We start from the raw sequence: 135,452 nt of genomic DNA on the forward strand, positions 1-135,452 counted from the left end.
TTCAGCTTAAATTTTCGTAAGTGTTCATTTTCCCAGCCAGGCTATGGGACTGAAAACTGACATGCACAGACATAGTCACTTTTGAAACTGTACTTTTACTGAGGACTGAATCTTTCCTTTTTCATTTTGGTGGAGAGCCCATCCTGTATCAAAAACAGTGCTGCCTGCAGAACAGTAAGACTTCAGGAAAGAAGTGCTTTCAAGCCACCCTGTATTTACCCATGCAGTATAAAATGTACCCCACAGGGAAGGGGAATTCCTGTTCACCAGTGTGGAGGAGGAGGAGATCCAAATCTGGACAACACATTTAACCACCCCAGAACTTCCTCAGCCATTGCTCCTTGTAGGAACTGAAACATTTGCTTTGAGAGATTGAGAATTTGATTCTTCTCTTCCATTTTAACCCATGTGTCTTGGATTTGGTGTATAATGTCAACAGATTTCATTAGCTGGTTTCAGATGATGTGTTTTCAAAGCTCCATTCATATTGAAGCCCATGTATGATTTTGATGCTGGGCCTGTACAGTCAGTCTTTCCTCATAAATACTGCTCATTGCATGAGCAAAGATTTGAGTGCCACTATATTTAAGAACGGATGGGGAAAGCACTGTTAATGAAGGTGAATTATCTTTGCAGTTCTTCTTTCTATGTTGCTGTGTGAAGTTTTTGTCAAAAAAAGATTTTCATTTTGCCTTGAAAAGCATTCAGTTGATCTTGCTTTTCTTTTAAATACTGAGCACTGTAAATCGTTTATTGTGCAAGATTTGGCTAAAGTATCTGATACAACTCAGGGATGTTAGATTTGCAAAGGACTGCACAGAAGAGGAACTGTGCTAAAACCACATGCTGTTGTCTATTTTCAGTCTTGACTTTCTCTGCCACTGTATAGATTTGGGAAAAAAATGTAACTCTTAAATCAGTAATGTATTCCTCAGCCTTCTCTTTATGGTTAATGCAGTTATTTAAGTTGCACGTGCTATATTCAGACTGGCAAGTAGAAGACAGAGGAGGCTGCCTTACTCCTCGAGGAATCTCGTATGAGGCAGAAAAAAAGAGGACCGAGGTCTCAATTTACCCCACGGAGCCCAGGAACGTGCTCTCCTCCTTGATCTGTGGCCAGCGCGTGTGCGGTGCCTGGGAGCGGCATGGCGGAGGGCAGGGCCCCTTTCCCCGTGGCAGGGCCAGGTGAGGGTCAGGGACACCAGTCAGGTGAGCGAGACCTTCGGCAGTCGCAGGCTCGGGGATGGCTCCTGCCCGCTGTGGCTGCCTGGAAGCAGAGGTGCGGGCTGGGGGGTCCCAGCCCAGGCCCACCCAGGGCAGGGGCATGCGGGGCAGGGTTTGCTGAGAGCACAGAGCCGACTTTCCCATCCCTTGTCCTGACTTCAGGGCCCCGGTTCCTCCCCAGCACCAGCCAGGATGTGCAGTCGGCCCTGCGGAGAGGGACAGCCAGGAGCTGTGGGGAGGAAGGCAGGCCCCGGAGCAGGATGGTGATGTGGCGGCTCTGAGGGGATGATGGTCCTGCTGCTGGCAGGCCTGCCTGAGAGTGCTGGTACGTGACAAGACAGTTTAAAATCAGCTGGTGGTTTTCAGTGGCACTGCCTCTGAATGTTGGACCACAGAGCTGAGGGGACCAAAAATCGTAGCATCATAGAATCATAGAATCGTTTAGGTTGGGAAAGACCTTTAAGATCATCGAGTCCAACCGTTAACCTAACACTGCCAAGTCCACCACTAAACCGCGTCCCCAGACAGGACATCTACCCGTCTTTTAAATACCTCCAGCGATGGGGACTCAACCACTTCCCTGGGCAGCCTGTGCCAGTGCTTGACAACCCTTTTGGTGAAGAAATTTTTCCTAATATCCAACCTAAACCTCCCCTGGTGCAGCTTGAGGCCGTTTTCTCTCATCCTATCTCTTCTTACTTGGGAGGAGACCAACCTCCACCTTGCTACAACCTCCTTTCAGGTAGTCGTAGAGCACGGTAATTATGTTAATTTTCTCTAATGGAGATGAGTTAGTGCTCGCGGTGATGCAGGTAGGTTCAGTGGAAGGGCAGTTTACTGCAATCCTATGGATTGATTCTTGCACGTGGTGGCTAAAATCAGACCTATAAAGAGCACCTGTAACACGTTCCTGGTGTGTATCCCCCTGTTCTGCTACACTTCCAAAGGAAGTGGAAACTTTAAAAGCTGTAGGCAAAAATTCCTCACTTTCTTTTTACTGTTTTTCTGCTTTTATGTTCTGTGGCATGTATTGCTCAAAACTGAGGGTTCAGTCACTCACATTCCGTCAGTTGTTTAGAAATTATTGTTTACAGTTTCTCACTCAGGGGTTAGGGTTTATGACTTTATTCTGTGGGACTCCATATCTATCAGTCGGGGCTTACAGTTTACTTATTTACTGATCAGGACGTGGGATTTAAAATCTAACCTCATCCCTAAGGTGTAAAGCGCCAACAATCTTTTGGGTTCCAAGATACGTAGTTTAACACTTAAAAGTTCAGGGTTTACATCTTACTGTTAAATGAAAAGGTCCAAATCCTTAAATAATAAACTGTAAGCCCTAAGCAGTAGGCTGTGAACCATTTGGGGGAGTTGGTATGTTTCCCCTGGTGCCAGCCACCATCCAGCTCCGTGGTCTGATCCGAGGCAATGCGCGGGAAGTAACGAGGCCTGTGTTTGAAGAAGTGGATCTGCTTGTGCATGCCCGGATTGAAAGAGGGGCACGGCACGGTTACGCCAAAAACGTGGACACAGACGTTCCTGAGAAGTTAACCTGCGCTGACTACTTCATCCCATTTCTTTCTTGCAGCCAGCCCGAATGTTATGGTAGTCTTCAAAACGGGGGTGGAGGGGCAGTGTTTGTGGCTTGCGTGTTCTCCTTTACCTTGTTCGTGTGTATTAGATCAGTGTTTATGTTTGTATACAAAATTTAGGTTCTTGTGCTCTTCTGCAGGGCTTTCAGTTTTTGCATTGCTTTATGCTTTTATAGGATGATGCCTTTTACCGTGTCTGTCAGCAAGCAGCTCACAAACGACTGTCACAGTGGACAGCAAGGCAGTGGAGCTGACAGATGCTGCAGAGTGCCTGCCAGCCTTGCGCACCCGCCATCGGCGCACATTCGGAGAGGTTTTCTGCAGCTGCAGCAGTCCTTTCTCCATCCCTCTGCCCAGCTCCCTGTCCCTCTCTTTCTGCCCCACGACCCTTCCCACCAACTCCAGCCGTCCGTCCAGCTTGCTCGCCGCCCTTCCCCGTCCCAGTCGCTCCGTCCCGCTCGTTCTCTCTGCCCTTCCCCGCGTCTCTGCAGTGCCGCCGCGCCGCTCCCTGCTGCCCCCAGCTGAGCCATACCGAGCGCTGCGGGGGGGGGGGGGGGGCACACGCATGCGCAGTGCCCCGCGCCCGCCTCCCCTCGGTTGAGCCCCGCACAGCACCGCAGCCGCCCTGCGCGCGCACGCGCCTCACGGCCGCTTACCGCTGACCACCGTTCACGAGCGTACGGGGTGGAGGCGGTGCACGCATGCGCAGTACTGCCGCCGTGGTCGCGGCTGCGCCCGGCGCGGCGCTGCAGCCTCCTCCGCACGCATGCGCAGTGCGGCCGCCTCACCCGCGGCGGACCGCCGCCCGCTGCGGCGGCTGCCATCGTACTCACTGCCGCCCTCCCGCGATCGCAGTCCAGCAATGCAGCGGGAGGGGCGCACGCATGTGCGCCACCGCTGCCCTCGGCTGATCCCAGCGCGGTGCTGCCGCTGGGGCAGTGTCTCCCTCCTGCTCGCTGCCGCCCCCAGTTCATCACAACCCAGTACTGCAGGGCGCCGCAGGCGCGGTACCCGCCGTGTGCTGCAAGTAACTAGCAGGAGCGCCAGCGATATCCGCCGCTCCTTCCCGCCGCTCCGCTCGGCAGCAGACCGCCTTGCCTTCGCGGTGCTCCCCGGTGCCGTGGGGACGGGCAGGCGGTCCGGGGCCGCTCCGCGCTGCTCACCCGCCCCTACAGCAGCGCTCCGCGCTGGCTGGCGCACCGCTGCAGCGGCCTGCGCGGCGGCCTCCACTGCGCATGCGTGAGCCGAGAGCGGGAACGGTGCGGGGCCGCGCTGTGGGCGCCGGGGGCGGCGGAGGGGGAGCACGAGCAGGAGCAGGAGCAGGAGCGGTGCGGTACCGTGCTGCGAGCGCTTCTTGCCGCCTCTACCTTGCCTCTCCCCGCCCGCAGTGTTGACAGCCAGTGCGTGCGTGGTGCCTGCAACCGGCACGACGGTGGCGTGCAGGCGTTGAGGGTTGGGACGGCTCGGTGCTGAGTGCCCGGGGACACTCCTGAGGCGGCTGAGACCCTTCAGTGGCTGCCGGCTTGGGGATGCCTGCTGCCTGCTGGGGCCATGCTCCCTGGAGGCAGCGCATTGAGGGTCTCGGCCCAGCCACACTCATCCCTGGGGTGCGTGAGGCAGAGCCTCTTTATCGCTTCAGGGCTTACTGTGCTAAATGGAAAAGTCTAAGTCCCTAGAATAAACTGTAAGCCCTGAACCCTAAACAGCAGGCTGTGAACCCTTCTTGGGGGTTTGTAACCATCGTGCACCACGGCTAATGTTCATTGTGATTCCACTAAGAAAGGCACTCGGGCTCTGTAAATTATTGATCGAAATTCCGGGTATTGAAGCTTAACACTAGCAGGAAAAAAAGCATAGTACAATCTCACGTTCCCTCAGGTGCTGGGAGCATCCCGTTGTGCAGAATCGGGGAGACCTCCAACTAAGGCACAGCCCACAGTGCAGCTCCTGTCTGTGGGGAGGTTCTGTTGGCATCTTGGTCTTTAAAGCTCTTATAGAATTTTCTTGTAAGAAATAATTCTATTCATCCTTTTACTGTCAAATGAGAGCATTCACTTAAGAACCTGCTGCTTCAGTGTAAGATAAAGACAAATACATGTAATCAATCACCAGTGCCAAGCAGGAGCTGCCCACGGGCTCCTTTGTCACCATGAGTCAGCTAAGTTTATCCTGTGACCAGGGTGTATGTGCAGCACAACACATGCCTGAAGGCCAAGCTGTATGTGCAGCGTAGCGCAGCAGGGCCATGTGCCTTCTCAGGTTAACTGTTACGTCGATCACTCACTCCTCAACTGTACGTTAGTCTTCTGGTTAGGATCACTACAGTAACGTTCCCCTGTGCCACCCCGCGTTCCTCTCTGTGCTGGCAGATCTGAGGTCTCGGTTTGATACTGTGCAGGCATGACACACTGCCACTGCTGGGATGGTGAATGAGTTGAGAGCTGTCAGAGTTTCTTGCAGGGCTCTAGGGCAGGGCAGAAGCACAGACAGGTGACATCAGGGTTTTTCCTCAAATAACAGAACTGAGTCCTATCCTTGAAGGAAAAAGCAGGCTGACAGTTACGCCTCTTGTTGAACTTAATGAGGTTCACGTCAGCCCATTTCTCTAGCCTGTCGAGGTCCCTCTGGATGGCAGCATGATACTCTGGTTTATCAGCCTCTCCTCCCAGTTTTGTCTCATCTGCAAACTTGCTGAGGGTACTGTGCCTCATCATCACTGCTTTTTGGTCTGCTTCAGGGTCACATGTTTTTCTTTCCCTGTGCACCAGGTCTCTCCCTTTGCCTTGTGGTCCTAGAGTCTGTTTGCCCTTGTCACCTCCATACTGCGGTGCCTGTGGGGTGGTGCCGCCGCGCTCATTCCCACCTCCCAGTAAGGAAACGCTGGGCAGCATGGCGGCACGCCGGGCACGGTTCCTGGCGGCAGTGGGTGAGGGCCAAGGCCACCGGTGAGGCGAGTGAGCCCCTTTGGCGGGTGCAGGGGTGTCTCCCGCCCGCTGGCTGCCTGGGGGTGGTGGGATGGGAAGCTTCAAACTGCCTGCTGCGGCAGGCTCCCGGTCTGCTGGAGGCGAGATGGGTCAGAGCAGCCCCGGGGAGTTACCCGAGAGCTGATAGAAGGGGAGAGGGGAAGAAAGCGGACACCCCCCAGGCACAGATGCTGGGCGCCTCCCAACTCACCAGAGCTCCCCCTGAGGCTCCCGTGGCCCCGCTTGCCCTGTGCAGCTGCCCCCAGCTCCAGCACCTCCCGTGAAGCCTGTCCCGTAGCCCCAGGCCGCCCCCAATCCCTGTTGTGAGGGCAGTACGCTGTCCCTTGAATGCACTGGATTCTCCCTTAACGCAGGAAAGAGCAGTGTCTCCAGAAGCCCCTGGGGAAGGAGAGGCTCCGGCCAGGGGCAATCTACGGTAATAAGTCACTGCTGCTTCTTTCCCTGTCCCAGAGGTTGCATTGAGGATGGAGGTGTCTGTTCCTCCCCTGGGGATGCCGTTGACTGCACTGGCCTCAGGCTTGCATGGGTTGTCTCTGCCCGGCCTTGCTCTCCTCAAGGCATGGGGGCAAAAAGGGACAGGTGGGGCACTTACTGGCTGTGGGCAGGAGCTGCTGCAGCTGAAGCTGGAGAGGCCAGAGAAGGGTGAAGAAGAAATCAAAGGCCATCTGTCCGGCAGCTGCCTCCTGCTGCAGGCAAGAGAGAGCCTGCCTCTCCAGGTGAGGAAGGATCCCTCTTCGTAGCTCACAGCAGGCCAGGCTGCCAGCGTGCACTGCAGGGTCTGTATGTGTCACCAACAGTGCAGTACAGCCGCGTAGTGCACAAGCGAGCGAGGCTATGCGTCTAGGAAGCCTTGTCTCATAAGAGCTGTGAGACACTCACGTATTCTCTTAGGTGGAGGACAGCCAAGCAACCGGAGTTAGAGAAGAGGAAGGGAGGAGAGAAGGAGAAAGAAGCGTCTGAACTGTCAAATTCTCCCAGCAGTGGCAAGAGCTGCGGTGAGTGCCAGGCTCTCAGGGCCCTGTCACCTGTCTCGTGCGTCCCAGTCCCTCCCTGCCCCTCCCCTGGCTCCCTCTCTTTCCCACGCTGCTGTGATTTTTTTTCCACCTCCCCTGTACCTTTCCCCTTCTTGCTATTCTTGTCTCCTGCTCCCTCTCCCTCTTTTTTTTCATCCTCAGTCTCTGTCCTGCAGCTCATTGCTATTTTTCCTTTTTGATCTCTGTCCTGATCTGCATCTGTTTCTTTTTTCCCCACAATTTCTCCAGCCTGTTCCCTGGCGTTCTTTTCCTTTTTGTGCCTGTACATGCTGCTCTGTGTCCCTGCCTTCCTATCTCTCTCCCTCCCTCTTTCCTTCTCTTTCTCTCTCTATCCCCTTTTGTCTTGCTCATTGTCACTGTTTTTAAAAAATTCTGTATCTCACTGTCCCTATCCTCCTTCCTGTTCATCTCTTACTCTCTCTGACCCTTTGTGCTGCTCCCTGCCCTTTTTTTTTCCTCCTCCATCTCTCTGCAGGGCTCCTAATACCTCTCTTTCTTTTTCCAATTCCATGTGCTTCTCAGGGTCTCTGTCTTTCTCTCATTGTCATTATTCTTGTCTGTTGCTCTGTCTTGCTTCTTGTCCTGTCGTTTCTCGCTATATCCCTTTGTCCCCCTCCCTGCCCATTTTAATATTCCTCTCTGTCCTGTTGACCATTCCAGGTTTTTTTCTCCATCTCCATCCTGCTGTTGCTCTGATTTTTCTTTTTCTGCCTTGCTCCCTTTCGCTCTTTCTGTCTCTTTTCCTCTGTCCCTGCTGCTTTTTTCTCCATCTCTGTCCAGATCCCCATTTTTTTTTCCCTCTTGCTGTCCCTCTGCCCTGCTTCCTCTCGCTGTCTTTTCTGTCTTTCTGTCCATTCCCTCTCCCATCCTTTCTAACTGCATCCCCCTGTCCATCTGGCTGTCCCTTCTTTCCTTTCTTCCTCAGTATTTTTTTCATTCTCCGTATCTCTCTCCCACTGCCCATCACAGTTGTTTTTTTCCTCCAGTGCTGTCCTGCTCTCTGTCCCTTTTCTCTCTGTCCCTTTTCTCTCTGTCATTCTGTCATGCTCCCTGTGTCTATCTTTTAATTCCTCCATCTCTGTCCTGCAGCCCATCACTGTTTTTCTCCTCTTCCATCCCTTTGTCCTGCTCCTTGTTCTTGTTTCTCTTTCCCTTTGTTCTGCCTCCCATCCTTTTTTCCTTTCTTGTTCCATCTCTGTCCTGCTCCCTGTCCCTCTCGCTCTCTCCCTGTTTGTCTGTCCTTCTCCTTGTCTTTCCCCCATTTCTCTGTCCTGTTCCCTCTTCAGCTTTTTGGTTCTCTGTCACTCTGTCCTGCTCCCTGTCACTGTTTTTTCTCACTCCATCTCTGTCCTGCAGCCCAGGGCTTTTTTCCCCTCTCCATCTGCCTGCCCTGCTGCCCATCCAAGGCTTTTCCCCCTCCATCTCTGTCCCGCTTCCTCTTATTTTTGCCTGTCTTTCACTTTGTCCTGCCTCCCTGTCCCTTTTTTTTTTCTCTTTGTTTCACCTCGTCTCGCTCCCTGTCTTTCTCTGATGATCTGTGTCCTGCTCCTTGTCCTTCTTCCCCCCACCTCTATCTCCCATCCTTCTTCCTGTCTCTTTTTCTGTCCTTCTGCCCCAATGCTGCTTTCTCCACCTGTGTCCTGCTCCCTGCCCCTTGTTTCCTCGCACTGTCCCTCTCTCCTGCTTCCTGTCCCTATTGTTTCTGTCTTTATTTCTCTGTCCCGCTGCCTGTCTGGTTGTTTCTTGCTATACCTCCCTGTCCAGCTGGCTCTCCCTTTTTCCCTTGCTTTCCTCCTCTGTCCTGCTCCCTGACCCTTTTTTTCTCTTCCTCTGTCTCTGTCCTCTAGCCCATTGCTGTTTTTTTATTTTTCCATCTTGGTCTCTTTGTACAGATCTGACCCTTTCTTTATTTCTCAATTCCTTTGTCCTGTTCCCTGTCCTTTTTCTCTGTCTGTGTGTCCTGCACCCTGTCACTGTCCTTGTCCCTCTTCTTCCTCTCCCCCCACCCCCACCTCTCTATCCCTCTGTCCTGCTCACTGACCCTGCATTGTCTTGCTCCATCTCTCTGCAGAGCTCCTTGTCCCTATTCTTGATTTCTCTTACCTCTCTGACTTTTTCTTTCGACTTTTCTTTCTCTCTCTGCTTCTCAGTCTTCTCCTTTCTCTTGTTTTTCTCTTTCTAGTCCTCTGTCCTGCTCCCCATCACTGTATTAAATATGGGCAGGTTGGGGCTCTGCCCTCCCAGGGCCAACTGGAGCAGAAGCAATCCTAGGATGAATGCTACCCCGGGGTCGTTGGAGGGTTTCGGGGGCGAGCCCGTGTCCACCCAGGGGGAGCAGGGGCAGCCTCATCTCATTGCCCGCTGCTCCTCTGCTGCTCCCAGTGTGGATCCCAGGCTGGGCTGCACTTGGCTTGGAGGTGGGGTGGCTGGGCACAGCTCCCCATGGTGGTCCTTCGGCCTGGGGGAGTTTGGGGTGCGGTGCTGATGATGCTGGAGAAATAAAGCCTGAAATGGCAATAATAAAGCGATGCCCTGCCTGTGCTGGTGCTGCCCCGCACTCCCCAAAACTGCATGTGGGGCTCTGGGGGTGCAGGGCTGTGGGGTGGCTACGCTCCCCCCACCCCTCAGCATCACCTATGTGGACTGCAAAGGGGTCAGAAAGCAGAGAGAGTGAGCTGGTTTGGGGCCCAAAAATGGAGACTAAAAGTTTTCTGTTCCTGGGGCTTGAAAACAGGCTCACGTGGCTGATTTTAGGGCTCAGAAAGAGGTTGAGTTGTGTGGCTTTGGACTCAGAAACAGAGGTCAAGTCCTGCACTTTTGGGACTTGAGAATAGGCTTGGCAGCTGGGTTTTTGGGCTCAGAAACGGGCACCGAGTCAGCTGGTTTGGGGGCCAAAAGCAGAAGCCAGTTTGGCTGGTTTTGCAGGTGGGTGGGAGGGTGTTGGGGGCTGCGGGGGAAAGCAGTGGGTGGGCAGGGTGCATGGACCCTCCCTGGAGGTGGAGGTCTGGTCACGTCGGACTCTGAAGTTCAGGAGGCCGGCATGCAGCAGGCCGAACTCAGCAGCTGAGGTGGTTTCTGGGGGAAAAGGCGCTTTTCAGACCCCGCATGCCCTCTTTGAGTCAGCTTTTCTTTGTACACTGCTTAGAATAGTTATTAACTAATTAATAACACTAATTAATATTTATACAATGGACAACTATGATGTTTAATCCTAATACTCACGTTTCAATAGCGATTGATTTACGACCTTGTCAAAAACCCAGACTGTTGCAAATAGCTGGAGCTTGTAAGGAGAAGGAGCTGAAATCAACTGGAGCTTCAGGGCAGAGCTGGGGCTTCAATTAGCCAGAACTGTAGCAAGCAGGAGCTGGAATGAGATCGGGTGTCCGCTGTCTGGAGCATGCATTAGCCAGAGGCAAAATTACTTGCAGCTGTAATGAGCAGGAGCTGTAATTAGCTGGAGTCTATTTGCTGGAGCATCCGTGGGCCAGACTGTGCTCCCAGCACGGCTAAAAAGCGGCCAGGGCAGGCAGGGACGTCCCCAGCAAGCAGTGCTGAGCAGCAGGGACACAAGTCATCCTCTTGCCAGCGGAGAGCCCGACCTCTTCTCTCGGGGATTAAATCCATGCCACGCGCCTGTCTCTGTGTGGAGGGTCTCTCCGAGTCCCATTCCCAATGGCAGAAGTGAGGTGGGGGTCCCGCGGCTGTCCTGGGACAGCCCTGCTGCTAGGGGCTGTGGGTGAGACGCAGCAGGAGGCGGCAGTAGCTCCCTGGTACGTAGCAAAGCGGAGAGAAAACGGCCGGTCAGAGCTCCCGAACTGCACGGCCTCTCTGGCAGAATCCTCCCCCATATTTCCACCATTGGCTGGGTGTGACAAACAGGTTCATTTTTTGCCTCCTCTTTTCTCAGTGTCACCTTCCACGTCACATGGAAGAAAATCCCGCATGGTCGGTTCCACTTGCTGCTCAGGTCATCACATGTATGGGGCTGGAGGAGCGAGGACAAACATTTGTGAGTTCACGGACACTGCAGATACTCCACATCAAACCCAGAGAAAAGGCAAATTTGCTGCCAGTGCAGAAAAGCTGATGAAAAATTGCAGTTAACAGAGCATGCCTTGTTCCTCAATTGGTCCCTTGGTAGTTACGAATGTTTTCCTTTCAGGTAAAAGAATGAACTTTCATCTACAATAAATTAAAAGCTGCCTGTTACCTTCTTTAGGGTCATGTGTTTCTCTTCTGTTTGTTCATACTAATTTTGGAAAGTTGGAAATAGCCTTTTATTTTTATATGCATAGCTAATTTTTTAGTAATATGTGGTGTCACTAGAGGTAATTTTTGAGGACCTAGATGCCAGTAGAAATGTAATGAATGAAACATAATTGAAACTGATGTTTAAACTTGATTTTTATTCATTTTTTTTCATTAGAGAGCTGACGGCATGTTGTCCTGCGGCTCAATCCACATTCTGTTCCATAGAGCCTTCGGTCTAGGACTTTTACGTAAAAAAGTTTGTCCTTCCAAAACAGGACTAGTCATTGGTAGGATTGAGGTATAGACTTGGAGAGTCTCTTAAGTACAGGATCAGAATTAAAGCCCAATTTCACTCAATGTTGCTGCTGTTTGTCTTCACTCTCATTAATTTCCCCACAGCTCCATCATGGTTGGGAGCTCTGAATCATAATTTTTTTTAAGTCTCTAACACATTTTTTTCCCCAAGGAGAGGCTACATTTAAAAGCTAATTAGTTTCCCCACAAATGCAAAAGTCAATAAAATTGAGTTATGATTATTAAAATCACAAAAATGACACCAGTTTTACAGGTCTGGACTATTTCTGAACATGTATTCATCACAGGCCAATGTCATCAGGATACAGATCATCTGCACTTCATGCTCTGACAAGACAATATGTCGAGACAGGGATGAGCTCTGAACGAAAAAAAAGATAAAACGTCATGGGTTTGTTTTGTCGTTGTTTGGTTTTTTGTGTGTGTGGGGTGTTTTTTTAAAGAGTGCAGTGTTGACTGGTGGCAGCCTGCAGAGCTCTTTTGCTGCCTGATGTCTCCTTTTCTTCTCTTTCACTCCTCTTTCATGGCTGTAATTGTCATTTGGATAAATTTAGAAGAGCAGTTATGTTACTTGCCTGTGTTAATGTGTTGGTAATACCAGGAAGGCAAATGCTTGAACCAGTAGTGAATAACTTGGCTACAAGTAGAAGTTCTGGAGGAAGAACAACAACAGGAAGCAAATAGCAAGTTACCAAAAAATTTGTGTGTCAAACACATCAAAGTTTTATTGCCAAATGTTGTTTGGCAATATGTTCCAAATGGCTATTTTTGGTAAGCATAACTTCCCAGGAAATTCAGGATTGTGTGTGGAAAAACACATCCCTCTGTCTATCTGTCCTATTGTGTAAATAGCGTCAGTCAATAGCATGTCCAGTGGCAGGGCTGTTGTTCCCTACTCTCAATATTGCTATAGTAATGTTGTGATATTTAGACCTAACAGATGGTTTTAGGAATGGAAGGAGAATGCCTGTTTTCTGTAAGGGCTATGAATGCTGACCTTTTCTCTGTCTGCTGCTTTCCTGTGCATGAGATGAAGCTGTTTTGTTTCTCTCCCTTGTTCCTGGTCTAAACATTTCTGAAGCTGTTGCTGCCGTGGGTTTGCAATTTGCGTTAGTGCATTTTTGTAGAGTTCTAGTTACGGATCATTTCTACTGTGGCGAAGTGTCAAGATACAGTTTTCAGTTTAAAGCTTCAGAAACGGCAGTCACTGAAATCAGGGTAGGTGAAACTGCTCTCGCGCGTGCAGCTGTGCTCGCAGGGATGCTCAGCGGCTCCTCATCAAAGCAGCAAGGTGTGCGTGGACAGCCATAGGGTTGTGCTCTGGGTCTGACAGCGTTATGTATTTTTGCTGTTGGAAGGTGGAATAGAGCATGTGCCTGTTAAATCTAAGGACAGTCAGAAGCTGGGAGGGACCCTAAGCAGGTTTGGTGGCACAACTGCAGGTTTAAAAGGTGTTGACTGTTTGGAGAAACGGCCTGGAACAAATCATTCCTTTTTTTCAGCAAGGCAGTTCACAAGGACAGATATGTTGCTGTACTCTTTAACGAAATTATTCAACTTGGGACATATAGGGTGAGGAAATCTTGGCTATACACAGGCTTGAGAAAATGTATGTAGACTTCTTGTCTGTCAGCTGTGTATATCTAGGAAAGGGAGTTCTAGTGAAACTAAAGCTGCCAATGAGTCAAAAAAAGGCGCGGTTCTCTAAAAAATGCAAAAGCTCTACTGGCCTGTATCAACAACTGTACCAAAGATGATGCAAAATACTTTTTCCTCCACTCAGTTGTTTTCACAAAAAAAGGGAAGCTTTAGCTTCCTAGCCAGCTTTATGTTAAAGGCTTTTTTCCTCTCTCAGCAGAATGTCAACTGCCACCATTTCACCGTGGTCGCCCTTTCTTCTGCCATGAAAGTACCAGACAGATGGGAAGGATCTATAGTGGTCTGTAAGTACGAGGTACGTCTATGATGTGCTTCTGCATTTTTCCTAAGTTACTTGTAGTATGGACTTTAAAGTTAACATTAAGAATGTGCCAGCTCTCCTTCTATAGTTTTTCTATGAAATATTTTAACACAAATACTAAAAATAAAATAAGGCTTGTTCTGGAACATGTTACGCCTATGTAAAGCTTACTTCCCTCCGTTTATTTTCTCTTTCTGAAAGCACAATCTTCTGTTTCTGTGCGCTTACTAATAATGATACTATGAAAATCATTTTGTACTAAAAGTGGAAAGAAACTTCGTAAGAGATCAGATGTTCAGAAGAAACAGACTTTGTTTTCACAATAAAAGCTTTATGCTTTTTCAGTCAATAAGTTTTTAAAATATAGTAGTACTTGAAAACCTTACTGAGATGCTAGCATCTGTATTAAAAGCAATCAAGGTCAAAGAAGAGACGTGGACAAAACAGGACAAACCAATGTCGCTTCTGTGTGTTTTCCAGGCTTTCCCAAGAAGCATTAGCAGCTTTGCAACTAGTGACAGTGAGTCGTGATGTGTTTTTGGTGAGTTAGTGCTTCAATAATGTCCTTTTCCCTTAACCTACAGTGTGTGATTGTTTACTTCAGTTGGAAAGACATTTTCCAGACTGGAAGTCTTCCTCATTCAAAGAAGTTGCATTTTATGAACTTCCCATCAGAGCGGATCTTCAGAGATGTACTTGGCAGTAGAAGTCAGCAGCAGCAAGACTTTTCACTCCTTTTTAAAAAAAAAAAAAAAAAGAGAAACAGTCAATTTCCTTCCAAAGACCCAAGCAGAGCACATCTTCCAAAAGCTGATGACATCGCTGGTCTTTGGTTCTCAGTTGTAACAGTCCAGATATAAAACCGTGTTCCTCTGCATGCTTCAGTACAGCCAAAAGCATTAGCAAATCTGCCAGTCCTTTTTGGTAGCCTTATGTATTGCAGCATTGGGGATTTGGTTTTGTTTTTTTTCTCCAAAAAGTTCTGTGAGCAGGGCTGAATGGCGAGCGGCCTCCCAGACCTCAGGGAGCTGCCCAGCGGGACGCCTCCGCGCCCGGCGGCGGGCGGCCCCAGCCTCACAGCGTTGTCTCCCTGCAGCAGTGCTGTAAGGAAGGGATGAGACATTTTCCAAGACGAGCAAATGTTTACTTTTATGCTAAGAATGTGTTTAAAATCATATAAATTTGTCTTAACACTGATTTTAAGTGTTCCAATCGCTCTAGCTTTCAAAGAATGTGTTGTATTTCGAGCTGACCTGTTTACCTAGAATCCTCCTTTAGCTCAACTACATCCTATCCCTTATTCTGACTGAATTCCTCTACTTTCTTCTGTGCTACTTTTTTAATGTGCTGAAATATAATTCAGGATTTTTGTTTTTCAGATGTCTTGTTGTAAGCGTCTCGTGATGCTCACTAGATACCCCCAGCCCAGGTTTGCCTGCCGGTTGTTAAGCATTATGACGGTAAGGGGCCAGCCCTATGTCTGGAGGCTCCTGGCTCTGTCTCCAGTGGGTGCCCTGCAGGTGTGGCAGTGAGGGCTGTCTGGTGGGCAGGGTCCGGGGCTCTCGGGGACCGGGGAGATTTGTTGCCCTGGGGAGCCCATCCCAGCATGGGAATGGAGGGGGAACATCATGGAGCAGAGCATGAGCGAGAGATGTGGCACCATCCCCTGGCACACTCCCCCTCCGTGGGGCAGCTGCCAGCCTGTGGGACAGGGGCTGGGGGGGGCTGCAACCTTTTGGGGGGCTGCCCCTCCTTTATTTTTCTAGCAGATCCCCCCTTTTTGGTGGGGGGCATGTACATATGGCATTATTAAAGTAATGAGCTTTCCATCAGGGCCGTTTCCCTTGTTTTGTGCCTTTTTTGGGATGAATAAAAAGCGGGCGTGTCTGGGGGCATGATGACATCATTTGGGGCACCCCAACATCACCGGGGGGAGAGATGATGCAGCAGAGGAGCCAATGAGTGGGGGATATGGGGGTATGGGGGGGTGCCCCTAAAAAAAGGGGGTCACAGCCCCAAAATGCCTTTCTACCCACACATACCCCCTGTCCGTCTGTCTCTCCCCAAATGCTTTCCACCAAAACGTACACCATGCGAGATTCTCCCTGCCCGTGGTTCCCCCCACTGCCCCATAGGAGGGTGAGGAAGAATGAGGAACACGCGTAACATCTGTGCAAGCAGTGAAGTGAATTATTGCCATTTCCTGTAGGACACAAATACTAAAATTAACCTAAGACTTATCGTGTTTATGTTGCAGAATCTTCTTCCTAGTAAGGGTACTCTTTTTGGTGGACTTTATTAGATGGCTATGCGTGGACAGTGTGTGCAAACATACATCTTACTTAAAAAGCTGTTTATTTGCTGCTGATTGTGACACATTTCCATCTTTTGGCAGAATCAGGAAGACTTTGCTTTCTGCCCCTGGAATATTCCAGATTCCCTCCAAAGAGGACATTTGGGATCCCCTTAAAAGCTATACTGAAGAGAGGGATTGCATGAAATCTTATATTTAGTCCTCCAGACCCACCTCAGTTGGCATCATGAGTTCATGCTCCCAGGAATGAATCCCCATCTGGAGGGGCAGGGAATCCGTAAGCTTCATCTGTGAGACCCCTAAAGCCTTCCCTGGGAAACTGAGTTTCTCCTAAGATGGAAAGTTTCTCAACCCTGGGGGTTTGGGATCTTGCTGCTACTCATACCCTCTGGAGAGTGACTTCAGCTGGAGGTGTAACTTGCTTTCCTGTTGACATAAGGAGTTACTCATCCAAGTCTAAGGACCTGGAAGGCAGCAGGGCCCCTTGTGGGCCTCAGTAAAGCCTGCCTCCCTGCCTGTCCAGTTCCCCAAACCTTTTCTGCCAGCTCTGCCCCATACCCCCTTGCTGTTTAAACTTCTCCTATGTCTCCTCTATCTGGCACCATACCTGTATTTTTTACTTCCCGTGTTTAATTTTCCCCTGTACCAGCTCCCTCCCCCACCTCTTCTGGCATCCCTCCTTCTTCCCTCTGTCCTGCACTTTGAGGACACTCACTGCCAGGATGTCTCCTGTCCCTGGGTAAATAAACATTTCTCTGTCCCTCTGTGCCCCTGGACACATCTGCAGCCCCTGGGCAGGGTCCTGGGGAGTGGTGAGGAGCTGTGGGGCTGGGGCCATGACCCCTTCTCCCCATGGCATCCAGCTGTGGGGTGGGCTGGGGCAGCCCAGGTGGAACTCATGAGGTGGGGCTGGGGCTGGGCTGATGGTTTAAAAGGCTGCAGGTGGGGATGGGCTGGGGCAGCCGCAGGTGGGGATGGGGAGGTTCCTGCTCTGGACGGAGCTCCTCTGGGAAGCCTTGTGGGAGAGGAGCCTTGAGGTGTCTGCTGCCTGCTCCTGGGTGGGTGAGGGTCAGGCAGCTGGCACTGTGGAGGAGGAAGAGGCAGAGAGAGAAGTCTCAGAGCAGTGAAGGTCTCCTGCTGGCACCAGGAGCTGCGGTGAGTTGTGCATCCTTTCGTGTCTGTCTGAGCCCATTCCTGCTGTACTTCTCCAGATCTCTGCCTGCATCCTTGCCTGTCCCTGCCTCTGTCTCCCTTTCAAGCTGTCCAGCTCCCTGAAGCTTTTTGCTTTTCTGCCAACAGTGCCCAATGGCGTTTCCCCAGCCGGCCCCTGCCTGCTGTCGGCATTTCCCCAGCTGGCCTCTGCCTGCCTTGCAGCTTTTTACTATCCTTCACCTGCTCCTTCTCTCGGTTTTTTTCTCTCTTTCTGAGGCAATCGAACCCAGGCACCCTGCACAGCAAACCCAGCACACCAGCCGTGTCTGCATGGTCGTGCCTTGACCAGAATGAAACAACCTTTAGAGACAGTGACCGCGCTGTCTTAGCTATGTTGATACTAGTATGTTGATATTGCTTAACCATCTGGTTGCTGTATTATTGAGTGTGCTTGGGTACAACAGCCCTTCCTCACAACTTCTTGTTTTGCATTTTATCACCATTTATCAAATGATGTTTGATTATTTCTCCTGGAGTCTGTCTGAAGTGAAGGTCGGAGTGAATTTCTGCTATAGCAGCCTGTTAGCTTGATTGAGAATCAGCAATTCAGGCTGTAAATAAATAAAAGTATATTAGGGAATCAGAATTTTTTTAGCATTACAGTCTTTTGCTGTGACATTGTTATTCTTTGAGGTTATGGCTCATACATGCTATTTCCCAGTCATGAGTGGCACTGGGTGAGATATATTGATCATGAACACATCAGTTACCATTTCAAAGGTATGTCACGAGGAATTGGATGCATATGTGTATTTTTACTAGTCTGACTAATTTTGTCAGACTCATTAGCTGCAGACAGTTTTTCTGTGGTCTTCAGAACCGCTCTTTTCATTTACTATAGACCCCAACGCAGCCAGTGGTTGATGGCATCCTGTTAAGTTTTGCATGGGTCCCTTGAGCCAGCACATAAAGATCAAGTCTTAATCCATGATTGAGGCAACCCCTGGCAATACAAATGATTACGGTTTAGTTCAATGTCAGCAAGGGGTTTAGTCATCTTTTGCTCCTAACCATTGTTAGTGTCTTGCTGGAGCGTTAGGACTGAGTTCCACAGAACACTAGGCACTATGTTTCAGAAGAGTTCACTGAACTTCTGGACCGAACCAGTTTGGGTTCTTCAGAGATCTCCGGTGATTATTCAACCAAGTATAACTCTGTATAATAAACACCTCTTTGCAGAGTGACTGTCCAAGAAGGAATGGATGGTCTTTATGCAGACTAAAATTTAGTTGCCTCAGATAAATACTTAGTGGAAGGTTAGCGTTGCAGTCTTAGATCAATTTAATGTAGTTCTTCCTTGACAAAACCGGGTAGCCAGAAGCGCGATGTTGCTAATTGACAGGTTATTCTCATAAGTTTGCAAATAGCATCTACATTCATTGGTTCCAATTGATGGGAGCTGATATGTATTTACAGTGAAAAAAAGAAGAGCTACAGTAGTGCTAATACAGAAGTGTCTTGGCTGATTAACTGTGTCCAGCGTGTGGAGTGCAGGTGCGTTATAGCCTTCATATCGATGCTGTTCCTATGCTAGACTGTCAGCTACAACCAACAGGTCTATCAACTTTAGTGAAAGCTTCAGAGGTGTCTTGGTTGTCTTATGATAGAAAAGTAACTTAATCCGAAGCTAAACAAAGCAGAGGAGTTGTTTGTAAATCTACTAATCTCTCTACGCATTTGTACTGAACTCAAGAAAGAGGTGATCTCATCATTTATGCTTGTTTTTCCTGCTTCTTCTATCTGGCTTATATTGTGGGAGTGGTCGAGAGAATAAGTAGGGCAAAACATTACCCAGAACACTCTAATCTCTGTATTTGGGCCAGGAAAAAAAGCTGTTAACCTGCTAGCGCTGTTGTGCTTAATGTCAGGGCCTGCGCCATTTCCCAAAACATTCCAAAATATAAGAGCTATTTTGAGGGTTAATGCTGCCTGTAATTACCTTCTTGTGCCTGCAAGGAGGTGCTGCACTGCTCAATGTCCGTCTCGGCCTCTTCCAAGTAATATGTTTTCTACAGCGTTTGGCTGGATGCTCTACGGCCCGATTTTTAGAAACGCTGGGTACCCGCAATGCCATTTAAAGGTAATGGGGGCCCAGGCTTCTCGGCACAATTTAAAATCAGGCCTCTGCACTCAAACAAGAAACTTTAGTTTAGCAGTCACAAGACTGCTTAAATCGTCAGTCTGAATTCTAGATACCTTCTGGAACTGATTACTTTTTTTTTTTTTTAACAAAGTATATTGCCAATACTTTCTTGATTCCTGGGAAGCTGAGCTATATCCCATTAATTTTGTGATCATTACTACTGTTTTAGTTAATATACAGCTAGTAGAACAGCTGGCAGATATGAATGAAGAGAATTCAGCTATAATAAATTTACTTCTCTGTGAAGCTTTATGGCATTAATTTTTTTCTATTGGATTGAATGGCAAGGAATTAACTTCTGCTGACATGCTTAAGGGTTAGAATAAGAAATAAAACAATGTCCCTTTATTGTTTAAATTTCTTTACATGTGTCTGGTGGATTTTTCAAGGTACTGATCTATAGTGTTTTGGGCATGTAGGTCAAAGTCTTTCTTTAAACATGCTGTAGCTCCCCCTGTTCTGTTGATGAGCTTTATGTTCCCCCCTTGAAATCAATCATCCTCCACTCTTGTCTACCCCAACTGTTTGAGTTTTTTATAGTAATCCAAGTTTCAGTTAAAGATATGTCCTCCCTGGACAAAAGGTGCATCCTTGTTCATTCCCTGCCTTAAGCAGTTTTGTTTGTTCGCTCCTTTGGTTTTTGCGCACACAATTATTTTTTTGTTTCAAGCCGAGGGATCTGTTCGAGCTCCTGTAACAAGTCCATCCAGTGGAAGATGGAGACTCATCCGCTGAATTTGTACAGTGACTTCTCATAAAAGATATTTTGGGTTCACGCTCTTCGGTTTTAAAACAAAGACACTGCTTTGGCATGACTCTGCCTTCTGTGGGCAATTCTCGTTCTCTGTGACTCACTTGGAACTGAAACAGCAAGATAATCGTTTGCTGTGCGAAACCAGTACTTTAATGCCTGATCTTCAACTCGCAGATCAGCACTATCAGTATTCATGGCAGAAGAGAAAAGAATTGCTCTCAGGTTTATAATCCCTGTTACTCCATACTGATCGGAGTTACGCCTTTGCAGCTTATGTTTGGGTTTTCACTGAGCACCAGATTGAAGCCAGTTCAGGAACAGCAGTAATACTGGTATTCGTTTTAGCAAGATGCCTTACCCAAATAGGAAAACCTTCACTCTTTCCTTCTCAAAGCAGCTTTCCTATTATTTTAGAATGCAGTAGAAACGTGTTATTAATTACATTTTACCAAATTAATTTCACTTAAAGCTTAATTAAAACTGTGTGGAAGCTGAATTATACTGGTGTAATCTTGTAAACACAGCAGAATTAGGAGTTGTGTGTGAGTAGCTGGTCACAGAATTGAAAGTATCTGTCCCTGTTGGTTTTTTCAAAAAATATTTGATGAATTTGTATGTTGGGTTTGGTACAGCTCTGTCTATATGACAACGGCCATGTAGTGTTGTAATTTCTAATTCTGTAGCCACTTAGGCCCTTTTTATTGTCAGAGCTGATATTCCTAAATTGGGAGCAGTTATCTTGCTGGCTGAGAGACCTGAGAAAACAAGGAAAGAAATGGGTTCTTATGTCTTATCAAATGCCAGTGTTGATTGTTAATTCTCCCCGTTTTCTGTCGTCAGGTGCTTGCACATCTCTCTCCCGTGGCTAGTTACACTGTGTGAACGTAGCATTAGATGATGATTGGAATTGCAGAGTGTGATTAAAAGGTCATGTTTGATTTATAGCAAAAATCCAATAGGCCATCCAGAGTAAAGGTGAAGGAATTCTTCATGCGTCAGTTAAAATATATATATTTTTGTCTCATTGTCACAGATGGAATGAACAAGAGAGAGAGCACATTCAATCCAGACAGCTGCAAAATGGCCATCAGGTGGCTCTGGATCTCAGCAGTATCACGAACAGAGGTTTAATTCAGACATATTTTCATGCCCCAGACTCCTAGTTCTGATTATCTGTATCAGAAAGAATGCAATTTTTCTGATGCAGGACTAGCTATTACTTTTTATGTTCATGGAATTACACTTAGAGCATTATTTATACACCTTGCTCAAACAAGTAACTGACAAATGTTTTACTCTATTGATAGAGCTTAATATTTAAAACAGATTGCACAGATGTGGTGTTTATCTACAGTGTCACTAACCCAGAAGAAACGTTGAATGTTAAGCCTACTAAACCTTTCCTGGCAACCACAAAAACCTGATTTGGAGATCATAAAATCCCTGTGGCAAAAAACCTGCTGTCTGCTGGCCAAGGAGAGAAAGGGCTTGTTGAGCACTGGGGTGTGCTGGGTAGACTGCTCCAGCTGGATTCCGGCAATAGGAGAAACTGATAGTTTTGCAGAGCTCTTTAGCAGCAGATCTGGAACAGGCCTGGTCAGTAGTTTTTTCTGACAGCATATTTTTCTATCAGAAAGTGCTGTTTTATTATAATTAAAACTTTCTGTGGGAACATGTCAATGAGAAATTGAAATGTTCCTTTCTAAAAATATCAGAACGTTCTGTTTCAAAATTTTTACACTGGAACACTTTGATTTTTATTCCAGAATGATTTTTTTTTTTAAAGTAATTATTTTTGTACGTTATAAAAACAAGAAGTCAAAATTAAAATTGTCGTCGTTGTATTAAACCTTAATGAAGCCTGACATCATTGCTATAGCATGTGGTAAATTCAAGGCAGTCAAGAATTGAGGAGTCTTGGCTTTTGTTACCCTGCTCTGACCACTCCGTCTATGTCTCACTACTTGTGGTCGTGTATGTATGCTCTGTAGGGACAATATGTCAAGAGTGTTGCTATCTTGTCATTCACACGAGGGAGATAGGAGATGGGAAGAAAACTTTATTTTTCTCATCTTTGCATCTTTATTTCTTTTATTTTAGTTTTGCATGAATTACTTAAATAGCTACAGTAATTTAAAGAAAAACTGTTTTGAGCTTATACTCCTTCTAATAATACAGCATGCACAAAGAGTTCCCGGTTATAGCCGAAATCATACCAGTCAATACTCAGTAAAAAGAAAAGAAGCAAACGACTAAAGATAACTTGCAAGGCTTTCCTTGCCTAGCTTTGTAAGTTTAGTACTTGTCATGTGCTAAAAAGAAAAGATAGTCTTTGCATTTTATCCTGCAAGGAAAGGAATGAAGGAAAATAATGCAGGATTGGATTAGTGATAGATCCAGGAGTTGTTATTTTTATATCTTTCCTTAAAATGGGGCTCCAGCTAAGTTGTATGACTACTTAAAGATTGGTAACTTTGTTTTCAGAAAGAAAGGAAGTACAGTGGTTCTGATTATATATCACCAGCCATGACAGATCATTATCTGTCTATCTAGTATATGCCTATACGGCAGCCAATTACACTGTGTTTAAAAAAAAAAAAAGTTTAGATGCAGATAACCAGGCTGAATTTATACTCACAGGGGTAGTTTCTAATTTTGGACTTCATGACTTTTTTTTTTTTTAAAATATCATTTTAATGTAGCTTTTAATGCAATTAGAAAAAAATGAAGAAAAAGAAATTGCATATGCAAAATCAGAGTGATTCTCCCTCAACGTGGATTTTCAGAAGGGCTGAGTTCTTTTGCTCGCAGTGCGGTTATCTACCACATGAGCTGGGGAAGTAACTGAAGATGGAAGGTGGTTGACCTCTGTAGGAACCAGGCACCGGAGAGGGGAAGCGTGCCGGCGCTGGCAGGGCATGTTCAGATTCAGGGAGTACGAGTTCAGGTCTGGGACTTGTAGGGGACTGTCCTGCTGTGATTGGAGAGACCCTCCTGCACAGGTCGTCTGTTTTTTATTTTTGCTCTTACTCCCCCTTTCCAGTTCCTGCCCTTTTCTGCTCCTTGGCCACACTACCTTCACCCACTTGTCCAGCCCATTCGCGCTGCTTCTGTTTTTGCCACTACGTTGCTGTTTTCTTTTGTTCTTTTCCCCACATCCATATCGTTCCACCCTGCCTCTGTCCTTTCCACTTCTGTGTCTTCTGACCTTTCCTTGTAGCTATCTTCTCTTTCAAGATCCTTGTGGACCTTTTGTGCCAAGACCTCCTGATCCTGTCAATCCATCTGTTTCATGTTCTCTTAAAGCAGTCTTTCGTTCTTCCTCACCAGTGAGGTGATGGCAGTAGAAGCATAGTACACAAAAGAAGGACACGTTCCCAGCTGCTGGGTATATAGTCTTGATGCCACAGCAATCCCAGCAGTTGGGATGAACAATTTCGGAGACTATCCGTTCTGTCTCTGCAGCTGTGTTGGAGCATACTTACACTGTGGTTTCAAGCAATGTGGCCTTTTACAACAAAATCGGGGAAGTGTTACCGTTTGTAGCATCTTACCCTTTCAATAACCTTTTACGGGACTGAGTAGTGGTTCAAACTGGTGAACTGATCTGGCATCAAAGTATGTATTTATTGCTGGGTGGTGTTTTTTAGCTGAATAAGTTTTATTGGATCCATACAGAGGGGAAAACATATTTTAATTTGCCAGAAATACTTGGTGCTTTTTAGCTAATGTATCCCACCAAAAACTTAACCTTTGGAAGATACCCAGAATAGAAAATTCAGTCCAGTCTCTAAATTATGCACAACCTAATTGTGGAACAAGGCAGACAAATTTTATGTAACTCAAGTGTTAGCAATTTTGTTGTCTGATCTGTAATATCTGTGCACCTCTGCCACATGAAAATCTGTCAGTCATAGTGCCTCTACTACTGTGTAGCTGACATAACATGCATAGGGAATAATGAAGGTGCTTTATTTAGGATCCTCTCAGCTGTCCCTGTTATCTCATTCAACAGAACAACCTGCTAGTGATAGACTGGTGGTAATATTAATTTGTTTAAAGAAATTGAAAGGTAAAAGAGGTTCCTTTTATTTTGTTCTTTAAAAGATTCACTCCAGTAAATTAGACAAATATTATTTCAGATATCTAAGAAAGGCATCCTTGCTCTGTATTGGCTTGCTTTTGTTGTACCTGTATTTGGTTGAGATTCTTCATGTAATCTGTGAAATTCTTTGTGCCATTGTTTTAAACATGATGCAGTGAGATTTGATGCAGTGATTCATTTTGTGCTTACAGCAACTTGAGGCAGATGAGATACAATTGTAACTTCTGCAGCAGAAGGCTATTGACTTGCCTGATCCCTTTACTAGAATTGTTCTGAATCATGGGTGCCATTGCCTGATTTGCACCTTTGCAAGTATATGTAAATACAGAGTATTGCCATTCGGTCTTAGGTCCCCAGAAGTGCTGGTGACCTACTTGAGTATCTTAGCTAACAGAATAGGAGCTTTTGCCTCTTCACATTTTATACATTTCAGAAGGCAGTATTTTTCTTATTTTTTGATGTGTAATTTCTGAAAAGGATCTTACGATGTCTGAATTATAGTAAAGCATCTGAGAGCTCCAAGTCTTTGTCCTGGGGAGGTGTTGGGTTTTCTGTTGCTAGATTGATGCTTTCTACTGTGGAAGGCAAGAGATCCTCATTTGTGAATTCTCTGGGAAAGCTAGAAGGAGCTGGCAGGTCCATAATTTGTTTCCATGGTTTTCCAGGACATCTGGGTAGAGGAGATTCTGAGCGATCTGGCAACCCATTAAATAAAGAAGTATCGGGAAGAATTAGTGGTTCTGCAGGTGCACTGGTTTCCTTTCTTGCAACCCCTCTATCAACTAGCTCTGCTGCTGTTTCAGCACTAGATGATGGGAGGGTTTCATTTTGATTAAAAATCCTTTCATTGGACTCCTCAGAAGATTTGGGGTTTGGATGTTTATGTTTACCATGTTTACTGTGGGTTTTATGCTCACACCCATGGCCATGGTCAGTTCTGTGCTTACAACCAATTTCATGGCTATGCGTTTTGCCAGATTCATGATCCTTTCTATGGTTATGCCCGTGTTTATGCCCGTGTTTATGCCCGTGTTTATGCCCGTGTTTATGCCCGTGTTTATGCCCGTGTTTATGCCCGTGTTTATGCCCGTGTTTATGCCCGTGTTTATGCCCAGGTTCACCTTCACCTTCTGGTTCCTGTCCACCATCTTTTCTTGTTTCTTTGCCAAGTCTTTGCCTTTCTTCTTCATTTGTATTGGAGCATAAAATTTCATTTGGCTGGTCTAGCTTAGCAAAGCTTCGAAAAGGTGTGAATCCAGGAGGCCGCCTTAGAAGTGTAGTCTGAAAAACATTGCAATAATAGCCATATTTGTTACGTGAACAAGAACAATAGCTTCAGGTTTGGGAAATTCAGAAGTTGGCTCATCGCAGTACATAAGTCATTTAGCAAAAATACGTTATCAGATTTTTAAAATAAACTACGGAATTCTTTTCTATCTGTGATAAGCATGGAAACATAAACATCCTCCCAAATAACCCCAGAGTATTTTAGCAGTTATATGTTAAAAGAACAATTTATATATCACTGAAATTCTGCCAGTTTAACATGGAAATGATACTATAGAGAGGAAAACGTGTACTGGTTTTAATTTATGAACAATACAGTTCATTTCTAGAACTTAATGTCCCTGTGCTTTATATGCTCTGATGTATAAAACCAATTTATACTAAAGGCTAACGCATTTCTCAGTAGTCTCAATACCAGAATATGCAAAAGATCTGTGTTGTTTTGTTATATGAAATGTAACTATTCAGGTTTTTGTTTCTAGATTTGACATATGAATTTCATAAGACTGCTTAGAAAGAAGATACAGGTTAAAGCTGATAATATGAAACATTCAGTTGTTATTGAGTAATCTCTATTTTCCCATCACTCTTCAACTGGAAGACAAAGACTGAATGCATGGTGTACAGTCACTACCCGACATGGGTTTCCTTTCTGTCCACCAAAGTGTCTGATCATTATCTAGCTGCAAATCAGAGTTGTTTGGGATGGAGCTAAATCTGAAAGTTGATGTGGATACAATGTTGTAGTGAAAATGAAGAGGAGGGACATTATTAATTCATACATAATGAATGAATAGGTAGTTATGAAGGCACTGAGTACAGTGAAGCAATATTATGAATGCAAGTTAATCAATCTCACTTTATTCAGTGTATCTTCTCCATGGGGGAGCATAAGAGTCCCTGCATTTATTACAAAACCTGCAATCATCAGAACTAAAAAAGTTCTGATGATAAAGATTTATATTCTTTATATACTTATGATTTATATACTTATGATGGGTAATGAAGAGGAATCATACCGCTATCAGGTCTTTAGAGCAGTTAACGTGAGGAAAGATTTTATTCTCCCATGGGATCACATGAATTTGTGCTTCACATCGCAATGGTGCCTGTGGGCAAAACAAAAATCAACACATTAAGGCAATAAAACATCAGACACAAAGGAAGAAAGCTGTGCATAAAAAAAGTTATTTTTTTAATAATACTTTTACATACAAATGTACTTGGAACTTTACCCAAATTTCTATGAAATCCATCTTGGTGATGGAGACTTCTGTATTGGGACACATCACTGCTTAGCTTTTTGAGGTTATAGTATGCCTGTGTGAACACTTTAACTTAGCTTTGGATTAGAGATTGGATCTTGAAAAATTGGATTTTTCATCTCCAGCGCTTTTGGAGCACTAACTGTTTAATCTTCATGATGTTCATAAGAAATATTGTTTGTTGATGGTATTTCCCCTACTAAAAATTGGGAAATTGAGATGGAGAGCAAGGCTTTTTTTCCTGTTTAGTGCCTGGTGCTCTAGCAGATTTTAAAATCTCCCAGGTAAGCACTGTTTATATGGTGGGAAGAGAGAGAGGAAATAAAGCCTCTCTTTCCCAACCACCTCCCTTGCCAATGGTTTCTGGCCCTATCAGCATTACTTTCCAGTGTCTGGAACACATTTTCCTGGTATCAGCAGCATGCGCTCCAGAAACATCATTTCTTTGCACACCAGTAACGCTCCAATCTCATGTTTTCCTCAGCTGCAAGTCCATGGAGCCAGGAGTATTGCAGCTATTTCATTTCGCAGCAGCCTCCTCCCCTTCTTTCTTTGATGCGTTATTCTCAGCAGGACGTTCCTTTCCCTTTGCTGATCAGGGAGCGCTGGTCCTGCAGTTGGAGTGACTCAGTTTAAGCTTTGTGTTTTCCTAACGTTGTCACTGGCTTGGGTTACAAACAGTGAAAGGTGTCCTTCTGGTTGAAATGAAAGTTTACTGAAAGAGGTAACAGAACTCGGGATGTGATTTTTACTGAAGTGTTTACAATTTCTGGTGCAAATTAATTTGTCCATTAGGAACATTACAGTTGGCAACATCATCGTACTTACACTGTCTGACGTGGCTTCACAGTCTTCGTTAAGTTTTTCAAACTCTTTCTTTGAACAGTTTGTCTTCCAGACTGCAAATGTTAAATGGTAGTTTTGTCCTGCAACGACCTGGAAAATTAGCAAGAAGGCTTTCTGTGGTAAAGGCATTTTATTGAAAAGAGTTTACAGGAAAGATGTTTTACTACAAGCTTATACTACTTATATTCTACAAGTCTTGACCACTGAGACAACACATGTTAAGAACAGTATTAAAACATTTGGCAGCAGACCTGTCTGCTTCTAATCAACTTACTTATTCATGCCAGTTCCAATTCTCAGAAATTTCAGCATTGAAATGGAAGGAAACAAAGGTCAGAATAATATCGGGCCCACAGTTTTGGCTTTGTTTTATTGGATGCCTGTAGTAACTTCATTAATAACAAATGAAATCATTAGAGATACTGCTGTAGAGAGCCAAATATGATGTAAGAAAAGTAGAATGTGAGTAAAATGAAGTGTGTGATGAACAGGCTCAGTTGAAAATGAACATATTTGCCAAATGCATTAAGGAGAGAAACTGCATGAGTACAAGTATGTGCCTGGTACGAGTTCTCTTAGCATTTTTTACAGAGCCCAAGATATATCTTGCTTCAGAGACAGCAGGCAAAACATGAAATTCTGTCTCTTACGTCTATTTTAAAAATGTATGCATGCTAATATCAATCATGGTATGAAAAGTGAGAAAGAAGAAAAAAGCTTGAAAGAGGAAAAAAGGTTTAAAAGAAGAAAAAGTACAGACATTATTAGTAAGATAGTGTGAGCCATTCAGAAAAAGCTCTGATGCGCTTTTGGTGCCTTCTCCAGTGGTAGCCCTCATGCTCAGGAGAAGTTGTTGACAAAGTATTTTGTGAACTACTCCACTGTCTTATTTTCAGTTCTGTCCTAAACATTTGTTTTGATATGTTGGGACAGTAAACAAGGCAAATGCTGACTGATATTATCCTCTTCATTGCTTGTTCTTCTTTATCCAGATGTATTTATCTGTATATCTTAACTTTTGCACAGATGTTCTCTCTGAATCTAGCTGGAGTATTACTAGCAGCAGAATCAGTATATAAATTAACAGATTTCTAAGGGAAATTGGGAAGCCCTGCTTCTTGGAGCTTACAGGTACTGTAGGGTGGACAGTGCCTAAAATAATATGCAGAGGATTGGAGTGATGGATCAAGTGTGTGGTTTTGCCTAATAAATCTTTTCTACTTTAAAAGTCTAAGGCATGTTACAAAGGCTGGTAAAAAATGGGGTAGATATACAGAAATCAGATACCCCAAGCCAACCTTCTTCCCATGCTTTTAAAATCATGTTGTTTTAAGAAAAATAAATTGAGAGATGAGAGATTTTTAAATCACTTCTGAATGTAAGCCAAGATGGATAAAATTTTGCAAGAAAAATTGCATGGATATTTCAGTTACCGCATGTATCAACACTGAGAGAAAACCATTATTTCAAACCTAATCACAAACTTTAGCTGACATTCAGCTCAGACCAATAACGCTGCCATGTCTGGTCCTCATCTCTGTGGTATATCCCAACCTGAACTGTCGCTGCTTCTATTTCTCCACTTTTATAGTAGAAGTCATCGCTGCTCTCCAAATTATACTTCTCCATAGAAACCTTCAGTAGTTCCTTCAGTTGTGGACTGTCTTTTGGGACAGTTTTCAGACAACCAGTGCGAGTGTAAGGAATTACCGTGTCTTCAACTGAAAGAAACCAACAGATTTCAGATCTAAGGAACAAAAGATTCAACATAGATACAGGCTAGGAAAAACAGTTGGTTATAACCCCCTGCCTTCTGGAATGCTTTGTATTTGAGTCTATCAAATGAAACCAAAATATCTGAGTTTTATATGATCAACAGTATCATATCTTGGTTATCTAAAAGAGCACTGCATCAGCACCTAGTATCGCATTGGCCATCTAACAACAGTTTTCTCATAGAAACAAGAATTGTGTGTACCAGTTGCGGGTAGCTAGCAAATAGAGGGAACATCTATCCATACGGAAGGTCCTAAATGAGGTGAAACAAGAGGTGCATGTTATTGGCAATGAATGAGTGTGGTGAAGAATATCATTATCATTTCTTGAAGAAAACAAAGTCTGAATGGGTGAGAATGCAGCACTTACTACATGGAGTAGTACTGTACTCCCTGTTCTAAAGCTCTGTGACAATCTGTGTCCAAATAGATGGCTGGAGGGAAAACTAACAATAAGAAAACCATCTGGGAGTTAGAATGTATAAGTTCATTACAGTCAAAGTAATTTATTTACTAGGGAAAAAAAACCAAGCTTCTAACATATCAAATGTAAGTGTAGCCATGCAATATATATTAAAAAAAAGTGATGGTATCATAGGTGAGTTATCAATTTTGGACAAAATCTTGAAGTCCTCAGCTCCTTTGCCTTTCAAAAGAATATATTGGAGCTCTTTGGAAAGTTAGAAGTTACTTATTTAAAAAACATGATACTAACTCGCTTGATGTTGTGGTGGAAAAGGAATCAATTTTTGTAGGACAGTTACACTCTTTGAGTTTGTATCTGTTAATTGCCAAATGAAAGTCAGCAACTAGCTCCATGTCGTACAAATAGGGCAGTACATAAATGATGAAATGCAACTTTCAGCTGCACATAAAATACTTGTAGGAAGTGAAAAAATCCTGTGGTAATATTTCATTACGAGGCAGTGCTTTTTTGGTCCCAGAAGAATTACTTTCTTGTTATTATCTGTTTTCATCTCTTGCATTTATAGTTTGTCTTTTTTCACAATTGTAAAAAAAAAACATTGAAAATTGCAGAACTTTTAAAATTGATAGTGCCTATTACGTACCTGGAAGCTTGCATTGGTTTGCAACGTCTACAATCTGCGCATGAAGATTTTCATATGCTTTGGCATCACATTTAGCTACACGCTGGAGTAAAAAACCCAAACAGCTTATTATTATTTAGAAATAATGAACAAGCTCACATCCTAATACCTTCCTGCTAACAGAAGAAGTCAAGCATATACTACTAATTCCTTCCTGCCTTCAATATAGTGGGAGCAAGAGGCCTGACAGACAGTCTGCAAAGCCAATAAACGCTCAGGGTTCAAAAGGACACTCGGAGAAAATAAAATCGTAAAAGAGAAGCTAAATGAACGATTTGTATGTGTTCGTTACAGAAGGAAATGGGGAGGTTTACAAGCTAGAATCCTATTTTATGGAGAACTCACTGGAATTTCTGTCTCGAACTGTAAAGCCCAAAAAGAAGACTATACAATTAACAAACCAAACATTGCTGAGTTTCTTGTATTTACTCAGGTGTTCTAAAGGAACTGTGGTAGATGACTTGCTTAAAATTGCCTCAATATCTTAGGGCTGGAAGACAGCAGATTTTGATCCTGTTCTTTTTTTTTTTTTTTTTTTTAAAAAGGTTATAGACCCATAAAACTGGTGTCTGTACTATTGAAGTGATTACAAATGGTAATAAGGAAGGAACTAGGAGTATGAATACATGAAGGAGACACCAGGGTTTTTGTTGTAAACAGAAGTTGTATTTTGCAGATTTGTCAAAGTTCTTCAAAAGTGTCAATAACAGTGGGTAGAGAGACCTGTTGATAAAATATACGTAGGTTTTCAAAAAGGTTTCAGTGAAGTCCCTTATCAAAGACTCTAAAGGAAACTAATCAACTGTAGGATAAGAAGGAAGACTGTTACAAGTCAGGGTCAATACCTTGGGGCTATGACAGATACTTGAATGTCATCCATGAAAAAAATCTTCTTAGTAGCGGTTTAGAAAAAATAATAAAAATATAATGTCGAGGTTTATTCTCCAGCTTAAAGAGAATGACATTATGCCCCACTGTAGCACTGTGGTTCACATGCAGGGTGCAGTTCTGGTCCTCCCATTTCAAAATGAATAGTACAGAGCTGAATAAAGCTACGGAACAATTTCCATGGAATTTGGCCATTCCAAGGTATGGAACGTTCTTGGAATATCATGTTCTAATAATATCTGTCCCTGACCTATTAGCAGGGCTGCTGAACAATTCAGGAGGTAAGTGATAAAGATCCTATCTCACAAACCCTGCGTGATCAAAGCGGTATGTGAATGAGGTAGCGCTCCCGCATTGTGTGAGGTGAACAGAAGTCACTACCTCTAGGTGACAGGCTGGGAAACTCGGACTCGAGCAGGTTAACAAACTTCCTTAATGTTTAAGGGCAAACATGGGTAATGGAGAGATTTGCTTCAGCTAATCTGATTCTCACTCTCCTATTATTTATGACAGCATTGTTATTCTTTGCTTTTTTGATCAATGCTTCTGAAACATTCTCGAGACATCCAAGGAGTAATTTTGGAACAGGAGAGGCTCTTGAATGTAACACTCAGCTGCACCTCCGCAACAGAAACAGCTACGAGCCAGGACTCCCGTGGTTCCTCCCCTCCCGTTTGCCACCCCTCTTCCTTACGACTCTCCGTTCCTGCCCTCTGCCTTGTATTGGCAGAAGCATTTGTCTGACCCCATGGAGAGCTGGTTCAGGGAGGCTGGTTGAGCGAGCAACCTTTTATTTTTGGTGCGATTAATCCTGTTCCAGGTCAGAGGAGCAGAGGCAGTACCTGGTTTTACAACACTGTTTAGCTAGAGTATGTATGTTTGTTAATGAATTTCTTTTGAAGCTCTCTTATTTGGACTGCGGTATTACCGTTAAGTAATAATTCAGCTACTTACGTTTCTTAGAAAATATGTCTTAAGCTGGAAAAACAGCGCTAATTAGAATTGTTGCTTTTTGGGTTGTACCTGAGTAATTCCTTGAATATCTGGATAGGAACTTCTCAAGGGATTTATTATTTGGGCGAGACTGTTTAGATTCTATAGTCATCTGTAAACATTTCAGTGGTCATCATAGTCGCTGATTGAGAAGGCGTAGATGTTCTTATTGCATGAATAGACAGTTGTCTGTAAGCCTGGATTTAAACTTAATTCACAAAGTGAAGCAAGACTATGAATATTTGGATCAGATCTCAATGTTTGTTTGTTAATATGATATTTTCTTGATAAACAGATTTTAAAGAATACTTACACCACTAGAAGTGGTTTTGCACTCTGGAGTTAAATCTTGAAATTGGTCTTTGGAGCAATTAGTCTCCTTGATTTCATATTTAATTACGTAGTTCCATCCAGCTACCACCTGGAACAGGTATTTAAGAGATATGTTATGTAAACCCGTAGAAACTTGGAAGTTAAACTATTCAGTGTGATTAGCAAAGAAAGCAAAACTACTCCCCTAGTGCCTTCCATCCATCAAATCACTGTGCAGTCATTAAGCCACAGAGTATTCGCAGACAGAAAAAAAAAAAAAAATCTTGTCCTTGTAATACAAAAAGTAAATAAGTCCTGCATATATTAGAAGTGCACTTTGTATTTGGATTCCACTTCTCCTGGCAAGCCAGCAGCCTTATAACGCTTGGTTGTTTGCACTGTCTTCCAAAGTATCTGTTACTTATTACTCCTAGTGACAGAAAGCTGGTCTAGATAGATGACTGTACTAATACAGCTTGGCAAGTCCTGCATTCCTGAGCGCAGGATGTAGTAAAACAGTATCTGAATAATGTAACTTTATACTACTGGCATCATTTGTTATTGAGTGTGCTGCATTTATCTGCCTATAATTGTGTCTGCCTTGGGCTTTACCTTCCCCCGCCCGCTGTTTTGTCCAGATTTGTGACCCTTTTCTTCATTTTCTCTCCAGGAGGCAGTTCACTTTTCCTCACTGTGGCTACTGCTTCTCACCCATGAAATCTCTCCGTGTCACAGTGTTGGGTCATGTAGCATTGGGTTAAAAAGGGGAATTAAGAATCAAATATAGGAACCTTCCATCCCAGATCAATTAAGGTGGAGGGCTCTTGCTAGTCTCTGTTGGCCAGAAGTGATATGATGGTTCTCTTTCCAGCTGCTGGATTGCAGCCTGTCTGTGACATTTTGTCATGTGGCTTAAATGTTGTGCAAGCTTGTCTTTCAGCTAAGAGGATCGTTGCCATCAGTAAATAGAAAGAGGAAAGTCTGACTTAAATCATGGTTAAATTGATATGAGACCAGAAGATGTTTTTTGGCTAAGTAAATACATACACATTCAAAGAAAAGGGTCTGTATTTGGCATCAGGTTATATACTAGTTAAAAACCAAATAAGAAACTTTCTAACAATGTCATACCAATCCACAGGAGAGCCTTTCACAGGAATAGTGTGGTCAGTAGGACCAGGGAGGTGATGGTCCCCCTGTACTTGGCACTGGTGAGGCTGCACCTCAAATCCTGTGTTCAGTGTTGGGCCCCTCACTACAAGAAGGACATCGAGGTGCTGGAGCGTGTCCAGAGAAGGGCAATGAAGCTGGTGAAGGGTCTGGAGCACAAGTCTTGTGAGGAGCGGCTGAAGGAGCTGGGGTTGTTTAGTTTGGAGAAGAGGAGGCTCAGGGGAGACCTTATTGCTCTCTACAGCTACCTGAAAGGAGGCTGTAGCGAGGTGGGGGTCGGTCTCTTCTCCCTAGTAACGAGTGATAGGACGAGAGGAAATGGCCTCAGGTTGCGCCAGGGAAGGTTTAGGTTGGATATTAGGAAAAACTTCTTCACTGAAAGGGTGAAGGGTAGTCAGGCACTGGCACAGGCTGCCCAGGGAAGTGGTTGAGTCCCCATCCCTGGAGGTATTTAAAAGACAGGTAGACGTGGTGCTCGAGGACATGGTTTAGTGGTGGACTTGGCAGTGTTAGGTTAACGGTTGGACTCGATGATCTTAAGGGTCTTTTCCAGCCTTAACGATTCTATGATATCTTTCAGCAAGTGACATGCTGGCTTTTTGGGTTTTTTTCACCCATTTTTCCTGCATGAGGTTTACCCGTCCTATAGCATATAGCAGCTGCTGACATATGGGTCCTATTGCATTGCAAAAACATAGATGCCTGCTGCTGTTTGGGAGGCTGTAGAGTATGAGACATCTGTGCAGGCTGGCAGCTTTGGCACAGAACCTAGGAGAGATCTGCTCCTGCTGGGGCTTCAGGGAGAGGCCAAGTGGAATACCCGAGAGCATCTGAGATGACACAAGATGCCTCTGTCAGCACTGAATGCAAATAAACTGGTGCTAAACACTGGTTAGATGCAACTGCAGGTAAAGAAAAAATATGTTTACTATCAGTTTGTAAAGTTGACAGCTCTGAAAATCCAGTAGGTAACTGTTTATGATTTCTTCTAAATTAAGAGAATTATTTACGTGGTCTACACTCCATATGCATTTCATATGCTTTCATTATGAAACATAAGCCACTTTAAAATCAGAAAAGTGTATGTAAAACAACCAAGGTACCTGGTTTTGGATTTTTTTTTTTTTTTTAATTTAGAGAAAAATCATACACAAACCTGTCTTTTAGCTTCTTTTATTTCCACAAGCTTGAAAAGGGTGGGTTCAGCACTGTGCCTGTTGAACTTTTGAATGGCTTGTTTCAGAATTTCTGACACTTCTAAACTGTCACTTGATATAGGATGGAAGCATCCAAGACATGTGGCCTCAGTAAGCATTATCTTTGGCATAGCTGGAAAAGAAACAAACCAAAAAATACAGGGCTTCATGTAAAACAGCCTCAGGTTTTAATTTTTCCTATCTGGGAATGAGAGAAAAGGCTCAATGAGCAAGAACATTTCCCAGCTTTAATTGGAGCGATCGGCCAAACCCACGTTTCAGTTTCAGGGCCTGCAAAGACATTCATTGTATTTAGAAACATGCTTTGGTTTGTGGTGGTGGGGGCCATCCATGGTATTTGGATCCAGGCATGGTTTCAGCAGCAAACTTTGTTCAGAGGAGTGAGTTCAGGAGTCACTGAATCTCTGAAAAACTTTGCATGTAGTTTTGACACCACTAAGGAAGGGTCATTCCTTATTCTGTCAGGGAAGAACCAGTGGAGGCTACAACTAAGGAGATATTCTTCAAAGCTCACCCACTGTGTGCAGCTGCTTACTGGTCTCCCCATGTTTCAGGATGGGGACTTTGAGGGGAGTGTTTTGGCTCACCCATCTGAACCAGTCTGACTCTGGGCTCCTTAGGGACTGTAGTCGAACTATCCTACTGCTGTGTTTGAACTCCCCCTGCTAGTCACTTTGGCTGCCGGTTAGCCCTTGGTGTTACCTTCACGTTTAACCAGCTGGACTGGCTGTGGATAGACAAGCTTGATGGGGATGCTCAAACTTCTGTTTCCTGCTACTAATCCTATTAAGTCTCTTTCCTTTCTAGTAATCATGGATTGGATTTTCATAAATTAATTTTATAGTTCAGTACATAAATTAATTTCATGATTCAGTGAACTTGCGAATGAAAGTGGGACAATATGTGGTCTCTGTGGAATTGAAGTAAAATTTGTGTGCCTGATCCTCAGCTGGCATACACTAGCTTTAATGGAGTTATGCCAGCTTGCACCAGCCAGGAAACCAGTCCAGGGTCAACAGGATCAAACAGTTCCATGAAGAAGGCTGAACAGTATGGTACCTAACATGGTGGGGAAATCCCTCACCAGGTAGGGTCTGTTGTTTCACTCTTTCTGCTTGAGTCCTTTGGATTTGATTTGGCTTCTCTGTACATTTGGAGTACCTCAGTGTAAGCAATACTATTGAGTCTTAGCTCTCCAAGGGGTACTTGAACAAAGTCTGGCCCTTGATATTTATAGCATCGCTTACTCTGAGTCAATAATGACAAATATATACATGTTACAGAAAAATGTGACCATGTTTTCAAGGAGTAATCACAAAGATAATAAAACAACAGTACACCCAGTTCTAAACCAGCTGTGGCCTCAGCACTTCATAAGTGCTGAACAGATGTGTATTCTTTTTTCAGAGTTGCTATAGCTTGGTAACAAGAGAGGAGTTTCTTAGGCTGAATACGTGATTAATTTAATTTATGTATGTCTTTTTTTAGCTTTCTAAAAAAAGATTCAAATGCAGATTTCCCATGCATTCTCCGTGGGGTTCACACACCTTTTACTGGCAACTAGATGTCACCATTGCCCTACAAATGCATCTAAACCAAGCGGCGTTTATCCAGTAGCAGAACATGGAGTTTGTCTGTACTGCAGTTCCTAGAAGGACTCTGGCTGCAGGTTTAGCCATTTAAGCTTTAAACAAGATAACTAGGACAAAAAACAAAGATAAGCTGCCAGACATCTCAGAAATCACGGTAAATATTTCTGTAGTTAATATGCACTTAGCTCCCTGCTGCCAGTTAGATGGATATTTTAAAACTGGCTTGGATATGCCTTACATGAACGCTAGGCATAGGCACATAGAGATCTCGGTTGCAAAGCTTTGCAACTATGTGATCCCTTTCTAGTAAAGGAAATGACTGCGAACATGATAGTCATATATGAATGTCTTATAGGCAAGAAATGTAACGCTGCTTATTGTTGAGGTCTAAAAGATACTGCAGTCTCACATAATTACATCACGGCTGGACTTTTATTTTGTAATTCTTTTTTTCTTGTTGGGGTAAATATTTGTTTTGGTAAACTTTAACGGAAATAATTTAGTCATTTTTAGTTTGGAGAAACTTAAGGTACAGTTTTGTCATAAAGTTTTTAATAATTTCTGGCACAATTTTATACTTTAAGGACAGAAAATTAATGTGTGACAAGTTGTATCTAGTCTCAAAGTTACTGATATGCTTCTGGTCTTAAGCAAATTCATTCATTTTAATTTGGTGTAATTCCTGTGTTTGAAGAAACTTACTATGCACACGTGCTGGTTTTCATTACCCTAGATAGAAACTGCCAGTGCTTCAGTGACTTAGCCTATATGTGTATAACAGTGAAGTGAAATTTCATCTTCAACATGTAGTTGCTTATGGAAGATTATTTATAAATGTCTGAGTAGAATGATAAAGAGCTCCTACCTCTAAAATTACCTGAAAGTCTCAGTATTATATATTTCCCATTCTTATCTGTCAACACACTTGTTGAACGCTGCCCCAAACAGTTACATACCTGGAACAATTTTGCAATCTTGTGAAACGTTACTTGTTTTTTCAGCGTCGTTCACGTGAACTTGAGCTGTGCATTCTCCCATTTTCTGCAAAAACATATGACAATGTTTGTCTGAAACTTGCTGAAGAAAAATAGTGCTTTATATTCCTCTAGCTATTGAACAAAGTTGACAGTTGCAAATCGAGTTTGGGGAACAAGTTCATATGTACGTTTGTAGTAATGTCTAATTTGCTGTTTTGTTACTGGAAAAGGAAAGGTTTTGTTGATTGTGAGGAGAGTAGGGGATGAACTGTGCAGATAATTTGAAAGATTGCTTTGTATCGTGATTGATGCTTATTAATTAACTAAGGAATTTACAGTCAGAATAACGGGAATGAACACATCCTCATAAATGAAGTCTAAAAAATTGTGTATTTACCCAATTTCCTCTATATTAATACAAGATATGCAGCAATAACCATGGCATTTCACATTGATTCAAAGGATATTGTCACCTTCGGCCCTTTCTTTGCATTGTGTTTTGTGTGAAATAACGGTGACTTCCACTGGAAACGTGCAGTGCTCCCGCACGCTACGTGTGCCCCCGTCGTGCCTCCTCTGGGCACTCTCGAGCAACGTGAGCCAGGCACGCTTTGCACTGCTAAAAGCCCTCTGGGAAATCTTCTGCCATAGTGGCTTCCATCTCGGTATTTTTGGTGCAGATCTGAAGTCAATTTGGTTATGCAAGTTCCATTATACATAATTAATAGAAAGTTTTACGGCCCTCACACTCTCACAGTGCATGTATCTTATATTGAGTTTATTGTGAACCTTCATACTGAAGCACTGAAATGTTCCCTTCTGTGCATATTCAGGATTATAATGGTAAATTCACTATTATAGTGGTTAACTTCAGAGTTGTAAACATTTGTGTACTGTACTTCAGTCCTATAAGCTCTCAAAAATAACGCTGCTAAAAAAGTTAAATTCTCTACTGTATTTTTCCCCATGCGACTGCAGCCCTGGTCGTTATGCTGATGTTTCTGTACAGAGAACTTTTAAAGAGGACAAATACTTACAGCCTCTGCAGGCACTTTGTAATCGCAGTCTTGCCAGAGTTTGTTTTCCTCAGTGGCACAAATGGTTTCTCGTATTCTATATTTCACATAGAATTGCGTGTCAGGACCTGCCTGGATAAAAACAATATGCATGTTGTCATTTGCATAGTAATAAATCAGGTGAAAAGATAAGAAATTCAAAAGGTAAATACTGTCCGTTGGTTACCTTACATTTTACAGTATGGTTTCAGATTAGCTGCTGGTCTCCATGCAAGGTCTCCTGAATCTCGGTAGTTCAATAATTAACTTATCTAATTATATTAGCCCTTACCTACAATTACAATATGTTGATATAACAGATATGGTATGCTCAACTACCTTCATTTTAACTTGTAGTACCAAGGGCTTTAAAACCAGAAAGAAGTGGTTAGGTTTTATACTTATATTCAAACGTACTCCCAATAAGCACATTTGGGTTGCTGCTTGGCTAGTTAGCATAATTACCAGCTTGGACTGGGCTCCTGTCTGACTCCCTCACTCTCGCTCTTGGCCTCCTCCCAGATCTGTCTACTTTCCTTCTGTACAACTCTACGGGCAGCCCAGAACAGCAGCCAGCAGCCCTCAGGCAGCCTGGCAGTGCCCAAACTGCCTCTACCCTATGGTAACAGGGTACGTAAGCTGCCCTGCCCGCGCGGGGGAGAGGGTCGAGGGGGGCATACGCTCTGGAGACCGCCTTTGGCAGTGCCTGTGGTTTTCCTATAGGCATTAAAGGCTGAGCTGCTCATGAGGGTAGCCTCAGGAATCCCATAAGATGAAATACAAAGTATTAAGCCAAGTTTGGCCTGGCCAGTGGAAGCGTTTCTGATGTTGGTATATCAGTAGGGGGCATTTTCTCCTTGCCATAAACTGAGTAGTGAGCCTGTGCCTACAGGTAACAACACACTGTGAGGTTTGTGGTTCATCCTTTCGAGGAGATACAAAGCCAGAAGTTACTAGTGTTTTATAGCCACTAAAAATGCTCTGCTGATGCGCCTTTTCAAATACAAACACAGGCAGTTGCTGTACTTTAAGGCTGGTTATCCTCAAGTGATACTGCTGGGAGAATTAAATCATAGTTCTTGCCTTAGTTGGTACCAAGAAAGCGAAGCTGAGCTGACGTGGGTGGAATATACTGGATTTACGCTGGTGTAGACACAGAATTGTATTGTGTTCTCTCAAGTCCTGTTGTGTATTGCTACAACTATGAAGAGGTGTAGAGGTACCTGATGTAATGGTTGCAGGTTGTAAAACAGGATGAAAGGGTCTCTAAAAAAGTAATGACTTAATCTTCAGCAGGTATAAATTGACATTTATGGAGCTGCATCAGGTTATACTATCTGGGATGTGGACTTAAGAGCCAAATTCTGTTCTCTGTTACACTGTTTTAAATCTGCAATAAATCACTCAGTGAGTAAATGAAATAGGTGAGAGAAGACACTGTTTCTGTATGTTATTTGTTATTAGTTTATTTCATCATTATTATTACGAACAGCTATGCCTTTAAGTGGGGCAGGCTCAGTCTTTTGCCAGTCAGCTTTTATGTTTTATTACCTTATCAATAATGAATGTACATGAATATGTAATAACCAGCTATTTAATTAATGCATTCAACATTGTGAGACTAGTGATGAGTAAAATCTATACTCTTTTTAGAAAAGAATATCGAATATGAGGAAATCTCTATTGCAGATTCTTTTTCACTGTTTTTTACTTAGCATCGTAGCCAGATCAATGATTAAAAGTAATAATTGATTTCCACCTCAGATCTTTTAAGAAACGGAAAGATGGATATCTAGGGAAGGAAAGATGAATACTAATTGCAATAAATATGTATTCTTAAAAACAGATCATTGTTTAAGATAAAACACTGAAACTAATATCTGTCCTTTGGGAACATCAGCAAAAGGAAGGTGGTGTTACAGATCTGATATAAAGGTGTTTGCATTTGGCTGTTGTTGAGGATGTGTGTAGTTCAGTGAAGACAGTGGGACTATTAATTTGTTTAATATTAATTGTATAAAGGGTTTGCCAGGTTTTAGTCTTTGTCACTACATGCTGAACTCTCCCCAGTTTGAAAACAGGAGAAGCAGAGGGTAGGTGCCAGGAGATGTGGGTAGTTTGCTGTAAGGCATTTAGCAATTCATGTCCCCTTTCTGAGATTAATTTCTATCTGGGTAAGTGTCTTGTGATTTCTGGAGTGCAAAATATTCTCTCTGACACTGGCTTTCTTGTTTTACATCTGAAAATCCAATCCAATAATAAAAAAAAATATGCTAATGTTGTTTTCAAGTAAAGTAATGCTTGTCATTATTATGGTAATATCATCTTTGAATGCCTCTCGGAGGTAAATACTCTTTTGTTAGATTAATGCTATACAGAAGGACTCCAGGCAAAGGATCATGTTTCATTCTTTTTTTTTCTTCTGTAATTTTAGCTGTCACCCTATTTGACTAAAATACCACCCAGTGCTTTTAGATAGATCTGTAACTCAGGACAAGTGTCAATCAAATAATATTCACAAACAATTTATTCAGAGTATTGCCAAATGTTTATCAGGTCATTCTTTATGTGTGATACCAGCTTTTCCCAAGTCAAGATTATATTCAGGTTTTTTAGTAAGTGTGGTTTTTTGCCATTGATCTGAAAACCTTACTGATGATGGAAAGGGGTAGAATTCCTGACAGAGAAAGGAGAAAACAAAGTGGACTAGTAAGACAAATTGTGTTAGCGATAGAAATTTTCTATTCTTTAGTCCTTGTGTTAATGAGCAATTCACCAGCACACATAGTTCCATTGATAAGAACATAATATACATCCCTGCTTGTCATGGTAACGAGTATCTTACTGTGCAAGTCACTTCTTCGATTTTTTTTTTTTTTTTTAAAACGTTTTTGGAAGACATTTTGCTGTCATGCCTGCTCTTATGAACGAGATGGAGATAATCTGATTCAGAGTGCATAAACAATTCCAACATCTTTTTTTTTTTTTTTAAGTCTACTTACAGTTCTCTTGGCTTCCATCACCATGTATAGAGCAAATTGATTACCACTTGCTCTGTCTCCATTGTATTTCTTCAGTGCTGTGTCGACAACTTTAAAGACATCAGGGTCATCACAGTCCAAAAACTCAAATGGAAGAGGGGTGGCTCTGCTAGAGAAAAAACTACAGCAGAGTGCTAGTACAATGAAAGGCTTCATAACTGGACAAAAAAGGCCCCCTGAATTAGAAGGCTCTCTAAAAACCAAATGGAAAAGGAATGCCTGACAGGGTTTTGGTCACTGCTTCTGTTTTTCAGGAGCAATAGCTAAGTAAACAGAATGAGTGGGTTGCTGGGGTTGGTCAGTTCTCATCATACCCTGTTTATACTGCAAATAAACTTCTGAGTTTATCTAAATAAACTTTGTGTGGTCACCCGAATGGCACTAAGGTTATCCACCTGCCATCAAGATAACAGGCTCAATGGCTGCAGCCGGGGACAGGGTGAGACTAAGCAGGATGGCCCCTGAGGAAAAGAGAAAGAAGAATGTTTGTAGCTTTCTGGCTTCTTTTCTTAACATCTAAACTGCTACTGAGAATAAATTTTAGAAGGCTTAAATAAAACACCCAAGAAGGTCACAGTGGCAATGCAGTTCTGGTTCTGCACAACAACCCTGTAAATTTTTTAGATCTGTTTAGTGTTCAGACTGCAATAGTTCTGAGAAGTCAGAACATGTTTGAAAAAAGCCTTTGGACAGATGCATATCATTGAATGTCACATAACTCCTCAATAACACTTGATAAACCTTGTCCTTCCTGCTACTGCTGGAAGTGTCCATCTTTGCCTCCACGTGGAGACTGCCTTTGGACCATGGATTAGTCAGTCTTCATAATGTTTTGTTATTACAGATAGGGAAAGTGACACCCAAGAACAAGGGATTAAGTAATGTTGCTTGTGTCTGGCAGAGCCAGAATTAGAGCTGGCTGGGAACATCTGGTGCTTGTCTCCAGTGCTGAGCACCAAATAGCTTTGCTTTGAATCAGTGAACACCTTGGGATCACCTCAGCTCCAGTGCTCCAGTTGTGTCCTGCTACAAGTTTTGGTTAAAGAAAATGCACTTTAGAGACTTTGTGGATAAACTAGGCCAGAAATAAGGTGGTTTGTACATAAGGCAGTTTTAAAAATTAGACAGCCTTCACTCACTCACACAAAATGCTGTCCCCATTTTGTTTCTTTTTAATGTAGCCCTCACACTATATTTTACTTTATGCCATTAAAAAGCTACTTTGAGGACCAAATTATTAATTTTTTTTTTTTGAGATTAATCCCCTGTTCTTGCTTATGAGATAACTGTTCTGAACTATCTCATTGGGGTCCCAGGTCTGTCTGAATGGACTTTACCTTGATGGGGGCTAGAGTACAAAGAGACACCAGTATTCTTTCCTCCTGCTCCTCCTAACTCAGGTTCCAGTGAGGAACGTTCAGTGATAAAGAAAACATTTACATGAAAGAGTTATTACATGCATCTGCTTTTCTCCTCCCCTGAGAGCAATTGTGAACTATTTGAAAAGGGCTGTCCTTGAATGCGGTATTTCTGGTATCTCACCACCAGCAACTGTAGCAATGGAAGTACTGGTGCAGGCCACCCTGCAGTGTTACACTAGAAGTCATTAACTGTTCTCAGACCTTTTCTAGATAATGGTGGTAACCCAGCTACCATCAGTCAATTTATGCTCATGGTTGTTTACTGCACTGCTAAACATTCATAGTAACAAAAAAGATAAAACTCTGGCAACTGTGCTTACATGTTTTTATTTTCTTTGAATCTTTATAAAGCATGAATGTAGTGCCATGGATTTTTTTTTTAATGAAAGGTGGTCAAATTTCCTCTAGGTCAGATTTCATCAGAGAAGTACGTTATAATTATGAATGATGAGAAAATGAAAGATTTTAGATGGTAGTTTTCACTATTGGGGAATTTTCCTTTTTGTCAGAACTAAAGGAGCATTGTTTGCTGGGGAGATTTGTACCCATTCACATTATATGAGGGACTCAGAATTTTGAGCCTTTCAGTTACAGTGGAGTCTGAGATAGCTGGGATCAAGAGGCAGGTTGGAATACTTTTTTTAATCATTGTTTTCAGTGCTTCTCCTCCCTAGAAACTGTATGCTTTTTCCCCTTCTCCATGTGCTGTTTTCATTCATTATACAACTGTTGTTGGCTCTGCAACTCTCAAGCCAGGAGCATCTTTCTCTGAGGTCATGTAAGAGAATTTTCTGCCATGGAGCTACATGGAAATAAGGGCAAAATTTTTGGAAGAACAAGTTTGGAGTTTCCTGGGCATGACTTTGATTATGTAGGGTGATCTGGAAAACCTGGAGCTTCTGGCATCTCCTTTAGGCTTGAGCCAGTGAAGGGAATACCTTCACCAGTGCTGGAGGAGTGAGGGTTGCTTTAGGATAGCTCAGGAAAGTCTGCAGTGGGAGGTGTGAGAGAATCCTGCTGATTTAGAACCGGAAAGTGATAGACAGCTCCTGTTATTTGGAATAGAAAGTACTTTCCTGATATGCTTGTCTTGTTGCAGTGATGTCTGTAATAGTGATGCTAGAGATGAGGAAGGTGATGTGGTCCATGATGGGGAGGAGGATGGTGGTGATGTGGTCGATGAGGAGGGGGAGGATGGTGTGGTCCATGATGGGGACCAAGAGGAGGATTATGTGGCTCATCATGGGGAGGAGAAGGGACATGAAGTAATTCCTCTTGGGAAGAAGGATGATGTGGTGCATCATGGGGAAGAGGAGCAGAAGGGGGATCATATGGTTCCTCTTGGGGAGGAGGATGTGGTCCACCATGGGGAGAAGGAGGAGGTTGGTGATGTGGTCCACCATGGGGAGAAGGAGGAGGTTGGTGATGTGGTCCACCATGGGGAGGAGGTGGAGGACAATGGTGTGGAGGGTGAGGGTGGTGATATGGTCCACTGTGGGGGGGGGGGGGGAGGAGGAGGAACAGGAGCAGGAGCAGGTCCTTTGTGGCTGTCTTGATGTTCTTTGTTGAAACTATGGTTGTGCTTGGGGTCCTCAAGTCTGGATTGAGAAGAGGGTGGACATCCATGCCTGTGACAATGCCTGTGACCAAAATGATGATGAGGATGTCTGTGTGGCTGTCCCAGAGTTGAATATCTGCATCTTTGCCCATAGTCATGCTGCTGTTTATAAAAACACCAGGGGAGGAAGTATTGAGATTTTAATAGGACAGAAGAAAGTGGTGAGAAAAAGAGAGAGGTGGGAGTTAGTAGGTTTGCATTTACAGTTCCAGTGATCTGTAAAAGAGAAGAAAAAAAAAAAAACACACCCTATTTTTTTTTTTTCAAGATAGAAGGAGTAGGTGATAAAATGCAAAATTACTGAAAATCATCTGGAAACACTACATCATAACAAAATGAAATGATATAACCAACTGATAAAATTTGTGATGGATCCAAACAAAACCCACACTGGAATAGCTGTTGTAATATAAACTGGAATACCAAATATGATAAAGATCAACTCCCCTCCCCTCTTGCTTTCTAAAATTCCTTTGAACTTGTTTGCCAATCTCTACTCACTTTAACTAAGGAGCACGACTGGACTGAGAGAAGGCACCCTTGGAGGGAGTAGTAGGGACAGCTCAATTCTAATGCATCCTCTGATTGACCTAGCAGACAAAATCAAGTCTGTCCTGCCATGCTGCATCACACCCAGGCAGTAGCAAAGGGACATAAACCACCGTCCCAATCATCTGTCAGTCTGGACTAAGTGAGGCTGCTGTAGCCTGCGTGAGGATATGGCCAGAGACATTTCAGTAAGTGAGTGCGTACCCAGGGATGGCAGATTTCACAGCTTGTGTCTGTTCCATCAGGTTCATCTGGATCACTGATAACTTTTGCCTTGCAGAATCCCACATGCTAAGCAAGAGAAGAAAAAAAAACAATGCACATCTGGGTTCTCATGATGGTGTTAACAGAAGCTACTGAAAGTTCAACATTTTAAAAGTTAGGCTAGTTCCTTCAATACCTAAGTATGTTTACATAACTTGGCTAGATCCTGAGCTTTCTGACCAGTGACACTTGCCAGTGATTAATAATGATTAAAATATATGCCACTTTTGGGTGTTCTTGACTGTGAAGACCACTTTGCCATGTGCATCTAGAGGGCTACTTCTCTCCATCTTACTTCTCTTTTGATCTCTGTAAGAAATTGTCCAGCTACTGATGTCTCCAAAACAAGTACCCTGTGGGTGACTGATTTTTATTCCTTTTTTTTCTGTCTTTGCTTGTCAAACATTTGTTCAGATTGGGCTATTCTGAAATTTTGCTCAAAGCCCTCAAAAACAGACAACATGTAGCTATGCTGTTTCAGACAAAGCTCAAGGTAGAGCTTTCTTCCATATTTATCGTTTGAAAAGTAATTGGTTGTAATCTTTTAGCATTACTTCCCTTAGCATCCTATTGGCTGTGACCTTCACCTGCTGCCCAGTCGTTGTGTGTGGAATTGCTCATGTGAAAAAGCACAGAACTCGGGTAAGGGGTTCTGTGTGTGCTCTCTGTGGTGGATGCTTTATCTTGATATATGTTTAGTAGCCTGTTATGATCGATGATTACAAATGTTAATAGCCTTTTACACACACACCAGTGGTGGCAGCATTGAGAACAGAATTCAAAACCTCTAACTATCTGGCTTGTGCTTCATTCTAGTGAACTTTTGGCTCCGCTACCAGTTCACTCACAACCTTTTCCAGTTTTCTGGAGTATAAAGAGCCAGAGAAGAAAATGGATGTAGATAAAACAAAAGTTCTACATGTTTTATTTTGATATTTTTATTTCATTCCTTCAATTTAAGTTCTGGGGAATAATTTATTCTGAAATTATGATCTTGCCTAGTTGTTTCTTTGGTGTAGACTGTTGTTGTAATGGGAAGGTGGGGTGAGGAGAGTACTTTGATTAGTAATCTGCAGGCAAGCCTGAATTCTTCCACTCTCTGTTCCCTTGCAGCAGAGGAAAGAAAAGTAACCCTGGGCTCACTGGGATGACATAATACGTGTCTTTTTTTCCAAGATCTATGACTCATGTTAGTGTAAAAGTTTTTAATGAAAATAGCATGAATGATTTACTAGGGAATGGCCACAATTTGAATGCGAAAGCCAGATCCAAACTGAAAAGCTCAGCTCTAGGTCTGTAATATGCCGGAATCCAGTTACATTGAGATTTGAGAGTTCAGACTGGCTCCTTATAGAATGAAAAGGAGCAGCTGTAAAATTAGGATCTGGACTTGGACATGCTGGATTTTTAATTTTGAGTTTGGGGTGCATGCTTATAGGAAACACTTGGAAATAATGTGGGAAGATCTTCCTGGTGACACCTGTTGTATCAGTTCATGTTCTAAGACTTGACTTACAGCATGCCAGTCATCTGGAAAATCGCATTCTAGTGCCTGATCTGCTCGTTGTGTGGTTTTGGAACAGTTGGTCTCTTTTATAGAGAATCCTAAAATGTGACCTTCACAGGAGGCAGTCTGAAAGCAGGAGGTCAAACAAGAAGTGGTAACTAGGTGTATTTAAAGTCCTGTAATTTTAAAAGCAACCATACTGTATATTGTGTCAAAATGCTGTCTACCTCATGCTTCCATTGCCTGTGCTGTTAAAATATTCATACATATATGTGTATTCAGTAAGGAAAATAGATTAGATAACTTATACCTTACTTGCCTCAAACCTTTGAGTTCCAGGGATGGTTGCTTTATTTCTTTGTCTAGTATGTGTATCTTACAACACCTGTTACTTTTACAGCCTGTGTTTATAGGAAGTAGTGTCCTTAGAGTCTTCTCCCTAAATTGAACTGGTGCTCCTGTGAAATTAGAGATCTACTGGATGGCAACCACCCTTTTCCAGTGATAGGAATGCATAGTACTACAGTGCTGATGTTAATTTGGGATGAAATTCTGCCAATTACTGAGATTGTTGCTTTCTCTGTTGTCAGTGGCATTATTCATAGAGGTGGCATTACTCCATAAGAACATGGGAGAAGGCCTTTGTGATCCTATTAAAATTCATAAAGGGGTGTTCTATTTTAATTTCCAACTGTAGCAGTAGTTTATTTCAAGTCTGCACTGAAGATATCCGTAGCATGTGTGTGCACACAAGTTTCGCTAGTTTAACTAAATTGGTTAGAAGTGGATGCACATACTTTATGGTATATTTTTTTAATCATAATTCATCGTTTCTAAGTGTTATGCAGTCTGAAATCCAGTGATGCAATCTAAATTGTCACTGTAGCTAAAGATGGCAAAGTGTGAAGACAAAGCATTTAGGGAGAACTCCATGAATCCAGGCAATCTGAAAACAGCCACTTGCTAAATGGGAGTAGGGATCCATCCTGCATGGGACTACAGTGTAGAACGCTGTCAAGTTTCCAAGCAGTATTAAAAGCTGCAAGGAGGTGGGGTTGGCATGCTATAATTTAGGCAGTTTCCAAGATCAACATGTATTATGGTAGGGGCCGTGGGACCTCGTTACAGAGGTGTCCTGAACTGACGCGTGTGTTGGCAGAACAATCCTGTGCTGTTTAAGTGAAAGTTTCCAGTATCTACCAACAAGAAATTGTGATGTGAGAGTTATACTTCACATCACCCAAAGAATAAGTCTTCATGTCAACATCACTCAAAGACGGAGGAGTTATTTACCAGAGCCAGTAGCTCTTCAAGAGGTATGGCACAGACGCAAATTTATGTCCTGCCCTTCAGAGCTCCGAGTGCTGCTTTGCCCTGCAGCAGAGAGTCTGACTTCAGTTAACACAATGTATGAGTCTGATAATACACATGACTGTATGTCTTGAACTCTGGTCAGTAGCAAATAAACTCTTGTATGTTATGATAGGATTGGTAAATAGGCATTCAAAACAAAAATATGCCCACAAAGAAGGCTCTGACACTTTGGAGGCCATCACACTGCAGATGAGAAATCCTTTTGCTTTCACATGCCTAAATTAAAGTTGATAACAAGTCTTTGCAGAAGTAGGACCTCCAATTTTAAGCAGATGTTTATGCTGAGCGGTGACAAGCAATAGTTCTGATCCTAGAAGGGTTTGAGTTCTGGTCCCATGGTTTTGGAGCTGCTCAAAAAAGTTTCATTCATAAGTAATTCTAGGACAAAATGCCACTTACCATCTTTAAAATCTTTTAAAGTTTGTCCATGTCGAAGTAGTTTGTGTGGTTACCCTCACTGTTAAATTTCTCCAGGGCCTTTGCAGCAGTATTTTCACGTTGCTCAGTGACTTCTAAGACTTCAGCTTTCACAGGACAATCTTTGCACTCTAATAAATCAGGAGGAACTGTGGAAGCAGAGTTTACTAATATTGCAACGGATATTAATACTCTTGGGAGTGTGCATGTGCCTTTAATGTGAACTCACAACAAGAAACTGAAATGCAAGCATTTCCTTGGAAGTGAAGTACCTATCCCTCACTCCACAAATACAGATTTGTCCTGTAACGTGAAAAAAAAACCCAAACCTGTGAAAATGAATAATCTTAAGTCTTTTAGCTCCACCTTAGAATCCTACCACCCCAAACAGGCATTCTTTCCAAGTTTACTTTTCTGATATTCATTATCATGTTTTGGTGGACTAGAATGGTGGTATCATCTGTCATTAATAAAGTCTGCTTTAGGAAGAGTAGGGTAACCTTAATTCTATTACTCATTCTTAACATTCCATTTGAATTATCTAACATGTGAATTGCAAGCAGATGAATGAATCTGTTACGGTTACTATATGCCAGTAGTGCACAGATTTGTCATTTGGTACTAGGGCTGGTTTGAGGTATGCACTGGCTTACAACAGTGATTATTTTACCTGGACTTACTGTACAGTTAAATCCATACAGTTGAGGTTTCATCAGCAGCTGGCTTGTATGTGTGATAATCTTACATTGCCCAAAGTCCTGAGAGGAAAAAGAGTATGTGATTATGATGTTATTTTCACTGGATTTAATTGGATATAGGTGATCGTAGAAATTATGCCTCCTTTTAATGTACAGTACTTGTAAGAATAACAGATGTGGTCATTAATGGAATGTTTGATCTGGTACCACTCAAAATTTATGTTCAGATAAAATGGGATCTCCCTCTACAAGAGCCTTTATTTTAATTCTCAGTTTGCATGTCTGAGTAGAAAATGGAAAACTTAAACCAGCCTTCTCAGTCATTCTAATACTTATTTACAGTAAGATAATACTAGCTAGCAGGGGAAGTTAGGATGCCAGACATATTCAAGGTTACATAAATCTTTATAAAAAGAGTGGATGGACCTTTTCTTCCATTCTTTTTCCTCATCTGAATAAGAAGAGTAAATGCCTTCTCTTCTCGCCCCATGGCCTTCCTGTTTTGTCCTGTGCGGTAGTATCACCACTCTCCTATTGAAATAAAGTTTTGGACTGGTAGTTCTCATCCCAGACTGCATCCCTGGACTGCAACAATAAAGGACAAGTATTGCCACATATCAGATGTGTACTGACACTACCAATATTTCACATTGTCATACCACAAACGCTATGATAGAAAACCGACAAAATATAACACTAGTATTTCTGGCTAATATACTAGGAACATGCTTAAAAAAATAATTTCTAGTGCCTTTCAGTTGTCAGCAAATTATTTTAAAACATCAGCGCTGCTACCAGCAGTGGAATGTAGAGTATAGCTCCTTTGAGACAAATAGTTAAGTAAAGCTGTTCTTATTGGAGGAGTCAACCCTTTTCCAAATCTTTAGCTTATGTTTAACAACTCTAGATTTCAATAGATTTTATTTTATTTTATAGTGAGCCATATTAAAGCCTAGTCTTCACTTTGAGATTTTGTGATGCAGAAATTTCTGGGCAGTTCAGATGAAGATCAAATTCATGCATTATTGACTTATGAATCTGCCTGGGTACCGTTACTTGCCATGGAATAGGTGTCGCTGTACTAGCAAGACTCCCAGTGTCTTCTGGATGCTATACAATATTCAGTTTCCAGCACATCCAAAGTTAGGTAGAGGACTGATGAATTTCCCTGGAAGAGAAGTGCAGGTAAAAAAAGAGTTTGTACATAAGTCTGGTCTGAAGGAAACTTTTTTTGAAGTAGATACGTTTAATCTTTAATGTAGCTTCCCTAGTTCCCTAGTAAGGTTTTTTCTGAGCTGACAAGTGTAGAAAGGGTTTAGGCTGGAAGGGACCTTTGGAGGTCATCTTGTCCAGCCACTTGCTCAAGGCAAAGCTAACTTCAGAGTTAAATTCAGCTGAGGTCTGTGTGTCACCATGACAGATATTCTGCAACCTCTCTGGGCCATTCCAGTACTTAACCAGTTTCTCCATGATTTTGTTTGGTGGTTGTTTTTTTGGCCTTACATCTGGTCAGAATTTCCCTTCCTGCAACTTACAACTGTTGCCTCTTGTCCTGTGAGGAGAGTATGTTTTTAACCTGGCATCCATCAAGTAAGGAAAATGCCAATGTTAAAAAGTTGCCATTCCCTCTTTCTGATTTTCGCATAGAACATATTGGTCTATTAGGAAATCTGTTGTCTAGGCAGCCGATTACATAGCTACGTCCATTTCAAATGACCTTAGTGACCAGATACTCTTTCAGAACTTTGCTTCCTGCTCCATTTATTCAGGGAGTGATGCAACAAAGCTGTAATAATCCCTACAGAGTCCAGAGCCTTAGCTCTGAAATTCTTCTAGTATGTTCTGAGCAAATAGGATGGAGAATCAGATTTTGAATTTGGCTGCCAGCATAATGGGATGTGGTGTGAAGAATTATCTGTGGCCTATAGAAACAGTTTTGTATTTTTCTGCAGGAAAATTAATCTCAATTCACATTTGGAATGGATTATTTAAACTTCATGCAACCCCCGTATGGACATTCGGAATGAACACAGACATATTTTATTTTGTCATTTAGATAAAATGATGCAAAGCCCTTCACTGTGAATGTGTCCTCAGGTTTTATGAAATGTCATCCATTTAGATTCTGTTTTCAGAGTGTTTCTGTATAGATGAGACCTTGAGAAATAATTACTGCAGTCTAGTGTAATATTTTTATTACTAAGAGTCCAGCGGTGTCATGTTAAACACTAGTTTTGCAGTATGCGTATGTCTTAGCATCATCCCTATCATTAAAATAGGGGCTAGGTGATCTGCATGAAGACACATGTTATTCAATGGCAGAATCAGGAAAAGAATATAGTTGTCCTGGACACCCATCCTGCCTGCTAGCCACATTCTCTGCTTAAGGGTAGTTAGTTTCTATTTTATAAAATAACTTTATTTTATAAATCCCAATAATTTCAAGCTGCTAGTCAACATATTGGTAAAGGGCAGACAGAGATGAGAACAAGGCCAGTGAGAAGGACTATTTGTTTTCTCTGATTTGTATTTATGGAATCACACTGAATGGAAAGGTAAGATGGGTAAGACAGGCTTTTGTGAAGTGTGCTATTCACTAGGAGATCTCTAAAACTGAAATGACTAAATACATTCACTTTGTTATCCAAACTTGTGAAACGCTACAGAAGCCAATTCATCCCTGACAAATATTTATTTTCTTTAGCAGGTTGCATTTGGATTCAGTAAAGCCTAAAACAGATCTTGGTGCGATTAAGTGTCTGCATCCAATTGTTCAGTAGAAAATTCTTCTGTTCGTCTGTTAGATAGCTCTTGAAAAAAAAAAAATTATCTTATGTGGTGCCTTCTTGGTTGTTTTAAAAGCATCTTGGGCACCAGAGTTCTGCACTGCACAAGCCCAGAACTGTTCTAGTGTGAATACTTGAGTATCTTACGCTTCTAGGACTCCTGTGTACACCCAGTAGAGATCTGGCTGCTAGGAATTGCTCTGCTTAAGTTTCTAAGGGGGTTGATGTGATAGACTTGATGCACAGTATTGCATGGAGATAAGCAAAATAGTGTTCTGGTCTTTTCTTGTATGTTTTTTTTAATGTCATCTTGGTAGTGGAGCCAGTGTAACTTCTTGCACAATAGTGTATGTGATCAGTATGCAGGAGACCACACCTGGAGGCTTTGGGTCTCAGAAGGTACAGAGACCTTATAGGTAGAATTCTTTAGCAGTAAGATAGATAGAAAGGTCTTTTCTGTTCTTGTAGACTCTGTGTGATAGCAGAAGCCGTGGCCCTGGACTGCAAAGACAGCAAAATTCATTAGGGGTACAAAGCAAAGCATAAACATGGTAACATAAGTGGTTATAGCATTCATCTGGAAGTGTGAATCCTCAGCTCTGGTCCCTATTCCAAGTTATGGTTCTATAGTTTATGTAGTCAATAATTGGTTAAAAAGTAGAAACACTGATTTTTCTTTTTAGAAACAACTATGGTTTTTCTCATTCATCCAATGAATTTTGCATGTCTTACTGCCTGGTGGTTCCACTTCACAGGGGTGGCACACACTTGGCTGCATGGCAGCAGCATTCTTCAAGGATGGGAGACTTGTGGGTTTAAATCTCTTAATGCTGAAGAAGACTGATTGCTTCCTAGATGAGCGCTTTAACTACCTGGCTATTGCATAAAACCCAATAGTACCACTTGCCACATTCTTGTCTTTGAAAAGCAAAATAATCCATCAGGTTTTTTTGAAAGTATACCCAAACACCTGCAGGAATCTGGGCTTTGGGTCACTTTCTGAGCTCGCTCTTGTCCTAACAGGCAGTCTTCAGCAGCTCCATCAAAAACTAGCGTGTTTTTTCTGTTGCCATACTGAGACGTGCAATACACTTCTTATGCAGTGCATGTGTGCCTGGATTCTAGTTTCATAGCTAAGCAGCTAAAAGGTAGCCAGGCATATTAGTAAATCTGCATGTCCTTGGTCTATTTTATCCACTAGTTAGAGAAATTTTGTATTCTATTGCTTTTTCTGCTATTGGTTTGCTTTGGCATTTAGGCAATCATTGAGAAGGGCTTACGTGTCCTCTCTAGGAAACAGAAACAGAAAGAGGAAATGACGGATATGGATTCTCTATCTAGCCCTTCCTCTGTTTTGCCAAGTGGCATTTTCATCTCCTTTGGCTTCTTCTGCCTTTTTCTTTTCCCTCAAGTTATCCAGCTATCTCCAAAATTAAGATAATAACAAAGTACCAATCTTGCAGGATACATAGATCTAATTAATGTTAGACATTTGTAGAATAAGAAACCCTCTGAATATAAATTTTGAATATAGCATCTGAGACCTGACAGACAGGAGAGATTAATTTCTAGTGTTGTATAAAGCTGTTCAGAGCATCTCGTACACCAGCACCCTGATGGCCAAGAGAATAGAGGGTGTTCAGCATCGTTTGAAACCAAACTTAGGTACAATAAATCATGCACAAATGGATACTGAGATAGTGTAAATCAGAGCTGGTTCATTTAATTACATCAACATGGTTCTGTTAAAAGTAATAAACATAAACTTTTAACGATCTGGCTCATTATTTTAAAATCAGCCTTGTGTAAATCAGACTTTAAACTGATACTTACTATATGTAGTTCTTGTGCGTCAGCAACATGGAATAAACCAAAAACATAACCATCTCTATGATGTCTGTTGACCAAATCCAAGGCCACTCCTGCATCCGTTTCAATGGTATTACAGTCTGCAGGTGTAATGCTTGTTTTGTTTTGGTCATTAAAGCACTGCAGTAATGTTAGAGAAAAAAAAAGCTGAAGCTAGAAGCGGCATTTTGTTTGTGGTGTTAGGTCACTTCTGCCTTCATGCTCTGATAAAGCCAGTAGGCTGCTTTTAAATCAGAGTAGCCCACCAAAGTTATAAATGAATGCTGGAAGGGCATGGTTTTAGACAAATTTAAGTATTGTGTCACAGGGCCATTGCCTTGACCCTGGATTAACATTTGCAAAGGGTAAGTAAATGATTATATAGTGATTGAGCAGATTTTGAGGAAAGTACGCCTCATAATACTCTGGACTACCCATCAAAGGGACTATGTGACTCTTTAAGCAGGTGTTGCACAATAGTGTTTTACTAAGAAAAATACTTTGCTTCTAACAGTGTGCTGCTGAGCCTGGCATTAAGAAGGTCCAGTTTATGTATGCAGGTATTATGCAATCTTGGTTTTCTGTTTACTGTAAAAACAGTTGAACTGAAAATATGCTGAAATACTTGGGGTCAAATGATGGCTATATCCATATCCCTGTTTTTACAGATCCTTACTTAGCAGAGAACTAGTGAAAGGGAAAGAAGGAGGTGACTCGGATTTGGAAAAGCGATGTAGCTCAAGGTGCACTTGCAAGCTGGCAGTCCATAGCTTCTATGTGAGCACCTGCTACTCTTCCAGCTCCAGAAAATTTAGAGCAGACTTCTATCAGCTTTACCTCATTTCAGACTGGTACATAGAACGGGACTGACTGGCTTAATACTGGTGTAATCTAGACATGGCATGAAGCGACATAAAGCTGCCTTTGCATTCTCAATCTGAGCAGTTTTGTGTGTTCTTTGGCTGTAGTAGCCTTCATAGACTTCTTTAGAGAATTGCTGGTAGTTTTTTTTGTATTTATTGAAATAATTCAGTGCATACTAAGATTCATACCTTTCACAGGATATGCTGATATCCTCTGCTAAGCAGAAAGGAGAAGATGTTGTCTCATTGTATTCAAAAATCTTTTATTCAGGATAGTTTAAGACGTTCTTAAAAGGCAGTAATTGCTTGCCAGGGAGTGGCTGAAGTTTGATTACAAAATTCACTCTGAATAAGAAAATACAAAAATTCCATGTGAGTCCAAAATGACAAGGTCAGATTCAGATGAGAAATTTTCCAAATCCTGATTGGTGCGAAGGGTTGGATCAGCTTCTCATAGAAAAAGGTGCTAGCTGTATAATTGACTTGGGTTCATATGTTTGACTTTGAAGTTTTTCTTTGACTTATTTTTGTGAGGAAACATTGGGAAATATGATGGGTAACCATCCTTAACCCTTACCTCTTTTCATTAATCCTTGTTAAAAAAAACTCCAATGTTTAGCATGTCTGGTGTCTAAGAAATCACATTTTAAAATGCATAGAGCTGAAGCGGTGGCTTTCTTTTATAGGTAGTTCAAGGGACATTTAACAGTTCTCTGGTAGCAGATAAGCTAAATGGAGAATCTTACAATATAAGAACCGCGGGCACTCAAAACTAGCGTGAATCAGTTTAAAATGGATAAAAATAGTCCTCGTGCAATGGGTAGTGAACTTCTGGAACTTCTTGCCACAGAATGATGTGGAGGCAGACAGTATCAGCAGGGTCAGAAATGGCTAGAAGGAGTAAGCAGATAAGTACTCTCTTAAATCCCTAGTACAATGATTCTGAGTAGTGGAAAAGTCCAAGGGGAATGGTTTACAGGAAGGAGGCAGGCCACATGTTTCTCCTAACCACAATTGTCTTTTGCCACTGAGAGAGATGAATACTGGGCTGGATGAACCACTGCTCTCATGCAGTAGGGCATTTCTTTTGTTTATGTTTTTATGTTTCGTTATAATAATTCGGAATTTCTTCTGGAAGGTTGAAAAAAAATGGTGAAATAAATGTTGTGTAAATAATCAAAGACACTTGAAATACATCTTGTCAGTTAAAAATATTTGCATCATTGCTGTGTTCCAAATCACACCCTCATTCATTGCTTACAATACTGTTTAATTTTTCAAATGGGCAGTCATATTGAAGAAAGGCATCAGATTAGGTAATTTATAACATAATTCCCTTAGTCGTCTATTGTTTGCAGATTGTTTGTTCTTTTTTCTCCTTTTGTTCTGTGCTGTTCATTGACACCGATCATTTTGACAGCGGCTTATGTATTTTTTATGTATGAAATAGAAACACTATGAATAAACAGTAGAAAATGTACAAATTCCTGCAAAATTGGCTGCAGAAGCAAAAGTAAGATTCTGTTCCCACTGTAGAGAGTTTTGTCCTTGGTTTCTTTGTAGAAGAAAGATTGGGCTCTATTATTAAAGTACAGCATGGGCAAGACTCCAGGTACAGTCAGAGCAGTTAATTAAATATTGGTTGTACTTGAGTCAGTATAATGTATTTTTATCATTTCTCATCCAGTTTGATATCTTTTTAAATACTTATTTTGCTTTTATATTCATTGCTTCTAAGTCTTGTGTGTTGTTTTAATGAAACTATTCCTATAAACACATTGCTGGCAGGAATAGGGATATTTATCCAAACATGGCATTTCTCTTGACTAGCTTATCAAAAGCTTGTTTATCTCTGACTTTTATCAAGGCTTGACTTGCAACAGTAAGAGGTGATCCACATTCAAACTTTAAGGAGTTGGTAATAAACATCTGTCCTAAACTTCTCCCCAGAAATCTGGGAGAACACAGCAAAAAGGGGCTTATCTTCCTCACTTGAAAAACAGGGTATCAAATGCTTAATAAATAGAACTTTATTCTAGGGGGAAAAGAAAAAGCTGACAAATAAAGGAGATGATATTCCATAACCAATTATTCCTTTCCTAGGGTATAGCCATAACTATTTACAGGTATCTCTGATTTCTTGGGAGGACAACTGCTATGCTAGCTGACTGTTCTCAGCCTTCTGCAGTAGCGCTTCACTTGCAGGCTGGGATTATTGAATTGCACAGCTCAGTCAATTGTGCAGGTGGCAAGACCTTATCCGTCTTGTAGCCTGTGCTGCTCTGCAGCTGCTGCCGCTTCCGCTCCTAAGCAAGAGCACAAAGACACATGCAGCTCCAGTTGCTTACAGGAGAATTCTTTGCTAACTTCTCTTTATATTTTTTTAGCCTGTGATGCCTCATAGCTTCAGACCAGTGTGGCCTGATTTTACACCTTGATAAAAAAAAAAAAAAAAAAAATTGCAGTTTTTGGGATAGCTTTGCATTTAACAGAAATGCCTGCAAGTATGATGGAAAAACACAGGGATGGTTTAGTTGCTGCTGAGCAGGGCTTGCACAGAGTCAAGGCTTTTCTGTTCCTCACCCCACCCCAGCAGCAAGCAGGCTGGGGGGGCACAAGAAGCTGGGAGGGGACACGGCTGGGACAGCTGACCCCAACTGACCCCAGGGATATCCCACACCATATGACGCCATGCTCAGCACATACAGCTGGGGGAAGAAGAAGGAGGGGGAGATGTTCGGAGTGATGGCGTTTGTCTTCCCAAGTCACTGTTAGGCGTGATGGAGCCCTGCGTTCCTGCAGATGGCTGAACACCTGCCTGCCGATGGGAAGGAGGGAATGAATTCCATGTTTTGCTTTGCTTGCGTGCATGGCTTTTGCTTTACCTATTAAACTGTCTTTATCTCAACCCACAAGTTTTCTCACTTTTACCCTTCTGATTCTCTCCCTCATCCCACTGGGGGGGTGTGAGCGAGAGTGGCTGTGTGGGGCTTAGTTGCTGGCTGGGGTTAAACCACAACAGAGGAGAAGAGAGCACTTGGGGTGTGACTGAAGGTGCATAGGGTGTGTTACTGCCAGCTGTTTTGCGCAGTTTGGCTAGAAAGCGAGAGACCAGGCCAGAAGATGGAGAGGTTCAGCACTATCTGGGTATGTTTTTTAGAGGATTTGCTGCAGTCCTGTCTGATCATGTTGTCACATAGAGCAAATGTGTGAGGACCAGGTGCATTGCATCCTTATCTGTCCATGTGGACATGTTGGAAGGAGAAAGCCACAGTGCTGGCCTGCTCACAGATAGGCATAAATCTGCTGAGTCAGCAGCAGGATTTGAAGTAGTGATGACTGAACATTATCAGCTGTTAATTGTATCAATGCCACCTGGGAGTGTGGCAGTACCCAGGTACTGGATACTGAGGACAAGTATGAGTATATGTCCTGAGGACAAAGGACACACAGGAACTATACGTCCTCAGTCTCCTACTTGCGGTTCAAGGAGTCAGTCTGGACATTAGTACCAGGCCTTAATTATGGTAAACACTGATGGTGGCCGAAGTGACACTGAAAGCTGGGTACAGGAATTGCTGTGCTGGAGTGGCCACAGCAAACCAAGGAAATGCCCGTGAATCTGCGCTGCCTGCTGGTGCTTGCTGATCTGCACTGCAGATACAGTTACCACTTGGATAAACACCCCTTCTGGTATTTGTTTCTAAGTCATAGAAGTCTTTGAACCCAAATCTCGAATCCAAGCTAGGGAAAGTATTGATTCAAATGTCACTTCTGAGCCTTGTCTGCGGAACAGGCTAAACAGTAGCCAAATTGAATGCTAAAAACTGTGGATCCAGACTTTCAGATGTTCTCTTTAACTCCCCCTATTTATGTTCACACCAACTCCGCTCCATTTATCCTCACTTGCTGCTGTTGCTGTTCAATTTACTGTTGTAAGCAGCTGGAGTCAAGAAAAAGAACTAGCTGAAATGGGGTATTCTTGGCTGTGGCTAGCAGTTAATGAAGCCAATTTCTTCCCCAGTACTCCTTTTGGGGAAGAATCCGGTTACATATGTTGATATAAATCTCAGTAGTGTCATTAAACTGATGGAGCCACAATGAGATTAGAATCAGCATGCAAACAGATAATAAAACAGACCGCAGTATAAAATTGCAGAAGTGAGAAGTACGGCGATTAACTGAAAAGAGGGGCAAGAAAAACATTTTGAAAATCACTGAAGTGGGACAGGCTGTTGCCCCAATGCTCTCGTCTTCTGACTGACTAAAGCCGACGGTGCTGTGTGTGAGGGCGTGGAGCGATGCCTGGTATCCCCGATATTGGCACGTGGCAAATGGGCTGTTCCTGCGCGGGGAGGGAGGACGCGCTGGTCGCGTTAGGGAAACCCGAGCTGGCAAGGGTGAAACTTCCCCAGGGAAAGACAAGATGCTGTAATTTGATGACTTGATAAAAAGGGAAATGCTGACACAGCCTAGCGCTCATACTGCGATAAGAATTGGATAGAATTTGAATGTTGTTATTTTTTGAGAACTACCTGATTTTGAATTGTTTTCTGCTCTGAAATGAATGAAACCAAAACATGCTGAAATTTCTTATGATGTGGAATTGAAATGGCATTGTTTTTGGCTCAGTTGATGTTTCACACATCACTTTTTGGCTTATTTTAATCTTTGAAGCAATTCAATTACTCCTTTATATAAAATTTATGGTTTTAAGAGTTTTGCAAACTGTAAAAACAAACATACTTGTTGTGAACATAACTCCATACAATATTTCAATATTATTTTGTCTCCACTCAAACTAATACTTTTATTTATATTTTATTTATAATAATATGTTTTAATTAAATTATGTAATGCCAGAATACTTTAACAAAGCCATAATTTTTTGTTGAAAGGCTCTCTGAATGGAGAAATTATCCAGCATCTCTAGGGGTGACTGAGCAGCATAAAAGCTTCAGAAACAATAATATTTTATTGATTTTGTTTTGAACAAATGATTTTACAGATCTGGTGGCAACTAGAGAAAGGCTCTGTGGTCTCATACGAGCCCCGTAATTATTGCAAATATCAGTGTACTCCTGGCCACAGATGATGTTTTTTTCCCCATGTTCACTACTTCTTGTCTTCTCATTTATTTGTATTTGTTATTGTCAGTACAGTTGCTATGTCTGGCTTTAGTGAAATTGATTTTTCTTAGCTACAGGCTGTAGAGTGTCCCTGTGGTTTTTATTATAAGGCAGTTAATATGACCTATCTCGAGAAAGAATTAGGCTGATTTTGTAAATCATCATTTTTCCTGCACAGCAGGGTCCGTAAAGCATAAGAATCTGAATAGCCTGGGCTTGATTCTCCACCAGCCAGAATTATGTGCGGAGGTTTCACACGTGGGTAGCCTTTTCAACTTTCTTTAAGTGAGGGTATAAAGCATTAGGGGGAAAAAAAAAATCTTTGAGATCTTCCATGGGAAATAAAAAAAATAGGCTAAGCTCATCACATTATAATTATGAAGTTAACCCATAAAATAATAAAAACCCACTAGCTTTTAATCCTAAACAGCACTGAAGTCCTCTTCCCTGTTTATACATGCTTACACCAGGAGTGACTCTGTGAGGGCCCTGAGAGCATCCCCTCTCCTGCAGGCTTGGCTGCCAGGGCTCAGGGCCAACTCAGCCCCCACAGCCCCTGTCCCCCCTCCCCTCGGTGGCCTTGGGGACAGGCTCCCAGGCAGCGCTACGGAGGGGCCAGGACCGACTTGCCCCCCCCACCCTTCCCGCAGGAGCTGCTTTAAGCTGAGGCTGTAGCATTTTGGCTCTTGCTGCATCGCAGCAGTGCCTGTGCCTGGCCATGGCCCCTGTTGATCCAGACCCAGATTTGGACCTGCAGCCTGTCTTCCTGGCTTGACCAGACCTGCCTCATCACTGGGGACTTGCTTGGAGACCACTGGGCTGTGTCTGACTCTGGGTGCCATAACCAAACCTGATTCTGACCCTCACTTGCTTAACTCGTGTTCCTGGCTTGACCTCAGACCTCGCCCATGAACTTGCGTGGTGATCTGGCCTCTTCCTATGTCCTGACTACCATCCCTGGGTCTGCCCTGCTTGCCTTGCTCGGGGCCCTGCCTTGCCAGCCTGGTTATCATGCTTGGCTCCACCTCACCATCCCTTGGGGAGCAGCCGTCCTGCACTGTGCCCTGACAGACTTTTGCTACTGAGGATACTTTTTTTTTCTGATGCCTTTGGGCTGTCTCAGCCCTGCAAGTTCATTTACCCTCTGCAGTTACCTTTTCTTCATGCTCTTACTGATGGGAGGAATTAGAGAATGAAAAGCCAAATTCTTTTGTTGGGAAACACCCCAGTTAAATTTCTTTTTCTAATCTATTCTTGTGCTTTCTTAAAACTGAGAACTGCAAAGATGAAGACTGTAATAAGCAATTTATTTATTTAAAGACCTTACACAAATTGAAAGACCAGGTTGCCATTGTGGCCGTTATTTTGTTGCAGGTAGTTGAGATGATTGGATGCAGGCTAGGCTTTGGTAGGCTTTTTAGGCAGCAAAGGCTGGAGGATGGCATTTACCTCCTTTGCTTCTCCTGGGCATGAGTCTGATAGAGAAAGTTCTTCAGGAAAACGGAGAATAACTGGTCCAGTGACTGGTTTGGTCAAATCTGGTTTGTCTACTTGAGTCTTTTCTCCAAGATCGGGCATAGATCCTACAGCCTCAGGTGGAACTGGCTTTCCATCTTTATGTTCATTTTGACTTTCTCTTAGGTTTTGGAAAGAGATGTCCTCTGTTGAAGGAGGTAGAATTTTAACGTAGCCCACTGTTTTTTCTAGGTGTGGGGAGAAAGGATCGGTTTCTGAAGGGAAAACTTGTTGATTCTGGCTGGATTTTCCATGTGTCTGATTAGCTGTCCCTTCTTCAGTGGCAGAATCCTAAGTAAAAGGCAATAAGCGTTATCTATGTTGAAGCCATTACAAATCCTTTCAGCTCTGAAGAGGGTCACCCTTCACACTAAGGACCTGCTGCAATTCCAGTCTGCAAAGACCAGCTGCAGACCTGAAGCTCAAAGGACAGACAGATGGAACTTCTTATTCCAGTGGAGATGGGTGCATGAAACTGGGGTAAATACGCAGTTATTGCTCTTTGCATTCCCCTTGTTATTTACAATTTCTTTGTAAAGCATTCTGAACACATTCTGTATGATTGACTCTATTCTATTGCCTTTTTATCCACCTAGCAACAGTCTCTTTTATCAAAAGAGAGATTTCTTCCTGACTTGGCCTTATCACTTTCTTGAAGCCCATATCTTTGTGAATAAAAAAAACTTAAAAATGGCTGGGCTTTCAAGAGTTCAATTCTTGTCTTGTAAAGGAGTATCACTCTTGCAATATTAAGATTAGATTAAGAAATACCTGCAGATTGTAGATTTCACAGGATATTTTGACAAACTGTTGATTTTCCAAGTCACTGTTTATTACAGAGCCTTTGCAGAAACCTATTTTCTGGAAGAAGAAAATGCAAGCATTTTTTCACATTGTAGCACTGATACTTAGCTCCTGTCTTGTAAAATAAGTGATTACGAAAGGCTGAATAGTTGTAGCTTCTACGTGTATTTGTGGGGATAAGCAGCTTGGGCAAACTTTTATTTTGGGATTGGCAAGCTTACAAAAGCAGGCAGCATTTTGAAAAAGGCTTTATGTTTGCAAAGGACGGTTCGGTAACGTGGTAGTAAAAATAAGCTGGCCACGTAAGGCCCAACTACAACAGCACACTTACGTTCTGCTGCAGCAGAATATCCCCGTGCAGGCAAGTTGTGTAATAGAACATAATATCGTTTTTCAGGTAGAAACATTTTCACACCATACTAGTGAAAGAAACCATGAAAAAACGTTGTTGTGTTTTTACTGGGTTTGTAGGTAACATGGCTTGGATCTCATTTAAAATGGGGCTTGAAATGTTATCTTTTGGCAGTGTACCCATTCAGTCTTTCAGTTTCTCTTATAATTTTTTCCTTAGCTCCTAAATGTTTTCCTTAGCTGGCCTGATTGTAGTATGAATATCCTCTTTATGCATTGTTTGTGATTTATTGTCTATGTCTGTTTATTTGGAAGAAATCTTTAAGAATGATTCAGTTTTGTAAGGCGATGGCTACCTTGCCTTCTTCTGGATGGTATTTTTTTGTTTTCTTTGTTCATGGACTTCTAGGTAAGAACTCGGAACCCTTACTGAAATGTTTTCTCTATTCTAAAGCAGTCTGCACAGTTGCAAGACAGTACAGAGCTACAACTCGTAAAAAGGCACCTATGGGCTTTGATTCTTGTCTGCAAAGAACCAAAGGGATAGGCTAAGTATTCACTGAGGAATCATAGTGTTTGAAAAATAGATGTTTATACAAGGAAAAGTACTTACAGCTACTTCTGGTGAAAGTGGCTTGCACTTGGAGATGTCAGCAATCGTGTCATTTTTGGAGCAGGATGTCTCCTGAATTAAAAACTCCACGAAATACGAAGGACCTACGACCCACTGTTAATGAGAGACCAGTGGCAATTAGACCCTGTGCATGTGTCAAAGAATCCTACAGACCTTGAAATAGATGTAAAACTCCTGATAGGTGTCGAAGGAGCAGGTTATGCTTGGGGCATTACTGTTAGTTGTATTACAGGAGAAGTGCTGCTTTATTGCCTGGTTATTTTTTACTTCTTATATATGCACAATCCTGGTAACTCGTGGATTAGCTATAGTTGAAATGAGTTTGGGTTTTGTAATGTTAGCATCCACATAGAACTACATATCCTCTACACCCTCTTCAGTGCCTTGTTGATAATTTCTGGCTGCTTTAATGAACAGGATCACTTTTTCTATTTCTGAAATGCAAGTACCTCAGGGTTGGAAAATGGGAGCAATTAAATACTGTATTGTAGTAATACCTAACAGTTTCCAACAAAGACTGAAATCCACCTTATTGTGGTAAATGAACAGCATTTATCCAGGAGATCATTAGCTCTCTGTTAGTCTAAAATTAGTTTTAAACCATGTTTAAAGTCATTCAGTGAATTACAGGTATGTGTTGGAAGGGATGACTGTGCTTTATTAAATACTTTCTATTAGGGAGTCACTAATTCCTGGTGGTGGTAGAAGAAAGAGCTCACAGTGAAGCTTTCCTAAACATTGGAATGCAATTCTTTGTCTTGAGTTTTGCATAAAGCCCTTTCTGCAATAAATGTAGTCAAAGTCTTGGATCAATGCAGATCCTCACTTCCCAGAATTCTGCATGGAAGTATTCTCTGTACTATACAGATGCAAATTCTAAACAATCTGTAAGACATAACAAATCATATGAATTATAACAGCTGGATCCATACTTCTTGAGAGCTAAAGCAAGTCAGGTGTGCCTTGGCTTACCTGCATTGAAGCTCTTGTGACATTGAGGACAGAGAAATAATGAGTTTGTTCACTCTCTTCATTGAACTTGGCAAGGCTTTGAACAGCAGCCTCCAAATACTCGGGCCCAGTTGGACAGGCATTAACTGGACAGTCAGGGCATATTGTCGAAATATACCTGGGTGGAACTTTTTATTCAAACAAAAAACAATGTCAAGAAAGCATAACCATAAGAGCATGTTGATAGTGTAGGTCACTGTAAATGCATCTCTGCCCCCAACCCTATCCACTTACCCTCCAGTCCCCTAAAGTAACAATATGTGGCTTGATTCACTCAATGATTTTGAATCTTTATGAATTTGCAGACCCATAAAAATGTTGCAGTGGAGGCAGAGACACTGCAAAAAAAGCTCAACCTACTGACAGTGGGCTTGCTGATTTTACTTGCCTTTCACAAACCTATAAAAATGCTTTTTGGACCAGACGGTAAAAGCCCATATAGAGGCTCTGATGGGTTTTCTCACTGCTTTGAGCTGCAGGACCACACTGAACTTATGATCACTGACTTCAGAAAATTAGGGCAGCTGAAAGCTAATGGAGATGTTGTGGTGCCATAATTGCAATTAAAGTTTAAAGTAATGCTATATGGCGAAGAGTGTTTTTCCAGTCCTCTTTTAAAGCGAGCGTGTTAATTAGGCATACCTGGTTGTAAAATGCACTTGTAAGTATTCAGATGAGCAATATTTCTTGCCTGATTAATGTAGATAATTGCTCTGCATTGACCATAAACCTAAAACAGTATAAACATTTAGAAACAATTAATATTGCACCCTTTGCACTGATCATCTAGCACCTAGACAGGGAGTGGTTCATTTTCTCCTTCCAGTCATGAAATTCTTTTCAAGAGTAAAGCTGTGTTAATACTCAAATGGCAACGAAGAACACTTCTAAGTATCTCCTTTAGAAATAAAAGGCCAGATCTTCCCTTGGTGTAATTCCTGAGCTATGTAGGTGCAGTGCTTGTCTGCAGCATGGCCTACACAAGGCCACTCTTCTGGCAGCCAAGAAGTGCCCAGGTGTCACAGCGTGATTTCCTTGGCCATGCCCCCACACCGGGAGCTGGGTCTATGTCTAGAACACAGAGAGCTTAAACCTGGAGATCAGCTCAAGTGTCCAGATCCAGTCACCGGTCCTGCAGCTTCCCGCTTTTCCCTATGTCTGTAGTAAGGAAGGAGAGTGGTAGGAAAGACCCTAAATCAGTTTGGTGGCACAGTAAGATCACCCTTGCACATGAAGAAACTCTGACTTTATGGCAGAAAAAACCGCTGGCCTATTAATATTTATTGCACCTTTATTTTTAAAAGTTGAATGTATATTTTCTGAGTGCCTCTTAAATATTGCCACATGTATGATCAAGGCCTCTAGGACATACGTTTCTTGACTTCCCAGAAGCCATATCAACCATAGTCTTTGCACCCTTTTCCTGCTAAAAGCGCTGTAAGCAGAAGTGAGCAGAATTCTTCTTATTTTTTTCCAGTTTTTCATTTAAAAATGAAAACCAATTGACCTAAGAAGCAGCCCAGGATGATTTAATCATAACTTTTTTCCCCCCACATGTGAAGCTTATTTCTCGTTATTCTTCACTTTATAATTTTTTTCACTTGTTCAGAATTGTTTTGGTCACCTGTAGCAAGAGTCTTAAGTCACTTTCTGTCTTTGTAGCTTATCTTGCTAAGCTTTCTTTTTTTTCTCCTCTTTCCGTACAATTTTTGCAAAGTTGTCAGAATAAAGGTGGAACTAAACTAAATCAAAAATCGCATGTTACATAAAAGTGAGTTTCTTTTATTCCTTTCTTGACAGGTGGTCTTTAAAATAAACTTTTACAGTGTTGCTATAAAAGTAAACCATTTATTCTAAATAGTGTCCTAGCATGCCTATTTAGTTATGTCTGCTTATTAGCTCTGGTCAAAAACTTTCTTTTCATTTTCATTTTTTCAAAAAAATCTTACCAGTCTATAAACTGATTAGAAAGTACAGAGGAAAACTGTGAACCTTAAAAATGAGTTTTGATTTCTTCTAAGCTCTGCTGCCTACTAAAAATGCATGTGAAGGGATTTTGCTGTCATCAGTAGTACCTGAGTAACTCATCATACCTGAGATTAAATATGAAAACAAAATCCTTACAGTTTGATGAGCAGATCTGGCCGCACAGTTCTTCCACAACTTTCTGCTGAGTACATGGCATTCGGTATCTACTACATCCAAGATGAGATAAAAGACAGAACCAGTGATCGCCTGAAAACAAAAACAAAAAAAGGTCATATTCCAGTTTTGTACAGAACAAAGTAGGGACACAGAAAAGGGAGAGATGGCGAAACACAACACACACAGGTGGGACACACAGATATCCTGAAAACTGAACGTTCTGTGAGACACATTCTCAATGGTGGCAGATCAGGTGAGATTCAGGCCCTGTTAGAACAGGCTTGGTCACGCATCTAGCCAGCTTTTAATTAAAGAACAGCCTTTTAGAGTCAGTTTTGTCCTTCTGATTCTGGTACCAAACAAAACACAAGAATAAGGACTAAACATGGTGATGTTTTCATTGTCAACTGCATTTTACGATTAGATTTGAAAGGCAGGTTATTTTGCCTTTGATAACAATGAGAGGATGAAGACCACAAATAATTAAAAAACTGCTAACATGGGACATTCCTAGTAGTCATTAGAAACAGAAGTATCTTATTTCTTAGAGTCTTCTTCAAGTATGGATGCTTTGCACTTGCCATAAAGAGGCGATGACTGTGTTGATGCAGACAAATATTCTCTCAGATATCAAAGTGCTATGAGAGACCTTGCATATCTGCATGGATGTCCCTGACTTGCTTAAAGCTTCAGTCCAGCGCTTGAGTTCTGAGCCTGTGCTTAAGCCCAGAAACCTTTATTCAGTTCACTGCAGCACAGGTGCACAAAGCAGTCAGGGCTCAGCTTTGGGGCAAATGTGTTTCCATGCAAGAGACACACAGGGAAAGACTAGAAGTACAGCTCCATGTATCTAGTGATTATGTTGTACAGTACAGAAAGATGAGATGTTGCATTGTGCAGCTCCTGGTTCTGCTTGCACGGTAAATATGGGTAAGCGCCTTTCCAGGATATTCATCAAGGATACAGCTTAGTAGGATCATCTTTTATTTTCTGTAGTGGAAAGCTGGAAAGAGAGCAGCTGTCATTTATAAAGGACTTAGATGTGAGTGTTAGCTACATGTTTAGACTGAGATTATGCCTTTGCCGAAGAGGGAGAAAAACCAAAACGGAATGAGAGCAGTGTTCCTTCCTTCCTAGTTGATTTCACTGGTTTATGGAGAAAACGCTTTATGGGGCAAGTGTCTTGTAGAAGTCTGGGGCCAGTATGTGTACAATGTTGGCTTTACTTTTGATTTCTGTTTAACCGCAACTAAAGACCAGTCAAGAGGGCATCTAAAGGCTGGAGTACTGCTGGCGTTTTTGTTTTCATACTGCTTGGAAAAACACTAAGAGAGCTCAAGAACAGATATCTGAGGAGACCAAGAGGTACAAACTATTCTGTCATGCAGTATAGAGATCTCTGGAAAGACACTGGGATGGCGATTTTGTGAGCTCTACCATATATACTTGTAAATGTAATACTAAACCCTTTAAATATAAAAGAGCAAAATAAATAGAAAACAAATACAAAGAATGAGTAAATTGTTTTGTCAGCTTTGTCTCTAAGTGATATTCTTACATATGCAATTTATCATGCTTTATACCATTTTTTGTATTTTCATATCCTCTTTTTCCCCCCCTAAGTGTTCTGTGAAGTAATCTGATAAAGCCTTGCACTGACCTCTCAGGGTTTGCCTATGCTAATCCTGAGGTTTAATTATAAGTGTTGTTTTGAAGGTCGTGAAAAGATGAAAAGCTGTTTTGACAGAGTGAAGCTGAGGTGCAGCAGCACTGTGTACAGTGGCATGGCAGTATCCCCGCACCTGGCTGCATAGATCCTTCTGTGGAAGGAACTAAGCATAATTTTCTGTTTACATACAAGGTACCTAAATACCATGATGATGTCTCCTTAATATGGTAGCTAATATAGGATGTCAGTAAACAGAAAGTAAGACTGGTCAAAGAGCAATTGCCATTTGCCGAAAATGTGTTTTTTGAGTAGCGTGGCATTTGGTACAAGCTTGTAACTTCAAATATATCCTCTATGAGAAAAAAAATATCACTAAGACTACCCTGCATGAAGAAGTAATAGCTGAGGAAAATGTGTATCTCTTAGGAGTCCCAAAGTTGGGACTGGTGACTTGAGTTTTCAAGTTGGTTGTTCAGGTATTCTGGAGGCAAAAGCACACAGATCTCTCATTAAAGAAATGTTCTTATCAAATGTGTTTGTTAGATGGATTTACTCAGCTGAATCATGAAGACTGATTGCAAAGCTTGGTGGTCTTGGAAATACTAAATGCAGCCAGGGTGGACTGAATTGTATTTCCTGTTGCCTGTAGCTCTCTTGTATAATATCGGCTCTGATACGCAGATGAGGTTATTATAAAATCTGCTCATCTTTTTGTCTACCTGCTTCTGTATGTATCATCCTCCACTGGGGAAAGGATAATTTGGGGTTTATTCAGAGCTCAGCAGATCTCTGAAGGTTTCATTATCCTTATTTTAATTTTCATTAAAAGGCCGTTATGCAAAGGCCTTTTGATATCTGCTTAGTATTGAATAAAAACTTCTCTCTCTTCTGCATGGCCAAAAAGATTGCTTCTTCAGTGCTGCTGGTGCTAGGGTTGCTGCTGCAATACATGCTGGGGAGCCTGGGAGCCAGAAGAGATGCGGCAGGAGCACAGCATTGCCGTTGCGGCAGGGTGACCTGGCGCAAGGAAAAGAAATTAAATATTTTGGCTTGTTTTGTAATTCTGGTTAAGTGCCTGTCAGTGAAGTTAATCATGAGTATCTTGTGTGAAAGAAAGGTTCTGTCCTACTTGCATATGAGTTAATAGCAGATGGCTCATTAGTTTCAATTAGAGCAAAACTGAACCACAGGTTGCTTAAGGGCAGATATGAATCTGAAGTAACTTTGAAAATATTTTTATTCTGAGTATTGGTTAAAAAAATGTGAGGGAGGACTACTGACTGATAAAAAAAAGATTCATTTTTTTGAGGGCAATAGAAGGTTGCATAAGGTTGTTCCTGTCCATGAACATCCCTGACAGAGCTGACTACTGCTTAGTACTCAGTCCCAGCAGCAGCAAAAATGTGACAAAGGGCTTAAATTGTCTAGTTTTTTATTGCGGTGTCTTGAAATGCCTTATTTACAGGATAAGCATATTGGATGCAAAAAATAAGAATAAAAGTAAATTAAACCTCCAAATGAACAAAGAGCAAAGCATGCCCTAAGGCAGTAAGTTAAGTTTCTAGGGAATTAATTGACAGACCAAGTCACAAAACAAGGACCAAAATTCTCCTGTGCTGAGATATACTTGGTACAGGCGAAGGGAGAAGCAGGGAGATGAATGAAGTGGCTTACAGCATGCCTGCACCCATTATGCTGCACTCTAAGGTGGTCACAGGGGTGCTTTAATTATTGTCAGTAGGAAACAGCCCTAGGATGGGGGGGCGAAGTCCCTAACTCCATGACTGGTGATGTGAATTCTGGGCCAGCTCAGAGGCATCCCATGTGGAAAAAAGTTCTCAAGAGACCTGACCCAGTTGCTTAGTGGGCACATTCTGTCATCTGAGGAAAGCAATATAGAGAACATAGTGCAAAGCACAGCAAAGCGCGCATCTTTAGTGGCGAGATCTCAGATTGCTGGAGGCCGCAACGTGTCTGCAGAAACTACGTCCTTGTGAGAGCAGCAAGAAGTAGTGTCATAGCCTTGCCAGCACAGATCAAACATGTGGCAATGAGCCTGATTTTCTTCAAGGGTTCAGAACTCAGCCTTTCAGGTAAGATTATGGGAAGCATGCAAGCATGGCAGGGAATGTTAGTAGCATGCTTCCACAGTGTCTTATGTGTTGTGGGCCTTGTGCACTCATTTCAGGTTGTTCCTGGCTAGTGCCAGTAGATTCAGCTGTTGTAACACAAAATAGTAATAACTTAAGCACACATAGAGAAATAAGATACTTGAGGACGTGGGAATGATATTCTGTAGGTATTTCCAGTGTAATTTTTGCACTTGGGCTGGTTTCAGATTTCTTCTAGAGAATGAGTCATCATTTAGAGGTCTGTGAAGGAATTCCCTGGTCCCAAGCTGGACGTGTTTACCCCTGTTAGTGCTTACATCTTTTGTGCAAAACACACGATGACTTAATAGCCTTTGCACTCCAACTGCTCAAGGCAGTGGGAGGAAGGTGTAAAATGAAATTAAATCAGAGTAGTGGTGTTTCGTACCAAATTTGAACTGATGCTTGGAGCTATTCCAGGGGCAGGCGGCAGAGAATCATGACTGAGATTTGCTCTCTAATTGCCCACAGCGGTGATGAAACTGTTACTAGTCATCTGTGCGTAAAGTTGACATGGCCTCTGGAGTCCTGTGAATGTAACTTTACATTTGCCTTTTGAAATATTTCTTAGTTCAAATAGATATTGCTAAGGAACAGTGATAGACACAGGGCTCTTCACAGGAGAAACAGATACAGAACAAGCAGGTAACTTACCTGAGGTTGTTCTCGGACGCTGAAAATTCGGTAGAGACTGAGTATGTAGCCTTCTTTTCGGTCAGCGTTGATCTGGCGAAGAGCCAGATCTGCAGCCTCCTCTACTGCTGTGTCATTGCAGGTGGGGGAAAGCAATGCAGTTGGTGCTGCTCTGGCAGGAGGAGAGGCAGCCCAGGAGCAAAGTGCCTGGATGCCAAAGAGCAGTGAAAGAAGTGAAACCATTCTGCTTAGAAAACCAGTGCAGCAGATCAGAATGGTAAGTCAGTATGGAGGGGCTGACTGTGTGAAATAGCAGACTTTTGTAACGAAGCTATGTCTCTTCATAAACTTGTGTCCCCTTTTTATTACATACTGCCCATCACCTTTAAACCTACAGCTGCAACAGCAAACACTAAGTCAATGATTACAAGGTTTCACGAGAGTGATGTCGCTCCCTCTGAAACCAGACAGCACTTTCTACTTCTGGCTTCACATCTCCCATTCAGACTTCACTGGGCAGATCATATAACTTTGACCTCATCGCAAGGGACAAGAAATATACACACAAAGCTGCTTTTGTAAGAAACCAGAATTGTCTGAATAAACCTACCTGCAGGACAGTTCTGGATCCACCTCTGCTCTGTCAGTGATCCAGTTCTGCTCCCCAGTAAGACAATGACAAAGGTCTCAGTAATTTGAATGGGAACTGGATAAGGGCCCCAAGGATGACTGATTTTACACTTTGTTAAATGTTAGCTGTAAACAAATATACTGACTCTCTGTTATATTTGATCAGTTTGGTTGGGATAGAAAGCTTTGGTTTGGATTCATTCTTTGAGCATTTCTACTCAGTTGGATACCTACAGATGAATGTTAGCCCTGAGCCCGAGCCACACTAGCAAAATGCAGTTCACGTCCAGACAAAAAGCCTGTGGATAAATGGCCTGCTCAAGCTGTTAAATACTCTTAGATGACATGATAACAAGGCAATGTAAAGAATTAAGGGTTTCATTGTGGTGTCTGCTTTTAAGCAGGAATTTCCATTGTGTTTATTTGGGACTTAACATTCACTGTAATTGAATATAGTAGCATAGATGTGGTAAGTTTTGTTCTCACCCCAAAGACTTCACTTCTGTTGGTGGGATTGTGTGAAATGAGCTGTTGTAAAGGGTTGGAAGAAATAGACAATAAATGAACCAGGGCTATCAAAACGGTCCTAGGCTGTTGAAGACTCCATTTCAGGATTTGTTCCCTCTCAATGCCTTGACTCCAACCCACTTGTCTTTTGTTGCCTAAAACTCTCAGTTTATTGACACCTACCTGGTATTTGACCCTTCACTCTGATTTCCCTGAGCCCTGAACATTTCCTATGTCATTCCATTTTCCCCCAACTTCTGACTTTGGTCTTGCTGCCGCATTGTGCAAAGTACTCTGTGAACTTGCCATCATTACATGCTGCTTCTGATGCCAAAGAGCAAGTCTTGTTTCCTTGTATCTCCTCCCGTCTTAACTGTTTGGCTGCACCTGGTTTCAGCCCCTGCCTGGCAAAGTCTAGCTTTACATTCCTGTGGGTTTAGAGGCAGGTACAGTTGCATATGAACTCCACTGCTAATTGTAACATGCTGCTGCATTTTTATTGCCTGAGAACCAAGCTTAGTGATGAAATAAGAACCATCTGAAATTATATGTGGGGAGGGGAGGGGAAGGGAGAGGAAGGTGGCCCGTAAGAAAGTTATGGACCTGGGGCTGATTACGCTTGTCTCTGTGCCAAAGGTCTGAAGGACAGAATCTAGCAGAAAGAACTTTTTAAAGAAGAGAGAGTGTGTAACGTAAGCTGGAGGGTGAACTGCCTTCGTTTGACTTCTTGTAGCTGGTGTCTTCCTCCTATGCCACCTCTTGCTCTTTTTTTGCCTGTAAATTATTCTTTTTGTACTTTGAATCAAGGAAAATGTACATCCAGTTGTTTCTTTGCCAGTTCACATCACCTTGCATAGCTGTCCCAGATTTAGTCCAGACTTCTCTGTGAACTGCAGCTATTTATCTCATAACTGCCTCTTGGCTGGATGATTTAGGACCTTAGTTTTCTATCTTGTTCAGTGTTATTGTCTCCCTTATATTGTATGGCCAGAATTGGCTCAAGGAAAAGAGTCCCACCTGCTTAATCTTTAGCTCCTTGGCTTCTCTAACCACTGCCACAGCCTACCCCAGTTTAAATTGTAGGAAGCCACAGGAGAATCATAAGGAAATTGGTCCAGCAATGTCATTATTTTAATTATTTTAATTATTTTAGCACTACTCAGTGCTCTGCTTTCATTCCCTTTCAGCAACAATAAATAACACAATCCTGATGTGACTGGAGACTGTGACTCTGGGGGGGAGCCATTCACTGACCCAGCTGCTCCCCCCGTAGTATCACAGAGCACACGCTAAGCTCTGCAGGTTTATTCGTACCTTTGGCTTGTGCCCTCTGCTGAATTTGGAGGTTGATTTGCCAGCTAAGAGACTGCACTGTGGTCACTATCGATTCTCAAGTGATTTGCTGAGTACAGATGAAAAAGGGTCATGGAAAATTCTGCCTGGAGAAACTTCAGTTTGCAATGACAGCAGTGTGCCTTGGGGCTAACCTGTCAGGAACTCCAGGCTGGAGACAGAGGGGAATAGCTGTACAAAGAGCTGTTACCTTGAAGATCTGGAGAAGTGACAACCACCAGTACTTGGGGAGGATCTTGGTGAAAGTCATTGGTTTTCTGCTAAGGGGCAACTCTGCAGTATTCCACCTTGAGGGATACCAGAAGCTGGGTAACCATTTCCCTGGCCTTCATTTTCTGTCATGGGGGTCTCTGATCACAGCTATCTGCTGGATGACACTACCTTTAGGTTTGAGGGTTGCGCCTGTGTGAGCGAGGAAGGAAAAGTGCAGGTGAAGGATGTAGTTGTGTCTATTTAATGCTACTGTAAAGTTTGGGGGTTTTTTTAAGTTTTATATATTGTCACTTTTTTTACTGATGGTATGAAGAATCTCAGCTCTTTAGCCCAGCAGTGCTCAAAGCACGTTCCTCTGGGAGACAGCAGAACCTGTCTGGGGGAATGTCCATAGAGAGCTGGGTGGGATTATACACGCAGCCAGGATGACCTGCAACAGCACTGGGGCTGAAACTCCTCTTAGAAGACTTTGGTTGGTGGCAGAGGTGGAAAACTCGGACAGCAGGACAGAAGGGGCACATGGCTGCTAGACTGAGCCATCTCATGTATCGCCAGTTGCTTTGCAAACTTGGGGTGAGGGGTAATGTACGGACTGTATCCTGGAGGGAAGGGGTACAAGGGATGAATGTTGAGAAACACTGCTGTAGCCATAGCACAAGAACAGCAGAAGCAGCAATGCAGACTCTCTCACATTGTTCCTTGTGCCTGGGAATGCTTCCCCTGCGGCTAAAGGATAATAACTCATTTTCTTTATCCATACAGTACATGGCATTTCTATGGAGATGGGTGCCAGTTAGTACTGGCTGTGTCGGTGCCTCTTATAATGGGGAATTGTTATATCCCTGACTCTGTTCTTTGTACTCTTCCTCCCACTGGAAAGGAAAAAATTTCTCTGTTGAAGTAGCTGACCTCAAAACATGGGCACAGCTGGGAAATCTGAGCATGTCCAGCCAAAGCAGCACATGAAGTATATGTGCTTTAGCAAAACAGGGTTTGAAAAAGCTGAAAAGCATTGTCAGCCAGTGATACAGACCTGACAAAACTATTCATGCTGCATTTCAGGGAAGGAGGCATTTGGATTTTATGTACTACCATTTTGTAGTGCTCATTGCCCAGAGAATCTATTACTAAGGTCCAGGTGTGTGAATAGGAGGCCATACTGGGGGAAGACAAAGTGACTGCTTCAAAGCAGTCATGGAAAATATATCCTGAAGAGGGCCAAATGTGTCCTTAAGAGAGTAAGAGTTAAGGAGAAAGAAGATGAGGTGCAGCTACTAACTGGAATCACAAGAGAGCACAAAGCAATTCTGCTTTTTTTTTTTTTTCTTCCTGTTTTAGGAAACAACGGAGTAGTTAGGCCAGGTGTAGGAGAACATCTGTGAGGTGTGGAGGCTGCAGATGTTCTGCTACATATCCTTGCTTTGAGTGGTTGGAAAAGGCAACAAGAAACGGCAGCATTTCTGGAGTTCAGAGATCCCCGTGGGCAGGGATCCCTTTTATACGCATACTGTTTCTGCCATCAGAGAATTTTCTAAGCCTGGAAAACGCTGTCTCTTCTATAACTTAGAGCCCACTTCATTATAGACAAGACAATTTGTATGGTTTGGTTAAGGCGATTCCAAGCTTTAAAAATACAAAAGCTAGGAAAACTAATTGCTCCAGGTGACTTAAAAACTCAGGCTCATGTTTCTGATGTTATAGTAATGCAGATCGTAATAGTAGCCATTTCATTACATCCTGTACTGTGTCACCTGCAGTGGGATGGGAGGACCACCCACCTTACCACTTCAAGACATTTACACAGCTTGATACTAGCACTTTTTAAATGAATGGCTGCATACAGAACATACTGGAGTCCCTGCCTTACAGAGAAGCAAAAACTCACTGAGCAATTGCCTGGCAGTAGCTCGTGCAATTGCGGGCGACACGCAGGAACTCGGCATAGTCTTGAAACGTGCGAGCTGCTGCCTTCACAGGGAGAGCTCGTCAGCTGTATGTTGCCATCATGTTATACTATGGCTTATAGAGTCTGGGCTGATTTCCCTTTTTCTTTCCCCTCCACGCACCCCGTTGAAACACTGGTGCAAGTGCTGCCGGCTTTTCCTTTCCCCACTGACACGGCAGAGTAGAACCCTTCTGTACAGCAACCTGTTGCGCTGTCACCAAGAACAAATGTTATTTGTGTTGCTTACTGAATACTGGAAGGTTGTAACTAAGAGAACAGGATAGGTTATTTGAAACAGTTCAGAAATGACATGTGTTCTGCAGCTTTTTCTGCCTGCATGATAATTATCTTGTAGCGAGTGCTGTTCCTGGTTAAAGATTCATGACTGTCTTTGAGACTGCTCCCCCGGGCCTGCAAAATTCCAGTCTGCCTGGCAGTAAAGATCCTTCTGGCCCCCATCCCTTATTACTTCTCTACTTAGAATAGATTTTGCTTCTAACGCGTCAGAAATTCAGGGAAGATTTGACTGTTAGGACAACGGTAAATTGCCGTCACTGTCTAGGTCCTATTGTGAGAGATACGTGTATGTAGTATATTTTTATTCCCTTGAATCGGTATTCCCTCATATGCACGCAGGCCATACAGTACCCTGTGATCATATTGCACCTGTGTATCTGCTGGAAGACAGAATACACGTGTCTGGCTGGAAGGATTGATGCTCTCAGCCTGCCCGGCGATGAATGCGTCCTGATTCTTTGTTCTTTTCATAGGCATGGATGCTCTTATGCCATGTCCAAAAGTATTGAGGTACTTCTGGTGGATATTAAAAGTAGGTACATGCTAGGAAACACTACAGGCAGAAGGGAAAAATACGTTTTTCTCCTGCCACTTCTTTAGTGTTGTTGGTGTGTGATCAAAAGAAAGGACTGGCCTGATTTTCCAGTGCTCAGCACCCACACATCCCATTGAAGCTGATGAGAAGTGCAGGAGCTTACTGTTTTTGAAATCAAGCCCAGAATATGAGTCATCGTGCTGTGAAGGAGATACTTGACAACTAAATGAAAATAAATACAGATAGAAGGTACCAAAGCATTTCTATTGACGATTTTATTGTGAAGTAACCTTTCAGGTGGTGTTTCTATCACAAAGCTACAACTGTTGTACAGCTCTTACAACAGTTTCATTGAAACAATATTTTTTGCATTTTAGGTAGAGGACCCCTGTATGTAGAGAAAACAACTGCTATATGTCATAATCACCTATATTTTGAAGCAGGCCTTTGCAAGATCCTGGCCATGGCTCTGCCCTCTGGCGGGTAAACTCATTTGGGTTCAGGGTCAGGCATTCCCACCTATTTGCACTTGATGTTGTGGTCTGTGGGTTCCTGGTGCTGCTGCACACTGATCCTTCAGTTATCTGTATTGCCATGTCTGTAACACAGCCTATATCTTGAAATGGCGAATCTTCCCAGGGCACGGAGGAGGAGGAGGAGGAAGCACAAAGCTAACTGGGCGAGGTACTTTGTCATGCTGAGCAACCTCTGCAACTGCTCTCTTTGCTACAGGTTTTGCTGAGAGCATGGAAGTAGGAAATTCTGAAGAGCTGGATTCAGATGCAACAGGGTTATTGTGGGACAGCCTGAGGTTATGGTTTGTGAAGCCTTGTACAACACTGGGCAGCAGTCCTGCTGATGTGTCTTGACCTGGTTGAGAGTAGGTAACTCCAGGCTGGAAAAGAAAAACAGTTTGTGTTTGTGTTCAGTGACTTGGGGCTTATAATAAATATACAGGTTGTCGATATCTTGCTATGTACCCTGCTCCTAACTGGATACAGGTCTCCAACCCAGGTACAAAATGTTCCTGACAGTCATAGAAGTTTTATTTCCATTTGAACACATACACAGGAGCCCAGGAAGACATTTTTAATACCCAGTGGATCATTAGCACCAAATTCTGTGCTATATGAACTCTCAGGGCCACCTGTGCAGCTGGCAAAACATTCAAGACCAGCTGTCTTATTCTTTCTTTCATACACCTCCTAGACAGCTAATTACTATTGTGTTACCAAGAGCTCTGGTCCGTAGGAAGTATTCGACCACCACCTAGCCCTTCTCAGACCAAACAGAGGCTAAAACACCTGGAGAGCACTCGGGTCCAGTGCGTATATGTTTCCCTCCTCTTGCTATAGCAATGCAGGTCAGGCTCCCTGAATTCAGTCATGTCTAAGGACTACTAGCAAAAAACCCCAGCCGATTTTATCTATCATAATGGCTCACTTATATTTTACATCTATCTGCCTCATCCCCCTAGCTGAGCAGAGTTTGGTTCCCTTTGCCCTACCAGACACGTGAAGCTCCCAGATGGTTAGGAGGAAAAACCATGTCAAGCACAATTGCAGACGTGATATAATTCCTGGCACAGAAAGCCATAGGATAATCAGGAGCTACCTTACCTTATTTTTTAGGATACAAAGTTAAACTCAGGTTATCACAGACAGCTAATGCAGTCTACAGTGAAAGAGGTAAACTCAGGGTGACTGCTTCTAACAGTACTAGTAGGCTAGCATAATACTCTGGAAAGGAAGGGAATATCTGGTGTTGGTACCTGATGTCCGTAGAGCTGGCAGTCCGCTCTGAGGTCCTGTGAGGGGCTCATTACCATTGTTGCTTTGCAGAAACCAAAATTCTGGAAAAGCAGAACATAGTCAAGAGAAAAAAGTTATAAAATAGAGGAGACGTGCATTAGTTTTTGAGTTCAGTACATTTAGAAATAGCTACATCTTCTCATGTTTTATCTGAGCAGTAAAGTGCTTCCTTTTTAGTCTGTTGGACTCAAAAGCCAAGCTGTTTATTGCATAACCAGCAAATAAGTGAAACTCCTGTATTCTTCTAGAGTAAGATCTTTTGTATGTCTGGATATGAGGGAGGGAAAGAATATATAGGAATCTAGGTAAAAGTTTCCCACCCACTAAAAATGCCTAGGACTCAATTTCATCAGAAATAAAAGAAGAATTTTAGTATGATAAAGTATACAGTATAATTCTTAAGAGTTTATATTTCAGAACAAAGCATACTGACAGCACTTAAATTGTAGGAAGGTGAAACAGTCTGCCCTTCTGTTAGTGTTTGTGTACTGTCCAGTACAAAGAGGCTGATTTTCTCAGGTGCTCATGTTAAGACGAGTAAACAATAACATATATTCTGTTGATTAAAAATATTTTGTGTTAAGGACACCTTGGTCCTCAAGCCTTTTTTGAAATATGTTCCAATACATCAGGATTCAGTCCAGGTACCTTGGAGAGAAAAGAAAGGTGTGATATAGCTTTAGGAATTATACAGTGAAAAGCATATCATGATGGTATACACCTCTTGCACTTTCATCCTCACGAAGGTCTATTCCCGCACAAGCGTGGGCACATCACAGTGTGCCACTTTTCTACCTCTGAGCTGGCAAGATCAGGACTGATGTGCTGGCATACTTACAGACTTATCGTCAGGCAGCAGTTGACAAGCTTCCACATTATCTTTAGCTTCTTCTGCTGAGCAGTTTGTGGCAGCCACAGCAAACTCAACATAGACAGTATGCACTGGGTGGTGCTGATAAAACAGGAAAATTGTTTAACTGACTTTGCACTGTGAAACTGCAGAGCTCCTGAGAAAAGATAAAAGGCATATGTTGTGGCTTCTAGCTCTGCATCTCCCACTGAGGTGAAAGGGAATCCTGTGGCTAAAATGACACAAAATGCTTGGGAAATCAACAGCAATTCAGTAGGGCAAATTAGAGCAAGCTAGATCTGTTTGCAAACATAACTAGTTACCACTGCACGAGTACCACAGAAGAAATGTTCTGTTTAGGTGGAAGGCTAGACATAGTTCTAGCAATTACCTGTATATTGGCTCTTCCGATCTCAAGGAGTCTGAGGTAAGCATCAGCAGTTTTGCTGTTGTGGTCATTGAGCGCGGCTGTAACGGCTGCCAGTACCTCGGTGTTGTTCAAACTTGCCAGCAGTGGGCAGCTGGGGCAGAGCTGCAGAACATCTTCACTTGAGTCTGCAGGAGGAACCAAACACATTATGTTTCGATCAGATTGGAGGTTGCTTTGAAAGGCATTGTAGACCTGTTCAGTCACACAAATCACTGTTTCATCGTCTGTCCCAAATTATAGTGGAAGGAATTTTTGCAGTATAGTCTACAGATGGCAGTATTTCACACCACTGTTGCCATCCCAGTCTTTCTGCAAGCAAAAGCCCTGTGGACTTCAATAGCACATTTTGAATGTTTTTACTCAGGTTTTCATCAATTCTCTTTCTGGCAAATTATCCATGACACCAATGAAAAGACGTCTCAGCTCACATAAGGAATGGTGGAAAAATGAAGATACTTGAATTTATTGGAATGGTGTTTGCATGACTGTGTTCTTTCATTCACTCACCAGTTTTGAAAGCAGTACTGAAGACATCTCGTACAGAGCAAAGAGACCTCATACAGAGCATGCAGAATAGAGATTCCCCTTTCCCGTGGCAATATTGAAAATGCTGGGTTTACTAAATAAGCTGCATCTGGCAAAGGGGCTCTGAACATCAACAAGCTCCAGTAAATTCAGAACAACAAGGAATCAAATTCTTGAGGCTAAGCTCCTGAGTGACAGGCCTTGGTACCATCAATCTCTAGGTCAAATCTCGGACTTAATCCCCAGATAGTCTTATAGTACCTTAATTGTCATAGTAAAGAGGAGCAAAGAGAGAGGGCTGGGTTTGTAGGTGAATGACATCAGAAAAGGGGAACAAAATTACTTTCCCAACAGCTGGGTTTAGAAAACCCATTAACTGTCATCCTTTATGCCATACTTATACACAGCATTTTAGAATCAGAAAAGCTAGTGAACTGTAACCACTGCTATAATAATACTCCAGCCTCTAGATTCAAACCTAAAGAACAAAGTCTTTACCTGCATGTGAGTGGCATTTACTAGCAAGTACAGATAACTTTCCATTCAGCTTCTGCAGCTTGACATCACAGTCGCCCTCAACTGCCTAGAGAGAGACAAAAATCAAAGGGTTACATCGTTCAGATAAATAGGAATTTCTGAAAAGGGCAACTATTACTAAATTCAAAAGAACAGATCCTGGCTGAGTGTTCCTGGCAAAAATCAGTCTGATTGCAAAGGCACTGCTAGGCAGTCCTGGAGTCTGTGATTTTGTAAAAGGCAGACCAGAGCTGCAAAATTTGGATCCAAATCTGGATCTCAAAAGTATCAGAAGTGCCAGGGTAGCCAGATTATGGATGTTTGGTTCAGGTTCCTCTCTCATAAAGAGCAAAGACTATGAATACTTATGAATTAAGACCTTCTGCAGAGCTGTTTGATAACATTCTCACTAATCTCAGCTGGTCAGTGGCCATGGTAACAGCAGAGTGTGCTGCCGTGTGTGAGCTGGCTCGCAGGCAACGCGATCCGGCAGGGGAGGAGATGTCAAAGGCAAAGCTGGAGTCAGTGGGAAGAAGGAACAGTTAGAGTTACCTCCCCGAGGATGGAAAATGGGATCTGAGCCCTGGTGAATACAGGGGTGGATCATGATTCAAATTTAGTCATGAGCTCTGTGAATTGGGCCCCATTCTAGAAACAGCAGGCTTAAATTGTCATTTGCTCCCTCTGCTCTCTGCTTAGAAACCAGAGCTGCCTGTACTCAGACAACACTTCCACTGCTTTGGTTAGGGAAAGCTTTTCACAGTTGGATCACACTTGCATAAGAATAAAATATTTGAGGCCAGTAAATTCCAGCTGAGCATTACTTTGAAGGCAGAGCCCTGTCTGAAGGGAATAGCTCCTCTGCAGTCTTGACTAGGACTAGGTGGCTAGACTTGACGGAATTTCACTAGGTAACACCCCACATATAGCCAAGGGAAGGTTGTGTTTGTGTGGATTCACAACCTGCCCTGTCTACAGTTTGCAACGAGGCAGTGACATCTGGGCTGACCACAGGGGGCTGAAACTGGAGCCCCAAAACAAGCCCCCATGGCACTCATGAACTGCATGTGGGATGCTATGCTGGCACTGACCTGTCCTCTTCACATAACAGGACATGAAAGAAATCTAGGAGTGAAATCCTTCATGACATGAAGGCAACCAAATCAACAAGAAGGTTACAAGTGATTGGGCGATTATAGGCTGTTACAGTGATATAATCTTTGCTTGGAAATCTAACTGATGATAGCCTGGCCTCTAGCATCAACATATTGAACACACACCTTTGGATCGAGCTAGCAGTGTTTTAGATACTCACATGTTGCACGATGCTCCTCACTGTGCAATTTGCAAGAGGCGTAGGGCTGAGAATGTGGCATGTGGTCTCTAATAAGTCAAGTTCAAGAAAAATTATGTCATTATTCAGCCCCTGGAAGAAAAAAAAAAAACAAAACAAAACAGGAATCGTAGTAATTACTTCACAAAACATCACTAGATTTCTTCTCTGGGGCTGCAGTGTGGTCTCTGTTGCTGACTGTCATTGGGTAGCTCCAGGTAAATGCTAGAGTAACTGAATAGGTCCTTACTATTTAACTTCATAAAAAACAGGACCCGTTTTTTTAGCTAGCGTAAGTCAAGATAGTCACACTGATTTTTTTTTTCTAGCTAAGGAACTGGCCCATAAATTTTAGAAAGTCTAGCCTGTATGTAGTGGGTCAGTTCTCTTAAGTTAACTTGATTTTATCTTGTTGGGTAGTTTTAAAAAATCAACAGCTGTCTTTGTTGATGAAAAAACTTTGTGTTTCTATAACCAGATACCAAATAAGCACTGGTGCACATTGGCCTGTCCCATTTAGTCCATTGGAATGACACTGAATTGCACCAGCTAAGTTCCAGCCCCAATACTCATGTTGTTTATGGACTGCAGGATCTTTTACATAAACATCCTGTTCCTGAACCTTTGCAACTATAACAGAAGACATGTGAGTGAAAGGGCAGAAGTGAGGTTCCCTAGCTCCAAGATTGACTCTGAGGTTTGAGTCATGAGGGATTCCATTTAAACCAATGAAGTTATTTTAGTGTAAAAGTATTAAATATGAGCAAAGCAGTGTCACCAGTGGTTTTGTGTGGGTAACTGTGGGCATGTTTCTAATCTTATTCATGTCTGTTTTAGTCTCTTGTAAATGGCTTTGATATCCTCTCTCTCCTAACAAGTAGAAAACAGACATGGAGTTGCATTCTTGTTAATATTTGGGACCGTTTTCAATGTTTTGAGAGAATCAAAGGTTCTGAATGGGTGCATACATTGTATTAATGAGCATTTCTGTAGCCTTTCTAGGTACCTACAATGATGGCAAGGGATGTTAGTGAAAATGAGACTACAAGCCACAGTTATTTCCATTCAGCTTCCTTGTCAGCTCAATGAGATACTAGGTAAAATTAATGCCTGCTGCAAAATCACTAATAGTATGGAGTTATGATAGGTATGCATTTAGCCAATAAATAATTACCTGCATCACAAAGATAATCCTCACAGTTTTTCTCCAGATTAGCTACTGGGCTCATGAATCAGCACTTTGGACGATCTGCCCTAGCAAGCATGCTGCATTTGTAAACCGAGCCCTTTGTAGCATTGTACAAAAGTATCTGAACATTTCTGTCTCCCCTTCTGTTCTGCTCTTTGATAGATACATGCCAGTGACCTGGATTCTCAACTGCTACCAGGTGGCATTGCCCCATTTAAATCAACAGAGCTGTGCTGATTTACCCTATGTGAGGATACAGCCCTTGGCAAGGTTTGTTGGTCTTTCCAGGCATCTCCAGGTTAACATGATGCTCTGCCTGCAAGCTCCTCACTTACCTGGGGTAGCACGCGGATATTCTCAATTCTGTTTAAGGCAAACTTGTATCCGTGATGACTGTGGCCGTTAATATAACTCACAGCTACTTCAGCTGCTGCTTCAGATTCTGGGTCATCGCAGCCCAAGGGAGCAGGGGGAGCTGCTGGTACAGCTCTGTGAATTGGAAGCTGAACAAGCAATATTAAAGCTACTAGTGCCTTCATGGCACTCAAGAAAAAACGATCCCTTTCAGAAATAAAGATCTAAGAATACTGTTCAGATGGTAGCTAGGTAGCTAGAACTGGGGTCTCATTTATATAGTACATACCACAGACTTCGCATGAGCGCATGTCTGATATTTGTCCCAGTTCCAAGAGACATCGCAAACAACAAAAGAGAAAAGTAAATGTTAGGACATCAAGCTGACTGATTAATATTGGCCAAAGTAAATTTTATCAGGTAGGATATTGCAAAGTCTGCTAAAGCAGCTAAAGAAGAAAGCGTCAGCAAAAATGTAACATAATTTTTAGACGCTTTTCTACCAACCAAATACAGTACATGCAAGAGGAATGCGATTCCTCCTGTTAAATGTGTAGAGATGCTAGCTTTAATTAAGCTTTCTTGTAAACAGGACACGTTCTGTAGGGCCCAAATCTCACCAGACGCCAGTCTAAACTGTGAGATCAGTAACATGATAAATTAGAAAATGGAATTTGAATCAGCTCTAAGGATCACATTCAACAGTAAATGTAATTATATAGCAACTTTTGCTACTGAATTAATTTGGAACAGGAAGTGAAACAGTTTCTAAACCTTTTGCATCAGCTCTTTGTTTCTCTGAATAATCTGAATACTTCCAGTAGTTCCTGGAATTTTATTTTGCAAAGCAGGCATCTTGTAGAAATTTTTCTGGAATACATTGTACAGATTTGAGGATTTGGCATAAGATCCTAAAGGGCACAAAAGTGTTTTAAGGAGCATATAACTGCTTAAATGCTCAGGAGTGCTGGACCCCAGCTTATATTTACATTCACAGTGTTCATGTTTACAAAACAGTAATTGGATAACAGAAATGTTCTATGGAGCAGAATATAGCTTCTATGACGTGTCCAGCATTTAAGGTCTCTAATTTCAGCTTAATTTATCTAGATAGACTCTAGCTCAAGCAGTAGAAAAGTTTTTCCTGGGGTGATTTCAGAGTAGGTTTCTCCGATCCATTTTATGGTGGTGATCAGACTGCAGACTAGTAAAGGTTCCTTTTGGCTTTAAAATATCTGAATCTCTGTCATCATTTTCAAGGAGTTAAGGAATTAGCTGCAAATTTGAGATGAATAGGAGGACTTTAGCATATTTAGAAGTTTTCACTTTAGATAAGTATTTCTCAGCTTGCAAGACAGGGTGAGTGGGGCTAAAAGATTTGTGAAAAAAGCAGTCTTGAGTGGGGCTAAAAGATTTGTGAAAAAAGCAGTCTTGAGCCATGCCTCTCTCTTCTAGAATCTGGAAACACGTAAAACAGCATAAATAGAAATGGTTCCGTTGGACAGATTAAGTGATGAAGAAGGAGAATGGGAAGCGACTGAAAAGATGGAATTATTTCCTTCAGCTGTGTTTAGGATGAGGTGAGTTTTGGATACTAGGATTTGCATATTGAAGAGATTCCTGGGGAAAAGAAAGTCTTTTCCTCTTTCTTGGATGATTCGTTTCTTCCCCTCACTTGAAGCAGGCGTTGTTTGGAATTTGTTCTGTTGTGTGGATGATCATTTGTCGTCTTGGCTTTGGTCTGGAACACTTAATGGATGAAGGTTTGGTGTCCCAAAAAACACACTCTGAGTGTTCCTTGTGGGTATCTTTTGAATCATGGCAAATCCCCACAGTTCAGTTTCTAACCTTTGAATCTTTTAATTCCCTTTTTCCTTTTCTGGTATGAAACATTGGGGTAAACTTCCAACAGGTGCAGACTGAAATTGGTTTTCACCTAAGTGACATATACTTACCCCAGCGAAGGACTTAGACTATTATTTATAAATTTAGTGTGTTCATTACTCAGTTTCTTAGGTTACATCTTCTCCACTTCAGAGTTGCAAATACTGTAGGATATATAACATTTCTGTAGTCAAGCTCTAGGTATTCCTAAATATAATTTATAACCCAGTTCAGTCAACTTCAGGTTCCATTTTCAAACAGCAACTTTAAAAACTCAAATAGCAAACAAGATTTATTACCTTCTTTCTTCCCTCTCTATTGCCACGCACATTGAGTATTCCATTTACCAAGCAGGACAAAAAGGAAATACTTTGGAGTCCACTGTACCTCTTCTCAGTTTCTCTATAGGCTTACTCGAGACCTTCCCCTCTTGGTGACTGTATGGACTTTCTTTGCTGGCATATAGAGCTTCAGAAATCATAGCATCATAGACTCATAGAGTGGTTTGGGATGGAAGCAACCTTAAAGATCATCTAGTTCCAACCCACCTGCCATGGGCAGGGACACCTCCCACTAGACCAGGTTGCTCAAAGCCCCATCCAGCCTGGCCTTGAACACTTAAGGGCAATAAAGTTGGTGAAGGGTCTAGAGAACAAGTCTTATGAGGAGTGGCTGAGGGAGCTGGGGTTGTTTAGTTTGAAGAAGAGGAGGCTGAGGGGAGACCTTATTGCTCTCTACAACTGCCTGAAAGAGGTTGTAGCGAGGTGGGGGTCGGTCTTTTCTCCCTAGTAACAAGCGATAGGACGAGAGGAAACAGCCTCAAGCTGTGCTAGGGGAAGTTTAGGCTGGATATTAGGAAAAACTTCTTCACTGAAAGGGTAGTCAGGCACTGGAACAGGCTGCCCAGGGAAGTGGTTGAGTCTCCATCCCTGGAGGTATTTAAAAGACGGGTAGACGTGGTGCTTAGGGACATGGTTTAGTGGTGAACTTGGCAGTGCTAGGTTAATGGTTGGACTCGATGATCTTAAGGGTCTTTTCCAACCTTAACAATTCTGATTCTACTTCCAGGGATGGGGCATCCACAACTTCTCTGGGCAACCTGTTCCAGTGCCTCACCACCCTCATAGTGAAGAAATATGCCCACGTGATTATTAACGCTCAGTGCAATGCAGGATGTTTGCAACTAGCGCTTTTTGAGTGACTTGTGATGTGTGAGGAAATTAGTATTTGGTTTTTATATTTGGAAATGGAGTTTGAAAGTGCAAACAGGTAGTTTTGCTACAGGTAATATGACAAAGGAGCCTTTCACCTCTTGGCTACAGACTGACACAGATCTGCCTAATTATTCCCTTCTGGAAGTGAGATTGCTGATGTCAGTTCCCTGCAGGCCTGTGTCCCATCACGACTAGCCCTTTTTTGGCATCCTCGCTCAAGAGGCAATCATTGCAGAAATAACTTCTCATTGAACTCAGTGCAGATCTATTCTCTCTCTTTCATGTCCAGGACATAGTAAAAAGTTGTCCTTTAGTAGTGGCTGCAAATAGTTCTTACAGCACAAGAAAGTAAGCTGAATTCCACGGGCTCCGGGACAGAAGGTCACATCTCCACCCCGCTGAAGTGAACATGTCTTTCACAGCATCGCAGTATGGTTGACGTTGGAAGGGACAGCTGGAGGTCATCTTGTCCAACCCCACTGCACGAGCAGGTCTACCTAGAGACAGTTGCCCAGAACCATGTTCAGATGGCTTTTGAATATCTCCAAGGAGGGAGACTCCACAATCTCTCTGTGCCCATGCTTGGTCACACGCATGGTAAAAAAGCGTTTCTTGATGTTCAGGCAGAGCCTCCTATTTCAGTTTGTGCTCATTGCCTCTGGTCCTGTCACTGGGTACCACTGAAAAGAGCCTGACTCCGTCCTCTTTGCACCCTCCCTTCAGGTATTTATATATATTCCCCCAAGATGTTTATATAAATATATAAAGATATTTATATAAATATATCCTCCAAGATCCCCCAAGCCTTCTCTTCTTTATAGAATCATAGAATCATAAAGGTTGGAATATGTTAAGTAGTCCCAGCTCTTTCAGCCATTCCTCATAGGAGAGATGCTCCAGTCCGTTAATCATCTTTGTGGCCCTTTGCTGCACTGTCTCCAGTATGTCCATGTCTCTCCTGTACTGAGGAGCCCAGAACTGCTCACAGTCCTCCAGGTGTGGCCTCACCAGTGCTGAATAAAGGGGAAGGATCACCTCCTTAAAGCTGCTGGCAATACTTTGCCTAGTGCAGCCCAGGATACCGTTAGCCCTCTTTGAGGCAAGGGCACGTTGTTGGCTCGTGTTCAACCTGGTGCTCGCCAGGACATCCAGGTCCTTTTCTGCCAAGTTGTTTTCCAGCTAGGTGGGCCCCAGCATATAATCGTGCATGGGGTCATTCCTCCCCAGATGCAGGATTTCAGACTTCTTGTTGAACTTCATGAGGTTCCTGTTAGTACATTTCTCCAGCCTGTCGTGGTCCCTCTGGATGGCAGCACGACCCTCTGGCATATCAGCCACTCCTCCCAGTTTTGTGTCATCTACAAACTTGCTGAAGGTACTCTGCCTCATCATCCAGATCATTAATGAAGATGTTAAACAGGACTGGACCCCAGCATTGACCCCTGGGGTACACTGCTAGTTACTGGCCTTCAACTAGACTTGTGCCACCGATCACCACCCTTCCGGCCCAGCCATTCAGCCAGTTTTCAATCCCCCTCAATCCCCCTTTCACGTCAGCAGTGTTAGACTTTGGCCCTAGTGAATTAGGTTGCCTGAGAAACTTGACAAGGCTTCACTGTGATGGAAGTAGAACAAGCTGGGTTTGCTGCCCTTGTTACATAAAATATAGTATTGATTCTGTGCTCAAGAATTGAGGCTCCACTGAATCTCAGTTCTTAATAATTCATATAAACCAGAATGGAAAGGTGAGTTGATGGTTTTCTTTTTTGCTTTCTCTTTTTTTTTTTTTTTCTTTTTGTTGGATGCTTAGAAAAACTAGTCATGATTGGAAACTTGCTGCCCCTGCTCAACCTCATCTGGAAAAAAGCAAAGAATTGCTTTCACAAGATGTCAAGTTGACACCTTCCTGAGCTTAAAATTCGAACAAATTAAACAAGCAAACAGATAAATATCGTCTTTTTAAAGCTTCAGATCAAAGTTTAACACTTGTGGGGATTTCTGAGGCTCTCTTTTCAAATTACTAAAACATCATTTTTTGGTAAAGCAGACAGAACTGGTCCAATTCTCTGCACCACATCAAAAGATGCATTTCTGAGCAGTCAGGCATTGTACAGTACTGCAAAACTTAATCACCTCTTGCTTTACACTTGATTAAGTACATTACTTTTGGATCATAGAGTTCACAAGATATTGGAACATCAGGGCTGTCTTCTATATAGCCATCACGTACACAGAAACCTACAGACTAAGGCAAGAAAATGCAGGGAAAACATCAGACCGTTAAAGTGACCAGTCTTGTTAAGGCAGCATATTGCTTCCTTAAATGACAGTATAATCATAATTTTAAAATAAAGTGTATGAAAACCCATAGAGGTCTGAGAAAAACCTCAAGACATATTAGACTAATTGATTTGCATAATCTTATTGGCCCCTCTCCACTACACGGGCAAATCTTCAGCAGATGTAAGCTGGCTTAGATTCACTACAGTCCAAGTCCCCCAGTGTCACTATACCAGAAATTTCGGGCTGCAGAAAAACCTGTGAAGTCTGAACAGTTTTACCAGACTGTAATAGTAAAACATTATATGTTAATTCTTTCTTTTTTTTTTTTTTTTTCAAATATAAGAGTCTTTAAGGGAAGGAAGGCTGATCACGTGCTATAGTTTGCTGTAGTATTTGCAGTTGAGAGATTTCTTATTGTGAGAAATAAAATGTGCAGACAGAGCATCTAATTTGGGAGGCTCTAGTTTTGGGTGCCCAGCTAGAGATTCCTTTTCATTCAACTTTGCTGATCTCAATCTGTTAATCTCTATTTTCTTTTAACTGTTAAAAGGAAATAACTATTTTCCATTTTACTTCTGTGATCTGAAATAACTCACTGAATTTTGTAAAAAGTTTTGATATCACTGGGTAGAAGGATCTATTCAAAACATTAGAGGAATCTAAGAGTCAGGCAAAGCAGATACCAGTCAGTAAAAATGTAGGGATTCCTGGATTTACTGGAGATGTAGCAGGATTGAGAGGGTTGAAATTTGGGTTCCCAGATTTAGTATTGATTATTTCAGAGAAATTTTATTTGCTGGAGTTTCCTTTCAAAAACTGGGTTTTTTTGTTTTTGGGTTTTTTTGGTTTTTTTTTTGAAAGAGCATGAAAAGTTGTCAAGAATTCTGAAATTTTTACTGGAATGGAAATTCTAATTTTTGACCAGCTCTCCCAGACAAAGCCAACCAAGTCTATTTCTGGTCTGTTCTCTCTTGTTCTATTTTGCTCTTCTATTGTCTATGCCACTGAAATACTTGAGTGCCTTCCAGAAGTACATCAAGTGACAGAACTAGCATTTGTTACATGAAAGTCTATTCTCCTTCTCTTCCCAGTGGGAAGATTATATAAGATGTTTTGTCTTAGTGAAGTTTTTGATTGATTTAAATTTTCCTCCTCATTTCCGCATTTTCTCTGCTATATGTTTTGATGTTGCAGTCAGTAATAAGAGCAGTTTTCCGAGTTGAGCGTTTTCAAGCCCCTGTATGACTTACCCTGTGTTATGCTGTCCTGGTATGTAAGACCCCCCCCCCCTTCCTAATTTTTTATACTTTTTTACCCTTTTATCAAGGTCAAAGTTATTTATGTTGCCATGCAACTCTTAACAGTGGGATATTTTTGCTTCAGCCCTGCAGGGATGTCATGGTTCTCTCGGTATCATGCCTGTGCAATTTGATGGGTGTGGGAAAGCTGTGTTGGAGATGGATAGGTGGCAACTGTGAAATCAGAGATTAGCAGCTACTGAAATTTTTCTTTTGGCTTTATGTCCTTATGCTATAGTTTGGGCTTCCATCTTATATGGGTGCTCCCCGTGATCGTTGCTTCATATCAGAACCTAGAACAAATAAAGCAAGATACCTGGGAAGAGACTGCAGAGCTGAACAGCAGGAGCAAACAGTGGATCAGACAACAAAAACAGAGTATTTCTCACTGAGTAAACAGACACTCTGCAGTCAAACTGACCTCTCCTTGTCTCAGTGAACAGCACGTCAACCTAAGTGAATTTAAACTCCACTCACTATGAGCACCACTGACTCTCCTGGCATTACCAGGGTACCCACAGACATGTGGCTCCAGTTTAAAAAGGCAAATTGAAACATGCCACATTAATTCCTTCTACTTACAGGAATGTTTGAAGATGTAAATGCACAATTGGCCTGGATGCTGTCACGTCCTATGATGCTGTTAGTCTCTTTGATGGAGAACTCCACATGATAACTCCACATGTCATCTTCCCTTGCTGAGTTAAATCCCGAAATTTAGTAGCAAGTGTTAGGGAAACCTGCTGTGCTCTCTGGATTCCCACATGCTCAGCTGCAATGACATGTTTTTGATGTGAGAAACCAAGTTCACTCTTGGCACTGTAAGTGCGTGCTTTTTCCACTGAGTTTGGTAGAAAAAGCTGTACATTCATTCTTATGCTGTGACAGTCTAAGAACATGAAGTTGTTACCTACTTATATTGAGCTACTGTTTTGAAAATGGTGCGTGTGTTTCCATGTGGAGGCTTGCTGGCGTGACTGACGGGAGGGTCCGTGCTGTTCCAGGCAGGGCTAAGGAACGGCAAGTGGGAGGATGGCAAACCAATATACTTTCTCACCCTGGAGCACTCCTTCAGGGGCATGACAAACTCGATCAATATCCCAGTGGGATTTACATAATTCTGACAAGCAAGGGAGTTTTTAAAAAATTAAAGTTATTTATTTTTAGTCAGGCAGATGATGAAGAAGGTTTTCTTACTGCTACATGTCCCTAAATCATCTATTTATTCAACATTTTCTGCTGCCTTCCAGCCACATGGCTAAAAAACTGGAACTAGGATAGGAAACATGAGGGGGACATTTTAATTTAATAGCATGGAGGCAATATATTAATAACAACGCATTTGCAATAGGGGAAGTGGGTCTTTCCAAGTTAGTGCAATTTGAAAGAAATTATATAGACATTCCTGCTTAAGGAGCTGAGATTTTGCATGTTAGACATAAAGCACAGATGACTTTTCTGACAACAAAGTAGCTAGACTTACAGCTTTCCTTGCTTAATTTACACAACATCAGATTCACAGCAGACAGGGACTCCAAGCTGTCAAGAGCAATAAACATGAGGCACTCTGAACAGAGACAGGTGCCCAGGTGACCTTCTCCTTAGTGTCGAAAAGAAAGGGAGATGTGAATGCAAGCATCGTGGCATGATTAAAAACAACGTTCGGTGTCACATTTATATAAAGAGGGTGCACGTCAACACCTTTTCCTGATCTGTTTGTGAATTTGTTAAGTTTTGTAATGTCAAAGGAAAGAGAGCTGTACCTTTGTTTACATTCAGCCCAGAAATTCTGAACCTAACAGTAATGTTAAATTCTGCTAGTTAGAAAGTGTACGTATAACTGGCTAGTGCAGGATACTGCTTTTGTACTCATGGATTTATGAATAAAACAGGTAAAGATAACTCGGAGAACCACTTTGGTGAGGCTACAAGATTTTGTAGTGGGCACCTCAGCCTTTGCTTCTGGTATATCCCCTCGGCTGTTCTGTCAAGCGTTGTTGGTCTCAATGGGTTTCGAATTCTTCTATTCATTATTTCCATTCTTCATTGCTGGCGGCAGCACCCTTTCCCCAACACCCAGGTCTGTCTCTTGAAGGGGATCTTGGGTCTTTTTGAGTCCTCTTGTTTAACGCAGTCAGCCTGAGCCTACATCGTAATCTTTTTCCTGCCAAATATATCTGAAAACCCTATTTTATCTGCCACTATAGCTCAAATTGTTAATACATGTTGATTTCCGTGTGATGATCTCTACAGCACAACTGCTGATCCGACTCCCTATGCTAGTCTGCTGAGCGTGTCATTGTTTCTCCAAGCGCTTCTCCATTCACGAGAACATCAAGCTCAATTTTCTTCTCTCATCTGCCAGGCCCCGGCCAAGACCAGACCTTCTCGTTCACCTGTTCACCTGGGTCTCACCTCATCCCTGCTGCCATCACTATCTCTTTGAGCCTTTCAGCCATGTCACTGACAGATATGTCTCTTTCTTTCACTCTCTTCAGAAAGAATCCCATTTCAGAGCTTGTCCTTGAGGCTATCACCTCTCTGAATTCTCACAGGGACTGAAGAACTGCCCTTTGACACATGATCTATAGTAATGTGTTACATGACTTTTAAACCTGTGTTTATTATACAGAGGGCTGCACTTACACTGAAAAGTTTTTAGGACCCCACAAGTCAAAACATTTGAAAACCACCTGAAATGGTGAGTTTGCTCCATTTCTGTTTTGTCAGGTATTTGTCTAATCTGCCTTTAAGAGCGCACATGGCAATGCCACTCTGGGGACAGCATTATCTTCTGTGCTTACCAAGAGTGGTTTGGTATGAAACGTTCCTTTGAAAATGGATGTCTTAGCTGGCCCCTTCCTAACTCTTGCCTGCATGTTGGTATATGTATGGAGGGAGGAAACCATCCTGTAGTCCACACGCAAGTCTCAAAAATGACACTGTCCTTGGGATAGCTGGAGGAAAGGCCTTCACTGACAAAATGGGACACATAATATTTACTTGCTATAGAAGAGGAATGAGGTCTAGTTCATACATTTTGAAACCTGTGAGTTCCTAACAGAAAAGTTGTTAATGCTGGTCTCAAACATTGCTCTTTATCTTGCTGTATAACTCACCTGGAACTCGGCTCCAGCTGTAAGCGTGCATTAACACTGGAGCGTGAGGCTAGACTAGGATTAGGGTGTGGCAATCCCCAGGTATTTTCTGAAAGGAAACAAGATCTTTTGTTAAGTTTGCACCAATAAGAATATAGTAGAATAAGAATATAGAATTATAAGAATAAGAATATAGTATGCCATTTGCCTTAAGTTTCATGACAAATGATTCGCTTCATTGTATGAAGCTTTCGTTATGCTGATGTATAAAGACACAAGTCAAGGATTCCGTTTTTGAGAGAACTGCTGGGTGTTGGTTAGCAATCTTGCAATCTGAAATCTCACTCAGTAGGTATTTCCAGAGGAAATAATTTTCGGAGTGCAACTGAAGTACTGTTAAAGATTATTGTGTGATGTTATGTGTGTATCATAGGAACAGGTAGAGACAGAGCAATAAAAGGGGATTTCTTTGCTTGAAATTCCTAACTGTTGTCAGTGTTCATCTCTTTCTTGGCTTTTGATATAGCCCTGCAAGTTCTTGACAGTCACGTACTTGGGGCAGGCTCATGGAAATGCCAGTACAGATGGACAGATGCGCTACATGTGCTTTGGAGAGCTAAAGCACTGTTGCAAAGAACTGCTAGAGACTATTTGTACACAGAGAATCAAATAATTCATATTCCCTGCTCTGTAATCAGAAGCCATTCTTGGCTGGGGGAGATCCCTACGATAACATTCTTGCCTCCCCTTGAGAGAAGGAAGCTAATGATTATTCCGTTACCCTTCATTATCATTCAGTGTGGTATAAACTGGCCAGGACTTGAACTCTCAAGTGCCCAGGAGGACCAGTACATGAATATACCTTGTGTCAGCAGAGGCCATTTCAAATAATACAGATGATGACAGATTGATGTTGGTAGCTCATTAGGCAAAGCACTGACCGAGACATCAAATTCCTTTCAGCAAGAATATAGCTGGACTGTTTGCTGTTGTGCATTAATAGAGAGACGCATTTTTCTTCTTTGATTTCTCTTGCTTCCTGCTTCCCATGTTTGCGTCAGACAGTGCCGGCTATCAGATCTGTCATCATGTTTGACTTTCCTAATGCGAACAGCTGTGCCAGAAGAATCAATGTGTAAAGCTAAACCCAATCTGTAGATATAGTATATATAGTACATTTCAACAAAAGGCCTGTGTTCACAAGCCTCCTGTGGCATACAGATTTTAATATAACACTTGGCTTCTAGCTCGTCCAGATCCAATAGTACAATCTTCCCACCCATGCCTGAAAAGATAGAGAACAGCTTTCTGAAACAGTGTAAGGTGTATTTAAATTGCTGTCTCCTTGATATGCTAACTCCTGCTCTTGTGGATTATGCTTTCACACTTTTGGGGCATACCTTAACACATGTGGTTAAGCTGGTAGCCTGTGGGCCAGATCTGGCCTTCTGCCTCTTCCTGAAGAAGATGGGGAGCAGTTTTCCAAGCAGCAAACACTACCACAGTTCTCTACCTATCTGTCGCAGTCCAACAGAGGAAGCCAGGTGACTTCTGCTGCCCTCACCTTCCTCCCCAGTGATCTGTCTGGGGAGGAAGACAGAGTGCACTGGGCAACTTGCTGCAGAGAGGAGAGGGAAGTCCAAGATTTCGTGGGGGAAGGAATCCCCAGGCCATATTTGGTCCTTGTGCCCAGCAAGGATAAAATGCTGTGTAGTCTGGGGGCTAAGTAGGGGTAAATACTTCTGAGGCTTGGTGGCCACTGTGACTGCCCAAGAAGAAGGGCTGGTGCTGATGCCAGAAAAGAGGAGCCCGCAGCTGCTGAGAGGGACCACAGAGATGAGATGGACACCCAAAGGAATAAATCAAAACAAGGAGAGGAGGAGGGGAGTACTCAGGAACTGAAAAGATCCCAGGGTGAGGATGGGTGCTAAAATAACTGGGACTCTGACGGCTGCCTGCTGCAAACAGCTCATTCGCCCCTGTGCATACCAGACGGTTGATCTGGCCTCATCGTACAGCATCATCTCTGGAGGTTCTTTGCAGCCGTGCAGTTCTGTGGCTTCGTGATTTAGTAAGTAATCTTACAATACACTAGGTACTTTATCCTCACAGCTGATATTATACTCAGTGCTTTTCATATCCAAAATGGTTTTACAAACTATATGGGTAATCATCCCTTGGAGGTAGGAAGAGAACAACATTGCATTTATACAAAATATAATCCTGGAATAAACACCACTGCCATTCTAGCATGGCAAATGTCAGAAATGGACCTGATTGCTATGATACAAAAGCAATCTTTTAAAGTAAATATGCATTTTTCCCTGTTTACTGTAGTTTGCTCTGCTGTTAGGTCCTTGTCTTTCAGTTGTGGTCCAAGGTATACCCATAGAGTAAATTGCAAGACCAGTGATGAACTGCTTTGAATAGAACTGGCTTTAAATAAAGTCAATGAGAAATGACAATATGGGGCAGGAGTAGCCTGTGAGACATTTCCTACATCTCAGTGTTGTGCTAGACATCTTACATGAAAAGATTAGTGTTAACATTACGTCTAATGTTACTAATCTGATGATTCACATACCTTTTATTGACTTTGTTTGAAATGAGTTTGTAGCTGTTGGTTTGGTCTCAATTTATATAACCAGTGGCTAAATGTACTGTTTTCTTAGTAATTCTTGCATTACGGAGATCTAGATGCAATGAGAGTAACTGTGCCTGGCAGTCTACCATCTGGGTACATGCTAATAAAATAATCATCTGCATAATTTTGGAAGTCATTGCAGATACTGGAGGAAAAATGTATTGGGTTTGATCTGAAAATTACAGGCAGCCCAGTAGAATAATAATGATACAAATAATTTCCCCTAAAATCCTGGAATGGTCTCTGGTGGGATTTGTTTTACATGCATCATGAAGCTGCCTATGTTAACTTTGCTTTGATATCAAAGGTAAATAGAGGGTGAATGATTAAATCATTTCTATTCAGTTTGGCTGAAAATAAAATTTAAGTCAGTACGAAATGAACAATTTCTGCTCTGTATTACGACAGTAATGAGGGGGGAAATGTTTTTTTTCTTGCATCACTAAATAATAAACTATTAGGGTCCTGTTGTTAGGATCAATATGCATTTGTAAGGAAAAGACAGTTCACTCTCCAAAGAATATATGCTCTTTGGCTTCTTCTGCATTCTGAAATCAACTGTAACTCACCCCAAAGCTGCCCGCAAATAAATCCAGAAAAAGTAATAATTCCTTAAGAAGTATGTCTCTGTGAGAAGATATGTGTGGCTCCAACACATTAGCACCATACTTTATTCAGGAGTAACTTCCCCTATTCCAGTCCAAAGGCCCTTTCTGCAGCTGGAGCTGAACACAAAACATCTTTTTTTGGGGCAGGAGTGCCCATACATTAGGCTATTTCTGAAATAGCTATTTCCATATTTGGTGCCCACTCTGTCTCTATCCAGTTTATCTTTACCAAGAACAGTGGAGAGGGTGCAACAGGGCCTGTGGAAAAACCATTGAAGCAACGAGCCAGACTGGTTGGTATCTTGGGTAGAGCAGAGAGGGGGACTGGAGATCATCTGATATTTATGATCTCGGACACCACAAATTGACTTCAAAGTAGCTAGGAACTAGAGGAGGTGCTGTCTATGGGCTTAAGTACATTTTGTCTGTAGCCAAACTCTCTTACACTTATAATTTTTAGTGTTCAGAAAACTGTGGAAAACCTGCTCCAGTGGCATGTCCCAGAGAGGCATATTCTGGATTTGGGGGTTTGTACCTTCAGTGAGATGGTGAACGTGCTGAGAGAAAATTAAGGAGACGGTGCTAGTAGCAGGTATTAAGCACTGGGCTCAGGGGCTGCCGCTGCCAAGTGTTTTGCAGCCACTGCTCTGTGCCTGCAGACCGAATGCCAGGATCTATGCCTAACGCTTCCCAACTGCAGCAAGCCCAGGGCAATCTGGCTGATGTCCATCAGAGGTACTCAACCACATCTGTGATGCTGTGACAGGTCGGGGAAACGGGGCAGGCGTGGAGAATGGAGCAGGCTCAATTCCCATGTCTGCCCCTAAGGCATGGGTTGACGTTACTGATCGGCTGATGTAGCCGCTAGCTGCTGTGGAAAGGGGAGGTCCCATCCCCTGTTCCTAGCCACAGGCTCTCACCCCTCTCTGGCATTCCTCCGTCGTTCATCTGACCATGTGGTGAGGTGATGCAGGGAGCTATGCCAGCAGAAAATGAATCATTCATTATGGTAAGGTTAGCTCTTTGGCAGATTAACTCCATCAGTTGGGTTAACAGAGATCCAGTGAGTGGCTGTGCTGGCACAAGGGAAACGACAGCGGCCAGTGGGGAACCTGGATAATCTAACCAGCCGAGTCACTGAATCATAAAAATTCGTTTGGAAGGGATCTCTGGAGACCATTTGGGCAAACCGCCGATGCAAAGCAAGACTATCGCTGGCATTACAATGGTGGTTGGAAGCACCGGCTGTTTCAGCTTCAGTTTCTTTGCATGTGAAATAGGGGTAACTCCACACTGGTGAAGCTGAATAACTGTTTGGTGATGCGTCTGGAGATCTGTAGGTGACAAGTACTGCCTTAGCATGAAGGACTTGCAAGACCACACAATGCTGCTGGGTGCCAAGGATAGGAATTGTGTTTTTCCTGGCCCTTGTATAAGGTTTGTGATATGGGCATGCAATATGGTTTGTTTTAGGTGCAAGGCTGAATTTGTTCAAATATATTAAGACTTCTAAGCACAGCCTATGGAAAAAATACAATCATATGTCATCGAAGAGGGGAAGATACACAGCCCTAAATATTCATCTGTTTCTCAGTAGGTTTAAAACCAGTGACTGACTGGAAGCTGTTCCTGATGTGATAATGGCTGTCATATTTGTCTACCTAAACACAATGATGTCAGAAAAGAGAGACCTTCTTTGCTCCTTTATAGCAGCTGTTTCAGACTGGATCAGTTATAACCAGTTCCTTTAAAAAAATATTTACTTTTCATCACAAGTTTACATAACATCTCCAAAGGAACAAATACTGTGTTTCAGCATAGTTTGAAACATGGGAGATGGAAAAGAAGTTAATGAACAACATTTAAGTCAACATCAAAGCGCTTTCTTTCTCTAGTAAATACCCAGACCATCACGCTATGATGCAATAAGGAGAAGTTCACGGTCAGTCTCTTTCAGCTCGCTCTTTAGTACATTTTTGAGATCTCAGGCAAAAAGTCCTGCACTGGCCTTGCAGGCCAGGTAATTGCAGGCAGGGAGTATTAATGCGTATATACGCCTTAGGATGAGCCTGATCTTAATAGAGAGCTCTGAGGGAGAATTATATTAAAATATTATAAATAAATGAAAATGAGAGGAGAAAGCCTTAGAATCCTCTCTAGAGGAAGGAAAGGCCTGGTGACAGATACTGTGGGGTTCTTGGAAAAAAAAAAGAACTGCCAGGCTGGAAAGACAACAGAAAGGGGTGAAGGAAGTAAGAAATACCAGAAGGGTGGTGACCTCAGCCCATGGCAGGGGTCTTGCCTGCGAGTCCTGTGCTGGGGCAGAAAGAGAGCTCGGTTTCCTTTCTGGGGGCGAGGATCTCCCCAAAACAAGCCCGCACTGCTTGGGTTCAGAACCGGAGACTGCTGGCTGGCGTGAGGACGCTTCAGTAGCTGAGCAGACCTGGGGCTGAGTACGAGTTTGCTAGAGGACTGAGTCCTGAACAGAGCCAGGTCTTTGTAGACATGCAGGAGGAGTTTGTGGTCCGTGCAAGGGACAATCCCAGCCTGTTTAAGCCTGGTGGAAATAACACATAAACCTTTTGCTGCATCTTTTCGTTACACCAGGATCTGTTGCCTTGCTCTGACTGCAACAGGAATTAGCAGCAAACTGCCTGTATTCCCCTTCCCTAAAGAATATAAAGCCCTTGGCAGAGGTGGAAAAGAGAAATTATCACAGCAAAATCCGGAGAGCTCTGTGCACTTCCATGGAGGGTGGTGGGCACTGGGGACAAGGCAGTTTTTGTCCTAGAACTCTGACAGACTGGGCGCATGAAATTGTTTATCCCAGGCATATCTAACAAGTGAGCAAATGGAACATCAGGCTCGTGATTGGAGAAGAGCAAATAAAAAATTTCCTATATTTACCAGTAGTAAAACAGGGTTGCCAAGCTTGTAACAGTAGCATGTAAGGCTTATGAATAGACTTTGGAGGGAAGAATAATATGAGAGAGAGGATGGGAGGGAGAGAGGAAAGCGGAATGAAATGTAACAAGCTTTTGCCAATGTCGGGTCATGTCACACACATTATTTTTAAGATTATCAGTTTTCATAGCCAGGGAAAATGTGGTAGATCTCCTAGGCTTTAGTTAGTATCTGATAGCTGCCATATGGGGAATTACTAAAGATGTTACTTATATGTTACAATTCTGCTAGCTAAATGGGAGACAAAAACATGTATTATAAATAGGAAAAGTATCAGCTTCGAGGAAAGCTGATAGTGACATTTCGCAGATAGGTTAGTCTTAAAATTGATCCTGCTTTAATATATTCATTAATGTCCTCAACACACAGGTAGGGACACATTTCTGCAAGTTGCTGGTAGCATTTAGAGGGCACCATTAGTAAAGGAGGATCAGGATATGCTATACAAAGGGCCAGGTGACCTTGAGAAGTGGAGTAACAGAAGTGGAATGAAACTTAACAAAGGAAAGAAGAGAAAAACTGAGCCACGTGGCTGGGAACGTAGTCCCGTAAGCTCAGCAGTAGCCTAAATGAGGGGACAGGAAAATGTGGGCATTTAGCCTCCTTTCAGGACGATTGGACTGTTAGGATGAAGCACCTGGAAAAGAAATGCAGTGTCTGACGGTGTCTTGAGGAGCAGCAGGCCAGGGACGTGTGAATGTCGTTGTCCAGGGAAGCGGCATCACGTCTGCAGTGCCGTGCCCTGGTCTGGTCACCCTGCTCAGGAGTGAGCTTCGGTGGAGGTGGGTATAGAAAAAGGCCTCTAAGATGAGCAGAGAGTCCCTTATACAGGAGCAGGCTAGGGAAGAGTAGCTCTTTTATTCTTAGAAAATGAAGAGTAAAGGGGGGGAACAGCAGAGAAGGCCTTTTTTTTTTTTTGACAGTACAGCCTGTCAGATATTATTGGTAGCTAAAACCTGGACGGGTTGAACAGTCTGTCTGAAACAGAGCAGTTCACCTTTGCTTCCACAGCCTGTGTTGGTGTTGTGCAGTGATCTGGAAGCCCTAGGCACAGGCCAGTCCCTGCAGGCCCAGCAATGGCCCTTGTTAGAGCAAAGACATCCCTAATCAGGCCCATCTTAAAAAAAAAAAAAAAAAAAAAGAGAGAAACTGCAGAGATGAGGAACAGCAATGTGGAGATAATTCCATCTCCCCTGTGTGGGAGGCTGGTGTGCGCCGACTGCAGAACTATTAGGTATTTGTCTATGTATCCTTTAAAAAAGAGAGTTGGAGGATGCTGATAAAATAGCTAAATCCTGAAATCTACTGCAAAGGCTTGTTCAAGATCTGCCGTCACAGATGGATAAAACAAATGGATGTAAAGTCATGTGAATGTATACTGTACGCAGATCCTATGGCAAGGCGGTTTTATTTAAGCATGCCAGTAAGGGTACGTACCTAAGTCAGTGGGTTGGAGTTGCGGGGGGGGAGGCTGGATTGCAGTCTCCATTATGCAGACCTGAATCTGGAGTGACTCTGCCAGAGTCCATGAGGTTATACCAGTTGGCTGTCAGCCCAGTTTGGTTCGCTTGACCAACTATCTTTTCACCTTTGCTCGCAAACAGCAGCAGATAAAAGTTGGCCTTGTCTGTGCTCTTTTGGGTGACTTAATCCCCAGCACAGGCTTACTTATCAGACCTCTGTACACAAGGCAGAGTTAATTGGCTCAGATCCACCCAAGCGGAGGTCCCTGGAGCTATGCTGATTCTTACTAGCAAACGTTCCGACCTAGCCACTCAATTTCCTTATGTAAAAGAGCCAGTTGGATTTTTCAGTGAGCTTAAATTAGTGATAAAAGATAAGTCTTTCCTCATTTCATGAGTTGGAAACATATTTATTGTGTAAGTATTTGCTGGCGAGGTGAGAAAGTTGCTCCCAAGCCATCGGGATGTATTTGTTCCATCTCCCCTGCTCTCTAAGACCGGACTGGGTTTGGGCTGCAGCGATGTGTGTCCACCTGTGAGCTGCTGAGTGTCGATGTCACAGCCCCTGCCTAAGTGGCCTCTGTTTTTATTAATCTTACCTTACGAGATAAGTAATCTCGAAAGATAAATAAGCAGAAGCACAAAAAGCATGGAGACGTACGAATGGCTTCAGGTGCAATACTGACTTACCAACAGTAGATGGTACTAATGCATCTCCAGTAACACCGTCTTTCGATGGATTTGAAAGGCTGAAAGAGGCTTAGATCTGAATCTGCTAAAAATCTTACAAGCCAAAGGCTGTAGAATATCATCTCCTCAACATCAGAGGGTGTTTAGCAGCCCAGTCACGGCTATGTGTCAGTCTGTTGAGCTTTGCTGAGTTCTCAGCTGAAAAACGACCATACAGGAGAGTGGCAGGAAGCATAGCGGTTGTTAGGAGACTTTGTGAATTTTAAATCTATTTTCAGGAGTTCATAAAAAATTCTCTCTGGCCTGCACTGGGGAAGCACTCTGAAAAATCACTGCGAAAATATGAAAGGCCAAGGTGGAAAACTTCTGAGATACAGCAGCATAGATTTTTACTCCTTATTTTAACCTTTTTTACCCTGCTGATGTTTTTGTTCCGTATCTTAATTATCTCTGAAGGAAATCCGACTCTTTCCTCCCTTTGCGTATAGGATCCCGCAAATGTCATTAAGTCACATTGTTTCATTGCACTAGGGAGCCCAGGGAGCATTTCTATCATCCTTATGCATGTGATTAACACAGATTTTTGTAATGGGTAGCAGTTCACCTGGACTGGTTTCCATGGTGCCATTAGGCTGGAAGTGTGGGGTCTGGCACTCATTTGCTAAGAGCTGATGAGGAGTTGAAAGGGAATTTTCCCTTTGACCTCTTTGGCAGAGGTCACTCGTGCTCATCAATTGCCTTATTGGATTTCAAGCATTCAGGTACTCTTCTTAGACATACCCTCTGAAATTTGCAGTAAGGACTGATTAAAGGGAGACGAGCAGATTTGCAAGGACTGATTAAAGGGATACAATCAGATCTGCAATATGATAATTCCTTTCAGCAGCCACTGAAAGGTCAATCAAATATTTGCTAACCAGTACGAACCACTAGACTCCTCAGCTTCTTTAGTACAAGGACAACTATGTTTTGGTTTGAAGGCTGCATTGCTACCAGCTAGTGACAGTTCATGTACGGTATAAACAGAAAGAGATGAAGATCTTAAAGAACAGGTTTGGTTTTGGCCAGGAATGCTTTGAGTGTAGCTGTCCCAATCTTTGGACAGTGGGCTTGTATCAGATTCTCTTTTCTAGCCTGTTTTATAAGTCTTATAGTAATCTTCAACTATTCATTAAAATGTGTGAGACATTCAATATCTACTTCTCTTTATTGTGGCGGTGATAGGAATGGAAAACATAGTTTATTTCTTTGTCTGCCACTGTTTGTTAATACAGCTTGGCAAGGTGAAAAGGTGCACCATTTATGTGCACAATAATTGGCAAAGAAATGGTAAAAGCAAGTTTACCAATGCCTACTGACTGATGTCTTGAGCATGTTTTTGTATTGCCCTTGAAGTTAAGATTGCTGAGCACTCAGTTCCTAGTCATTACTTATATCCAGGTACCTGTTGCTAAAAATTTTAGTGATTCACATCAAAGCTAGCACTCAATCCAGATCCCAAGGAAATCAGTGAAAGGTTCCTGTAGATTGTATGAGCAAACAGGTTGGTATAGTCTGACCGAATACCACTGAAATCAATGCAAGGATGCTTATCCGCTTCAGTGGATGAACAGAGTCAGGGTCTGTGTTCTCTCTGTACGTATGCACCCTCACCTTTACACCCACACCCGTGTGCATGCACACATAGGCCTATAGAAGACATATCCCTGAAATCTGTACAAAAACATTTTTGAGGTTAGGACTCATCTTCAAGGAGTTTTGCTTCATCCTAGGACAGTCAAAATTAATAAACTTTTTGTCTAAGAACACACACCGGGTTTCAGTTTAGAGGTATCTGTCAGAAACAAATGCACTTCATTAGGAATTTAGGGGACTCTTTTTCCCAGATAGCTGTGAAATAAATAATGAAAATATTCTCACTTCCAGACAGGGAAAACATATTTAAGAAATGGTTAAATGTACCCGTGAGAGAACTACCAATCAACACTTTTTTTACTAGTTTTGTTTTGCATTCTTGTCTGACTAGTATGTTCATGACCAGCTGTTTTTAGAGCTAGTAAAAATTCTCAAGCTCACGTTAAGAAGGTTTTCAGTTATGTGATCTGTAGCTACAGTTGTTAGAACACTTGGCATGGCATTTAAAAATGAGAAAATTGTTTTTGTTGAGTTAAGCACCAAAGCTCTGAAATAATATTTCACTGGACTTACAGAAAATGTTTTTGAACCTTGCTCTTAATGACCAAGTGATAGGCAACTTGCTAGGCAGGGAGTTTCCAAATGTGACTCAAAGTGATGTCCATTTAATCTGTGTGAATATTAGACATGTCAGTGCACTTATATGGGAAGGACTTGTACCCATTCGACCTTGACCGCTATTTCTTTATCCACACCAGCTCATCTCACCCAAGAGTTGCCTCCGTATTGGTGGTGAAGTATACGTGCAACAAAAGTCTCTTTTGTCTTTGTTGGTCACTTTAAATGGGGAAGCTAGCAAAGTTTAGTCAAACCCTAGCAATTTTTGCTCTTAACTGTGAACTGCCTAATAATGTTTCTTGTTTTCTGGGCAGAAATTACCTATCCTGTGTACCATCAGTCTCTGCCAGGTGGCTTGTACAAACCTCTGTTTCTATTACAGAAGCGAGCACAATAAGAAGCGTGTTTGGACTACGGTGATAGAAAAACTGGGGCTTATAATGGTGCAGTGGCTTGTTGCTCTCTTAGATTACTTCAGACTCCAGAGGGAAAATAAATGCTGAGAGTTAAATGAACGTATGAAATTCGGAAAGGCTACGCGAAAAACTAGCCTGCCATTCTCAGAGCAGCAAAACTAATGAAATAAGGATGGATGATTGGATCTACCACCGAGATTCATTAGGCAGGATCATTTCAGGATTCCTGAAACAAGGTGGAGGGCACAAATGCCGGTATTGCCAGTACCACTGCTTCCCCAGGTGCCCATGGGGAAAGCAGGTCTTGTGAGAGCACCAAGATGGGCCAGCCTGCTTTGTCCCTTCCATATGGATGTTTTTGCAGAACAGGGGAATAGCTCTGTCCTTCTGCCTGCCCCTGTGACATGGCAGGGAACGGGAAAACTAATGGCCTAGCTTCGGCCAGGTCAGGAAAGCAACTCAGACCCTGGCTCTGTCCCTTGCAGGGACCAAAGCATCTTACAGCTAGCAGCAATTGAAGTCAGCTCTGCCCTTGGCACCCAGCTCCCAGGACTTGGTCCCTCTGGCAGCACTTAGCACTTTCTCCAGCAGGCTCTGTCCTACGCACTGCCCTTTTGGTGCACCCTGCAAGGTATGAGGGTCCAGGAGGTGCTGGGAGCAGGGGGGGGCTGGAAAACAGGGGAAGCAGAAGGCAGTGAGGACCCTGCCCAGCCAAGGGTGAGGATGTGTGGGGAAGGCCCCTTGCTCCATGTGCACCCAGCCATGCCACTCTTCTTGCCTCTTCAGCCCTGGGCTTCAGTGCTGCTTGCAGCCCCACGAGCACTGGGCCATCTCTACCCTTCAGTTGCCTGCCAGCCTGCTACCCAAAACACTGGATGCTCCCCGTGGAGGTGGGACCAGCCTACAAGAGCTTCTTGCTGGTGTTACAAGCCCCATCTCCCCCTCCTTAAACCCAGTGATCTGCAGGTACTGGCAAGCTCTCAGGTGGTGCTTGCCCCTTGCTGGGCTGGCAAAGCCCCGTCTGCAGTGCAGCCAAGGGACTGGGGGACACCGCCAGCAGGGCGAGGGAGCAGCCCTGCAGAGCCAGTGTTCACTGGCAAGAAGGGGAGCTTACTGGCCCATCTCAAATGCCCTGTGATTAATTCCCAGCCCTACTATTTACTCCTTGAAAATCATTCCTGGCTATATGCTATAGTCACTGTCTCCATATAAAAATTCAGAAAATAAAGCTACAGAGCCAAAACAGATCAGCATAAGTAGTGTCAAAGTATCTGGCTGATGGTTTTAATTTTAGGATAGAAGTGGCCATTGCTCTGTGTATGAGTGGACAGAGGATGCAAAATCCATAAGGAAACCAAACGTTTGGTTTCACATTCAGACATCACTCTGTGTCTTCTCTTAACCAATATTGCAACTAAAAGGATCAAGGAAGTTAAATATCAGTGGGGCTGGTTGAGATTTTGTTGTGGTTCTGTAATGAGAAATATGGCATATTCCTGCTTTTTTTGAACTGAGAGTCAGATGGAGTGTAACTAACATTTGTCATGGTACCACAAGTCAAGTTAAATATACTGGAGTGGAACTGGGGGGGAATCAGGAGGAATAATTCGGTCCCACAACCATGACTTACAGGCTGGAAGCAGGACAGTATGGAGACATGATCGTTCCCTGACAGTTACTTTTGTCCTGCCATAGACAGTTGTAACAATTACACTTACACTTAATTACTGCACTTAGGCTGTGGTAGGCTAAAGCACTCAGTAGGATAGGAGGTGTTAAGAAGCAGAATGCATTTTAAATTTAGAAAATCCCCTTGAGAAATATCCTTATTTCACACTTATTATTAGCAAAGCCAGCTTTGGAGAGAAAATCTTTGCTTCTATGACTGGAACTAGTGTCTTCAGCAAGAAGCAGGTGTATAGAAATCTCTCGTATGGGGACATCGACTTTCCATTTGCTCTGAAAATCTAGTAGCTGCTGAGTCATCTTCCGTGCCATGTATATTTGACATAATTTTTAAAGGTTATCAATACTGGGGCAGTCCATCCTTAATGGATAGGTTTTTTTATCTTATTTCATTTTCCTGTGAGCCTGAAAGTAAATACCTGTCTGATCCTGCTACTGTTAAATTCAATGACTAAAGTCCTTGTTTGTTCCAGTGGTGGAGAATTTAATGGTGCAAACTTAAATAATTGAAATAAGTGACCCATAGTGATGCAAGGCACACATCCAACAGGCAGAAGGTCATTTTCCTCTTAAGCTGTTTATAGGTGTGAATTAAGATGCCTATGAAAAATGCTTTACTATTGCTTCCATATTCACCCATGTAGCAAAATACATGCAGAGCAAGCAGAGTTTGCAGGGGGAGGATTGGAGCAAAAAACTACAAATAACACATTGTGCAGCTCACAGTCTTGGCTGAAGCTGTCAGCACCCAGCAGTTTCTGTTGTGCTGCTTATGGGCTGAGATTTTTGGTATCCTGTGCTCATTGTGCACCTTGTGCGTTGGGCTCCTTTGAAAATTTGGGTACTTGTTTTCCTGCCTAATTGGAAGCAGAACTCATTTGAAAATGTATTCGCTTTCCCTCCAGGGATGGTACTATACCAAAATACAGTGTATGCTTTGGCTTAATTTAATAAGTCATAATCTCTTCTCATATTTTATTACATTTTAGTGCGAGGTGATTTTTTCCAGAGATGACTCAAAATAATACAAAAGAAACAAGCTTGTCCTGTGAACAAAACATGAATTATAGCTGATAAAATCAAGATAGTTTGAAGGCTTGCCAGCACAAAGAATGAACTCCCTCAGATTCCTAACTTACAGAGTAATGTTAGCAACCCCAAATTTCCCTTGTAATTTTGAAGTTCAAAGGAACCTTAAGGACACTCTAAGGAAATCAATAGAAAGAAAAAATTCCCTGTTAACACAGAAAAGAATTGCTGCAAAATGAGGAAAAGAATAAGGTGATTTCTGCTGTTTGATGAAGACCCACAGCTTACAGTGCTCTTGGACACACTTAACCCGTGCCTTTCGGATGTGGGTGGTGTTATGCTCGTTGGAAACTGCCATCTCAAGAAAGTATGTAAAGCTGTGTGTGGAAATGTCAGCATAAGCAGAATGAAGAGTTCACTTGGTTTTCTGCGTTTCGTCCATGGGGAATATTGTGCTGAAGCCCCATAGACTGCATTATCTCACAGCTCCTCGCCAGGTGCTGTTCAAGATGTGAGCTTTGGCTTTTAAAGCCATTTATGGGTGGAATACAGCAGACTGTGCCGGCTCAGGCTGCAAGCCTTCAGATGGAGGTGTAAATTCAGCACACAGCTATAACTGAGCATTCAAAGATTTACATTGTGAGTCTCATACGATTTGGTACTCTGGTGGTGCTGCTGTTTATTTTAATGCTGGAGAGCATCTTTCAATCAGGCTTTTCTACAAAAGGACGTGGAACTGCTTCAAAGAGTGAATATGTTGGCTTTTTCAATGTGCTGAATTCATGTTTAAGGATCCCAATAAATTACTAAAAATTCATCCTATAAAAACCTGTAGAAGAGTCTCTCTTTGTCCTCATCAGAACGCAAGAAATCAACTGATTTCAGTGCAGACTCTATCTTGCCAGCTGAAATCAGCCCCAGTTCCGTAAAGAACAAAAGAACGTATGTAAGCACTTTTACATTAAGGACATGCTTAAAGGTTTTGGGTGTAGGTAGAGTTGTGCCTAAAGCGAAACTTGTGTTTTGCTAAACAGGTTTAGGTGTGAAAGAGACAATTGCATAAAGCGCGTGAGGCTCTGTCTCAGCAGAGCACTTTGGGATGTTCTCGGGAACTTTCTCACACTGGAACTTTTTTCATAGTGCAGGTGACATATGGTCTTGGTATTTTTAGAATGACAAATAATGCAAAAGGCTGTTCTTACACCATGGCAGATCATTCATTTTTCTAGATGCCTTACACTAAAGTTTTCAGAAGGTATCCACTGACTCTGAACCTTGGTGCCATCTGCACAGTTTGAGAGATTTATAATCCCCGTGCATCTCGGCCTCGTGCTTTAGAGATACATTCTTGAACATTCCCCCCAGTCTGATCTCTGTTGGTGTATTTTGGGCCTCTCCAAAATTGTAATTCTCAGAAATTAGACACCTTAAGCCACTGGCAATATTTTAAAATGTCTGAAGATCATATTCCAGACTTCCTTTTTAGCCTTGGGCAAGTTGCTTAACCTCTCTGTAGCTTCAGTTTCTTCACCTGAAAAGGAGGAAGAATATCTATGTTGTATGCCTGCTGTGCAGCTTAATTCAGAAACGTGAGCAGGAGGTGCTCTGAACTCCTGGAGTGCAGAATGCAATTAAGCTACAAAATATTATTAGTACTAGTATTAGTATTAAATAACAATACACATTTATTCTAAATATAACATTCCCCTACTTCATACAATACTATCTAAAAGACCGTTCACATTACAGAGACGTGCCCTGTGGGGTATGGGTAAAGTCTTAGCTTCACGAAAATTTTGCCATTGGATTACATGGGGCCAGAATTTCACTTCATGGTCAATCTTAAACCTGTGTAAATCCGTGCAAGATCATGGCTTCTATATTGTGAAAATGTGGGCTGTCCTTGATTTTTATAAACCCTGCAGAACCATTTATTGGGCATAAAATACATTTAAAAGGAGAAAAAGCATCACTATATATTTCAAATCAGTTAAATATTACTGACATTAAAAATATGTTAGTCTTATGAATAATTTGGAAATATTATTTCAGTGGAAAGATTCATCAAGGTTCAGAAATATCCCAGAGTCAATGATACTCATTGCAACTGCTGTTTGAAATCAGTATGTACTTCCCAAACTTTTCAGAGGACTAGTCCCTACTCCAAAGAATTTAAAGCCTCAGATGGGGAGAGAGAGAAATCCCTGAAACAAAAAAAATAGCCTCTCAGTGTTTTTCAGATATTGAGATTGGAATTGGTTGAGGTTGATGGCAGCCTACTAATGACTCTCTTATCCTTTAGGATTTTGTTAAAAATGAAGACTGCAACACAAATGAGATTGAAAGCGTACAAAATCTGAGATGAGGAATCAGTTCCCCACTGCCACATTTTTAGCCTGAGAATAGCTACAATTTGAGGCAGACTTTTCAGTTCTCCTTGTATAAGTGTAACAGTGGATATTTTAAATGCATGCATCATACTGAAAGGATGGCGGAATGGATGTTCAAGGTCTGCTGCTGAAAACATTTTCTGCTTTATTAGCTGTATGCATGCTGTGATGTCGCATAGTGCTCAGTGAGAGTACTCTTGGGTGCCAGGATTTGCAGGATTCGGGCCAGAACAGAATGTAAGATTAGGCTCTGAACCGGTACAAGTGGACAAACTGCAGGTGTGTAGAGGGTAGCAAAGCTACACTAGTTGCTGCCTACTTACCACCTCCTGATGTCACTTGGAGTTTTTCCCTTCAGCCTGTTGCTGCAGCATGTAGGTCTAATAAATCACTTTTTTACATCATATGCACCAACCAGCTCTTTCCTCTGTTTAGCTCACTAACAGTTAACATTTGTGAGCCATTTTCTTCTACAAAGAGAGCCACTCTTTCATGGAGAAACTCTTTATCAGCCTGGCAACTTGTGAACTCCTTAGCGTTTGATCTGATGCAGACAGTGCTCCTGATGAAATCAATAGCTGTATTGATTGAGTAGCAACCTGAGGGACTGGGCCCTGGACTGGGCTAACACAGCTGAGAGATTAAGTCAGTGATTGAAATGCTTTCAGTAGAGTTAGGAGCCATCCCTTAAGACAGGAGATTTTCTGCAGACTAGGGATTTTAGATGTCCTCGTATGAACTCTGATGTATAGGCAACTCACCCCTAAATCAATCTTTTCATCCTATAAACATGGCTCTCAAAGTTCTCGCTGTGACTGAATTCCCAAGAAGGACCTGGAGGTGCTGCCTTTCATGCTTCTACAGTTGTGTTCTCCATTAGGTGAAACGTTGGCTCCCTTTGGGACGGAATAGTGCAGCTTACTGGCTCCTTTGACAGAGTGAGTCTCCTTGGAGTGACTGGGAAGAGCAGGACCTCAGAGCTACCCTGGGTTGTGCTACCAGAGCCATTACAACCCTTTGCTCTCCTGGCCATGAGGAAAGGCAGCTCTAATGGCTGCAGCTCTCCAAATCTTTTCAATGCCTGTGTGACACTTTCACCTTCTACTCTTTCAGAAGTAGCCCTGAAAATAAGCGCTGTCAACTCAGAAAAAACAGCGTGTTAATCTTCATGGTCATCCAAGGGGCAAAACAAACTTGGAGCACTTTAGTAGCTGGGCTTCATAACCTCTCTGCTTCGTGCCAATGTGACCAACCTCCGGAGACCTCACAGATTCATTCCTCACCTTGGTTAACCAGCTTTGTCTAGCAGCATGACTGGGGTCAGTTACACTTACTAAAACTCCTGACCTTGGATAAAGCCTCACTGATCTCCTCAGCAGGACAACATCCTTTTTCAATACAGATAGAAGGCCTGATTCTGTGCACTGTTACGCGGTTTTCCACTGAGTTATTCTTGACTAACACCAGTGTTAGGAAAGCACAGCAAAGATTTCTAAAATGTTTACATGGGATATTATTTTGATTTTTTTTTAACTGATACTAATTGATCAATACTTTTTCCATGGCACAGTGAGAATGAAAGCTAGAACTGTGTCTGTATCTGCTTATCTGTGCTGCTTTTGTAGTGAAAGACGGTATTATGTGTTGCAAAATATGATATCTACAGGATAACTAAAGCTTTGTCTATGTGGGAAAATGCAGAGAATTAAACTGATGCATAAATTTAAGGTTGGGTGAAAATTTATGTGGACATTCTTCTTCTGGTGTACAAGAGGTTTGTCTGAGTTTAGCTTAAAGTGAAGCTCAAAGAGACATCATCTCTGGATATATTTCTACCCTGCAAAAAAATGCTAACTTAATTAACTGTGTTTTCTCTATTTAGTGTGCCAAAATGTTGACCTGGTGTGTGGGCCACAGGAGGTGTTCTTAGGTAAGTGCTCAAAAAAGCTTTCTTTTCCTCTGCAGGACCTTTCTTGCCAGGTGATTCAGGTCAGCTACTGTGATAAGCTAGGATCAGATATCCATCTCTGAATCCAATTGTGCTAAAAAAAGGGGTTATTGTCTCCCAGTCTTTCCTCCTCTTGCAGTTGTTTGCCAGTGTCTCCCTGCCAGATGTTATCACATCCTCAGATTGTTTGTAGAGATGTTCAGAAGAGGGTCCTTAAGTTGCTTCTGACAAAATCCTCTGGGTTAGCAAAGAGCTATTACTTAAGTCATCTTAAGCCAACCTGTCTTGTTTTGATTGATAGGGATTGGAAATGCTTAAAAGATCAGCCCTTAAGAGGCTACGTGTTCCGCCTGCCCGCTGATCCGGTGGCAGGGCAGTGGCAGGTAGCTGGAGACAGTAACCACTCCTGAATTTGCAGAGAGCACATCTGCCCAACATCCCAGAGCAACACCTCAGCCTCACTGACACCAGTGGTGGTGGGCTGGGACTCCTTGCTTCTGCTCCTGATTTAGCTGCTGGCCCCCTACGTAGTCTTGAGCACATCAACCATCTATGCCTCAGTTTCTGCATCAAGGCACAGTCATCTTCACAGCAGGAGGACTGTGAGAGTTAATTGTAGAGTGATTTGATCCCCTCGGTGCTGAGTTACAGGCGACTGGTGCTACTTCTGCACTTCACAGGAATTAACTTTTTTTTTCTTTCTGGTATCTCGAATAAATGAAAAGCCAAATTTGTGTTCACAATGGGAAACTATACTTCACTTTGAAGAATGCTGTTTATTCTGGTGACTCACTATCAGGGTTGTTGCTATGTTCAGTGGCCCAGCAAGGAATCCTCCCTCTCAGCCCTCATCAGAACAAGCACACAGTTCCCAGGAACAATGTGTCAAACTATTCAGCTGTCCACATGGAGGGCTAAAATCTGCTGTCTGGGTGCCCATGAAATTCAATTTGACTTTGTATTGCTGGGTAAGGTTAGCATAAGTGCATTCTTATGCATGTTCAATTAAAACTCACATCAGCTTCTCAGAGAGACCAACGCAAGTAACACTGGAGTAAGCAATAGCAGCCCTGGCTCCTTATCTGGAATTACTCTGACTTTATTTTTGGCCATAGGGTGATGTTAGTTGTTACGATGTGGAAATAAAAAGTGGTTGTTACACGCTAGCTGGGTTGCTAAGACTCTAGTGTAGGCAAGACAAATTGTTGATAGAACACCCTACATGTCAGTGAGAACAGCAGAAAGGAAGAGTCCCCTTCCATCGTTAGCACAAGTTAGGAACACCTTTTCTCCTCCCGAAGACAGGCACGTAAAGCCATGTTGTGTAAGAATAGTTGTGTATGAATCTAAGGCCATAGCTCTGCAGTATAAAATATTTGTCAGCAATGCTAGCTTGAGGAGTTCCCATCCCTGGCTCACTCCACTGACAGAGCACGGTCCCTCAAGCGGCCATCTCTGTCGGCAGCAAACCACAGTGCAGAGGTAGTAACAAACAGTCAGGGGTCATTTCAGTCTTGAAGAAAACAGAGTATGTAACTATGCCTGAAAGCGCCTGCTAATGTGGTGCACGGCTGGGTTGCTCCCCAGTTTGGCTGATGTTCCTCCTACACCACCCTGGCTTTGTAGAGCAGTATTGCATATATGTGGATATATATAATCTGTAATATGGTCTGAGTAACTCTCCCAGTGGAATAACTGGGGTAGGGGAGTGCTGCTTATGTGGCTGGAAGAATCTAAAATTGAGCCCTTAAAATGAAAATTAACAACTGTTCCTTGGTGGAGGGTCAGTGTGCAAAGTGAGTGGTTTTGTAATACTGCTATAGCCCAGGAGTTAAAAATCTATTTTCAAGCAAGTATCCTTCCAGAAAATTCTCACTCTTCAAATTATTATAAGATGCTTCCAGCTCTCCCAAGATGATATGATGGATGGTGAAAAAAGCAAATTAAACATACTGAGTTTAAGCTGGTTTACTGCTTAACCGTATCCTCTACTGGGTTTACTGTTTTTTATTTTAAGCTGCAAAAGGGTTATTACCATCTTAAAGCTGGGAGCTCCAGTCTCCAAATCCCTATAACATCATGCAAAAGTAAATGGGACAGTTAGCTGACAGACACTGTCATAACTTACCCGCTGGAAGCTCACGCAAGTTTCTGACACTAAAATCCTGCCTCTGAAGGCACAGAACCAAATCCCGTTGTCCCCTGAGGCAAACACGGTTTGACCACAGCAGCTTTGGGTGGAGCTATGTCCACACCGCCGGACACGGTTGAGGGCCAGCCCTTACCTTCTCTGTATCCACAGGGTGTCTTATCCGCTTGGTGTCTGTCTCGGCAGCCGCAGCGCGACAGCCCCTCTCATGACTGAAATCTTTAAGAGGAGACATGAAGATGGCAGGGGAGGGTGGGAGGTGGGATTTCTCAGAGAAGTCCGACCCAATTAATTCCCCCAAGTGTGGGTCGGGATTGCAGGAATAATTCCTGGCAGCCTCCTGCAAATGGGGACCATCCACTCTGGTCCTCGGAGGCCATCTCTCCCTCCCTCATCTCCACCATGCCAGGGCTCCTTTGGAGCAGTATTGCCAGACGTCTGTTAGCTGCTGCTATCTCTGATCGCTTCTCTGCTTGCCACGCAATGGGCCGCAGGAGCAGCTCACACTATCTCAAGTGACATTAGTTAACTGCTCTTTTTTCCTCTCTCCACGGCTGTCTCCGTGGCCACTGTCACCTTTGCGTGGGTTTGCTGTGGCACCAGGGTTCCTCCTTCCCCAGCAGGATGGAGCCAGGGGACAGGACCTGGGGCAGAGAGGAAGGTACGAAAAGCCTCTGCCCCTCCTACTCTTGTTCCAGGGTATAGTCCAGGCTGCTCATCTGTTTTTCTGACACATTTCTCCTTGCTCCCTGCAAAGGCTCATTTTCTCAGGCTGATTTCAGAAGCAGTGGGAGATGCCGATGTGAAGCCAGCGTTGTAAAAGCACACTGAAACCTAGCTTAGACTTGGAGCCTGGCCTAGCCAGATCAGCAATAAAATTTTCAAAAGGAAAGAGGAAAAAAGCTATTTCTCATCACAGGAGTGGTGGAGTGTTTTCCATGGGAACAATGATGTTCTGGTTAAGTTCTAAGAACTTTTCTAATTATTAGGCCAAACCAATGTGAAAGCTGATGTCAGCAGGAAGAGCTGATGGGAGGAATTATAATTGTGTCTGGGGCCATATGAAAGCATTATACCACGTCTTGCTCCAGGCTTTGCATGAGTCATTTTCCTCCTGGTCAGGATTTTGTATCAAAGTGCAGACTGGCAGTTGTCTGGATCTTCCCTTGTGCCAAAACTGCTGTGAAGTTGGTTTTGTTTGGTTTTGTTTTGTTTTGTTTTTTTCCCCTGTGCCACTGTCAGAAGTGCCATCAATAGAATTTCTTTGCTGTAGAGGGAGCATCAAGCAAGGCATCACACTGCGTGGGGCAGTAATTGCAACACTTGCTGCTGATTTATTGTCAGCAAGTTCTCTTGTGGAAAGAGTGCTTCTTCAGTTCCATCCATAAAACTCCACTGGTTTCAGGAGGAGTTATGGCTGCTTGCCACTTCTGAGTATCTGCCTCCGAGCACTTAGGTCTTTAATTGTATGTAGATTTTCTGTAGCAGCCTATTTGCTGCAGAGACCTACCCTTAGACACCACAGTGCAAGACTCTTCTGAAATTATACTGTAGTTTCCATCTGTAAAGCTGAGATAACAGTTTTGCCACTCCCTTGATTAGAAGGCATTTATTTAAAGCTGATCCACCAAGTGATCTACCTCTTTCCTCCCCTTTCAGCTCATCCCAGCTCCCCATGGTGTCACTGGTGAAGTACCCATTGTTTTGAGATGGCTCTGGATTGGACTCCAGGATACTCTGAAGAGACAGTCACCAATTTACTGATGTTGTCAATGGGTGAAATGGGTTACAAGGCTGTGTAAATCTAAATTTAGTAGAAAGCAACAAAGCAAACAGTTACGACATAGAAAATGGGCAAAGCCTGAAAATGATCCGACAGTTGTGTCAAGCACTTCCCGCTACAGCCTTCAAATCAGAGAGAAAAACCCATCAGCTACCTTGTGATTCATGTCATTCGTGTCCATATGATGAGTTAAGCCACCGCACTGGCATCAGCCGCATTCATTCACAGCTGTATGGTACTTGCTGAATCCTCGTGCAGTCTTTCCGGTGCATAATCTGGAAGGCTTTGTTATATGTCAAGCCTGCTTAAATGTTCATGCACTTAAAATATTCAAAGGCTTCTGTCACATCCACAAAGCACTGGCAGAGCTCCCCTTCCTCAAACCTCTCCTAGGCTGCTCTGGGAGAGGCTTGACTTTTTAGCCACTGTGGGTGTTAAGCGTGTGCTCTGAAGAGCCTGTGCTCAGCTCTGGTATGAGCTCTCTACTCACACTTGAGCACAGATTTTCCCTGACTCATAAGTGGATACTCAGAACTTTTCAGTTTATGCATGCAAGAATATGTACTTGCACAGAATGCACCAGCTTTGCGTTGGATTTTACAGCACAAATGCTTTTTACTAAGTAGTGCAAAAATATACGACTCTACAAAAAAGAAAAAAAAAACCACCACCAAAATATCTATATTTCCTGCCTCTTTTTCTTTACCACCATGGGCATTACTCAGAGTCCTGTAAGTTGATCAGTTTTTCTTTGCAGTTCATCTGAGGACTTTTGAGCCCTGCAGTCTTTTTCAGCTCTGCCTTTTGGCTGGTGCCTCAGCTAAACCAGAATATGCATGCTGCAAAAGCATTTCCTTCTGCCCTGTCTTCTGCTCCAGACCTCGTGTGTTTTGCTGCACGTGTGTTTCTATATCCCAAAGACTGATAGACCTTGATTTATGTATTTGTTTCTGACTGCAAACAGCAGTCCTCTGCACAAGAGCTGGAAGAAGTGACTTTTCCTGCTCCATCTTATCTTCTTCTGACGGTAACTCCTGAAACAGATAAGCCTCCTTCCATCAGTCCCTTGCTGTCTTCTGATGCAAATTCATAAACCTGGAATTAAAATTCGCCCTGCTGCAGTATGTGGTGGTTTTCCTCTCGACAGTTTTCTGAGTGAGAGCAGCAAGTGTGAAGGTGTTGAAAAGCAGCCTGCAGTGCTCCATGTCAGCTGTAGCTCTCGAGCAGGAAACACGGCTGTAGCGAGATCAAAAACCGATATTAGCATGGTGGCTGGGGCAACGCTGCCTCTTTTTGTTCTGTTGTTAGAGAACATGCTATTTTCTTGCTTCATTGCTTCATCTGTAGCACACTGGCAGTGATGACTGTCATTATTATTATTATTAAGGGATAGTCTATCATGCTTTTCAGTGGAAAACTGGATTCTTGACAAAATCGTTTTGCTTGAAGTTTTGTCTTTGGTGGGAAAATTTCACCTTTTTAATGAAAAATCTTTCAAAGAATACATTTTTGCCTGAAACTTTTAGAAAGTATTTCTTTAGTGCAATGTTGTTAATTTTTATGAGACATAGGGACAGATGTGTTTATATTTTCTGTCTGTTTTTATGGCTCGCTATTATAGCACTGACTCTTGTGGTTCTTCAGAATACCATTCAAATGCCAAAGAATGAACAGAGGGCCAGTATCTATTTCACTGTTTTATCAGGATAAATCCATGCTAGCGCCACTGAAAACAAGGCAGTTTCTTTGTATTTATGTCAGTCTATCCACAGGGCTTCTTGACTGGTTCGGCACTGGGGGCAGAGCTCCCTAGTGGAGACGTGGCTTATACTGGCAAAGTAATAGCGAGCTTTTGCCAATATACTTCAAACTAGCTTCCCATACTGCATAAACTATGTCTGGAAGAAAACTAGTTTCTGCTGACACTGCATTTGTCAGAAGAAGAAAAATATCCAGCCTCTGACCGAGACAGTCGTATGACCAGACATGTTATGTGCAGGCGAGGGCTCGGATGCAGTATCTGGTCCTCACTGCCACCTGGCTAGCCCTGCAAAGGGTTTTCTGCTCTCGTTGCTCCCTTGTAGTAAACCCAAATAACACCACTTCCCACTCCCTGGATACTGAGGTCAAAATTATAAAGATGTAGGCAGATTTGGTAGGTAAAGCGAGTCCCCCTAGTAGTCTGTGATTTTCATGTGAACGGCTAGGTTCATCACCGTGACCTGCCAGCAGCATAATGGTCTGTCTTCTTGGTGATAAGCCACAAAGCCCTGGAGGTGCTCCTGGCACCTTCTGAAGTGCAATCTAAGGTGCATGTCAGCACTGATTAAATGGAAGCTTTATAGAAGGCGGTTCAGGCCTTGATTATTTCAGAAGCACCAGCAGTCAGGGAACTGGATCACTTGAGCTGTCAGCTGGGTGATTTAGTACAACTCCTATAGGGAATAATGAAGGTTGTGATAAACTGCAGTATAAGAAGCCGGTAAATAACTTTTATGGTAGGACTGTATTTGGAAACACTCAATAATGGCAACTGGTGTCACAGATCTTATGGAAAGGTGCTTTCAGAGTTATATATTTAAATAGACATAGTGGGTCTAAGCCGTTCTTTGGGAATTCAGTTGAAATCGATAAAATAACTTCAGGGTTGATTTAAGAAAAGAAAACGCCATTGGTAATGTTACATTCTTATTGATAACACGAAACAATTAACTCCTTTGGAGAGGAGGAGTAAATGTGTTTATGTTAATGCTGATTTATTACTTTATTACTTCTATAACACAAAACAAGACTTCCAAACCCTAGCATCCACTTGTTGTTTTTTTTATCTTGGTCTGTTTATCAGTTCTTTTTATCATGAAGCCCACACAAATGAGGAGAGACATTTATTATGTTCTTTTTATTTCACAATACATAATTCAAATCTGGAAATACTGTTCTCTGGAAAAAATACACATTTATTTTTAACACTTTTCTCTAATTTTATTTTCTATAGGTTATTTTAAGAACTGGTCACATTTGGGTCTTTATTTTTATTGTTTTTAAATTCAGAAAACTCTCTAAATTAATGTCCAGTGGAAAATGAAATCTCATGTTCTAATTGTAGCCAGAACTAGATCAATAGATTCTTCCTAAAAATTATGCATGAGATTCCTTTTATGCTTTCATGAGCCGACCTTCTTTGCTACTCTAGCAAAATTTTGAGATTAAATAACTGAAGTCACTCTGAAACAGTGTTTGCTTTTGGAGTACTATACCACGGATGCTGGACACTGGACAGCTACTTGTATTGACTGTAATTAGGATTTGGTTTGATGACACTTAAAGTGTCCACACACAAGGAGATAACTTCTCAAAAATCTCTCTGCCCAAGTCATAGGGCTCTTTTGTCTGCTTCCCTGCGCTTTGGGCACTTAGGGAGCGCAGGAAGCTGACATTGTATTCTGTTGGGGCCTGTACTGACTGGGGTGCGTGACTGTGACGTGCTGATGGATGATGGAGGACCAGGTGTGTGCTGAACCATCAGACCTGATCCTGTTCTGGTTACAGCTGGTACCCAAGTTTGCTCTGACTTCAGAGAGCGGGCTCCTGGGCTGCGCTGCAGGCAGTAGGAGCTCGGGATGTTTGAGGAAGGAATAAGTGGCCGTGACTACTACCTGATCTCTGTGGCATTCTTTTTGCCCATCGGCTATGTAAATCCTCTGCAGGCCTTGTTTTTCTGAGTCCTTGTTATTTACTGGAGTGAACTTACTACCAGTGAAAGGTTGTGGTCTGATTGCCTCGCATACTGACATCCAGCCCACTACGCAGCTCTCAGATGCTTTGGTGTATGATGCCTAGAGGTTTATATGGTGCTGGGCCCTTGCATTTTCTGATGAGTTTTTGTCTCCTTTTGCAGTGTCTGTGGCCAGGCAGAGCATGGTGGGATGTGCTCCCATGTAAGCGATGTTGGAGAATCTAGGGACTTCAGGAGCATAATAACACAAGTACAATGTAGGACAGGTCAGACAGGAGCTTCATTAACTATGACCATAGTGAGAGAACATTTGGACAGCATCTGCCCCTCTGCTCCTCCATTCTCTGCCAAGTGATTGCAGAGACCAGCCTATATACTCTTTCAGAAACAAACAAACAAACAATCAAACAGGTGAAGAAAACAATTATTTTAATGCAAACAAAGCCAGTTATCCATCCCTGGGAGGGATGGACTCCTTAAATAGCTTGCTAACTGCCACGATTCTAAGAAGGAACCAAACAGTAAAGAATGTGACCCTATGGAGAGATGGTTCTTGGTAGAGCCTATAGGAGTGGTACACACAGTATTATCTTAGCTCGGAAGTGGGGAGCTGGGAACAATCACAGGCTGTTAGCTTTTAGTCAAAGGGAATGTTGTTTTAGTTAGGATAAACTTCTTAGCCAGACCTCTCAAATCTTAAATATTAATAATTTTACCACCACAGAGGTAATGTGGGGTGAGCGTTGTTTTTCTTAGGCTGCAATGAATCTGCAATAAGTGTTGAAACTCCTTCACTGTACCCCCTGCAAAGAAGAGATTTTAAGATCAGAATTATTAGAAAAGTGTCAGGAAACGTGAATAGCAGCAGGGAGCTATTACAGCTTATAAAGTGGCATAAGGAGAATCTGAGGGATGCCAGGAGAGTGGAAAATCAGTTAGTGCAATGCTTGCTCTCTGCCTTTTGAATTTCTGGAAGACAGCTGAAATTTAGGAGCGTGATGGTCAGCTCTGTGACCCCTCACTACAGCTCTGTGGTTTTGACTTACAAGTCCTAGGCAGCTTCTGACTGACTAGAGTCAGTAACTCTGACAGTTAAACTACAGTCAGTAACTATAAAAATGTTCTTTTCTGCAAATAGACAGTATCACTAGATGATATCCTAGGTGAACTTTTGTTTAGGACCAATGAGGTTTTTTTCTTTTGCTATTTTTCCCTTCAGAAAAATCCTGATTTGTCAAAATTGAAATTATTAATAAACCAGGATCCTTTTCCACTATTCTTCTAACTCAGCCAAAGCATGGGACTGCTTTTTCAGAATGTGTACGACAGGATGTTTTGACATTTTTAACCTGAAATCTTCATATTTTTATTTCAGTTGAAGTCACTTTCTACTTCAAAGTTCTAAGAAAATGGAGATCAGAAAATTTAAGTGAAAAAAATGAAAATAGAAACAAAATGTTTAAAAATAATGACAACAAAACACCCTGAGTGACCTAACCTGAACGTTTTGTTCAGCTTTCAGTTTGCAAAATTTCTCAGTTTTCCTTATTTGACTGCACCACAGATGCAAAGCATTGACAAAGCAGGATTCTCTGATTAGTGCAGAGGTTCCTCCTGCCCTGCAACAAGCGTGCAAAATTGTGACATAGGAAAGTCATCCCTGAGGAAAAGGACTTAGACTGGGGCCCAGGATGTATTCTGACATTTCCAACAATTTTGGGAAGTAGCAAGTTTTTCCTGTCTCTATATTCCTGCCTCCCTTGAACTACTGGAAATAATTTCTTCGGATTAAATTAGCAAAAGGCTCTTCATAAGTGCAGGAATGGATTCAGGTAGTAGCATATATAATGTGTATAAGAATATAAGAGAACAAGAGGAGATTAGAAAACTGGCAATTGCAATCCTATCATTCTTCACCCATTCATTCAGCTTAGTTGTTCCTTTCTAGAAACCGAGTGTTTCTAGTCTCCTCTGCCTTGTCTTTCAGTAAAGCCGCTGCTGTCTGTGGAGCCAGCCCCATGCCTGACCAGCCACGAGTTTCTGAGACCCCTTCTCACCACTGAGCCAAGGCACGGCCCCTCGCTGGGTGAGGCGGCAGGTTTTGCCTCTGCCTAGGTACAGAGCTGCAAAGTGGATGTACAATGTCCTGGCAAAAAGATATGCTGCTCAAACCAGTGTGGGTATACCCCAGAAAACCTGTACACAGGTAAAGTAATGCAGTTATCCACTGCTCTGGGTTATCCTGTCATTCTGTATCAAGACAAATTAGTGTACTCGGAAGCAATCAGAAGTAATTACTCTTTAAGAAACAATAGGCGTCACTCTGTGGCTTCCATCTGACAGCTAAAGAACTTGGCTTCCTGTGAAAAACCTATACAGCTTAATCTTCTTGTGTCAGATCATATTTCCCTGTCTTCTCTTGGTAAATGTTTACATTGCTGCAGTAAAAGGGGCACTGCATGATCTTGGCTAACAGGGGACTGTGTGTTTAGAGATAATAATGGGATCCAGCATCTTTCAGCTATCACTCTCAAGATGAACACAAAGAAGGTTTGCAGGTACAGAATCGCACCTCTGCAGGGGCTCAAGTGGTCCCATTCTCGGGAGAACATCCCAGTTCCACGAAGTCAGCTCCGACTGTTACATGAGCTGGCGCCGCGGCACAACAACGATAGGAAACGAAATGATAGGAAGTGAGCATGGAGATCCGGCTGTTCTTTTGCCCTTCAGGTAAGATGCTCAATGATATTCCAACTGATTCATTTTAGGAGTGTAAATATAGGCACTGAACCCTGCTTTTGCCACCCCTACTGCTGCATTTTCATTCCCATCACACACTTGTCATTTTTAGGTGCTTCCTTAAAGATTGAACCCTTCCTAAAGGCTCCAGTGGCATCTTTGAAATCTTATAGAAATCTGAAGTCAGTGCATGTGTCAGTCAGTGACTGTGTTTTACATTCCCCAGGAGGAACTGCAGTATCCATCTCAGTGAAGATGAAGCTAAAGAGTGGCAGGCTGAGATCCTGGTGAGCTCCATACTTGTAGTGATTATAAAGTGTGCCTCTTTCTTAGGTAGTAAAGTAGAGAGTCTGAATTTCAGATCCTAGCAAATGCTGTCATCACTGATGCTGCCCTCAGAGGGTTGTTTCAACCTTTTGTAACTTATCTTTGCGGTAGCTTGTGGGAAAAGACAACTGAGGAACAACAACGTGATCTTGTGGTTAACTCAGTTAAGCAGTGCATAGGAAATCTGGGCTCAGTTCCTGGCTTTGTTTTGGATGTCCTGTGCAACTGAATACACAGTGTCCATTCACCTCGGCTCTCCTTCCATCAGATATAACTAAGAACATTTCCGTACCATCAGAACGTGATTTTGAGGATATATTCACTGGTGAGAGATTCAAATATTCCATGTTATTGGGTGCTTGGAGGTAAAATAGAGATAGGCCAGCTAAATGCTATTCTTTAATTGGCTTTTACTCTATCTGTGAGAGTTAACAGTGAGACAAGACTTTTAGGGCAGGACAGTCTCTTTCATCAGACCAAACTTTAGTTGACCGTCTTTAGTCTTTTAAAAGATACTACAACTCTCAGTAAACTTTGTCGTGCTTGATTTCTTCATCAGGAGGGTGGTGTAGCACTGGAACAGGTCACCGAAAGTGGCTGTGAAATCTCCGTCTTTGGATATTTTTAAGATGCCGTCAGGCCAAGCCATGGTTGACCTGATCTGGTGTTGGCAGTAGTCCTGCTTTGAATGGGAGGTTGGGCTGGGGATCTCCAGAGGTCCCCTCCAACCAGCATTTCTGTGATTCTATGATTCTAATTAGCTTTGTCCTATGCGGAAGTACCAAAGTTATTTTAGGACATACCTGTATCTTTGTGCAGTGGAAGCAAACAAGGTAAGTGTTTGTTATCCTTTATTACTAGTATTAAGTAAGTATTCTAACAACGGCAAACTCTTGAATAGCCTTGTTTCTGGCTCTCTCAAAGCAAGATTAAGGATAGATACTAGATTAGAGTAAAAATATTATCCACTTTTCAAATGAATTTTTATATTATATCTATTGGTTATGTGCATTGCATAATCATTGATTTGATAGCACCATACTTATGTCACTTCCATATAATAATACTAAGACAAAATATTGTCAAGCATTAACTTTACGAACATGTTGCAAAATACAGCTTAAGTATGTCAGCGTCTTATGCGGATACTTGAAGCTGAAATATCTTCCTCACCTACAGACTTCTCAAACTAGCACATATATGCTGCACAGAGTTAACAGCTGTTACTATTCCACTAATGGGAAGTATTTTCTCTTTCTTATGTTAAATCATTATTTACTTCTTTCTGTCTTATGTTCGAGGTCCAAACAGGCCTATCTCTATAATAGAAACCAGCAGAACTTAATTAGTTCTCTCAAAACTCAGAGTGACTTGTGTGTACACTCCTCTAGCTATTAATGCTAAAAGCTCTCACATAAAGAAGAAGAACTGTGGTGTAGTAATAACACGAGGTTCTCATTTTCTGTTTTTATGTTTACTACTTGTTACTATTTCACATATATGAACTGATATAAAAAGAGCGTGCATGCATATTTACAAGGACGCGCAATGTAATGAATTCTGCATGGTTCTATTAATGGGCTTTTAAATCCTGGCTTTGTTTGTGGAGGAAAATTGTTGCATTTGCACCTGTCATTTTGTCCTGATGCATATATGAAAAAGGTATGAATGACACGTGACAGGAATTTGGGAAATGAAAGATACAGAAATTCAAGGTACTGAGTGGATGTTTGTTTGGCTTGGCTTATTCTTCCTGTCAACTTACAACTGCTATCTTACATCCATATTAAATACTTAAATTCTCCATTCCTGCAGTTTTTATCCTGAAAAAAGAAACGTAGTAAGTGTAGTAAACAATAATTATTTTCCTTTTAGGTTCATCTGATAATCTAAAGTTCCTTTCAAGCACAAAGGTCTGGCTTGCTATTCTGCATATGCGTATGCTGGGAGAAAGTGGAAGGAACCTCCCCGTCCCCGGCTGTCCCTGCTGGGTCCTGACTGGGTGCCTTCGGTCTTCCCTCTGAGTTGTGGCCTTCAGAAGGTGGGACATATGCGAAGCAATGGCAGCACCATTTTGGTGATACTTTGGGAGCTCCAGAGCTGACTGCCATAGCAGGAGCTCCAGCACCACGGCTCCCAAGGGGAACTGGAGTGGATTTGTTTCATCTGTACAGCGGGCTGGTAATGCACTGCCCGTGGGACCCCGCCGCCTCCTCTTCCCTCAGCTCCTAGAACTCCTGAAATGCAGGGAAAGGTGCACGCTCTGCTGTCCTGTGAAGTATCTAAAGGAGAGTGGTTTTCCTGGGTGTGTAGACTCCCCAGGAGGGAGACATGACCCTGAGAAAGGTCTGTCACAGGGCTGACCCGACATCCAGCCGGGTGCAAGGTGACACGTGGGCAGTGCCACGAGTCGGGAAGAGGGCACGCCGTGGCTGGGCTGTGAGACGCAGTGGTGTCCATCTCACACAGCTGACTATCGTTGTGGAACTGAGGAGGACAGTACTTGCCTAAAAGGCAGAATACCAAGCAGATGGTACCAAATCATAGTAGGCTGTGGTCTTTTACTGTGATTTTTTTTTTTTAATAGGTGAACTTAATAGACTGATCCCAGTTTCAAGAGGTAAACAGCAGTGGAGGATGCCATTGACCCCGCTTTTGGGACAACACCATGCCTGCCCGAGCTGCCTGGACTGGCTCTGGAATGATATCTGAGCACAGAAATCCACATTACTCTTTCTCTTCTGTAGGGGCCCTTGCACTGTGCTTTTTGCCATTATATCCAAAGAGTGTGGATTCAGCAACGTAGCTAACAGCTGCCTTGTGTCATTCGCTGTCTTGTTCTCTGCCCGGGCAGGGAGTAGTGCAGCTTGTTTCAGCTGGGAACGTCTGTCTAAGTGTGTACTCTGCTCTGTGTTTATGTTGGAAAAGGAAAGATCAAAGCATGTGCTTGGAGTTAAAAATGGAAGCTGTGTGATTAGGGACCTCATCTCATTCCCAGTCACATGCGTATGTACATGTACTTCCCTGCCCCTCATCACCGCTGGAACCTGGGGCAGGAGACAGTTCTCTGAAAATCAAGCTGTTCCTTTAGATGGCCATCAGAGGTCAGGGCTGCCTTTGAAGGGAAGTGGACTTAACCTTATCTGTGCCTAATTTGTTGTCTGCAATGAGGAGGGACCCAAGATCAGGTGATGACAGTGGCTCTGTTGAGTCAGAACAAAGCCCTGTCCAGCCTGGTGTCCTGTCTCAGGGAGTGCAGGACTGGAAGCATAAGAAAAGAGCACAAAACGGGGCACCCAGACAAGAGTCTGTTTTCTGGTATGTCTTTCCAGCTTCTGGCACTCTGTACAGAGACACCTCTGAGCTCCAGGCTTTATCTGAACTGCTGTATGTAGTGGCTGTTGGATTCCCATGAATTTATCTAATTTTTTTGAACCCACTTATTCCTTTGGACTCTACATCAGTGACCTCCACATTTAACTACCGTTGTGTAAAAAGCGTTTCCTTTTTGTTATAAGGAGCAAAGAGTAATTATTCCCTGTTTGCTGTCTCCATCCCACTCCATGCTAAATAGCTCAATCACATCCACGTTCAGCTGTCTGTTTGATAAGCGAATGAGTCTTTGTCTATGAAGTCTCTTCAATTATAGAAGCTATTTGGTACCTCTGATGTTCTCGCCGCCTCTCCTCACTCTACTATGCCTTTTTGAGATGGCGTGACCAGAATTGCATGCAGTGCTCAAGACATGGGCACACCAGGGATTGACAAAATTGCAGAATGATGTTTTCCATTTTGTTGTCTCTTCCTTTCCCATTTGTCCTTAGCATTGTGTGAGAGTTAACAAGCAGCTCTATTGTTAGAAGAGCCTACAGGGAGAGCCTTGCAGGCTCCTCCTGGAGGAAGGATGCGGATAACAGGACATGATTTATCTGTTTAATTTATGTTGGACTGTTTGATTTTGCAAAATTAACTTCCTCCCTGAAGAAAGATGTCAGATGAAATTTTCAGTTGAAAGGTGCAAGGGGAGAGTGAGAGATTAGTGTTCGTAGCAGTGCAAAGCTGTGTGCTTTGATCCTTCTTCATGCTTGCTGCTCTGCTCCTCTGTGTATCTTGCCTCCAGGACAAAGTTTGCGGGCAGGACTGGGGAGACTGCCTTATCCAGAAACTGCCAACCAGATTGTTTCCCTTGGATCAGGCCCTATCTCAGCAGTTATGTCCTTGGCTTTTCACATGCAAAAGAAGCACTTTATTAAAAGAAACAAGATACTTCCCAGAGTCTGACAGCTTGCATTCTGAACTATCACCCCTAACAAGGGACCTTAAAACTGACCCCAAGACGTTAATTTAACCATTACAATTCCATTAGTCTAATTTGTCATGAAACATCTTTAACTAATTACCTACATTTGTAAGTTAGTCCACATGTCATGAGATAAGAAGTCAAGCATAGTCATAGGTCACTGCTCTGGGCTGCCATCACATAAGACAGACCCCAGATGAAAGGGAATTCGGAGTTGATAGGATGGATCTAAATGACAGCTACTCAGTCAGTACAAGGCAGCCGTGGCTATAATGTAAAAATTGGACCATTGTTTTAAAAGTGGTGTTTTGGAAAAGATGGGACATGCCCTCATTAGCAGAATAAGGTCTAGGCAGACTGAGCATAATGCATTCCCCATAAGCATTTGTCTTGAAGGTGGTAGTTTGATAAATACAGGTCCCCACTAAAACCATTTGCTAAATTTGGTAGACGATAGTATCAAACATTTATGACTGAATTTAGAACTGTCCCTTTTCAAAGAGACCTGATTATGTCCTGAATGTTACTTAAAAAAGCTCATTTGGGAACTGCTGTTGGTTTCCTCAAATGACAAATGTTGAAACAGAGGGGGAAAAACCAATTAGGAGTCTGATTAAAGGTTGCTCAAGCCTTTCACTGAGTAGTATGTTTGGATTCAGCTCCCTATTACTTGTTGGAAATCTGCCCATGAATTTATAGTGGGAGCTGCAACATGCTGCGTGCCACAAACACCTCTCTCTCTTAGATTTAGGCAACTGTAAACTTCCCTTCATTTCTCTTGTTCCAGTGCTTGTGACATTCCCCTAGAGACCAGATGAGGTATGGAAGGATATGGTATGCGATTAACGCAGGATGAAGCATTCAGAAAATTTCCTCATTCTTTTTTTCTGTTTCCTTCTTCAGTGAGAGAGGAGGTGCAGAGGGAGGTGGCCGAGAGCAATTCCCCCCATCAATATACAGAGTGTCATCATCACACTTTTGGCTGCTGGGTGTGAGGGGTAATTAAATCCCTGCCTCCGCCCCAGCCCTCTGTCCCTTAGCTGATCCTTACAGACAGCAAATGCAATTGAATTCTTCACTTCCATCACTTATTTGATCAATACAAAGGACCAGCGACAACACAGCTATACTGGTCAGGCCAGCCCTACCTTTGTACTCCCTAAGTACGGGCTCTGTCCAAGCCATAAATCACAGCTACTCCAAATTATAGAGGCTGCCAACACATCAGAGGGCTGGAGCGGGAGCTCCCTGTGATCACAGCAGGGAGGGGAGGATAAGGAAGGCCCTGACCAAGCTGTCTTTTCTGTACTTAGGAGCTTTATTCAGATAGCAAGGAGGAGAGCAGGCCTGGGAGTCTCTGTGCTTGTCTTGCAGGCATAAGCCTGCCGCAGTGGCTCAGCAGTGTTCTGGTGTTACCTGCTGTCCTCGGGAAAAATTGAAATCCTCTTTCTACAGGCCACAAGGCAGTCACTGAGATGAGGAGGAAACTTCCCTTGGTGGTGCATTACTGCAGACTTTATACCTACAGAGACCCTTTTTTGGCATCCCTGTGGGGAGAGAGGACTCATTGATCTGTATCTTCCCCTTATTGCCAGCCAGCACTGGGAGTGCTCTGTCCTGGGTGAGGAGGAGCAATGGCAGCACAGGGCTGCCCCCAACTCCGGCCACACAGCAGCAACAGCCCTGTGCTACTGCACAACTTGGTGGTGTGAACACCATGGCACTTCTTTCTTCCTTATGTGGAAGTTCATCTGCTATTTTCTACCAAGGTTCCTCCAAATCTTTAAAGATAAATGAATCTCCAGGTCTCAAAATCTTTAGCCTGTCTGTGACGGGTATAAGGTATCTACCAGTCTGTAATGAAAAATCACAGACAATCCATCCTTTCGATCTCTTGCTTTTATCCTAAGCTGATAAGGGAGGCCCTCCTGTGCTTGTCAGCTTTGCATTCTTGGTGTGTGCAGCATAGCTGAGTATTGCAGATTAAAGGTGAAGAGTTGAACAGGGAAAAAAAGCAGGAGCGAAGCAGCTGTTTAATGAGATAGAGGGGCTTTCCTCTTGAAAACTGCTTATCCATATCCTGTCCGTTGGTAATTGCACAAACTATTTTCTTTATGGAGCATCTTAGCGCTGTTTTCCCTGTTTAATATATTTTACCCTTTTGCAGGATCATCTTTCCACCTTGGTAGCATTAAATCATTCTTTATGAAATTGTAAGTGACCCACAACATATTTTTTCAAGCTGCTTAATTCTGCCCTGGGTATCTCTTGTCTTATAGTTGCAACAAATTTCAAGTGTGCTCAGGAGTTAAAGCTTAGATGGTCTCAGTCTGTACCTAAGTTTGAGCCCATGCTATTCCAGGTTTGGAAACTCCTTTCCGCCCAAGCCTGTCTGAAGCTGTAACAGAACCTCTAAAGTTACAAATCCAGTATTGTTGAACTGACTTACAGTGGTAGGATGTGCTATGCTGACAGTTAAATTCAAACCTTGAAAAGATCAGCTTCTTGGCAGCTGTTTTAACTTAGTCATGTCACTGGCTGTCTTTCTTTCTGCTAGAGTTATTTTCATTTTTGCAAACTCTTTCCTGTGCCTTGCTCTGTATTTCAGGTAGATCCTTCACCTCCTGGTGCCCCTAAGAGTCTCAGGTGGGACAGCTTCACCACTGGACCCTGTGCCTCCATCGGTGGTCTCATTTGCTGGGATTCACCTCCAGAAAGAGACCTAAGAATCCATCATTACAAAATCTGCATAAGCTTACGGGGGCCAGAGCAGCTAAGAAAGACCACTGGAAAATGGCTAATGTATGTATGCTGCCACTGTCTTTGCTGGTTTCTGGAGAGGTGCTGGGAGAGTACAAGAGTTGCTGATGGAGAAAAGTGAGAGAAGAGAAAGGATGCATCTGCGAGGAAGAGATGCAGTCATGACTCTGGCTTAGTATGATAAACAGCACGTGCTGCTCCGAGATCGGATTGTGAACAGGCCATATTCCCCTGCTCTTTCTCCAACTTGCTCCTGGAGGTCCTTCTGCTGTGGCTGATGTGAACAAGCCTGGTTCTTCATATCACCTCCATGCGATTGGGATCTACTGGATTGCAAATTAGGTTAGAAGCAGGAAGATTTCAGGGTTGGGAAAAGATTGATCTGGGTTTTTTTCTGATGCCAGAAGTTCCTGATTTAATTTGTATAGATAATGTCAATGTTTATATATGTACAAATCATAGCAGGGGGGTTGGAGGAATGGTGGGATCCTGGGTTGGGATAAGGAGGGGCTTGAAGTGAGGTGGGGGCTTCTGAAATGGCAGAGCCTTGGGGTCATAGTCTGGAGAAGATAGAAGCCCTGGCTTGAAGAGTGTTGTCACAGTCTGGAGCAGGAAAGGATACTGGGTTTGAGGTGTGGGACAGAAGAAAGAGAATCTGCCTCACAAGAGATTGAAGGAATTTATTTTGGGGACTTGAAGGACTGAAGGAAACTTATTTCACACGACTGTCCCTTCCCCATCACACGCACATGACTGCATGCAACAGTCATTTTTGCTGATGGAAATGTGGTAGCTCTGTTTTCTGCCCCACCTTCATCTCATTGTATTTTTACTTGTCCATACAGTATCATAAACCCTATGGCATCACATACAACTAAAACAGATAATTATGCAGATGCAAATGGATCCCTAAGGAAACCTAGCACATGGACATAACACCACAGGCAAGTTTTAACTGTTTATGCTGCTATAAAGAAGTTTCTTCTTTTTAAAATTAAAAATATTTAAACTTTTTTTTCTTCTTTTTTAATGCTAACAGCTTAACATTTTCCTCTCCAGGTAAAATCTGAAATGGAAGAGAGGGAGCTCAGGCTTAACACAGAGTACCTTATGGAAGTGCAGGCTGTAGCTTTCTGGGTTTAGAAACCTCTGAAGAGCACGAAATCTTTCCTCCCATTTGCAACACTCCTCTGCCTGCATGCAGAGTGCAAACCCTGTATGCATTTGGCTTCCAGATCTGTGACTCCCACCCTCCTTTTTATAAGCTGTGAATTTTCTCCCTTTCAAAGCAGATTTCCCCCCCTCTTCTGCCCCCAGGGAAGTTTTTGCCCTGCAAGCACCCTGGGCTTTTAAATAATGTGGAAACTCCCTGTTTTATTCTGTGTCTGTACTGCTGCCTCCAGTTCATGATTTCTGTTCCTCTGTGGCCTCTGCCAATGTGTAGTGTGGCCTGAACGGGGTCTTTTCTCTGCAGTTCCAGTGAAACGTGGCTGTGTGTTACAGGCACAGATAAGGATGTTGGAGGTACTGTAGCCTTCTCACTAGCACTGTTTCTTGTTATGTAGTGGAGAAGAGGTACCACTTTTTCCCCTCTCCATCATCAGCCTGATTTTATTATTATTACCAGCAAGCGATGCCAATACTGTTCGTTTCCTTGTCCCAGGGCTTGATGGATACATTCAATGTTAACCCCTTTCCGTTTTCAGTAGCACCTTTATGGTGGTATTGCCTTTCCAAGCCACAGTTGATCTTGCAAGCCTTCACACTAGCTAATCCAGCCTCTTTTGGCTTCTTTCCCAAAGGTGTAGACTTCTAAGGAGAACACTCAGCAAGGATATTTTCCCTTGATATCAGCAGATGCAGAATTTCTTCTTATCTAAAGGGCTGCTCATTCCTCTCCATTGCTATCAGCAATGAGGGCCAGATACTACTTACAGAATATAATCATCATTTTTAAGTGAAATAAGAAAGAAAATAAGGAATCTAAACCAAAGCTATCTACGTTTTCTGTCTGAAGGTGCGAACCAGGTGGAGCTGCCCTGACACTTGTGCTGCTGATTGAAGGAGATAGCATCTTATGTAAAGAGAAATACCTAGTCTTCTCTAAGAGTGATCTTGCAGTAAAGCAGGAGATACTATGTGTGTGGAGGGACCAAGGATTAGCTGGTGCCTAAAGCAGAGACTGTATGGCCAGCATCTTCGACAGCATTCCTCAGAGCAGCATCAAGACCTCTGGCAGACCATAGCAGAACTTTTCTACTTCATTATGTGCCGAAAAGCAACTGGTCTCTACTCATTAGACACTAATCAAGGTCACCCCTTCATTGCTGAATGCTCTGCATTCACTACACTGTTGGCAGGAGGGCTTGCTCTGTTCCTGTGTGTTCAGAAAAAAAAAACAAAATAAAAGGAGAAGAAATCCTTTGGTCAACCATCTGTTGGAGCACAGGCTGTGGACACAGTGCAGATACAAACGCCTGGATGCATTTTGCAGGTGTGCCCTGTGACCCATCTTTCCATGGAGGAATTCACTGGGAAAATAGATTGCACTAGACTGTTCCTGCAACTGCAGTTAATCGCGCCTTTTCTATATTACTGCTATAGGATTAACACAAACATTGCTCCTATTTTCAGGCTTATCAAAGGCAGCAGCACATCTCTCTAATCTCCTATTTCCCTGCTCTCTTTAAAGTGTTTAAATGAATGGAGCACTGATGAGCAGGGATGTGGTGCCAGCAGGGATGGTGTCATTTAATGCCTCGCTATTTATGCTATTTAATGCCTGTGTGGCTTTATGTGTCCTGGGTGACTTGCTAACCATCTGGCACCCTCCACCCTTTCATAGGACAGACGGAGGTGTAGACAGCATCTTCATTTGTCTCCAGTCCAGAGAGTGACCAGCAGCAATAAAACAGTGTAGTTCTGATGTGCCTGTTGCTACACAGCCTGCACCTGCTGTCACTGAAGGATGAAGCTTGGAGGCCATGGCTAGGTGACCCTTGATACCAGGCAGTCTGGATCTCAGTGAGCTATGGGCACATACCTATATTTCTATTGAACTGGTTGGCACACGCAACCTGGATTTTTCCTCCAGCTGTATAAAGCATAACGATATCTGATCTGCCCTAGCACCTGTTTTTACACAGTTAACTCGTCAAAAGGTTTCAGACAAGCTGGAATCAGCAGAATTGTGTATATCACATCAGCTCCTTGTCCTAAGAGTCCTACAGCTGGATTTACTGTATCATTGAATCACAGCCTGAATTTTTAGCTTTATTACTTTCACGAATCACAAATACTTGGGTTGTGTCCTCCAGTCTACTAGGAAGTGGGCTGACACCCACCCTACTGCTTTCACACCCCTGTCAGCTGGCATGAACTCTCATTCATTTTTTCCTTTGAGGCCAGATTGAAATCAGTGACCTAGAAGTAAAATACTCTGTATTTTGTTAGCAAGCAGTCCCCAGAGTTGTGCAGTCTAAATTGGGATGTTTTCTCAGTGAGCTCTTTTGTATATCTTCCTGTGGCAATTGTGCTGTAATTACCAACAATCCTCTTTTTGGTAGCAGAATTTATTAATTGCTTTCCACTTCCTCCTATGCATTTCAGCTCAGATCACAGTGAAATGAGGACTTTCTTTAGTTTGTGGAGGGGTCATGATATCCTACTGTAAAGCATTAATTTTCTATGATGACACTCTCAGAGATTATGGTACGGATTCACTGATATTTCTGTAAGGAGGGCAAACTGGAATCTGTGTTTGACACTTATTGCACTGTCTGTTAGCAATGCAGCTGTGGGATCTGACCCTGAAAATGCTCATGCCTGTGAGAGTATTTGCAGAAGTAAGGACTAGTCACGTGTCAAAGCATTTCACAATCAGCCTTCATGTTTCTGGGATCACTTGTGGACAGTGCCGATAGTCTGCTGAGAGGTGCTGGCTGCCCTTTTCAGTGCCATTGCTGAGGGTTCATTTTATTCAGCATTTTAGGGAAGTGCCCAGCTCATATTGTAACTTTAATGCAGACTGTTAATATGAATAAATTATATCTCCATGGTTTTTTTGTGTTCAGATTCAAGGTCAGATCCAGTTGTCCACTCTGTGGCGATATCTAATGAATTGCCAGCATCCCAGAAAGTATACAATTGGAGATTAGAAGCAGCACCACCTTATTACCATGACAGTCAATTGCAAGTGGAAGTGCAGTGGAAGAAAGGGCAAGGTAATGTAACATGTGAGCGGAATAGCACTCAATCCGTGTATTACGAAATTGTCATTCTGTGCCACTGTTCAGCATAAATGGACTAATCTTCAGTTTGAAAATGAGGAAAGCTTGACTGTTAAAGAATAGGTCATTTGGCTTCTGGCAGCAGCAGAAGATGCTGTAATATTAGCTGTAAGAACTTGTGCATTCTTGGTAAGCAGATAAAAATGATTAAATTGCACTGCTTGCTTCTCTGTCTTCTAAAGTAATTCATATTTGGACCCGGATTCATCCAAGCATTTGCATAATTCCTCAGGCCATTCCTATTCAGCCATGCATTTCAGCTTGTGCTTAAACTTAAGCAAGTGCTGAAGTTCTCTTCAATTTGTGAGGCTTCAGCCTTGCTGAACAAGGCCTTGGCCATTAGCTTAAAATGTTCCAGTAGCTTCTGAGATTGCTATGCTGTAGCAAAAAGGAGTTTGCTGTATTTGTTGTAGTATGGACTGAATATTCTTTAATGACTCAGAAAGGTTAAGGGTGAGGATCTTGGGGCCCTGAAGAGGATCATTTCCAATACAGTCCTCTGTTGGAAATCCAAGAGCCAGAGAACTGGGGTCATGTCTCCCAAAAGTTTCACGGACTCTGAAAAACTGGCAGTCACACTGACTGCCTCCCTTCCGCTGGGTTCTTCCTCAAAAGGAATGAGCAGAGCCAAGGGGAAGGTTTTGTTGGGCTCTTTGGGACATGGAGCTCTTCAGGCCAAATTCTGTTCTGAATTATGCTTTATTATTCCACAGTAACTTCTTAACTTTGGTAGGGCTGTGCCAGGTGGTAGCCATTGTTGATGCAAATTGTAGTTTAAAAAGAATCTTTGAAAAATTGCAATATTGCCGTATGTATTTCTGTCCAAACTTAGGAGAGGGGGATGGAGAAGAACTGTGACATGCCGAATTTTCTGCTTTGTGGGGATAGAAAGTTCAAAACATATTGCCTGGCATTATCAAGCTATTATGTGTCAGTTCAGTTTAGCATCAGAACATGTCAGCCAATACAGCTTCATGAAGACATGTGTGGGAACTGGAAATTTTTTAATTCGGATTGACCTCAATCTAAAATGAAATGTTTGCTCGTGGCTTTTTAAAGAAAATACAATAAAACAATTGACTTTTTTTTTCCTTTGGAAAAAATAATTTTCAAACATTTGGTAGAAAACCCTCTACCGAATAGATTTATGGCCTGAAGTCTTGTTCACAGTGAAACTGGTGGGAATTTTGCTGTTAACTTTCATGTAGCCAGAATTTCACTTTGCAGCAGGAGGGATTGTGTGGCTCTTTATCTGGAGGTATTAATGTAACTTCAAAGCCTCTTGGCCCACTTTAGAAATAAAAAGTATTCTTATACATCCCATCGATTTGTTGGAGGACTTGATCTATTGAAAGTAACATGGTTTTTGTCTCTATCCCAGGGAGCCACAAGTAGCTTAATCTATATTTGTTAAAATGGAGACCAGTAACATGTTCTTCTAACACACCAGGAGCAGAAGAAAGGGCAAATGTCCAGGTTAGTGCTCTACTTTGCTGGGCTGCCATTGCTGATCATTGCTTTAAAATGTTTGTTCTGTGAAGAGGAATCGTTGCAGGTTCTAGATGTACGTGTTTGCAGTGGGATCATACTTCTATTTTAATGTAGTGCTGTGCATCATACTGTCTCTGTTTGCCTGGTCCCAGCGCATGAGATGATTCACCTGCTGCAGAATTTTCCTGTCTGTATGGTAGATTTTATTAACCCCCAGAGAGGCCTATTTGGAAGCTGTTTTTCCATCCCAAATTGGAGTCCTAGTGTTAACAATCTTTCATGAGCAGTTCATCCCATTGCTCGGTGACTAGAGTTCTTTGTTACTTCTTCTTTACCTGGGACAAGGTGTTAACAATAGCGAGAGAGGGAAGAGAAAGGACTGGAAGAATCAGAGGAGGGGGAAAATAAATGTTTCTAAGGGAAAAGGAGTATTCAGTGAGTAATTTTCATAAGATACACACATTTGGACATTTGCTAAAATGCGTTTGCAATGTTTTTTATAAGAAACATTAAATGAAAGTACAGTTAGTTCTGGACTTAACCTACCCATTTGTCCTTGGATTTAGGGCTAGCTCAGAGCAATTTTCCAGTTTTGCCCTTCAAGCCCATCTCTACCTGCTTTACTGGCAGGTTCCACTGCGCTGAGGACAGTACTGGGAGACAGAAAAAGAGCAGGACCTTCCATGGAAGAAGTGGTTCCTAGGAGCGGCCTGAGAGC

At 42.6% G+C, this 135,452-nt stretch overlaps 4 protein-coding genes and 2 long non-coding RNA genes across 6 annotated transcripts; 2 read left to right on the forward strand and 4 right to left on the reverse strand.

Moving 5' to 3' along the window:
- Window positions 1-13,233: 13,233 nt before the first annotated feature.
- LOC148050807 (uncharacterized) lies at window positions 13,234-14,895 on the forward strand. The gene is made up of 3 exons (XR_015700267.1): window positions 13,234-13,357; window positions 13,844-13,904; window positions 14,743-14,895. It is a non-coding gene; the product is annotated as an uncharacterized LOC148050807 (long non-coding RNA).
- A 6,930-nt stretch (window positions 14,896-21,825) lies between these two features.
- Window positions 21,826-41,672, reverse strand: KNG1 (kininogen 1). The gene is made up of 11 exons (XM_087739570.1): window positions 41,380-41,672; window positions 38,360-38,470; window positions 37,302-37,386; window positions 34,693-34,865; window positions 32,368-32,475; window positions 30,135-30,216; window positions 28,844-29,010; window positions 27,272-27,379; window positions 26,198-26,287; window positions 24,931-25,172; window positions 21,826-24,882 (listed from the first exon to the last, which is right to left on the reverse strand). The coding sequence occupies exons 1-11, from the start codon at window positions 41,572-41,574 to the stop codon at window positions 24,387-24,389; spliced, it is 1,857 nt and encodes a 618-aa protein (XP_087595696.1). The 5' UTR covers window positions 41,575-41,672; the 3' UTR covers window positions 21,826-24,386.
- Window positions 36,394-121,079, forward strand: LOC148050808 (uncharacterized). The gene is made up of 3 exons (XR_015700485.1): window positions 36,394-36,499; window positions 111,095-111,142; window positions 120,816-121,079. It is a non-coding gene; the product is annotated as an uncharacterized LOC148050808 (long non-coding RNA).
- Window positions 43,614-54,087, reverse strand: HRG (histidine rich glycoprotein). The gene is given in 9 exon segments (XM_009468484.2): window positions 43,614-44,111; window positions 44,362-44,559; window positions 45,211-45,297; window positions 46,787-46,903; window positions 48,551-48,717; window positions 49,239-49,326; window positions 50,327-50,434; window positions 53,886-54,056; window positions 54,058-54,087. Coding segments are annotated over 9 exon segments (1,464 nt in total).
- Window positions 61,290-71,047, reverse strand: FETUB (fetuin B). Its single transcript, XM_009468485.2, has 7 exons — window positions 70,826-71,047; window positions 66,332-66,442; window positions 64,850-64,937; window positions 64,169-64,335; window positions 63,176-63,289; window positions 62,179-62,268; window positions 61,290-61,698 (listed from the first exon to the last, which is right to left on the reverse strand). Exons 1-7 carry the CDS (start codon window positions 71,045-71,047, stop codon window positions 61,291-61,293), a joined length of 1,200 nt encoding a protein of 399 aa, XP_009466760.1. The 3' UTR covers window position 61,290.
- On the reverse strand, window positions 76,598-83,515 carry AHSG (alpha 2-HS glycoprotein). The gene is made up of 7 exons (XM_087740135.1): window positions 83,274-83,515; window positions 81,732-81,842; window positions 80,399-80,483; window positions 79,337-79,500; window positions 78,934-79,047; window positions 78,056-78,136; window positions 76,598-77,179 (listed from the first exon to the last, which is right to left on the reverse strand). Exons 1-7 carry the CDS (start codon window positions 83,475-83,477, stop codon window positions 76,895-76,897), a joined length of 1,044 nt encoding a protein of 347 aa, XP_087596261.1. The 5' UTR covers window positions 83,478-83,515; the 3' UTR covers window positions 76,598-76,894.
- Window positions 121,080-135,452: the final 14,373 nt, after the last annotated feature.

This window comes from Nipponia nippon, unplaced genomic scaffold (assembly GCF_047370975.1).
Source record: "Nipponia nippon isolate SJK-2023a ecotype South Korea unplaced genomic scaffold, ASM4737097v1 scaffold_7, whole genome shotgun sequence".
Classification (NCBI taxonomy): Eukaryota; Metazoa; Chordata; class Aves; order Pelecaniformes; family Threskiornithidae; genus Nipponia; species Nipponia nippon.

Coding starts and splice junctions, on each gene's coding strand:
- AHSG (XM_087740135.1), bottom strand. CDS start 83,477: ATGAAGGCACTAGTAGCTTTAATATTGCTTGTTCAGCTTCCAATTCAC. Junction 81,843..83,273: donor ATATCCGCGTGCTACCCCAG/GTAAGTGAGGAG, acceptor TTTTTCTTCCAG/GGGCTGAATAATGACATAAT. Junction 78,137..78,933: donor TGCTGCCTGACGATAAGTCT/GTAAGTATGCCA, acceptor CTGCTTTTCCAG/AATTTTGGTTTCTGCAAAGC.
- KNG1 (XM_087739570.1), bottom strand. CDS start 41,574: ATGAAGCCTTTCATTGTACTAGCACTCTGCTGTAGTTTTTTCTCTAGC. Junction 32,476..34,692: donor TAAAAGAAGCTAAAAGACAG/GTTTGTGTATGA, acceptor TACCTGTTCCAG/GTGGTAGCTGGATGGAACTA. Junction 24,883..24,930: donor AAACACGGGCATAAACACGG/GCATAAACACGG, acceptor GCATAACCATAG/AAAGGATCATGAATCTGGCA.
- FETUB (XM_009468485.2), bottom strand. CDS start 71,047: ATGGTTTCACTTCTTTCACTGCTCTTTGGCATCCAGGCACTTTGCTCC. Junction 64,336..64,849: donor CAAGTGCATTTTACAACCAG/GTATGCCTAATT, acceptor TTGAATAAAAAG/TTCCACCCAGGTATATTTCG. Junction 62,269..63,175: donor CACTTTCACCAGAAGTAGCT/GTAAGTACTTTT, acceptor TTCTTCTTCCAG/AAAATAGGTTTCTGCAAAGG.